Source organism: Lithobates pipiens, unplaced genomic scaffold (assembly GCF_037356315.1).
Source record: "Lithobates pipiens isolate NorthernLeopardFrog02 unplaced genomic scaffold, aLitPip1_a1.2 Scaffold_16, whole genome shotgun sequence".
Taxonomy (NCBI): domain Eukaryota; kingdom Metazoa; phylum Chordata; class Amphibia; order Anura; family Ranidae; genus Lithobates; species Lithobates pipiens.
The window spans coordinates 572,555,760-572,669,232 of NW_027507748.1; the positions used below are offsets into that span (position 1 = coordinate 572,555,760).

At 41.7% G+C, this 113,473-nt stretch overlaps 2 protein-coding genes across 7 annotated transcripts; both read right to left on the bottom strand.

The window, feature by feature from the left end:
* Window positions 1-1,458: 1,458 nt before the first annotated feature.
* On the bottom strand, window positions 1,459-26,878 carry LOC143983718 (olfactory receptor 5AP2-like). Of its 2 annotated transcripts, none has more exons than XM_077483737.1 (4): window positions 26,663-26,878; window positions 23,209-23,349; window positions 21,754-21,820; window positions 1,459-3,861 (listed from the first exon to the last, which is right to left on the bottom strand). In XM_077483737.1, exon 4 carries the CDS (start codon window positions 3,851-3,853, stop codon window positions 2,879-2,881), a length of 975 nt encoding a protein of 324 aa, XP_077339863.1. In that variant the 5' UTR covers window positions 3,854-3,861; window positions 21,754-21,820; window positions 23,209-23,349; window positions 26,663-26,878; the 3' UTR covers window positions 1,459-2,878. The 2 variants fall into 2 exon arrangements, 1 of the variants encoding a protein (XP_077339863.1); XR_013274634.1 differs by having other exon boundaries at window positions 3,122-3,263; window positions 26,663-26,865.
* Window positions 26,879-39,774: 12,896 nt separating this feature from the next.
* On the bottom strand, window positions 39,775-59,743 carry LOC143983719 (olfactory receptor 5AP2-like). 5 transcript variants are annotated; one of them, XM_077483740.1, is made up of 3 exons: window positions 58,472-59,743; window positions 55,781-55,935; window positions 39,775-40,860 (listed from the first exon to the last, which is right to left on the bottom strand). In XM_077483740.1, exons 2-3 carry the CDS (start codon window positions 55,815-55,817, stop codon window positions 39,914-39,916), a joined length of 984 nt encoding a protein of 327 aa, XP_077339866.1. In that variant the 5' UTR covers window positions 55,818-55,935; window positions 58,472-59,743; the 3' UTR covers window positions 39,775-39,913. The 5 variants fall into 5 exon arrangements, with proteins under 5 accessions (XP_077339866.1, XP_077339865.1, XP_077339868.1 ...); XM_077483739.1 differs by having other exon boundaries at window positions 55,781-58,221; XM_077483742.1 differs by adding an exon at window positions 45,550-45,592 and having other exon boundaries at window positions 55,781-59,743.
* Window positions 59,744-113,473: the final 53,730 nt, after the last annotated feature.

The window sequence follows — 113,473 nt, forward strand, 5'->3', positions numbered from 1 at the left end:
TGTTAGCAAGCTCCCTGTGTACCTGCCTTGTTCCTGTACCTTGGCCTTTGCCTGATCCCCGCCCTGCTTGTTAGATTTGATTACCTTGTTAATGACCTTATATTGTACTTTAACTACTCTCTGAATTCTACCTGCCCTTTGACAACGGAAATTACCCTGACTACTCTCTGAATGTTGCCTGCCTTGAACCTGGACTGCCATTGAACCACTGTCCCTGTCTGCCAAGCACAAGTACAAATTTTCTGTGCTTAGCTTTCACCGGTAGCCAGGTTCTATAGCATTGTGTATAAGGCTCCATGCACACTGAAGCTCATAAACTGACCTTTTTGGGAGTTTTGGCGTATATTTTTTAACAGCCCATAAACTTCCCTCTATGTTATCCTATGTATCCATGCACACATGGATGTTTTTGGATGTTTATCATCAGGGGCGTTTATGGGCTGCTGTCTGAATACCCTAAAATCGTGCATAAGACCAGTTCTGAGAACGCTAGATGCTGTTAAAAGGGGGTGTTAAGCCTCATCAGGAGAAGGACCGGGGTGGGGGGCGCAGGGCCCCTGCCCCAAAGCACCCATCCCCCATGTTGAGGGCATGTGACCTGGCATGGTCCAGGAGGGGGGCGCTCGCATGTCCCCCCATCCTGACCTGCCAGGCTGTGTGCTCAGATAAGGGTTTGGTACGGATTTTGGGGGGAACCCATGCCTTTTTTTTGTGTGGGAGTTTCCCTTCAAATCCATTCCAGACCTAAGGGTCTGGTATCGTCTGAGAGGGGGGGAACCCCAAACCAATTATTTTTAATTTTGGCAGGGATTCCCCTTCATCCTCAGCACACAAGTCGCATCATCATGATCCAACTTCTGGTATGACTTCTATTCAAATCAATGGGCTCCCATAGGGAACGCTAAAAGCTAGTGTGGCTAAATGCGCATTGATGCCAATGACAGCACTCCGACATCCAGAATGACTTTTTTGAGCGTCCTGTGTGCACCCAATGACCTGGGGGCAACCAAGTACTGGTAGATCTGCTTGCCTTCTAGGAAAGAGGACTGCTATATGTGGAGAACAAAGAAACAGCTATAGTGCTAGGGGTAGGCTTGACACTGAAATAATGTAACAAAAAAAAACAAATGTATTTGTTTTTTTTATTCTAGTGAGTGTAGTGTATTCTAACAAGATTATTTTTTGTATTGGGGTTTAACTTGTGAGACTATTCGTTTAATTTGTTTGTGCATGGCCCAACAACAATGTCAACTGGGAATGGGGAAATTAATTAAACTTAATAGCATACCAACGAATATGTATTCATTTGGATTGATTTGGTTTATTTAGATGAGAGTGGCACAGTAGTCTTTGACTCTTGGATAATCAGCTGATTCTTTTTGCATTAATATTTTTCATTATTATAAAAAATGCCCTTCATATGAAATAGAAACATATTGGAATAAATACAGTAAGGTATAAAATTGAAAAAAGATGATTCCCACTTTATTGTGTTTGGGTTGGATGGTGGTGGATGCAATAGATACTTCAAATCATAACATGACAAATGAATCAGAATTCGATATCTATCCTCCAAAGCATTGCAAGAGCTGTGCAAAATGTTTTTTTTACCTTCTTCTTTGTCAGTAGTTGATGTGTTTATTTATTTATTCATTCATTTAATTATTATATTCAATCAAATTACATAAATATATAAACTGCCACTCTTTTGTTTCAACTAAAACAGAATAAATATGTTTATTTTTATTTTTAAGAATCACAAATACATTGTAAAATATTTCTGAAACACCACTTCACTCAAAAATCAGACCAAATGATCTAAATAAATTATAACCCCCTGACAGTTATACTTTACTTGTTTACACCATTTTACCTTGTAAAGTTTTTTGCCTTCAGAGGGTTATCAACCTCACTGCAAAATGTAGCTATATCACCAAATGTAGCTATATCACTAATGTCCTAAATCAAAGGAAAACTTTCATGAGAAATATGTACAATATAGGCTGCAGTTGATAATTCCTTCCTAAAATTATATGCATGATGATCTAGTGCCTCTAATAGTTTGTAGGTATGGTTGGCACCTCATCCCTTTAAACCTAAACACCTATTTAATTACACAGGTTCTGTGGCTGATTAAGGTGGTAATTAAACTCACTTGGTGCCTTATCTGCATTTAATTAGCCTTAGAACCTGTGTAATTCAAAGATGTTTGGGTTTAAAGGGATGAGGTGGCAACTCTATTTTTAGGTCAATAATTGCTTTTTAGTGTTTTTATGGATACAGAGCTGTCAGATGAGGCTCCTGCCTCTAAGTAATGTAGCGTGGGTGGGGAAGGAGAGACATAATAGGCAGGAACCTTATCTGGTTCTGTACTTTCTAGCAAATTATTACACTGTGCAGGACCAGGCTGCCATCCCAACTTTGCAGTCTACACTGGGGAAGTGGCTCTTCAAGTGTAATGAAAGTGGCAGCTGGCCCTGCTCTGTATCATTAACTCTGATAGTGGATCAGAATTGTGTCAGTGTCACAGACAGTGTCAAAGAACCTGCAAGTTCTATGAGGAATTTGAGGGGTGCCATCATTTGTTGTTACACCCCTACCAGAAAGGGAATAAATGATGCCCCTCTTCCTTAGCAGCCCTACAATGTGAACCAAAAGTGGTAAAAACAGCAGCATTATTTAGCTATGTTTCATTTTAGGCATAGTAAAAAAAAGTTCAAAACATGTTAGTAGCTTAGGGTTGCCACCTCATCCCTTTAACCCCGAACACATATGAATTACACAGGTACTGAGGCTAATTTAATGCATAAGGCACCAAGTGAGTTTAATTACCACCTTAATCAGCCACAGAACCTGTGTAATTCATATGTGTTCAGTTTTAAAGGGATGAGGTGGCAACCCTATAGTAGCTCCTTTTACAAATCTGAAAAAAATATTTGTTGGCAATTTTACTCACGGCTTCTTTTACTTCTGTATTTCTCAAACTGTAAATCATTGGATTGATAGTGGGTATTACTACTGCATAGAATACAGAAATTATTTTATCATTAATGTGCAGATAGTCTGATGGAGTTCTAAGATATGCACAAATCAGAGAACCATAAAATATAAAGACACAAGTCAGATGAGCGGCACATGTTGAGAAAGCTTTACTTCTGCCGGATTGAATGCCCAAAATAGCAATCAGGATGTTGATATAAGAGTACAGGATGGTTGACATGCAGATGGCACCGGAAAATCCCCCGAAAATAAAAATAAATACCCTATTAAGAAATGTATTAGAACATGTTAGTTTAAGTAGTGGTGGGATGTCACAGTAGAAATGGTCGATTACATTACCTTTCCAGTATTTTAATGCAAATGTAAAACTTATGTGGATGACAGAGTTTAGAAATCCTGCAAAATAGGCTCCACCCACCAGAAGCTTACACAACCTGCTTGACATAATGGTTACATACAGCAAAGGCTGACGTATTGCCACAAATCTGTCATAAGCCATTGCAGCTAATAGATAACTCTCTGTGGTCGCTGAACCTCCGAAAAGCAACAACTGTGTGGCACATCCAGCAATATTTACAGATTTTACTTTTCTGGTTAAGTTTACCAGTGTGTTTGGCGTTATAATGGATGTATAGAAAAGATCGAGCATCGCCAGCTGGCTCACAAAGAAGTACATTGGAGTGTGGAGTCCAGATTCCAGCTGAATAGTGGCAATAATACCCACATTTCCTAGAATGGCAATAACATAAATAATCACGAACACTAGGAAGAGTGGAATCTTGAGATCCGGATTCTCAGTCAGTCCTGTGAAGATGAATTCTGTGTCTATGGTGTGTATGCTGCAGTTATTCATTGGAACAGCTGTGGGGAAAATAGGTAAAAACAAGATCTGGTATAAAAATGTTCCTTAGAAAATTAAAAAAAGTTTGTAGTTTTTTTTTTTTTAAAACACCAAATAGCACATCCAAATTGAATAATGCCCTTGCTATATCTTTCAAATTCTGAGCTCAGAGCTACTGCCTCTTAGGAGAAAAAGTGCATGTGATTGGGTGTGAATCAGAGAAAAAGCTAGCTCCTGAGATGATATATATTTTAAGAAGCATTAATAGCATTAAGAAGGTGGATTCCATATCATACGATCACTGTGACCACGAACAGAGATCAACACAGCAGTTGTACACAATGAATGGCTTTCATTCATAGCCATTCATTGTGTACAACTGTCATGAGATTGCTGTGATTGGTCATAGCGAACATGTGGTACCGGAACTGGCCCAGTACAATGATCTGTTATCCCCCAGACACAGCGGGTGACAGATCGGTCCCTAGGGCGCACGTGGCGCGTGGGCCTGGGAGGATATCATATGACATTCACCCAGAGAAGGAGAGCTTCTACTCGGCCATCATTTGACTATAGGTCGGTGTGAAGCAGTTAACATTGTTGATCATCCATTGTACTAGAAAATGCCTAATATCTAGAAATCTAAATGTTACTCGCTTGTAGGGATGGGCAAATGCCCATTTGCCGAACACCCTGCAATGTACTGCACTGAATTCTGCACCTTGATTGAGCTAAGCTTTGCCCAACTAGGGTGCAATGTGTGCTGGTTGTTAAGGAGCAGGACCAGAAAGCAGGCCACAGCGTCCTTAACAACCGATGAGTCATCAGCTGTCAATGTGTTTCCCTGCTGACGGCTGAACAATAATGAAAAAAATGCCAGTTAAAGAATAAAGAAAAAAAACAACGTGGGCCCCCAAAAATCGATACCAGACCCTTTTCCACGCATGCAACCTAGCAGGTCAGGAAGTGGGGGGAGTGGGCACCCCCCCTCCTGAACCATACCAGGCCCAGGCAACATTGGGGGGGTGGGTGCTTTTGGGTGAGGGGGCTTTTTTGGCTTCTTCTTTGGTGAATGAGTAGGGGTACTATGGTAGGGTTATTGTCACGTGCCTTATCCAAGGCAAAGACGCTGAGAGAGGCTCCCCTTGCGGCTGAGTGCAGTATACCATTGGAGGTGGAACAGAAGGTATAATGCTCAAAGAAGCACGGGTTCCCAGCAGGGTGAAGAAGACCGGAAAAGGTGATTCCTGAAAGCCACTTGAGAGTGGTGTAAGAGTAAGTCTTTAGAGAACCGTGCTGAGTGAAGTGGGCTTGAGAATCCAAGAAGCTTGGTAAAGGCCTGGCAGAGGATCTAGCAGGGTGGATCGGGCTTAGGATTCGTATGGCAAGCTGGGGTTAAGTATGGTACATGAGAGGTAGCAAAGTCCTTTAGGCGGGCTGGGGTCATACACAGGTGATCAAGCAGGTTTAAAGCAGAAGCAAAGTCCTTAAGACAAGCCAAGGTCATTCACAGGTGGTCAGGCAGGTAAAGCAGAAGCGAGATCCTTAAGACAAGCCAAGGTCATTCACAGGTGGTCAGGCAGGTAAAGCAGAAGCGAGATCCTCAAGACAAGCCGGGATCGGAGATAGGAGAAGATCAGAGCAGGCCACAGGGTAATTCGGGTAACAACAGGAAGCAGATGAGGTTTCAGGAACAGCTGAAGAAAATCTAGCAACTTGGGTCAGACAGAGGCAACCTTATATAGGTCAGCAGGGGGAACAATCTGTCACATAATGCGCCTATGGCGCTCATTTCTTCTACTGGCAAGATTGCCTATTCCCTGACAGTGCCCCCCCCCCCCCCCGCAAGGGGTAGCCTCCTGATGCCCAATCTAGTCATTCTCTTGAGGGCTCCCAGGAATTATCCTCTGTGGGGTACCCCTTCCACTTGATGAGGTACTGCACTTGTCTCCCTCTTTTTCTGCAATCCAAAATGGCCTACACTTCGAATTCAGTTTCGCCTTCTACCAAGACTGGAGATGGTGGCAATTCCTCTCTTTTTCGGGAAAAGGACTGGGAACAGTTGGTTTTAACAGTGAAAGATGGAAAACTGCAAGAATTTCATAAGAGCTAGGTAGTGCCAATTCAAAGGCCACTGGGTTTATCCCCTTTTTGATTGTGAAAGGACCAATGAACTTGGGTCCAAGTTTCCATGATGGACAGGAGAGTTTGTGATTTATGGCCGACAGCCAAACTTTGTCCCCAATCTTGAAAGCAGGGTTGTCTCTTCTTCCTTTATCGTGATATTTCTTATACTTATCCTGAGCCTCTTGCATGGCTGCCCGGAGTCACTGGTAATTGGTCTGGATGGAATTTATCCGATCCTGGACCACAGGCAATGATGCTTCGGGTATGGAACTTGGCAAAAACGAAGGGTGAAAACCATAATTGGCCCAAAAAGGAGTTTGGTGGTGGCATGCAGGGAGTTTGCTGTAGGCGAACTCTGCATAAGGAAGAAGAGAAGCCCAGTTGTCTTGAGAGCAGGTACAAAAACATTGCAAGTATTGCTCTAAGGTCCAATTAGTCCTTTAGGTCTGACCATTGCTTTATGGGTGATAAGCTGATGAAAGGCATACTTCAATTGCTAAAGATTTGCAGAGGTCCTTCCAGAACCACAGCATACTTCAATTGCTAAAGATTTGCAGAGGTCCCTCCAGAACATAGAAGTGAATTGTACCCCCTATCAGACACGATGTTGTCTGGTATTCCATGTAGCCTGACAATTTCTTTAATGACAGTGTTTGCCGTGTCAATAACAGAAAGTGTGCCAACTATAGTCACAAAATGTGCCATCTTTGAAAGTAGGTCAACCACTACCAGAATAGTGGTGAATCCTTCTGAAGGGGACAAGTCTACAATGAAGTCCATTGAGATGTTTCTCCAGGGCTGTTCTGGAATGGGTAATGGCCTTAACAGACCTCAGGACTTGGCTTTGGACCCCTTATTGTGTTGGCACACTGTACAGGAGCTGACATAGTTCTTAAAATCTTGGCCCCATCCTGGCCGCCAGAAGGATTGATGTATCAGCTCAGAGGTCTTCTGTACCCCAAAGTGCTAGTTTATGGTCATGGAAAGTTCTTAGGACCTGAAGTCTCACTTGTTGAGGGACGAAGATTTTATCCTGAAAACAAAGTAAGTCTTCTTCTTTAGCCAGAGAAGAGACCTCAGGTTCAGTGCACTGGCTGGAAGCTTGATTAATTGCTGTCCCTAGATAAGGTTGAATAAGCAGAACATTTTGGGCAGACAAGGTGGTATCTGGTACTGTTGCTTCAGAAACATCTGGAAATATCCAAGAGATCGTGTCAGCTTTTCTGTTCTTAGAACCTGGTCAATAGGAAATATGAAAATTGAACCTGGAAAAGACCAATGCCCATTGAGCTTGCCGAGGCCTTAGATGTTTTGCCGTTCTGAGGTATTCTAAGTTCTTGTGAAGATGATAATGGGATGTGTGGCCCCTTCCAGCAAGTACCTCCATTCTTCCAGGGCAAATTTGATGGGCAGTAATTTTCGATCGCCCACATCATAGTTCTTCTCTGGTGGGGTAATTTTTTCGTGAAGCAAAAGCTACAGGATTGAGGAGAGCTTTAGGCCCTTGACTTTCAGCACATAAGGTAGGGGTGGTTCGGGGTGCTTCGGGGTGCTGCAGTACTGAGGCAGAGATTAACAAACTCTTCAGCTTGTCAAAAGCTACTTGGGCTTCTTGGGGCCGCTGGTGGGTCAAGTGAGTAATGGGTGCAATGATTGCAGAAAACCCCCTTATGAACCTCCGATAAAAGTTGACAAAGCCTATGAATTGCTGGACTCCTTCCTTCTCTGAAGTAGCTGACCATTCCAGAATTGCCTTCACCTTTTGTGGATCCATTGCAATTCCCTCATCCCTGTCATCAAGATAAACTATTACAAAATGATTAAGTAATTCACGGAAAATATAATTTAAAAAATGTTGAAAGGTGGCCGGGGCATTACAGAGTCCAAATTGCATGACAAGGTACTCAAAATGGCCAAACCGTGATCTGAAAGCCCTCTTCCACTCATCTCCTTCCCAGATCCAAGAGATTGTAGGCCTCCCGTAGATCAAGCTTAGTAAAGATACAGGCAGTTCGGAACCTTTGAAACAATTCAGGGGTGAGGTGAAGTGAGTAAAGATTTTTAATAGTGATCTTCTTGAGTCCACACAAGGTCTTAGGGTGCCATCCTTCTTCTCTAAAAGGAATATGCCGGCTCCAGCTGGGTACGAAGAGGGGGGGGGGGTGAACACTTTTTCAAGGTTCTCGTTGATATAAGTCTGCAAGGCTTCCAATTCAATTTCTGATAGAGGGAAAATCCAGCTAAAAGGGATTTCAGTTCCTGGTAATAATTTGATGGGAAAATTGTAAAGCCGATGAAGTGGGAGTTTGTTGGCTTGTTTCTTGTCAAAAATGTCCATGAATTCTTGGTACACTGGAGGGACATGCTGGTTTAAATCAGACGTGGTTTGAGTAGTCAGGCAGTTGTTCAGTCTATGGTCACTGGGAGCAAAACAAGCAGTAGGCTGACGGAAAAGATACATCTTTTTTGACCCAGTTTATTTGTGGATAATGAGCTTGAAGTCACAGGAGTCCGAGAATAATAGGGAACATGGGTGAGCAGATGATGTCAAAACAGACGCATTCTTAGTATCCTGAGTCCGTAATAGTAAGGAAAGGCCTGGTTTCTTGGGTAACAGGTCCAGAGCAGGGTAAAGAACCATCAGCCAGATGTATTTTAAGAGTTGTGCCATTGATTCGAAGAAAGTATCCACGGAATTCAGTACAGGGTCCTTTGCTTGAGTAAGTTGTGGGCCCAAGCTTGGGGTTCTTTGGACAACAAGGAAATGATGAATCCTACCTTTATAGTTTCTGTAGAAAAGGTTCTGGGTTGGAGGGCTAGATACAGCGGCAGGTGTTTTTAAAGCCTCTGAACTTCTTTCGATCACCCCAGAACCGTTCAGGCGAGGGATCTCTCGGTTCAGGAGGAGGCCTCATTACTGTGGAATTAGCATTGACCCATTCCTATAATGAAGAGGTTGAGGCCCCGCTGGCAGATGATGGGCCGGGGTCTGCGGGAACAGTGGATACAGTCAAGTACTGCAAACAACCTTCTAATTGGAAGTAGCCTTCTTGAAGCCGCTGTACTGCCTGAGTGAGGGCTGTGACCTGCTGGCATAAGGTTTCAAGTGGGGAACCAACTCTGCCGGCCTCTGACATGGCTGGATTGTACTGTCACGTACCTTATCCGAGGCCAAGATGCTGAGAGAGGCTCCCCTTGTGGCTGAGCACAGTATATCCCTGGAGGTGAAACAGAAAGTATAATGCTCAAAGAAGCACTGGTTGCCAGCAGGGTGAAGAAGACCGGAACAGGTGATTCCTAAAAGCCACTCGAGACTGGTGCAGGAATAAGTCTTTGCTGAGTGCAGTGGGCTTGAGAATCCAAGAAGCTTGGTAAAAGCCTGGCAGAGGATCTAGCACGGTAGATCAGGCTGCAGCTGCTGCATGTGGGATCCGTATGGCAAGCTGGGGTTAAGTATGGTACATGAGAGGTAGCAAAGTCCTTCAGGCAGGCTGGGCTCATACATTGGTGATCAAGCAGGTTTAAAGCAGACGCAAAGTCCTTAAGACAAGCCAAGGTCATTCACAGATGGTCAGTAGGGATGAGCTCCGGCGTGTTCACACACCCCATGTCCAGAGCCCTCCAGGAAGTCGGCACTGCCCTGTGATAATCACAGGCAGTGAGACATTGTCCCTATGCGTGGCTGCAGAGATAGGGAAATGTCTCACTGCCTGTGATTAGTGCAGCGCGGTGCCGACTTCCTGGTGGGCTCTGCACGTGGGCTATGCGAACACGCCAGAGCTCATCCCTAGTGGTCAGGCAGGTAAAGCAGAAGCAAGATCCTTAAGACAAGCCGGGGTCAGAGGTAGGAGAAGATCAGAGAAGGTCACATGGTAATATGGGTCACAACAGGAACAACAGCAAGCAGATCAGGTTTCAGGAACACAGGAACAGCGGAAGACAATCCAGCAACTTGGGTCAGACAGAGGCAGCCTTATGTAGGCCAGCAGGGGAAACCATATGTCACATGATGCGCCTATGGTGCCCATTTCTTCTACTGGCAGGCAAGATTGCCAGTACTTTCACGGCTTATTCCCTGACAGGTGCTATGTACTCGATATTCATTCACATAGTGGGACAGGATCAGGGGGCCCAACAACCACAGCCCAGGGTTGTGGAGAAGAGGCCCTTGTCCCCATCAACATGGGGACAAGGTGTTTCGGGGTGGGGGCACCCGGCTATCAATAGCTGGGTGCCAACAATTGTAACCACGAGTCATTGTTAATGGGACTTGAGTCGATTTTTTTCTTTAGAAATTTCATTTTTGCTGCAGCATGTTTTATGCATGCTACAAAAGCACCACTTTATAGGCACATTAAGAGGGCCTTTCAGGCACTATATTTAACCACTTGCTTACTGGGCACTTAAACCCCCCTCAGTCCCAGACCAATTTTCAGCTTTCAGCGCTGATGCACTTTGAGTGACAATTGCGCGGGCATACAACACTGTACCCAAATGAAATTTTTATCATTTTTTTCCCACAAATAGAGCTTTCTTTTGGTGGTATTTAGTTACAGCTCGGAGTTTTATTTTTTGCTAAACAAACAAAAAAAGATGCAAAAAAAAAAAAAAAAAAATCATGTTTTAATAGTTTGTTATAAAATTTTGCAAACGGGTCATTTTTCTCCTTCATTGAAGTGCGCTGATTAGGCGGCACTGATAGGCTGCATTGGTGGGCACTGATGGGCTGCATTGGTGGGCACTGATGGGCTGCATTGGTGGGCACTGATAGGCTGCACTGGTGGGCACTGATAGGCATAGTTAAGGCGGCACTAATAGGCACAGATAAGGCGGCACCGATGGGCACAGATAAGGCGGCACTGATGGGCAAAGATGGGCACAGATAAGATGGCACGGATGGGTGGCACGGATAAGTGGCACGGATGGGTGGCACGGATGGGCACTGATAGGTACCACAGATAGATGGGACTGATGGGCACTGATAGGTGGCACTGATAGGTGGCTCTGATAGGTGGCACTGCTGGGCACTGATGGGCGGCACTGCTGGGCACTGATGGGCGGCACTGCTGGGCACTGATGGGCGGCACTGGGGTGCAGCACCTGAGGCAGATTTTGGGTGGCACTGTGGGTGGCACTGCTGGGTGGCACTGTGGGTGGCACTGTGGGCACTGCTGGGTGGCACTGTGGGCACTGCTGGGTGGCACTGTGGGCACTATGGGCACTGCTGGGTGGCACTGACAGGGGGGCACTTACTTTATTCAGGATGGCACTGCGGGTGGCAGGTGGGCACTGGCAGGGGGCAGGTGTCCTTTTATATTGCTGGCCGTGATCGGGACTGATGTCCCGAACACGGCCGCCGGCGATCGGCTTTTTTTTTTTCTCCTCGCGCTGTCAGCGCGAGGAGGAATACTAGCCGATTACCGGCTCCGTTTTATCACATGATCAGCTGTCATTGGCTGACAGCTGATCACGTGATAAGGGGTCGGGATCGACCCCTTACACGGATCGGTGATCAGGCGAGTCTCACGGACTCGCCGATCACAGAGCGCGCCGCGCGCGCCCCTCAGGGGGCGCGCAGGCCGCTCGTAACCAGGACTACGTCAATAGACGTAGTCCCGGAAATGTGGGTCCGCGCTATTGCCGTCATTTTGCAATAGCGCGGATCCCAAGTGGTTAAAGGAATTTTTAATTTTTATTGTTGCACTTTAAGCATAATTAACCATTTCAAGACCAGCCACCACAGTTGTATGTCGGCCGCTTTAAGAGCTCTAGGGGGCATGCAGTGACGCCGGAGCCGATGCGTGTGGCCGACGACCGCGATGTCCACCGGCCAACCGCAATCACTCCTGAGAGAGGCAGAATGGGGATCTGTCAATGTAAACAGACATTCTGTCAGGGGAGGAAAGACAGACCTGCTTTTCCTAGTTATTAGGAACAGCGATCTCTTTCCTCCACCAGTCACTACACTCCCCCCACAGTTAGAAACACCTCCCTAGGAAACACTTAACCCCTTGATCGCCCCTAGTGTTACCCCTTCCATTCTAGTGACGTTTATACAGTAATCAGTGACTATTTTTAGCACTGATCACTGTATAAATGTCACTAGTCCCAAAAAAGTGTCAAAAGTGTCCGATCTGTCTTCTGCAATGTCGCAGTCCCACTAAAAATCGCTGATCATCGCCATTACTAGTAAAAAAAAATAATAATAAAAATGCCATAAATATATCCCCTATTTTGTAGACGCTATAACTTTTGCGCAAGCCAATTAAAATACGTTTATTGCAATTTTTTTACCAAAAATATGTAGAAGAATACATATTGGCCTAAACTGAAAGAAATTCGTTTGTTTCCATTTTATTTTGGATATTTATTATAACAAAAAGTAAAAAATATTGGGGGTTTTTCAAAATTGTCGGCCTTTTATGGTTTATAGCACAAAAAAAACTAAACGTAGAGGTGATCACATACCACCAAAAGAAAGCTCTATTTGTGGGAATGAAAGGACATAAAGATTGTTTGGGTGCAGCGTCGCACAATCCCGCAATTGTCAGTTAAAGCGACGCAGTGCCGTATCTCAAAAGATGGCCTAGTCATTAAGGTGGCAAATCCAGTCAGTCCTTAACTAGTTAAAATCACCTCTCCTGCAAAAATGATTGTTTTTAAAAAACATTTTCTTGATCATACATCACGGGACACAGGAGCTCATTACATAGTGAGTTATATAGGCACCTCTGGTGATTGGACACTGGTTAACCCCAATTAAGGAGAATTCCTCCCCTATATAACCCCTCCCATATGGGAGGCACCTCAGTTTTTTCGCCAGTGTCTATGGTGGTTGGTCACGTAAAACATGTGCTATGAAGAAAGCTCTGTGCAGGTCCCTGCGGGGGCCTAAGGGTTACAACAAACCGGATCCATATCTTGGGCCGATATTTTGACTCCCAAGATGGTATGGTACCCGGGCCTCGTCATCCGAAGAAACGAGGTTTGGCCTGTAAGTCCTTTCCTATTGGAAGACTGGGCTCTGGGAAAACCAGACTTGGTGTACTATTTACATAGTGGCACGAAAGTTTCTGGCAGAGTCTTTTACATGGTCCAGGTAAGAGGTTCTTCTGAGAAAGAACCCCAAAAAAACCTGAAGGTTGGCACAACTCTGCCCGCCGTGATGTGTGAAGGCTGGAATCTGTCTGTTTTCAGCAATTCCTGAGGCGAGGACAGGTAAGGGAAGTTAATCCTATATATATTATGGGTTTCTTCATTGAGTAGTAGTATGTCTTACCTGGTATCCACCACTAGAGGGAGTAAGAGCAGCCTGATGCATACTTACATGCCTTTTCAGTACACACGCTCAGTGAAGCCTGGTTCTCCAGCTTTCTCACGTCTCCACTGCAATCCCTGCCACAATAGAGGTAATACAGGGGTCCCACATAATCTGGGGGTCCCACGCAGCTCTGATGGAGTTTCCCTTTCCCCCCTGGATTCCGCGGTCCTCATGCATGCGCACGCGTGCACGCGCACCGGGCGCGCTCCCGGCCTAATGGAGGAGGGGGGAGTGTGGTTGTGAGCCATGCACGTCAGTGTGCACGGCGCTGTACTGCGCAGGCGCCAGGCAGCAGATTTAAAAAGCCCAGAGCGTCAAGGGGCTGGAAGTGGAGACACAGGAGCTGTGGGCAGTAAGCATCCCAAGGGATTGGATCCAGGCAAACCTTAGACACCTACTCAGCATCAGGTTGTGCAATTTAAGAATATATATTTATTGTGAGACTTTAAGCACAACAGTGATTGCACTTTGTACTAGTACCTCTGCTTTGTAGCTTATGACTATGTCTCCTCGTAAGAGGGTCTCAGGGGGAGCCTAGGTCCAGGGGTTCTAAAAATGCCTGTAAGTTACCATCCCCCCCTGCAAGACTGGAGCCAGCCTCACAGGATGAGTCAGTGCCCCTGTCAGGTTTTGCAGCCTCTCCTAATGTGTCAGCCCCGCTTTATGTCACTGAGGACTCCCTTAGAGCTACATTGGAGGGTTTTGAAGGGAGAATAATGAATTTTATTTCTGCTTCCCTGAAAGATAGCAGGAAAAGGGGTAGATCCCCTCCATCTGCTGAGATTCCTCTTTCAGATGACTCTTCTGACAATGAGGAGAGATCCCTGTCTTGGGACAGGGATCTTGAGCAGTCGGAGGAATCAGAGGAAGAGAAGAGAGTCCCCTCCTCCCAGGCGCTCAGAAAACAGGTGCAGTATTATACTGAATTGGTGCGTACCACATTCAGAATGCCTGCTGCTGAGGTCGCTACGTCCTCTGTTTCTTCCCTGGGAGTCAGGAAAGTCCCACAGATTGCCTATTCCTTCCCAATTCATCCCTTAATGGATAAATTGTTGTATGAGGATTGGGGACATCCCAATAAACTGTTTGCTCCTCCTAAAAGGTTTTCTATGCATTATCCTCTGGAGGAAAGCTTCACCAAGAAGTGGGGAGTCCCATCTGTCGATGCGGCTGTTTCTTGCGTGAATAAAAACCTGACTTGTCCGTTGGATAATGCTCAGGTATTTAAAGATCCAACTGATAAGAAGCTGGAAACATTATTAAAAGCCTCCTTTTCCATGACTGGCGCTGTAGTGCAACCTACAGTCGCAGCCGTGGGGTTGTGTCAGTTCCTCACGGAACAGGTTAAGCAGATGCTTGGCCTCCTTCCCAGTGAGGAAGTAGAGAATTATGCAGAAATACCTCAAATTCTGTGTTTCATGATCGATGCGATTTTGGATTCTGTCCAACAATCATCTCGTTTGTCTCTCCTGTTGGTACACATGCGAAGGGCCCTATGGCTAAAGAATTGGGCAGCTGAGCTGTCATGCAAGAAGCATTTGATTGGGTTCCCGTTTAAAGGGGAACGTTTGTTTGGAGAAGAATTAGACAAATTCATCCAAAAAATTTCAGGGGGTAAATCTACTCTCCTTCCAGTCAAAAGGAGCAAACGTCCATCATTTAGGCGTGCTCTCTCTCCCGGAGCATCAAGCTCTAAGCAGTGGCGACGGCCTTCTCAAGCCTCCTCTACAGGAAAGGCTCAGGGCCTGTCCCAGGGGCAGAAAAAGACTTGGGGGCGAAAGCCTGCCAAGCAGAGCCCAAAAGCTTCCTTGTGAAGGGGCGCCCCCGCTTGGCCGAGTGGGGGGAAGGCTCCTGCAGTTTGCAGGAGCCTGGCGGGAAGAGATCCGGGACAAGTGGGTGATCTCTTCGGTATCTCTGGGCTACAGGCTAGAGTTTCAGGAGATTCCACCTTCTCGCTTTCTAAGGTCAAGGATCCCCAGGGATCCAGTAAAGCAAAAACTGCTATTTCTGGCCTTAGATCACTTACTATCCCAGGGGGTGATAGTAGAAGTGGACCCAAAAGAACAGGGTTCAGGGTTTTACTCGAATCTCTTCACCGTTCCAAAGCCAAATGGACGTGTCAGACCTATCCTGGATCTGAAGAATCTGAACCGGTTTTTACGCATCCGGTCCTTCCGAATGCAGTCAATTCGCACTGTGGTCTCCTCCCTGCAAGGGGGAGAGTTTATGGCATCAATAGACTTTAAGGATGCATATCTCCATGTGCCAATTTTTCCCGCACACCAAAAATATCTAAGGTTCGCAGGAGAGCGGCACCATTTTCAATTTGTGGCCTTGCCGTTCGGGCTTGCTACGGCCCCTTGAGTCTTCACAAAGATTCTGGACCCTCTCTTGGCAAACCTAAGAGCTCAGGGTATAGCCGTCATGGCTTATCTAGACGATTTGCTTCTCATGGACAAAACAGTAGTGTTCCTGAACCACAGCGTTACCAGAACGCTAGAACACCTGGAACGCCTAGGTTGGATTATAAACCTAGAAAAGTCATCCCTACAGCCTGCCACCAGGTTGGAATACCTGGGTATGAATATCGACACCGCTCAGGGCAAGGTGTTTCTTCCAAGGCCAAAAGCCTTGGCCATTGGGGATCTGGTGCACCTAATTCTGGGCAGGAGATCTTCCCCCATTCGGTTATGCATGAGACTGTTAGGAAAAATGGTCGCCTCCTTCGAGGCCATCCCATTCGTCCAGTTCCACTCAAGGCCTCTGCAAAGATGCATCCTTGCGGCTTGGAACAGGAAGCCCCAATCCTTGGATCTTCCTATGCGTCTATCCCCAGGGACACTCAAGAGTTTCGTCTGGTGGTTACAAACCAAGAATTTGCTGAAGGGCAAAACTTTTCTTCCTCTTCCATGGAAGATTATCATGACAGATGCCAGCCTGACAGGCTGGGGAGCAGTGTTGGAGGAGACGTGCTCGCAGGGGAAATGGTCTGCGATCAAGAAGCTATTGCCCATAAATGTCTTGGAGATTCTGGGAGTTTATATGGCTCTCATAAAGTGGTCTTACAGACTACGGGGTCTCCCTGTTCAGGTTCAGTCCGACAATGCCACAGCAGTGGCCTATATCAATCACCAGGGCGGTACCAGGAGTCTGGTTGCGCAAAAAGAGGTGAATCGCATACTTGTCTGGGCAGAAAACCATGTTCCGTGTCTTTCTGCAGTCTTCATTCCAGGAGTGGAAAATTGGCAGGCGGATTTTCTGAGCCGCCAGCAGTTGTGCCCAGGAGAATGGGCTCTGCACCCCGACGTGTTTCAGAACATATGTAACAGGTGGGGTACTCCAGACGTAGATCTGTTTGCATCCAGGTTCAACAGGAAACTGGACGATTTTGTGTCAAGGACAATAGATGCACTTGCTCAGGGGTCAGATGCTCTGACAGTTCCCTGGGATCAGTACAATCCGATTTATGCCTTTCCCCCGTGCCCGCTTCTGTCGCGGTTCCTGGGAAGAGTCAAGAGGGAGACAAAATCGGTCCTTTTGGGAGCCCCGGCTTGGCCCAGGCGACCGTGGTACGCAGAGATCATGAAGTTGGCAGTAGGCAGGCCGTGGATCCTCCCTCTCCGGCCAGATCTGCTCTCACAGGGTCCAATTTACCATCCCGCTTTACACAGTCTGAATTTGACGGTTTGGCGGCTGAGACCCACATTCTGAGAGACCGTGGCCTTTCGGGGCCAGTCCTTTCTACTCTGGTTAATGCCAGAAAGCCGGCCTCCATACTTATTTATTACAAAATCTGGAGGGCATATGTTTCCTGGTGTGAACTCAGGGAATGGCATCCTAGAAAGTATGTCATTAGCAGGATCTTGGCCTTTCTCCAGTCAGGCCTAGAAATGAATTTGGCCATAAGCACTATCAAGGTGCAGATTTCGGCCTTGTCAGTGTTTTTTCAGAAGCCACTTGCATCGCATTCCCTGGTGCGGGCTTTCATTCAGGGGGCCATGCGGATAAGACCACCAGTCAAACCTCCGGTATGCCCATGGGATCTGAATTTGGTTCTCTCGGCTTTGCAGGGTCAACCATTTGAACCTTTTCATCTGGCTTCATTAGTTCTCCTGACTAAAAAATTGGTTTTCTTGGTAGCCATATCCACGGCTAAAAAAAGAGTATCAGAACTAGCAGCTCTTTCCAGCAAAGAGCTGTATCTAATTATTCATAAGGACTGGGTGGTCATGCGTCCCAACAGGTCCTTTCTACCTAAGGTGGTTTAGGGATTCCATTTGAATCAAGATGTAATCCTACCATCCTTTTTTCTGGACCCACAGTCTGCAGAAGAAGAATCTTTGCACACTTTGGATGTGGTTAGAGCAATCAGTATATATCTTCAAGCAACTGCTCTGATAAGGAAAACTGATTGCTTATTTATTTTGCCGGAAGGCCCTAGGAAGGGCCAGGCGGCGTCAAAATCCACTCACTCAAGGTGGATTAGACAGGTTATTTCTCAAGCCTATAGTGTTAAAGGGAAAATCCCTCCTTTTAAAGTGAAAGCGCACTCTACTAGGGCTGTAAGTGCTTCTTGGGCAGTGCATCACCAGGCCTCCCTGGCTCAGATCTGTAAGGCTGCAACTTGGTCATCAGTCCACACATTCACCAGATTCTATCAGGTGGATGTCAGAGGGCAAGAGGATATCGCCTTTGGGCGCAGTGTACTGCAGGCTGCAGTTTGGGTCCTCCGGTCCCTGGCGGTCTATAATTATGATCTGTGTCTCCCCTCAATTTGAGCATTGCTTTGGGACATCCCACTATGTAATGAGCTCCTGATGTATGATCAAGAAAATGGGATTTTTGTATACAGCTTACCTGTAAAATCCTTTTCTTGAGAGTACATCACGGGACACAGGGCTCCCGCCCCTCTTGGGTTTTACGTGGTTTCTTATTGCTTTTCTACAAAACTGAGGTGCCTCCCATATGGGAGGGGTTATATAGGGGAGGAATTCTCCTTAATTGGGGTTAACCAGTGTCCAATCACCAGAGGTGCCTATATAACCCACTATGTAATGAGCTCCTGTGTCCCGTGATGTACTCTCAAGAAAAGGATTTTACAGGTAAGCTGTATATAAAAATACAATTTTTATTGATACATGTCCCCCATGGCAGTGCCCAGACCCTTACATCCCTTATCTGGTCAATACTTGCATTTAAGCCTTCAAAATGGGCACTTTTGATTTTTCCTGTTTGGCTTCCATAGACTTCAATTGGGTTCGCCGTTTGGGTTAGAACATTTCCCCTGTTCTGCTGTGAACCAAACAGGAGGGTGTTCTGCCCATCCTTACTTGTTAACTGAACATATAGATGCTTACATTTGTGTCAAAACATACACATATCTGTAGTTTTTTTACTCAGGATAAATAATAGAAAATTAGTAAAACTATTTAATAAAAAAATATAAAATGTATTGATGCCATCTTTAAAAAACAAATTGCCAAATTACATAGTTACTAAAGTCGAATAAGAACACTGGTTCAACCAGTTCGACCTGAGTGTGTGTGTGTGCAAGCGTGTGTGTGTTTATGTCACTACCAATATCAATATTGAACATTGTGTTTGATAAGAAACTCATCTAATAGTTGTTTTTTTTACTTTTATGTGCTCCCTGCTGAAACCACCAACTGGAAGGTCAGCCAAGTTGAAAGCTCGTCCCTAGCAAATGTGGAGGAGAATCTTGACTGGCTTCTGTGTGCCTGGGACTGTAACCCCACACATCATACTAAAGAGGAAAGGGGAGGAAAGCCCATGCATTATAGAGAGCAGAGGCAATCACATTCAGGCTAGAACTGGGAGTGAGAGGACTGCTGGGCTGACCTATAGTGCCAGGAGCCCGGAGGGCCCTTTTACCTAATTTCACATTGGTACTGTACCATGCTGGTAGCAGGGGCCAGTGTGCAGAGCTGCTGTATTGGGTCTAATATTGACTGTGCTACTGAAAGCTGTGAGTAGTGGGCTGCTGTTCCTGTGCTGCCATGCTAAATCAAACGGTGAATGTGCTGATATTCTATATCCACCATACGTTATGTTGCTGTCCCTGTGCTACTGTAAGGAGAGCTGTCATGCTGCACTGTCCAGAAACTGGTTGTGAGCCAAGCACTGCATTATGCCTACCAGAGACTAAACTATTGTAGGTACTGTGTGGTGTGACAGAAAGACTGTCACTAAAGACATGTCTGGATAATCAGAATTGCTGAGAGGCCCTCTGGCCATTTGTCATCGCTGTTTAACGTTGTTGCTAAAGAAGAGGTGGCTTTGTACCTTTGACCCTTGGAATTAAAAATACTTTTTTTTTTGCCTTACAATAAAGCCCATTTTAAAACACAGGTGTGTCCATGAGATTAGGTCCAGGCAGGGCAGGCCAACACTGAAAGAAACAGAAGGACTATTCAACCATCAGTTCCTCTGGGGGTAGTGCTACATTCACTATATAAAGGAGCTAATGCCTCTAGAATCTTCACATCTGATGCTTTCCAGGGTATAAGATGCCAGAGTGACCTGCCATATGCTCTGGTTAAATCCCCCAGTCCCTAAGTTTCTACTGTGTCCAGTATTAATTTAGGGGCTATTGGGTGCGAGACCCTTGCTGGGTCTCCATAATTTCAGTCAGATTGGTTCTCAATCTTACATCCATCAATCCAATATCTAATGTCTTTTGCCAGTAAACTGTTCCATAACGCAGCACATACAACTACCACAGTAATAAACATCTACAAAGGGCTGGTGTTTCAAAAAGAATGAAGCTTAACACATGTGTTAAACAATAAATACATTCTTAAAATTCTTTTTATAATGACAAATTTTACATTTTAATTTTAAAATTATTTTAAAATGCTTTTTAAAAATTTGAATTTCTTTTTAAAATTCTTCAAATTCCTTCAAAAATATAGTTTTAAAAAGTACATTGTAATTAAACCCTTATGTTGACAAAAAATATGCAGTTAAATGCCTTGAATTATGTCTGTTTTTACTAATTTGTTTTGTCCTTTTTTTTATTTTTAGCTTTATTTTCCAGGCCTACAGTAAAATTATATTTAAACCTGCCCCTTGGGACTTCCTGTGTAAGGAAATCAATGCCATGCCTGTACGTAGTGGCAGCATTTTCATCTTAAATGTTTGCTTCTGTGGCAGACTACAAGACAATATTCATGCTTTGTATTATTTTGCAGGCCTGGAATAAAAAAGCAAAATAAAGAAAATACATAATTTAAGGGGATTGATTTACTAAAGGAAAAGAGACTGTTTATTCTGTAAGGTGATTTTCCATAGCTTAATAAGGTGAAGCTCTGCAGATCTATCATGCAATCATGTGCAAGCAAATATCCTTTTTTTTTCTTACATCATTGGAAATTCTTTGCAAAAGTAATTTACTAGGCTAGTGGAAAATTCCCCTGCAAAATAAACCTATTTGCCTTTAGTGAATTGACCCCACAATATTTACCCACATATTTTTTGAACATAAGGCTTAAGATACCTTTTAAACCTTACATACATTAATTAAAATCTTCAGGAAATAAAAAAGGTATATATAGCTTCCCTACCATTATTCTTTGAAAGCTTATGCCCAACACAAATGAAAGTTTAACTGACAATTACTCGGTCATGCAACATTGTACCCAATTTAATTTAAGATTATTTTTGAGACAGATAGAGCTTTATTTTGGTGATATTTAATAACCACTGTGTTTTATATGTTTTACTGTATAAAGAACACCCAAAGGTGATCTGATTTTTTGCCCCACTTTTTTGGAAATGAACTAAACATGCTGGTATTGAAGGGGCTAACACATGGTGCTTGATAACGGTGAACGCAGTAAATTAAATGTACAGTTCAGACACAGAGGGGTCAGAAAGTGAAGGGGTTAATGTACAGGTCACATACAATGGGAGGATGGAGATGAAGGGGTTAATGTACAGATGTTCAGAATAAGGTAGGTGAGGAGTTAACATACAGGTCCGATCAAAGACAGGATGGAGCTGACATACACAGAAGGGGTGAATGACAGCAGCAGGGGGTGGATTTTAATATTTTTGGTACTGTACTGGATTGAGCTTGAGGGTATTCAGAAGGCTTTCTTTCATCTCATATGTAGATCAATGTGTGAGAGCAAACTATGCTTTCTGATCACTGCCCAGCAAGTGACAAACAGCTGCTAGCTGAAGCCTTTATTTGCATTCTGAGGTGCTGTAATTTGTCACAGTGATCACTTAGTACAAAGCCACTCCCATTGGCTCTTTTGCCTGTGATCCACTGTATCCAATCACTTCAAGATCAGAGGACTGTGTGGGTGCACTTCCTTGTGGATATACCAGTATGTCCTCTCAGAATGAAAGGGGAGTGGACTGGCCGTATATGTATAGTGCCTGGTCTGTAGAGAGTTAAAAAAAACTGAAACCAAAGAAAGTATCATAGTAGACTCACTCAGTTATGAAGTTGCTCAAAAACTTGTTCTGGCACTTTTTTGTTGCAGCGACTTCCAGTTAAAAACCTAAACTTGGAGACATTGATGGAGTTAGAGATGCCATTTCTATAAACTGTTACTCAGTTTAATGAAAATATAAAACAATACAAAATCAAAGGAATGTTGTACGAAACTTTGAAAGGCTTAAGTGGAAGAAAGGGATGCTTAGATATCAGACTTTATATATCTGTGTTTAACTTTGCAAATAAGAACTATACAAATAATGGATATACATATATTGATAAATGTAAAGTAATTTAAATATGGCGGAGGTTTAAAGGGGGTGTTTTGTTTTGTTTATTGTATATCTCGAGCCGGGGAATGCCCAGAGGCTCTGTTTTGTATTACTTTTCCCTTTCTCAAAATGAATAAAAAAAAAGAAAAAAAAAGCATTCACTGCAGCAGGGATAGAACTGGAAATCACAGGGCCCCATAGAAAAATGTTTAATAGTACTACTCCAACAGCTGCACTTTCAGTTGCATGCCTCTAATGAAGTCAATGAACAAACCATGTCAGGCATGCAGGAACTGATGTCAGTGAAAGAAAAATGCCTGGCGCCAATGTCCAGTGGGATGAAAAATTGTTCTGGTCAGTGGTTTTAAAAACTCTCCAGGGGCAATTGCCAAAAAAGAAACAGTCTGACATTAGTGGGAGAAAAAATGCCCCTGTGTCAGCATTAGTGAAAATAAAATGTTTTGCAATATGCAGTACGGATTCAGATCAGCCCCCCTCTCCTCTATAACTCCTACAGACCTCAGACCATTCCTCCTTCCCTTTTTTAAAAGTCTCAGATTTTCACTCAGCCCCCTTTTCCTATTTAACCCTTCAGACCTCAGATCAGCCCCCTCTTTAACCCCTTCAGACCTCAGTTTTTACTTCTCCTTCCCTTCTCCACAGCATGTTCAGACTCCTGCACAGGAAGTTGCAGGTCATAGACTTCCCTTGACCAGAAAGCAGAACTGGGGATACGTTTCCCCACTATCCTGTACAAGTTTGAGATCTGTTACCAACACCAGGTGCTGGAACAGTTTTTACAGTACTTGGCACCAGAGCAGAGAAGGCATCAAAGCAGGAGAGAGTAATTGGATGGATGGGCAGCCTGAATAATTTAGAGGGGCACTGGCCCCCTCTGATTTCTAGCCCAGTCTGCTTCTGATCCCTGGGGCTCCAAGTGGGCCCCATATTGCCTGGTCCTCGCTGTGTGCTTTGGTATGGCGATAAAGTAGTTGTGCCACTGCACTGCAATTACTGTTAGATTTCATAATTTTACATGCTTGCACATATTTCAAGAACCAGATATGTTTCAGTAAAAATAGAGCCTCGAAAATGCATTAAGGGAATACAACCTACCAGCTAGTCTTTCAGTCCATCCCTCTTCCACTTATTGGTAATCTAGTGATCAGAGGAATCTTACCTGTTTGTGATGCAGGAGAGCTACCCCCATACACACCCATTGTGGACTCCTCACTGTTTCTCCAATACAGAAAGCCTAATGTATTAGGATGTCCATACGAAATTGAGTGAAATTGCTGCTTCATGTCCTCCAGATTCAAACCTGCTTAGGAAGATTGTATTTAATTGGTGAAACATGAAGCAGTGAGAGAGAAGAAGGTTGATAGTAAAGTTTAATTCATGACATTACATAGTAACATACAACTACTATAATAGGAGCAATGCTTGGGAAATTAGGGATCACATTGTATATTTCCATCCTTACAATATAGAAACTGACACTCAATACAGTCTGAATTTCTGAGTCTGAAGAGAAAAAAGTAAAGTTAAAAAAAAAAAAAATTATCATGGACTTTAGGGCTCATTCAGATGCACAGATGGCCAATTGAGCCCATCCTCCATGCTGAGCCGTTGGCAAATCCATGTGCATTCACCTCAGAGCTGTGTGCAGGCTGCCCATAGAAGTGGATACACATTCAGCGTCTGTACGGACACAATCACATGTCAAAATCTCACATGTGGGCAGCAGCAGGTGCACAAAACAGAACATAGGCACTGTGCGTTCACATCCATGTACCTGTTCTTCCCCACATGTCAGATTTTGACATGCAATTGTGTCCATGCAGCTGCTGCGTGTGCATCCACTTCTATGGGCTGCCTGCACATAGCGCCGAGGTGGATCCACACACACCTGCCAGCAGCTCTGCAGGGAAGAGGGCTCAATGGCCTGTCTGAATGAGTCCTATGAGCAACTTTTATTAGGCATCATTCTTTTAAAAACGGCTAATACATTTATGGACAGATTGCAAAATTTCAACTGTATTCAGATTATGAAATATTAGTGATAGGATCTTGGTGTTTTGTTATTTGGTTGTAATGATCAGGTTATGAGTTGGGTAAACATACTATTGGGCTGGGGTTAGGGGATTCAGTTAAACTGCCAGGATTATTGTCAGGGTTTTAGGCAGATAAGTGTGGTCCGGGGGGGGAGGGCGTAACTTTAATGATAAGTTAAGTTTTAGGGTGAGGGTAATTGTTAGGTTAGGTTTTAAGTATTAGGTTATGGGTTAAATGTTGAAGAGAGGTTATGAGTTTTAGGTGAGTGTTAGGCCGCGTACACACGGGCGGACTGTCTGTCCAACTTAGTCCGCTGAAACACATTTCAGCGGACAGTCCGCTCGTGTGTGGGCTTCAGCTGACTTTTTCAGCGGACTAAGTGTTTCGGAATTTCCGTAATATTGTCCGTCCAACTTTGGTTTCAGCGGACAGTCCGCTCGCGAGTAGGCAAGTTGGACGGACTAAGTATGGCGCATGCTCAGAAAGGATTTACACGGCCGAAGGTTGCATTGCAGTGTATTGGACGTCGTATTTCTAGTCCCGTCGTACGTGCTGTACACGTCATCGCGCAAGCTTTCAACGGACTGTCTGTTCATCGTGTGTGGTCAAGTCCGTTCATTCAAAAGTAGGACGGACTGTCTGTCGGATTGTCTGACGGACTTAGTTGGCCAGACAGTCCGCCCATGTGTACGCGGCCTTAGGGTTCAGAAAAGGGAAAGATTAAGAATTTGGGCGTGCTTTATTATTACTCAGAATTTTGTGTGAGAGAGCTTGATAGACACTTTTATTTAGAATTGCTTTTTGCAATTCTGAATGCAGCCTTAAATAAATGTGTAAAAATGTTTCACAGGAGCTGTTGAAATGAATGACATTAATGCCGCGTACACACGAGCGGATTGTATGGCGTACTTAGTCCGTCATACAATCCGACGGACAATCCGTCGTAGTTTCCACTGAATGGACTTGACCACACACGGATACACAAACAGTCCGTCGAAAGCTTGCGCGATGACGTGTACAGCACGTACGACGGGACTAGAAATAGGAAGTCCAAGACACAGCAAAGCACCCTTCTGCCGTGTAAATCCTTTCTGGGCATGCGCCATTCTTAGTCCGTCGAACTAGCATACTGACGACCGTATTGTCCGCTGAAACCAAAGTACGACGGACAGATTTTTGGAAAATCCGAAATTCTTAGTACTCCGGACTGCACGCTGAAAAAGTCAGCTGAAGCCCACACACAAGCGGATTGTCCGCTGAAATGTGTTTCAATGGACTAAGTACGTCAAACAGTTCGACCGTGTGTACGCGGCATAAAACTATTGTATTCAGAGTAATTTGAAATATATTTTATAAAACCTTAACACATGGACACACAAGATTAATGTAATCAGACAGCACTAAGATGTAGTTTATCAGCCCACCCCTCTTTAATTTTTAAGTAATCTGATGATCAATAGAATAGGCTTAGTTAATGAAAAGGCTCAAGTAACAAGCTTTAGCACAAGGACAAGCATATTTATTTTCAACCATGCAGCTGTAATTTTTTTAATCTTTTGGCTTTCAGCTGAACATAGTTGTAATTTTTTGAAAAGAAGGATCCTTATCCTGTTGTACTGGCTTTGTGATTTAGGCACAATGTCTTAAACTGATCTTATGTGCATAAAGTGAGCAGGATAAGTAAACTGTAATCAGCAGAACACATATTAAGTTGTATACAAACACACAAGCCTGCTTTCTGTAGTAAAATCCCAACTCAACGCATGGGTCAGTTCCTTGAAAATGTGCAAAATGTTAAGTGCAAAGTGCAGTAACTGATCAGGATCCATTTTATACTGATTAGTTACTTTGGACTATTTCAGACCATATGCATACTCTTCAAGTTGACTCTTCTTTAAAAAATCAATTTTACTGTAAAAAAAACAATATTTTAAATACATTTTTAGCAATACATTATAATTTATATAAAGTCTACAGTTATTTAGTCAAAGTCACACACATATACATCTTTTTTTGTGTTTTTTTCTGATAATTATACTTTGCATACACTTAAAAAAGTACATGGCAAAAATATATGCTGCTTTACATGTAAAGTACAATATTTCGTAGATCATCTTTTTTTTATTTAACTGTGGTGAACTGAAACATTACTACCATAAGGAACTGTACATTGCAAGGGTTATTACATTTTACACAGACTTAATACATAAGCTGAAGCATTTTGCATAAATTGCAATACAAGGTACCTTATTTAGATCTCACAAGAAAAACATTTTCTGACAGTACAATTAAGCCTGAATGCAGGCATAGCATGAAAATGCAGGTAATCGTTATTTAGCCTAAATGTCCTGTATATGAAAAACAACTCTACTATAGAAAACTAAATTTAACTCATCTAAAACATGCTGACATGTGTGATCTTTTAAGTTCAAAGGCCCTAAATACTATAATCATACACAGAATTTCAAAAAGTACAACACTTCTGTGTTCTGAAAATGAGATAACATTTTATGCTTATTACCCTTGATCAATTTTAGTAGCCTTATGACATCCATATAAATCTTTACAAGATTATGTACCTGTACAGCCTGTTCTTTAGTGCAAGACAACCTGTGTTGGATTTGTTGATGACGGCAAATTATTTTTTCCATTTAAAGAGTTCATGCTGATAATTTGCACATAGTGAAGTGTTCCAGTGATGCACACCATCTTCAAATGTGTTCTTACCACTAGAATATGCCAGAATTTGTACAGATCTTAGGTACATGGGGACATTCTCCCATGTGATTGTATACACAAGTGTACTTCTGTTTCATAAAAAATATATATATATTTGCATACACAAGTAAATATTCTCAGTAGAAACTGCTATAAAGTCCATCTTAAAGTAGAACTGAACTCAAAAACGTGAAGATTTTCTAGGTTATAGGAAGAATTTAGAAATGTTACTTGTGACAAAGGGTACCCTTTGTTTGTAATTCCTCCTGCAAAATTGCGGTGTATATCCTAGTATGTGAGTAAATCTTCACATTTCTGTGTGAGTATTTTCTGGTTGTTTTAAAACATGGGGCTTTTGACATTGCACTGCACAGGTTACTGCATGTCCTCTGTCGATAGTGTGAGACTTGACACTTCCTCTTAAGAAACTAGCTATCCCACAATACCCGGGTCTCGCAATCTAGTGCTCTGCAGGTTAGAGCTAGACAGTACTTAGACCTGACACAGACACAAGCAGGTGGAGTTTCACAGACACACAGAAAGCTCACTCAGCTGAGACATGATGTGTTTTATCAAATTAACACTCCCACATTTGTGATGCAAAACAGAGGGAATGGCGATACATGCGTTAGACTCTGTGTTACCTGTTACCTGGAGCAGAAAGTTTCCCCTTGGGGCATAAGAATCAGCTAGCTAAAGCAAAACATAGGGGAATTGATCAGTTATGACACTACATAAGTCTTTTGATATAGCATTGCCCTGTTTACTGCATGACCTCTGTCTGTAGTGTGAGACTTGACACTTCCTGTGAAGAAACTATATATGCCACAATACCTGGGTCTCACAATCTAGGCAAGTGAGAGCTACACAGAAATTTGATCTGACAAAGATACACAGAGGGCTCACTCAGCTGAGCTTAGAGATGATGCGTTTCATCACATTAACATGATAACGTGATGCATCCACAACACTCTGTGTTACCTGTTACCTGGAGCAGGAAGTTTTCTTTTCTCCTTGGGGCATAGGAACCAGCTAGCTAAAGCAAAACATGGAGGAATCGATCATCATGACACTACAAATGACATCCACAACTTGTGAGATGGTCGTTACAAAGTAAGGCAAACAAACAACACAGGCAATAGAAACTACACTAATACCTTGTAGGGTAGGTGCTCCTGCGCTAAAAGGGGAAAAAGGAATCTGCATATGTTTTTATAGGTGCTGCATACACCGTCAGGGCCAAACTGATACCCAAATGTGTCAAAAAGATAAATTTAATAAGTGGTGTTGCGCTCCTAAATGATAATTTCACTATTAAATACTTAGTGAGAATTAAAAATTTCTGACGTAAAATATCAAGGGGTCTAGATCAAATACTGTCTAGTTTGAAGTAAAATCTAAAGAGTATGTAGAAAACATATAGAAAATGTATATAAAATATATAGCATTAGACAGTAATTCTAGGCAAATAAACACAGTGTATAAATACTAATCAGTGCCACAAATAGATGTGCAAAAACGCAAACAAGTGCAAACAAGCAAATATATGACGAGGGTGTGCAAAATATGCAATGTGCAAATAAATAAATGGATAAATAAATCCCAAAACGGGACGTGGGGATTTTTAAACAGTCCATGGTGCTAAATAGTGCAAGTGTGGCAGTGTTTTTCAAAGACACTGGGTGCAATTATAATGCTCTCCAGGTGACAGTGTGACTTTGGTGTGGAAATACACTCTTCAGTGTCAATTGACACTCGTGGCTGCGCTACGTTATTACCTTACTGCTGTAAGGTAAACAGCATGTAGCAAAGGAGGAAGGGGTTTACACTCTTTCAAGCTGTGATGTTCCTGCGCGTCCCTTATTGGGTATGCAGTAAAAGCCTGGGGGGTCCTTGAGCAGTCCTTCCGTTCTCTTTCACTCTGTATAAATTTCTCTGCGGGCCGGTCACCTGACTCGGAAGTTCTTCTCATTGGTGGCCACCAATGAGAAGAACTTCCGAGTCAGGTGACTGGCCCGCAGAGAAATTGCAATAGATTTTTATTAAAGGGTTTAACAAAATTCTTATGATACAAACAGTATCAAACAGATAGGAAAAGATAAATGCATCCTCAAATGTGATCAAGGCTTAGATCATTGTAAACATAATACAAAAGACCAAGTTTAATCGGTTGAGCCTACCAAATTTGGCTACTGCTTGTCTAGGGCATAAGCAAGATAAATGTAATTACTTTATAACAGGAACAGAACAAGGACATAACTTCAAAAAATATTACTTTAACACGTGCGTTAATGCAGTAGTATGAAAAAATTTATATTCAAAGTTATCTAATGCCTCAAAGCACAATACCTTGCTCCCATATTATGTTGAAATATGGGAGGCTTTAAGGCTGGGGTCGGCAACCGGTCATTTGCTATCCACTTGTGGACCATGGGCAGGTGATAGGTGGATCATGAACAGATCCCCAGGTTGCCAACACAGTTTTTCCCTGACAGCTTCAGAGGGTGCAGGTGCATGCTCAACCAATCCCAGCCCGCAGAGACAGCCCCACCCCTTGCATACTCAGACATAGCTTTGAGGGTTGGGGCTAGTGACTGAACATGCACAAGCTCCAAGCTCTTCCACTGACTGCATTCTGATTTAGTTTTTTTTTTTTATGAATCATTTATATATCTACAACAGGTATGAAATACATTTGCTATCTCGTGATGTGTGTGTGCCCACATCAAAAAATTTTCATTCAATAATGTGGTTTAATACATATATCTTTCATTATTTCAGAGCTTTGTTATGCTTGCCTTCCTGATGAAGCAGGCTGTTGACCCGTGAAATGCATCATAGTTAAAGCAAGCAACCGCCACCTAACTTGATATGGATGATGAGGAAAGCATGATGTGATATATGATACAGCTATATTTGTATGAGATTACTGTTTGTATCATTCAAGACTTTTAACATAAGAATGCTGTTTTAAAATTTTTACAAATAAAATTTAGAAACTTAATTTTACTCCTTGTGATACTGATAAAGTCCTGATTGTTCTAATTAGGTTCTTTCTTGTTCTTCCGGGCCAGTTTGACACAATTAGAATCACCATTTTCTCTATTGCTCTATTTTGTAGAGCAGGCAGGACATAAATTAGCCTGAACTGTTTGGCAACAAAGGGTATGTATTTCGAAGGCTAGGATGTTCACGTCTGGAACTCCCATCTTTGGCATATCAAACTGAACACATTTGGATGAAGAGACTATTCTCCTTGGTCTAAATGGAGGCAGCTGAGTTAATCCGCCTGACAATTGTTCACTTCTGGGATGTATACTGCAGAAATTGCTGAACAGTGAGTTTCTCCTTATGAGAGAATCTGGTTTGCTCCCTTCAATACAGTCAGGCTACTCGTACCTGCCTGATGGTTGTTAAATGCTACTGTGGTGGCATTGTCTGACCGAACCAGATTGGGTGTTGCTTCAGAAGGGGGGGAGCAGTGGTACAGGGACAAACTGACTGCTCTGAGTTCCAGGAAGCTAGGTTTCCTCTCTTGACCATGTTCCCTGAAAAGTCAAGGATTGAAACACTCCCCAGCTGGATAGACTTACGTCTGTTATAAGAACTTTTCAGTGGTAGAGGAAAAAGGACTTCCCCACTGTTATGGCTGGAGTGGTGATCCACCAAGATAAGGAAGTTGCTGGCTGGTTGTATGGCTGGGGTAATTTGAGGGAAAGGATCCTGCTTTTCCTATTCCAAAATAATGCTTTGTTGGAAAGTTCTTGAATGGAAATGGTGTGAAAGGCACTGAGCTGTTAGTGTTGTGTTACACTATTTTATTCATTATTGCTCTGTGTCTTAAAGCTGTGTTCTTCTGTCTATCTGAACTCTCTCTCCCACCATAGTTCTGTATATTCCCCACCCCTTCCTCTCTCTGATTCATTTGCTCAGTATACTATCATTGCTGTAACATCTTTCCATGTGGTTTATAACACCAACGTTTTTCTACCTATGAATATCCATCATTAAACGTGTCATATTACAGCACACTGATCCAGCCTACTTATCACTCAGCCATTATCTGCCATGAGTTACCATGACTCTGAATGTAAACACACAGCAACCCCAGCACAAGATCCTGAGCCAGCTGAACTACCCAAACTCTCAGTCAAACCAACTAGGTTTGACGGGGTCATTTAAGCCTCTAATGTTTCAAGAGACAACAGGGACCGTGGTCATTAAGGTGAAGAAAAAAGGGGGGGGGTGCACTAGAGCGTGTTGAAAATGTGTAAAAAATGCATATGCAGGAACGCATCAGTTTCTATAGCGGAACTGGTCCTTAGTTCTTCTTTTTAATTCCCTGTTGTATTCAGTATTATTTTCCACTGCGGGTTTTACTTTGGTTGCTGGGAGACAGTTTTGACACCAACAGTAGGATATTATTCCTCCCACTGACACCAATGATCAGAGACGGCTCTCTAATTAGGCAGATTAGGTGGTCGCCTAAGCCCTCGCACTCACAGGGGCCTCGCAACCACCTAACTTGCCTAATTAAAGAGCTTGAGGTGGGTAGGAATAGCAGCGCCCGGGTGGCTGGAGGACGGGGTGATGTAGCAGAGCTCCTGCCTCTACTGCACTGACTGCTCTGTATCACATTCCCTGCCTTTGTGCTCGACCAATGATTACCGTCTCTTCCGGGTCGCTCTCTCCTTCCCCATGCAGCCCAGAGTCATCCCCAGCCAGAGCTCTGTCCCCCCTCTCCGAGTCGGCTGCATCCATTCAGGAGCACTGTACACTTCTCCCGCATAAAGTTTAAGCACACAGGTGCAGCCGTATGAGAGCTGGAGGACACCGCAGGCTTGTCTGCCAGCCCCCCTTCTCCCATCATACACAGATCTTCTTCACCTCAGAGATATGCTGAATGCCCTGTCCCTGGGGACAGGGACAGCCATCTCACCTAGGGACAGGGACCTCCATCTCAGCTAGGGACAGGGACCCCATCTCAGCTAGGGACAGGAACACCCATCTCACCTGGGGACAGGGACCCCTTCTCACCTGGGGACAGGGACCCCCATCTCACCTGTGGACAGGGACCCCTATATTACCTGGGGACAGGGGCACCCTTCTCACCTAAGGACAGGGACCCCTTCTCCCCTGGGAACAGGGGACAAAAGCACAACAAACAACAACAACAGAGAATGCAATGAAAGGAGAATTTGATGTACATACAACATAGTGATCGCAGTTAAATTAGATTAAAATATAATGCAGGTGATTTCTAACAGTCAGGATACCCTACCATTGCAATAGGAGCAAGGAAGAAGGAAGGGGGGGAGGGGTTAGGCCTCGTACCATATCTCATCTATATACCTCGTTACATATGTCTAGAATGCCCATATGTATTCGGTTCAGTTCCTTATACAGAGAGCTTAAATAATGTATCTTGAGCGGACAACAGCCCATCTTAGTTATGTACGTATCTCCCTTAGGGGGTAGAAAAACGTCCTGTGGCAGGGAGCCCATATGGGTTCTGGATAGGAGGGAGGGGGGGGGGGGGGTGGTGGGAGCCCCATCACCAACAAGCCTTGAGGCCGGCCATGAGGGCTTTGATTAGAAAAAAAACATTTCTATGTATAAATCTGGTCTCTCTCCTCTCCTATAACTAGCAGCAGGGGGACAAGAGTTCTACGCCTCTGGGCCTAGTCCATGGGCAGCTGCTCTTCGTGGACCCAAGGACCCCAGGTTTTGGAGAATTTTTTGGGGCAGTTGCAGCCTAGATAGGTCAGTTTATAAAATGGGATGGCATTATTTATGAGCTTCTTCCACTGCTGTATTGTCGGGGGGGGGGGGGTAGTCCCCTTCCACTGGAGCAGGATTGCCTTTCTAGCATAGAAGGCCGCATAAAACACAAACAGTTTCTTAGACTGGGGACCTGCTAAGTTATCCACTACTCCGAGCAACAGTGGGATTGGGTCACACTGCATATTTAGTTTGCTCATGGAATTGACAACGGTGACCACTTTTCTCCAGAAGGGTTGTATGTGTTGCCAAGACCAAACAACATGGAAAAACGATCCCTCCTCCGAGGTGCATTTAGGGCAGAACGGGCTCTTATCATGATAAATCCTAGCTAGACATTGAGGTGAGAAATAAGCTCTATGTAGAAATTTGAGCTGGACGAACCTGACGTGAGCGTATATTACCAGGGGAAGGTACTGCTGAATGCCCTCTTCCCAGTCATCAACAGCCAGCGAGGGTATGTCTCCCTGCCACACCGAGAATAGCTGTGAAACCTTAGAGGTGTCCATTCCCACTAAATTTGAGTACGAGGCAGAGAGGGGCCTAGTCTCATCCGCTGCACTCAGCAGTCGCTCTATTCCAGTGGTTACTAGCACTGGGGGTACAGTAAACTGGGAGCGATAGGCATGACGATAGGCATGGCGGAGCTGTAGGTATCTAAAAAAACATGCGGTTAGGCAAACCCCTCTGCTGCTTTAACTTATCAACTGAGAGCAGGCCGACAGAGGACATTATATCGGCTAAAGTTTTAATTCCATATCGGGCCCATAGTGCTGTGTCCATGATAATCTGGAAGTGCCGTAACCGTGGGTTCCCCCACACCGGGGTGCGGGGGACCAACCATTAGGCGACTGGGTTTTAGCCAGTTTTAGCGGTTTCCCAGACTCTAAGCGTGGTTCTCATCGAGGGGGTGATGTTTAAGTTAGATTTGGGACCACGGTGTATTAGATTTCTCAGCTCGGCGTAAGAACCTAGCAGCGCCGCCTCCAAAGGTGGGGTTGACCGGCTCCTCTAACAGCCACCATCTTAACGTGACCAGGACCGCTGCCCAATAATACTTGAGGAAGCAGGGTAGTGCAAGTCCCCCCAATGGGAGGGGCAGCTGTAGGGTGGTGTTGGCAATCCTGGGGACACTACCATTCCAGATGAAAGAAATAATCAACTTATCTAACTTTTTTTTTTAAAAGATTGTGGGATATGTACGGGGGTTTGCCGAAATACGGACAGGAATTTAGGGAGCACAGACATTTTAACTTTTTACTACCGGGGTAAGGGGCAGTGTTTTCCAGGCAGCGCATTTCTGAGACAGGAGGGACATCACCGGAGTCAGATTGAGAGGGATGAATTGCGCTAAGTCTCTATGTATCTCTATTTCCAGGTATTTAAATTGTGAAACCTTTTGAAGAGGGGTATCTGGGGGTATTGACGCCTCCTTCAGATGCAGCGTGAAAATCACAAACTTCCCCCAGTTAACTTGGATGCCAGAGTATCTACCCTGTTTCTCCGAAAATAAGACCTAGCGTGATTGTCGGTGATGGCTGAAATATAATCCCTACCCCCCAAATAAGCCCTAGTTAAAGTCCTTTTAGGTCTTATTTTCATGGTAGGGCTTATTTTTTGGGAAACAGGGTAGGGCTTATATTGCAGCCCTCCCCGACAATCACGCTAGGTCTTATTTTCGGGGAAACAGGGTACCAAATGTGTCTATCAATGAAAGGACTGCTTCCAAGGAGTTTGTTGTATTCCTAAGGTATAATAGGGTATCACCTGCATATAAAGAAATTTTCTCCTGGACCGATCCCAGCGGTGTACTGCTAACTAGGGGGGAGGAGCGCAGGAGAATCGCCATCAGCTCAATGGCCAATGCGACGAGGGCAGGGGATAACGGGCATTCCTGTCTGGTGCCCCTGTGTAGGCGAAAGGATGGCGAAAGAGTGGCTCTCATACAAACCCTAGCTTTTGGGGATTTATATAGAGCCTGCAATAGCGGTAACAGGCTGTTGCTCTTTAGCCAACCAAGCCAACAGCCGGCCTGTCTTTTCCCCCTGCTCAAGGATGTGCTGTGATTGTGTCAACTGCTGCTTTTTTGCCTCAGCTTAATGCTTTCTTGCATCTATATAATTGAGCATTTATTGGTTGTCTATTGGATGGTCTCACTTTTTGAATTATTTGATATTCATTGCACTATTTATAACTTTTAATATATGCACTTATGTGTAAGATTTTTGCAGTGTGATTGCAAAGGATATTCACTCATATTGATTACCAAAAATTTTTTTTTTTACACAAGTGGTAGCATCATATTTTTATTTAACCATGATGTAGGTGAAGTCTCACCTTTGTGACTTTTCTATTTTTGTATTGTGGATTCAAACACTTACGCTTATTTATAATTTTATATCCGTTTATTTATGTTCTAAAAAAAAAATTTTGACACCATCACGATACATTAGGTGAACTACAAGGAGCACAGCATTTTTCATTTTCTACCAATATTTAGGTCTTAAAGGTATAGCGCCAAATCTACTTCTCTCTCTTCATCAAGATTAATAAAGTTACAGCATTTTTATCTTCTCTGCAATGCAGTGAGCAATGCCCGCACCATGCAGAGCGCTGGACATATTTGTAATCCGGAGTGCGATCGCTCGCTGTGGTTGCCACTGGTGATAGCACAAGTTTACAGTCACTGGTTGCAGGGCTTTTTTTCCTTGGTAGTGAGTGTCCATTGAAACAACTGAGTGCAGGGGTGTGATGGCAGCGCTGATCTTGGACAGTTGCTATGGACAACGAAACTTTCTGAATCTGGTTGCTATTGGCAACAGCATGTGGAAAAAGTCAATTTTAGAGCAAACATAGTCTTTGTCCCTAGTTGCACCCCAAAATGTGACAAAAGAGGCAAAGTCTCCCTTGGCTGTTGCAGTTGCTAAGGGCAACGGCCAGTGGGTTAACCGTGAAGGCAGATCTCGTTGGGACTTCCAAATGTAGCTATGGTGTTAGCACTACTGACAAATAAGCCACCAAATCACCCCACTGCCAGACTTCATGCATCCTTTTCAGAGACAATGAACAGTCTTTTGCAAGCTTTGTTTTTGTTGTTTTATTGGGGGGTATAACTTGGATAGGAATAGGGATATGGGATGCCCATGGAATTAATCATTGTCATCATATTTAAGAACTCAATACACTTAGAACAAAGTTAGAGCCTGAACATTGAATGTGCATATTTGAGTAGATATAAATCTTCTCCTACAGCTCCCTATAGACTGTTACTCCCTCTGCATCGCCATGCCAATTCCTAAGAGTTCTCCATCCGTCACTGTGTGAGGGACAGAAGCATCACTTTTGATCATATAAAAGCAATGGTCTTAGATCTCTTCACCTCCTGTCCAAACTTGCTTCCTCCTGTACAGACTTGTAGTTGCTAATTGAAGTATGACACATCCTAGTCTATTGGGTAGCATGAACTCACTCTGAATAAGCCCTTCTACTGGCTCTGGTGACTCGTTGCTACTAGGCCTGAGGCCTGCAGAACCTCTCCCCAGAGGCCTAGTAGGTTAAAAGTCTATCTTCTAGGAAATGGACTACTGCTCCCAGCAAGCCCAACTTGCAAACCATGTGCGGGGGAGGCGCCTCAGAGCTAAAGCACAGGTGGTAATGCCCACAGCTACTCTGACCACTCCCAGCCCCCAGATCAAAACAGAAAGGCCTAGCTTGCAGCATAGGCCTGCCTAAATTTGCCTGTGCTGAACAAACCCTAGTAATATAACCCTTACTAGCACCTACCTACTGGTAGAGGGTGCTACATTACAAAGACTGAGTATAAAAATTACCCCACATCCCTACTGCTTTCCTTTTTCAGGGGTATACAGCATTGGGAACAGAACAAAACACATTAGTACATAAGCAGCACATACCTATGCCAAAATCAATGTTTTTTTATTCAATGTATTTTTATCATTTCTGTTATAATGAAGTTTCAGAAGATGTCATTTTAAAACAGTTGTATCCTGTCGTCTCTAAAAGTCCAAATATGGGGGTTTCTTTACAATGCAATATAACACTGAGAAGAACATGTTATGTTTCTACTCAAGACAATATACAGTATCTCACAAAACCGAGTACACCCTTCACATTTTTGTAAATATTTTATTATATCTTTTTATATGACAACACTGAAGAAATCACACTATGCTACAATGTAAAGTAGTGAGTGTACAGCTTGTATAACAGTGTAAATATACTGTCCCCTCAAAATAACTCAACACACAGCCATCAATGTCTAAACCATTGGCAACAAAAGTGAGTACACCCCTAAGTGAAAATGTCCAAATTGGGAACACATTTGCCGCTTTTCCTCCCCGAGTCATGTGACTCATTAGTGTTACAAGGTCTTAGGTGTGAATGAGGAGCAGGTGTGTTAAATTTAGTGTCACTGTCTCATACTGGTCACTGGAAGGTCAACATGGTACCTCATGGCAAAGAACTCTCTAAGCATCTGGAAAAAAAAATTGTTGCTCTACATAAAGATGGCCTAGGCCAGTGATGGCAAACCTTGGCACCCCAGATGTTTTGGAAGTACATTTCCCATGATGCTCAGCTACACTGCAGAGTGCATGAGCATCATGGGAAATGTAGTACCAAAACATCTGGGGTGCCAAGGTTTGCCATCACTGGCCTAGGCTATAAAAAAAGATCCTGAAACTGAGCTGCAGCACGGTGGCCAAGACCACACAGCGTTAACAGGATAGGTTCTACTCAGAACAGGCCTCACCATGGTCAACCAAAGAAGTTGAGTGCATGTGCTCAGCATCATATCCAGAGGTTGTCTTTGGGAAATAGAGTGTTGCCAGCATTGCTGCAGAGGTTGAAGGGGTGGGGGGTCAGCCTGTCAGTGCTCAGACCATACACCGCACACTGCATCAAATTGGTCTGCATGGCTGTCATCCCAGAAGGAAGCCTCTTCTAAAAATGATGCACAAGAATGCCCGCAAACAGTGTGCTAAAGAAAAGCAGACTAAGGACATGGATTACTGGAACCATGTCCTGTGGTCTGATGAGACCAAGATACATTTATTTGGTTCAGATGGTGTCAAGCGTGTGTGGCGGCAATCAGGTCAGGAGTACAAAGACAATTGTGTTTTGCCTACAGTCAAGCAAGCATGGTGGTGGGAGTGTCATGGGGCTGCATATGAGTGCTGCCGGGACTGGGGAGCTACAGTTCATTGAGGGAACCATGAATACCAACATGTACTGTGACATACTGAAGCAAAGCATGATCCCTTCCCTTAGGAGATTGGGCAGCAGGGCAGAATTCCAACATAACAACCCCAATCACACCTCCAAGACGACCACTGCCTTGCTGAGGGTAAAGGTGATGGACTGGACAAGCATGTCTCCAGACCTAAACCCTATTGAGCATTTGTGGGGCACCCTCAAATACAAGTTCGAGGAGCGCAAGGTCTCTAACATACACCAGCTCCATGATGTCATCATGGAGAAGTGAAAGAGGACTCCAGTGGCAACCTGTGAAGCTCTGGTGAACTCCATGCCCAAGAGAGTTATGGCAGTTCTGGAAACTAATGGTGGCCACATAAAATATTGACACTTTGGGTCCTATTTGAACATTTTCACTTAGGGGTGTATAGTATGAGAGAGTGAGAGCAAAAACACAAAAAAAATTTAACACACCTGCTCCCCATTCACACCTGAGACCTTGTAACACTAACAAGTAACCTGACACCGGGGAGGGAAAATGGCTAATTAGGCCCAATTTGGACATTTTCACTTAGGGGTGTACTAACTTTTGTTGCCTGCGGTTTAGACATTAATGGCTGTGTGTTGAGTTATTTTGAGGGGACAGCAAATTTACACTGCTATACAAGCTGCTCACTCACTTCATTGTAGCAAAGTGTCATTTCTTTAGTGGTGTCACATGAAAAGATATGATAAAATATTTACAAAAAATGTGGGCTTGCACTCACTTTTGTAAAATACAGTGTGTGTGTGTGTAGATATATATATATATATATATTACAAGTAAAGCTGAAAAGTAGATACATACAATATGTCATAAAATGTGTATGAGTGTGTATTTCATTAATGTTAATATGAAGGTATAAAAAAATATAGTTTTACATATACACTTTAACCCCTTGCCGACCTGCGCATGACGATATACGTCGGCACAATGGCACGGCTAGGCAAATGGGTGTACAGGTATGTCCCCATTAAGATGCAGCATAGTGGGCACGTGCACCCACTGCATACTCCGTAAGCATGCCTGCAGGTCCCACGGACTCGATGTCCGCCAGGGGCACGCAATCGTGTCAGATAGCGGCAGAACAGGGAGATGTAAACAAGACATTTACCTGTTCTGCCTAGCGATCTACTGCTCCCTGTCATCGGGAGACGTGATCTCTGTCATGTTCTAGTGAGGCAATCCCCCCTACAGTTAGAATCACTCCCTAGGACACACTTAACCCCTTGATTGACCCCTAGTGTTTAACCCCTTCCCTGCCAGTGTCATTTACACAGTAATCAGTGTATTTTTATAGCACTCATCGCTGTATAAATGACAGTGGTCCCAAAATAATGTCAAAAGTGTCCGATGTGTCTGCCAAAATGTCGCAGTCACATTAAAAATTGCAGATCGCCGCCACTACTAATAAAAAATTTTTTATAATAAAAATGCCATAAATCTATCCCCTATTTTGTAGATGCTATAACTTTTGCACAATATTGTTGGCACACCTTGTTGCCTTATTTTTTTAACCAAAAATATGTAGCAGAATACATATCGGCCTAAACTGAGAAAGAAATTTGTTTTTTTTTTTTATATATTTTTTGGGGATATTTTTTATAGCAAAAAGTAAAAAACATTGTTTTTTTTTCAAAATTGTCGCTCTTTTTTTGTTTATAGCGCAAAAAATAAAGACTGCAGAGGTGATCAAATACCACCAAAAGAAAGGTCTATTTGTGGGAAAGAAAAGACGTTAATCTTGTTTGAGTGCAATGTCGCATGACCGTGCAATTGTCAGTTAAAATGATGCAGTGCCGTATCTCAAAAAGTGCTCTGGTCAGGAAGGTGGTAAATCCTTCCGGGGCTGAAATGGATTTAACAAAAAACTGACCAAGGAATACGTATACAAAGACACATAAATAAAAAAATAACATCATATTTATTTTAGAATTTATATATTCTATTTTAAAAAGCCATTTAATCAACCACAGGAATTACACATTAATAACATTTTATTATAACACACTATACTGTTTATACTGTACATTAAAATATATGACAGTAACTTATTTTTTAATTAGTTATGATGACATTATTTACAACAATATTTTGTTTTAATCTTCTTTAAAGCCTGCGCTACTTCGTTATTCCTTAAACTATAGATAAGTGGGTTTAACATGGGAATAATGACACTGTAAAAAACAGAAGCAACTCTGTCTTGGCTCATGGCGTATTTAGAGGAAGGTCTTAAGTACATAAAAAGGATGGTGCTGTAAAATATGGTAACTGCCAATAAGTGGGAGGCACATGTTGAAAATGCCTTCTTCCTTCCCTCTTTGGAGCGAATACTAAGTATAGTCGATATAATATAGCTGTAGGAGACAATAATGGTAGTGAGTGAGCTTGATTCAGCAAAGCCTCCAAATATGAACATCAGGATTTCATTCATGGTGGTCTTGGTGCATGATAGTTTTAGGAGAGGAGGGACATCACAAAAGAAGTGGTCAATCTTGTTGGTCTTACAAAATGGCAACTTGAAAGTACAAATTGTATGCAGTGTTGCATTGAGGTAGCCCAGAGTGTAAGATCCAGCTACAAGCTGCATGCATTTTTTCTTTGCCATTATAGTGGAATACAGGAGTGGATTACATATTGCTGCATAGCGATCATAAGCCATGACACCCAATAAGAAGCATTCAGTGGTGACAGATGCAGCAAAAAAATACATCTGTACAGCACACTCATAATAACCAATGGTTTTTGATCTTGACAGAAAATTGACCAACGTTTTAGGGGTTATAATTGTGGCATAGCAAAGGTCTAGAAATGATAAATTATTAAGAAAAAAATACATAGGGCTGTGGAGTCGAGAATCAAGTCTGACTGCTACAATGATGCCAATATTACCAAGAAGAGTGACAATATAGAAAATTAAAAAAAGAACAAACAGAATAATCTCAAGTGCAGGATTGTCTGTTAGTCCTAACAGAATAAATTCCTTAAATTCAGTGTTATTCCACTTTGCCATGTAAAGTATTCCTAAAATGCAGAAATATTTTGTCATTCCACTGATTTACTGAATAAAAGACATGCGTTTGAAAGCAAACTGTGATGCTAACCCCAAGCACATATAATTAGTTAAAAAATGTATTAAGAGAAATATTGCCAGCGCATATCAACAGCAAGACTATGGGGCATTTTTACTTTGTGAGTGATGTTGGACCTATTACATTTTAAAAAAATTTTTTTTAACAACTATTAAAACAGTAAATCTACCCAAAGTAAGGAAGACATTCTGCTTTGGAAATTATTAGTTACCTTGTTCTCTAAAAAAGCAACAGTTGCTTGGCCTACACATACAGCTTTCACTGCACGTTGACCAGTTTTCCCATGGCTGCTTTTGAGACAGTATAGTGCAGTGATGGCGAACCTTGGCACCCCAGATGTTTTGGAACTACATTTCCCATGATGCCCATCCACTCTGCAGTGTAGTGGAGCATCATGGGAAATGTAGTTCCAAAACATCTGGGGTGCCAAGGTTCGCCATCACTGGTATAGTGTATCTTCAAGTAATCAAAGCTTAATTTACAGAAATCAAAGAGAAAAAGCTAAATGTTTTCCCCAATTACTAGACCCTGTGTTATATTGTGGCAGAAATGTTTAATTTCTTAATTTGCCAAAAAATTGTGACAAAAGATTACAACTCACCATGCCTCTTACTAAATACTTTGGGGTGTCTACTTTCCAGAAAAAGGGGGAGGGGAGGTATTTGTACTGTCCTGGTATTTTAAGGCCTCAAAAAATTAGATATGCCATCATTACTTTAGGATTGATAACTTTTTAGATATATACCATAGTTTGTAGACTATCATTTTCACACAGACTAAATAGTATACACTGATTTGGATTATTTTTACAAAAGAAATGTAGCAGGATAAATTTTTGCTTAAATTTATGAAAAAATATTATCTTTTTTCAAGGTTTTCAGTATTTTTTTCATTGATATAGCAAGAAATAAAAATTAAACATTAAATACCACAAAAAAACCTATCTGTCTAAAAAAAATTAAAAAATTACAATTTAATTTCGGTACAGTGTTGCATGACTGATTAATTGTCATTCAAAGTGTGACAGCACTGACATTTGAAAAAAAAAAAGATTAGTAAGTAACAACACTGTATAATAAGCACCCTAAGGTACAGCAGCACCTACTGGGACTGCCAAAAAACATGACATTTTAGGTATAGCACATCGCATCACCCTTTATCTCCTCAACTATGTTATGTATTAATAATGTGTTCATGTTTGCGCCTGCTCAAGAAATTTAAATTTTCTTAAAATATGCAGCAAGTTAATAGCAACATATACAAAAATAAACACAAATATTAAATATGTAGTTCCACCAAAGAGTTATCACCTTGCCAACCACCATCTGCATATAAACTTTGCACAATATGTATAATCATTATGAGCCGTTAAAGTGACAAATGCATTTTTCCCAAATTTTTGGCCATTTGTTACCTTTATTATAAAATCTGGGCAGGGGATTTTATCAAAACAATACACCAAATAAAAAAAGACATATGTCCTATAAGTATATCTAAAGGCAAAACTATTTTTCAGATTTGGATAGAGCGGTAAGGGAATAGAATCACTGCCCATTTTTTATTGCACTTTGGGTGATTGGAGAGGAGCGCCCGATTTCCAAAAAGAGAAAGGTTTCGCTTGATGAATTTTATAGTTATTTATTGGGGATAAAAGTAAACAAGTAGAACCAAAGCGTTTTGTGGGGAATTGGTCCCCCCTTCTTCAGGGCTAGTATATAGAGAAAAAGGTGCATAGTAAAAACTTAGAGCTAGGCCATAGGATACATACAAAGTGCAAAAAGAAAAAAACATCTGTGTATTTTAAATAATTTCAAGATAAAGTAAAAACAGTTAGTCTTTAGAATCATATTGCGATTGGTATATAGAATGAACGCATATCCACATTAAATTTTAAATGATACAAAATGAAAAGCAGTGGGCACAAAACAAACATAAACAAAAAAGAACCACTAAATATTCAAGTTAAAAAACAAATGACAATCAGTAATAAATAATAAAAAAACATGCATGTAAATACTATAGGATAACATAAGACCTGCCCAAATCAGTTGGACATTACAACGTCATATGTATTAATGTACATTAATGGAATGCCATATGAATATGATGAATGTAAAAAAAAAAAACAATTCCAAACCTATTCCTTATCATCAAGTTTTATAGACATGGAACATAACTAATAAAACGTTTATAAGAATATAAAAGAAATTATCAATGTGGCTATTCATTGTAACCTGTGTCCACAAACTAGATAAATGATCAAAATATCAAAAAATACCTAAAGCGGTTCTGCACACACGTTTTTATTTTTTTTTACATTTTAAAATTATTAACATTCTAATGTTATACTCACATTTTACATTGCTTTCCAGGATCCAGGTCCATCTTGATTTAAAAATCAGCACTTTTAAAAATCTTCAACCTGAGTTTTCATTTTGTTTGTGGGCATTTGAAGCCCACAAGCAATCACTTCCTTGTTACATTCTATTTGAGGAACCAGCATTCCTTGCTGGTTCCCGCGCATGCTCACTGGCAACAGCACAGAGCGGCATAAACATCTATCACAACGTTGTCGAAATCACGTGAGATTTCGCATTGGCTATGCGCACGTCATTGAAATCACACGAGATTTCGTTTTGGCTAGGCGCACTGACTCCTGGGATGAATACCACAAGATCCCAGGAGACAGTGTGGCGATCAACGGAAATGATGCCGATACCCGCACAAACCCTGCCCACAGCCGCAGGGACAGAACAGTAGCACCACAAACCCCAGCATATACAGTGCCTTGCGAAAGTATTCGGCCCCCTTGAACTTTTCAACCTTTGCCACATTTCAGGCTTCAAACATAAAGATATAAAAATTATATTTTTTGTGAAGAATCACCAACAAGTGGGACACAATTGTGAAGTGGAACGAAATCTATTGGATTTTTGAAACTTTTTTAACTAATAAAAAAATGAAAAGTGGGGTGTGCAAAATTATTCGGCCCCATTGCGTTAATACTTTGTAGAGCCACCTTTTGCTGCGATTACAGCTGCAAGTCGCTTGGGGTATGTCTCTATCAGTTTTGCACATCGAGAGACTGAAATTCTTGCCCATTCTTCCTTGCAAAACAGCTCGAGCTCAGTGAGGTTGGATGGAGAGCATTTGTGAACAGCAGTTTTCAGCTCTTTCCACAGATTCTCGATTGGATTCAGGTCTGGACTTTGACTTGGCCATTCTAACACCTGGATACGTTTATTTGTGAACCATTCCTTTGTAGATTTTGCTGTATGTTTGGGATCATTGTCTTGTTGAAAGATAAATCTCTGTCCCAGTTTCAGGTCTTTTGCAGACTCCAACAGGTTTTCATCCAGAATGGTCCTGTATTTGGCTGCATCCATCTTCCCCTCAATTTTAACCATCTTCCCTGTCCCTGCTGAAGAAAAGCAGGCCCACACCATGATGCTGCCACCACCATGTTTGACAGTGGGGATGGTGTGTTGAGGGTGATGAGCTGTGTTGCTTTTACACCAAACATATAGTTTTGCATTGTGGGCAAAAAGTTCGATTTTGGTTTCATCTGACCAGAGCACCTTCTTCCACATGTTTGGTGTGTCTCCCAGGTGGCTTGTGGCAAACTTTAGACAAGACTTTTTATGGATATCTTTGAGAAATGGCTTTCTTCTTGCCACTCTTCCATAAAGGCCAGATTTTTGCAGTGTACGACTGATTGTTGTCCTATGGACAGACTCTCCCACCTCATCTGTAGTTCTCTGCAGTTCATCCAGAGTGATCATGGGCCTCTTGGCTGCATCTCTGATCAGTCTTCTCCTTGTCTGAGCTGAAAGTTTAGAGGGACGGCCAGGTCTTGGTAGATTTGCAGTGGTCTGATACTCCTTCCATTTCAAAATGATCGCTTGCACAGTGCCCCTTGGGATGTTTAAAGCTTGGGAAATCTTTTTGTATCCAAATCTGGCTTTAAACTTCTCCACAACAGTATTACGGACCTGCCTGATGTGTTCCTTGGTCTTCATGATGCTCGCTGCACTTTCAACAGAACCCTGAGACTATCACAGAGCAGGTGCATTTATACAGAGACTTGATTACACACAGGTGGATTCTATTTATCACCATCAGTCATTTAGGACAACATTGGATCATTCAGAGATCCTCGCTGAACTTCTGGAGTGAGTTTGCTGTACTGAAAGTAAAGGGGCTGAATAATTTTGCACGCACCACTTTTCAGTTTTTTATTTGCTAAAAACGTTTAAATTATCCAATAGATTTCGTTCCACTTCACAATTGTGTCCCACTTGTTGGTGATTCTTCACAAAAAAATAAAATGTTATATCTTTATGTTTGAAGCCTGAAATGCGGCAAAAGGTTGAAAAGTTCAAGGGGACCGAATACTTTCGCAAGGCACTGTATCTAAAGGTAGGAGGAAAAAAAAAAATTAAACATCCATTGAGCACTCTTTCAAGCATGTATAAAGCAATGACATTAAGTTGTGTGTGTGTGAAGAACCACTTTAAAATTGATGGAAGTGTTTCTTTTTGCTTATGTGCCCTAAAAAGGAATGTGGACAGTGGTTATATCTGTAAAAGAGAGATTAAATGTACAAGGCTATGAGACTGACCTGCATTTCTTGAAGAATGGTTTAATTTTGAGAGGGTTAAATTCTGTGGGAAAAAAATCAGAGAGAATGTTGAGTTTAAAAACAGACAGATCAATGGTGCCTAAGGCTCCTTTCACATGGGGCAGATCTATTGGACAAACTCAGCAGGGGATCACTCTGTTGATCCCCACTGAGCAGGCGGATGACAGGTCCGTCTCTGCTCACTGTGCAGAGACAGACCTGTCAGAGCCCTGCTGTTCTCTATGGGGTGATCGGATAAAAGCGGGCTGCCTGTCCGTTTTCATCTGATCCGCTGGACGGATGGCGAACTTATCACCATCCTTCTGCTTTGAGCGGATCTTGTTGGATCGGATGACAGGCAGATGTCAGCGGACACATCTCCGCTGACATCTGCCTTCCCATATAAGTCAATGGGTAGCCCTCTTGGATCTGCCTGTAAAACAGATAGGCGGATCCGAGCAGGCTGATCAAGTGAAAGGCGCCTAAAGGGTTAATAGGTGGGATAGTAGGACATGAGAACAGGAGATGCAAAGGAGGCCTGTAATGGACATGAAACTGGAAGTACAGAGAAAATAATGTATCTGTTTGTATGGACCTAGAAGGAGATTACAGTTATTAAAGGTTTGAGGTGCTTGTGTGATTATTTGAGGGGGATATCAGGTTAGAATAATAGAAGACTAATGGTTATGGAAGTAAGCAGTACAGCACTGGAGGGGATGACAGATAGGGAGGTGAGTGCAGCCTGCAGCCAGGCTGATCCAGTGGTAATCCGGAGGGAGGTGTGAAGTTATGTCAGGAATGCAGATCTGACAGCTGGGGATGAGATAAGATCTGCTTGAGATTATATAAACTGAGGGACAGGGAGAAGCTGGAGGGTGATAGACTTAGTGGAGGAGATCAGATGGAAAGAAGTGAGAAGTTAGGAGGCTGATAAGAATGTGTACAGACAGGGAAGAGGGAGATGGTGGCGCTCGGAAATGTAAACATTTGACAGGAGGTGTGGCCTTGGGGATTGACAGATGAGGAGAAAGGTTGCACTTCTATTGCTTGGGACAGGGTCCAACCCAGAGCACGAATGATCTCTTAGGAAAGGAAAGAACATTTCCAGGGAACAGTCTTAAAGTGTCACACAGGCTCTCCGATCAGGTCCGCCTGTCAGTTTTTCAGGTGGACCAGATCGGAGCCTCTATTCACTCCTATGAAGTGACATGTCCACTGACACCTGCTGCTATCCGATCCGATCCTGTCTGTGAAATCCATCCATCTGGTGGATGAGATCGGATGAAAATGGACAGGCGGTCTGTTTTCATCTGATCTCCCTATTGAGGACAGCGGGGCTCTGACAGGTCCATCTCTGCACAGTGAGCGGAGACGAACTTGTCATCCACCTGCTTGGTGGGGATCAGTGGATCGATCCCTCGCTGGGCAAAGTGAAGTCCACCGAGTGGACCGCCCATGTAAAAGGACCCTAACAGAAGGAAGAATCATTGTAACTATTTGTAGATTTTCTAGAACGTTTGTACGCATTAGTAAATTGTTCTCCATGTGTGGATACTTATTCTTTAATGGGTGTGCCAATTAAAAGGAGTGGTGTCCTATTTCTAAATACATAAAAAAAGTGAGAAAATGTAATAAATGAATACAGATGAAAGAAGGTGTAGAACAAATTGATGGTGGAGACATTGGAAAAATCTAAATATGCATGTGTAAATATCCAGATGCACCCACTCCACTATGTGAACACCTGTATACTACACACACACACACACATATATACATATATATATATATATATATATATATATATATATATATATATATATATATATATATATATATATCGCTACTTCCACATATGTGCATATGTACACATGGAAACATGCACACATCCCTGTGCACATGCATAAATGCACCCACACATGCATGCACTAATATATACATACACAACATAACCATATCCATATATACACGCATACATGCACATATATATATATTTTTATACACACATATACACTGAAAAAAAAAACATATAAATATTACCCAGGTGGTGGCTATGGATTCCCTCTATTTATTCCATATATGTATTAACTTGTCTATTCCTATAGTTAGCTAGTCTATTAAAACTCTGATAATGTTAATGATGATAGTACAATGATATACGGTTAGCTATGAAAACAAATACACTGCTTAGTAAAACACCGTCTTATTTATATCCCAAGAAAATAGGAAATGCTAACATAAAACACTAAAGGGAAATATTACTGAGCATATAAAATATAAAAACATCAATAATACGTTACGTAAGGTCGTCCCCTAGAGATTGTCTCATCAGCTGGGCTCAAAATAGCAAGAGACCCATGAGGCTAATAGAAGTAAGAGAGAGCAAAGAGTGACTTCCTCACGGTGAGCACTTTTCATTCGAACCCCCCATACACCACACTCATCTAGTCTCCTATGCAATCAGGAAAGAGATAAGAATAGATGTCCATCCTCCAGGAAACATGCTGTGGGCAGCTTGTGTTCATGAGTCAAAGATATCCAACCTGGGTCATCTTCAGTAACAGCTGTTCCTTTAATGTTATGCAACAGGACATTTGAATTTGCATCTCTTCAGGGGGTCTTCCTCTACCCCTATACCTCAATCAGGAGGCCTGCGATGAATTCCCATTCATGATTCCTTGTTAAAAACACCCTGCTGGGTCAACTTGAAACTTCCAATTTAGGCCACCTGGCTATATCAACCAGAATGTCAAACTCCAGAAATATTATATTAAACCATGTTGCCTTCCAACATACACGCACACACACATACACACATTTTTTATTGCAGCCTGTGTCCCTGTTAAGGAGACTTACTCTCTCTCTAATTGTACTGATCACCAGTCTATGGGGACATCTGTTCTAGTGACAACTGTCTAAAAAGAAAGATACCCTGTTACTCCCTGCTCAAAGTGAAGGGAAATCTCCTTAATCACAGGCAAACAAAAAGAACCACAGTGGTTTTAATCCTCCCCTACTTAATCTAAAATGAAGAAAAATATTTTGGCTTCAGATATATATATTTTTTTAAAAATCAAAGGGATTTTATTTATTTATTCTAAGAAGTTGCCATTTTTGAAATGTCAAACAGATTCTAAACCGAAATCAATGAGCACTGCTTTGTTTAGTAATCAAAATATCTAAAGTAATTTGCAACTAAAGACATAGAATAGATTAACACTATATATATATATATATATATATATATATATATATATATATATATTTATATGTATTTGAAATAAATTCTAAAATAAATATTATACAAGGGTGGTTAGGGATTCCCTCTATTTATTCTATATATGTATTCATTTGTCTATTCTTATAGTTAGCTAGTCTATTAAAACTCTGATAATGTTACCGTTGATAGCACAATAATATAAGGTTAGCTATGAAAACAAACACACTGCTTAATAAAACAACGTATTATTTATTTACCAAAAAAACAGGAAAATACTATAGAGCATATAACAAAAGAACATCAAAGATACTTATCGCAAGGCTGTCCCCTAGATGCGGTCTCATCAGCTGGACTCGAGATGGTAACAGAGAGAGCCATGAGGCTCGGAGAACCATCAGGCAAGAGCCAAGAGTGAAAAGAGGGATGGTTTCCCTTCTGTGTACATTTTTTACACATTCATTCAGACCCACTCGTAACCACACCCCACTAGCCCCCTGTCCATTGAAATATTGCCAAGAGGTAGTCCTTTTAATATATTATATTCCTGTCCATCCTGTTGTATTGGCCTCTAGGGGCAGCATTGTCCATGTATCATGTCTATGTGCCCTGGGTCAATCTTTAGTGCCTGATGATTCTTTGATCTTTGTAACCCACCTTCATCAATCATCCTAGCAGCCATGGCCCTCTTTGAAGCTTGCTTGCATAGCGTTATCACACTGGTTGATCAGGAGCCATGCTGTTGTTCAGCCTTGCTTATATGCTACAAAGCTTTGATGTGCAACTTGTTACATTACAGACAGCCCCCAAGAATGCGAAGGCTTGGTATAGCCATAGTTCATATTTCAAACACCTCTTGTATTATGAACTAAAACAACATACGCCTAGAGGGCGCATATCACCCTTCTTCAGACACGGCTCCTATGGAACAGTCCATACCTGTCTTAACACGTTGTGCTTCCAAACATGTGTTTCAGAACCAGTTTCTATGGAACAGTCCATAACTGCCTTAACGTGTTGCGTTTCCCAACATGTACTTCAGAAACGGCTCCTATGGAACAGTCCATAATGGTCTTAATGTGTTGTGCTTCCCAACATGTGCCACTTTCCCACTGAGTGAAACACCACCATCATTCTTCAGTGACAGCTTCCATGTTACCATTCTGTTTCTTCTCCTTTCCGGTGTCTTCATGACGGGGTGCACTACAGGCAAGGGGTGTCCATTCACTCACCATTCACCAGCACACACATTAACCAGCTTTCAGAGTCTCGAGGAGGGCCTTACTCACCCATATTACTAACCTAAAATACACATATGTCACAATATATCATAACATAAATCAGCTCATTACCATAATATATGCATATATATGTGACCCATCAAATTACTCATTCCGCTTCCAACCTTCTATAACCCTTTACTGTAAATATGGGTCGGGATTAGACAGGCTTGGTCCCAATGGCCTTTCCTACTGCAATTTTGGCATGCCAGCGGTATTTCAGGGCTCGGAATTGGCAGAAAAGCCTCTAACTTATATGAAGATACCTTACCGTCAATTTGTCCCTCAACTTGCATAGATAAATGCGAGAGCTTCCTATATAAATTGTGAGTCTAACACAGATAAACCTGAAACAATGACAAACCACAAAATTCCATCCCTGTGCCTGGATTTCTGAGACCCTGCCCAGGGTATACCATGCACCTCTACCTATTGTTAGGTTCAAGGAACACCCTAGTTCCATGACTATTGTTGCATCAGTATCCTTTAGGCAAAGAAACAAACTCGTCTATGTCCCAAATAATACCTAGGTGCTTCCTTCCCAGCAATGATCTCTCCATCCAGAACCCAGAGTGAAATATCTTTCCAACATTTCTCATTCACCACCGTGTATTGACCTGGCACACAAAGGACATCATGGTCATGCCTCCGACAGAAGGAAATATCAACCTGCCTCCAGCTTCCATCCTCTCTGATCACATGTGGGTAATTTAGCCTCAAATGCAACAAGGTAGAATCCCCAGTCAGTAAGCCCATTGATGCCACCAAATATATAGACCAGGTCTGCACTTGTGTATTTGGGATCAATGAGGAAGCATAACACCTTTCACAATCCAAACTAGCACAGTCCATCCAGCATAAAATAGGAGAAAGAAGATATCTCGAAAAGAAGGTCACAAACGAACACTATGATCAGTGCAAAATCAATTTTATTACAAAAAAAAACACTAATTAATGCAACACTGTATGAAAAGGGAAGGTTTTACACATCACAAACTCATTTTAAAAAAACATGGACATTGTTGTCAATTATATTAAAAATAAACAGACGGGCCGCGGCTGCATCCATCACACTCACACCACAGTCACCATACCAAAGATTGTAATGCCAACTACTCAAATGTCCATAAGAATATTTAACCAACAAGTTCCATCAGTAGCAAATGGTATATCTGGTATACTGGGAAGGCGAACAACAAAATAAGTATTTTTTCCCTTCCATAAAAGTCTCTGCCTTTCACAGTTTTCGTATACAGCTGATATTGGTAGCGCAAAAAGCAGCTTCTTTACTATAGTTACTTTGCTTTTAATATGTTTGACAACGTTGTCAATGTATTTTAAAATGAGTTTGTGATGTGTAAAACCTTCCCTTTTCATACGGTGTTGCATTAATTAAAGTAGTGGGCTTTTTGTAATAAAATAGATTTTGCACTGATCATAGTGTTTGTTTGTGACCTTCTTTTGGAGATATCTTCTTTCTCCTATTTTTTGTTAATGCCTATTGGGCCACACGAACTGCATTCATAAGTTTAATGTGGATGAGAAAATGTGCATATTTATATATATATATTAAATTTTTGGGTAGATCCTGGCATCCCTTATTATTTTTATATAGCACAGTCCATCCAGGCATTTGACCACCACTTTGGATTAGTGTAAGCGACGTGTTTTGGCAAAATCTTACTGAGCTTTGATGCTAACCCATAAAGCCACTGCCCCTCATACAGAGACTGTACAATCAGCTTGAAGTTGGTTGATACCTCCGCCTGCCCCTGCTTGCACGCCAGAGCCCATGACAGATTTTTGTCCTGTACCATTACACCAACCTCTCAACATGGTTGACAAAATCCGTAGCCACTTTAACCTGGGTATTTTTGTGACTTTGTTGAATGTCATTAACAAAGCCACCAATCTCACTCTGAGTAACAAAGCCCCGCTTACTGTCAGCTATGGCTGAGAGTTTGTTCCTCAGGATACTGATGTCCACTCCATTAACAACACCCATCCCAGCTCCTATCCCCCCCAATATAGTGCTGAATACATCCCTCCTCTTTCGGGTTTCTCCTCAGATATAAGCGTCCTGAATGCCTTCTGTGTCCTCACATCTCTGGGAGTAAGCCACTGGTACAATGACCGCACTTGATTCAGTGTATACTTAGCACATATAGGGCAATAGGTTTTTATCAACCATTGCGAGACGTTGAAGCGTCATGTGGTGAAGGCGTACTGTACCCTGGTAGCCAGCGGTTGTTCCCCTTATCTAACGGAGCATGCTCCTGTGTGTAGTCACTGGCATTACCTGTGCAAGGTTTCAACCTCTCTTGTGACACATCAACCAGGCGTATCTGCCCCATATCCAGCTCTGGTGTCCCACATGTCTAGTAACCAAGAACCTCTCTGTAGGCCTGCTAAGACTGAGACACCACCCCTACAAGGAAATTTTCACCCCATTGATGTGTCACCTGGCCAACAGACATCTTACTTATGCGTAAGTGCCAGTCTCCTGGGTACCTGCACCATATTAATTCAGTTATGTCAATACATGTCACACATTAAAAAACTTTCTTTCTTTCAATTCCTCCCTCCATAAAAAAAAAATATATTTTACATTTCTTGTTCTAACGGATTGGACGATTTATATTCCTTCCCCAACCTCCAACCCATTGCACTTGTATTCACAATATGTTTGCGTTCATAAATAACAAGAGAGACTCCAGCAAAATGTTTCACCAGTCTTGTTGCTGGGCAAAGTCTTTGCTCACCATTAGATGCATCATTAGCACAAAATTGTCCATAAGAAGAAACCTTATATTGCAAGTATTAATCTGAATCTTTTTGTTTGTCCCTTCTCTCCTAAATGTTTATCAGAACTAATTTGCGGTGTGGTGTGGCACAGACAAACTGCCAACCAGATGAACATCTTTCATCTCTGTTCCAGAAACTTTTCCAATCTCGCTCAAACGAGGCTCTGGAAGTAAAAAACAAGAGCAGACTCAAATTCTTATCCACAATATCTATTCGCTTGTAATGTTTACCTATAGTTCCCTCTTGGAACCCAGTATTCCTGACTTCTGCAACTCTAAACAAATTATCAAAACAACCACGATTTTTTAGGATGAACCCACTCTAAAATGGATCCCCATGTTAAGAGCAAAAAAAAAGAAAAAAATAACGTGAATGTTGCTTTAAACGTGTCAGGGCTGGGCTCAGCCCTTCCTTCTCGGAGCTGGCCGCTCAGCTGTTGGCTAATTGCCAGCTCCTATCTATCTCCACAGTTACTCAGCTGTTATCCTGCTCGTCAGTCCTGCCTAATTAAGCCATCCAGTCCAGAGGAGCTCTGCCTTTGCTTTGGTCAACATCACAAGAAACATCTCCTGCTTTCCTGTTTAAAGACTGGCTTTGCTAACATCCCTTCTGGCTCTGGATCCTGCTTACTGTTCCACTACTTTGATCCCTGACTTCTGGCTTGGCTGACTATTCATTCCGGTTACTGAATTTTAGCTATGTTTTGACTACATTTGTTCTTTTTACTTTTATTATTAAACAAGTGGGATTTAACTGTACTTCTGTCTCAGTCTGATTTAATGGTTTCTGACAAAACGCTAAAAAAAAATGCATTTATCCGTACCTTAAGACCTATGTGCTAACTCCCCTTTCAGGCAGACAAAGCCTAAACATTTTGGAACTTTTTCCACCTGAATGAAAATAAAAAACAAAGAAGAAACTACAATAACTTCAGCCGCTAGAATGGCTTACTACCACCTCTTGTCTTAAACAAAATGTATTTAGCTGCTAATTGAGGGCATAGCCAATGACACCGCCTTTCAGGTGGACTAAACCTACAAAACAATTTTTCCACCTGAACAAAACAAAAATAAAATAAATGAATAAACAAATAACAAATATATATATATATATATATATATATATTTTTTTTTTATTTAAAATAAGAGGAAGAAAAAAACCCATAATAATCATAACAGAAATATAAAATAAAAAATCCAGAGGCCAATCCTTGAAAATACAAAAAATATATCAATGTCCTCTATAGTATTCCAAACATGAAGGGAAAATCTCTGAAACTCACATCTAAATCTTATTCATAGCAAAGAAACATTAACCAGAAAATTCTTACCATCCATGCAGCTTACTAAGGGCTGCTAACATTGTTTCCCCCAGTGCTATATTTGAATGAACATGCGACCACCTCCATTTTAGTTTATGCCACTGTTCTACAGCGACTATTTTCAGTTTGTAGTCTCAGCATTTGGGTCTTATAAGGGAAATGGGTTTGATTACTATGGCCTCTATGCCAAGGCAATCCAAGGCCTCTAAACCTTTGATTGCTATCCCATCTTGCAGAATAAACTTCATAACGCCTTGGTGTAGTTTTAGAGTATTTCCTTTGCATATCGTTATTAGCCACCAAACAATACCTAGTTATGTGACCCCTTTTTACAAACAAAGCATTTGAGAGCTGGTCTCCCTGCATAAGCCCTTCCCTGAGCATATGGCGATGGAGACTCACATTGCTGCATAACATTACTATGATTGGATCAACAGACTTTACACTTTCATTGTCTGAGGAGTCACTAGCAATGGACCCATCAGAAGTCTCCACTGTTTCAACTCCTGAATCAATTTCAAGCGCAGCTACCGCACTTTTATTTAAATACTCCCCATTCAGATCTCCAACATTGATTCCCACCATAGCAACATCACTTGCAGCAACACTTGTTCCAAAGCCTCTATCTTTGCTAAGCACTGAGCATGTGTGGAGGAGAACGCCATGGCAGACTGGGCTTCATGTAATTCCTTCCTAAGCAGTATTATAATACGCTCATTCTCAGCCTCTCTCTGATTCAAAGAGTCAATAAAATGTTCTCTTTGTTTACACGTTTCCTCTAATTCATTCATTTTCTCTTCTGATACATATTTCTCAGTCACTAATGTTCAGTGTGATCACAAACATTTGCATCTCTCTTTGCAACCATTGCTAAAATATTCTTAGTTACAGTCTGTACATGCTCCAATAATTTCTTTCTCTCAGTATCCCATTGGCCTTCTTTCGCTATAGCAATGTCTTTTATTTTCAATAACATGCATACATTTGCCATCTTAATTTTCCTGCCTTTTTTCGAAGACTTTTTATGTTTTTTCTCATCATTAAATTGGTGCATTAAAGCATTTTCTGGCATAGTGTTGAATTTAACACAGTCATGTTTTTTTAAGAAAATCTTCAATGACCTCCATTGATGTGCTAATTAGTCTACACTGAAGGTTGCTCAACCAGTCTATACACAGCAACTGCTTAGACAATGCACACAGACAAAACACACAGATAAAAGCTGTTTAAAATCTAACTTTTACTTGTAGTTCTACAGCACACAAGGCAGAGCACACTCTTAATCAATGCTCTACTATTGACACTGATTTTAGCCCTATTATCTCAGAACGCAGGCCAGATTGAACTTCTGTTGGAACAGAGAGCTATTTCACTCTTACGTGGGGAAAAAATTAAATAAAAAATAAACTAATAAAAATAAAAATCTATATTTCTCCCACTTTCTCCTCAAAGATGTGTGGTTTATCCTGTCAATCTAGAGGCTACATCAGATAATCAAAGGTGATCAGCCCCTCACTCGCCAGCACACTTGACCATCTACACAGGCCTAAAACAATTAGCAATACAATACACGTTAACACATATACATATACCAGCCAAAAATCTCACCAGATCTTGCGCGTCCGCTCACTGATGAATATTTCATAGGACTTTCAGGACCACTCACGCAGGGCTTCAGAATTCACAAACCAGCGCGAATCTTGTCCACAGTAGAGAAGGCTTTCAGTTCTGGGTGTAGTTGAGGACTCATTAGCTTATAGGGACTCAAGACAAAAATACATTAGGGTTTGGGTTCTGTGCAAAAAATAAATTCCACACACCTTTTGGGGTGCCAATTGAAATAAATTCTAAAAATAAATATTAAACAAGGGTGGTTATGGATTCCCTCGATTTATTTCATATATGTATTAATTTCTCTATTCCGATAGTTGGCTAGTCTATTAACCACTTAAGTATTTTCTGTCACACCGTATTTGCGAAGCAGTCTTACAAGCGCACTTTTTTTGGAAAAAATACACTTTTTTGAATTAAAAAATAAGACAACAGTAGAGTTAACCCAATTTTTTTATATTGTGAAAGATAATGTTACGACAAGTAAATTGATACCCAACATGTCCCGCTTCAAAATTGCGCCTTCTCGTGGAATGGCAACAAACTTTTATTCTTAAAAATCTCCATAGGCGACGTTTAAAAAATTCTACAGGTTGCATGTTTTAAGTGACAGAGAAGGTCGAGGGCTAGAATTATTGCTTTCACTCTACTGATCACGGCAATACCTCACATGTATGATTTGAACATAGTTTTCATATGCTAGCTTTTCAAGTATGCGTTCGTTCCTGCACACAAGCTTGTTGGGACAGGGCGCATGTAAAACATTTTTTTTTCTTATTTTTTTTTTATTTCTACATTGTTTTTTTTTTTTTTTTTTTAAACGTGTCACTTTTAATGTAAATATGCCTTGTAATAGAAAAAAACCATGGCAGGACCCCTTAAATATGAGATCTGGGGTCAAAAAGACCTCAGATCTCACATTTAGACTAAAATGCAATAAAAAAAAAAATTGTCATTAAAAAAAAAGTCCCTTTAAGAGCTATGTGACTTTTTTGACTTCCCCCGTGCAATGATATGGAGATGGGTGATTTTCCCCTCACTGGTCTCCATATCAGGCCACAGGAAGGACCGATCGCCTCCGGCCCTGCTGACTGCTCTGGTAAGCGGCAGAGGGGACCGGAGAGCGGCAGGAGGGGGGGGCCACTCCCCACCGCTGATAAAAGTGATCTTGCAGCAAATACGCCGCAGAGACCATTTTTATCTTAAACCAAACCGCTCACTGAAGAAGAGGATGAGCTAGCTGCTGCCATAAAAAAAACAATATCCTCCTTCAAAGTACATGGACGTGAGCTGGTCCGGAAGTGGTTAAAACTCTGATAATGATACTGTTGATAGCACAATAAAATAAGATTAGCTATGAAAACAAACACACTGCTTAATAAAACGTTTTAATTATTATACAAGCAAATAGGAAAACGCTAACATGAAAATATTGTAGAGCATATAACAAAAGAACATTAAAGATACTTATCACAAGGCTGTCTCCTAGACACGGTCTCATCAGCTGAGCTCAAGATGGTAATAGAGAGAGCCATGAGGCTCAGAGAACCATCTGGTAAGAGCCAAGAACGAAAAGAGGGCCGATTTCCCTTCTGTGTGCACTTTTACACATTCATTCAGACTCACTCGTAACCACACCCCATTAGCCCCCTGTACAATGAGATATTGTCAAGAGGTAGTCCTTTTAATATATTATATTTCTGTCCATCCTGCTGTATTGGCTTCTAGGGCCAGCATTGTCCATGTATTATGTCTATGTGCCCTGGGTCAATCTTCAGTGCCCGTTGATCCTTTGATCTTTGTAACCCACTTTCATCAATCATCCTGGCAGCCATGGCCCTCTTTGACGCTTGCTTGCATAACATTATCACACCAGTCGATCAGGAGCCATGCTTTCGTTCAGCCTTACTTATATGCTACAAAGTTTTGATATGCAACTTGTTATACTTGTTACAAGAGACAGCCCCCAAGAATACGAAGGCTTGGTATAGCCATAGTTCATATTTCAAACACTTCTTGTATTATGATATAAAACATGTTACCTTCCAACAGTATTTATGCATTTACACATGCCAATCCAATTGTAATATACTGTATATATAAATTTAAAGGAAAAGCAAAAGATTTTCCTCATAATAAATAATAATACAATAAAGGCAAAAGTAGCAAAGCTTGAAGATATTGCTTCTGTGAAATAAGAAAACCAATAGAATTGTAGTTCTATGTGTAAAACTTACTCAAGGTCTGTGTGGAAAAGTGGTTAAATTCACAAAGCCAACACACCAGGATAAGAATACTTATTTCTAAAACTGTAACAAATGAGTCCTAAAAAATATTTGAATCCATATCCTTGTTTTAAAGCCTTGTGAATTGAGCTTATAGTGTAAAAAGAAAATAATCAATTTTATCAGCTGCATTTTGTTTTTACAGATTATTTCCTAGAGGAATGCGTATAAAAGGATGTAAAATTTAAGAAATTACAGTCAATCTTTCAAAATAAAGCACAGTGGATCCACATACTGTATATTTGCATATTAGAACACATCTTTACAGATTTGTACAATAATATAACAAAATATTAATGTTTAAATCAGTAAATAACTATTATGTGTAATGTAATTTCCTGGTTACTCAACTTGGCAATTGTGACAGTGCAGTACATATGTGAAATGCCGAAGCTGCACCTACCTGATTAGATATTTTCATGTACTGATGAGTTGGCATTGCGGTATGGGGAAAATATATTCTATTTTAAACCCTTTGTGGTTCCCTTCCCTTGAGTCTACATCCCAGCTGGCACATGTTTTGCTCAATCTATTTTTTTTTTGTCCATACACAAATGCATTGTTAAAAATACAACATAGATTCCAGATAACTGAAACAACAAAATATATGTATGCATATGTTGGGCTGTATATTGGTAAAAAAAAAAAAGTTATCTTTAGGGAGAGAGGGGGAAATTAAGTGGGGGTACCGAACTTCACCAAGGTAAACAATGTTAAAGTCACCTTATGTTTAGGTGGATAATAATTAGAGGTCGACTGATATATCGGCCGATATTTGCAGTTTTTTTAATTAATCGGCATCGGCCGATTGTGCTGATAAAAAGCCGATTTAGAACTACAGTGGGACTTTGAAATGACTCGTCATAGAAACGTCTTTCCTCCTCTCTGGGCAGCCTGCCAAGAAAAGAACAAAATGATACAATGTTTACACTTGAATGAATGAAATCATCTCTGTGTGTAGAAGTTCTCAGTTTAACCATTTAAAGACTAAATCTTTTCTGACACTTGTTGCTTACAAGTAAAAATCCTGTATTTTCTGCCAGAAAATCACTTAGACCCCCCAAAAATTATATATTTTTTTTTAGCAGAGATCCTAGGGAATAAAATAGCGGTTGTTGCAATATTTTATGTCACATGGCATTTGCACAGAGGTCTTTCAAATGCATTTTTTTGGGAAAAAAATACACTACTTAAAAAATAAAAATAAAATAAAAACAGTAAAGTTAGCCCGTTTTTTTTTTTTTGTCCAAAAGTTTTGACTACCTGTTTTTATTTAATACATAGGTTTTTTTTTTTATCTAAATCATACATACAAGTAAACTGATTGGAGGTTTGTTTTGTTTAATAAATGTTTAAATGTAAGAAATTTTCTGTATCACTTATGAAGGCTGCTTTCACACTGGAGCGGGCAGGCGTTGATGGTAAAACGCAAGTTTTAGCGTCTCTTTACCATCATTTTAGCGGTGCTATTTGGCTGCTAGTGGGGCACATATAACCCAGCTAGCGGCCAAGGAAGAGGTTAAATGCGCCCATGAAGCACTGCTGCCAAATCGCATTGCATGTGCTTCGGCAGTGGTGCCCATTCATATCAATGGGCAGGAGTGGTGGAGGAGCGGTATACACCACTCCAAACGTGCTGCTTGCAGGACTTTTTTTTTTAAGATCCTGCCAGCGCATCGCCTCAGTGTGAAAGCACTCTGTCTTTCACACAGACTGCAGGGGAGCAATTTTGCAGGCACTTTACAGGCGTTATTTTTAGCCCAAAAGCGCCTGAAAAACGCCCCAGTGGGAAAGGTGTGTTAGATCAAGGGGGATTAAAAAAATAATAATAATATATAAAAAAGGAAAAAAATAAAGAAATAAAATAAAATCGGCCTAACATATCGGCCCAAAAAAAAAATCGGCATCATATATCGGCTATCGGCCGCCATGATTTCTAAATATCGGCATCGGCCAGAGAAAAACCCATATCGGTCGACCTCTAATAATAATGATGCTTGGTAATAAATGGATTGTGAGTATGTTATCCAAGATTACCAAACCTTTAAAAAGTTTTCATAAGTGTTGTTAGACACTGCTATTCATTTCTCATTAATCTTTGTTGAATTTAAAATTAAAAATTTAGGTTGGGAGTCCCCTATTTTTTTCCCTGATGGCCAGTTTGGTAGTAGTGAAGATTTGTGTAATGCCTGCAATGGGTTTGTTAAGGAGTGGTTCCCATGGGTTCATACGTACAGTATAACATATGATAATGTGGACAGGTATCTAGAAGTTTGTTTAATTGCTTTAATAATAATCTGGAGGTGTGTGGGGGGGGGGGGGGGGGGGGTCTGTGAAAGTTTGGATGTTTAATTGTCTCAAGAATTTTTAGTGGGTTACTGGTGAGGGAATTAAATCTGTTTTTTTAAGACTATAGGTGTGAATATGCTGGAAAATGTTCTCAATTTATTGGCTAACATAGAATCTGCTTTGCTTCCTTTGACATAAAATTTCTGTTTAATCCAATGCATTGAATATTAAACTTGGTCAATTAAACATAAATGGTTGAGCAGGCAACTCTCGCCAGACATCAACCAGGTTTTTGAACTGTTATCTTTAAAGAAGTAGTGGTTGTTTGCAGGGTATTTGTCTAATTAAGGGTTCAAGATGAGTGTAAGGAGGCCCTGTCCTGGGTGGAGGTACTGCCAACTTAATTATCAAAATGACTCTTCAACTTAGGGAAGGTTTTGTTTCTCTTATTTGCCAACAGGTTTAGCGGAATATCCTGTTTGGGGAGGACCATTTCTCATAGCCCCCCTCAAAAGAGGTCTACATTTGAAGGCACTGCTGAGATTGAAGTATATAATCCAGAGCAGCATCCTCAATCTGCTTCTAAAGCATTTAACTTGTTCCTAGATGCAATGGAAGACAGACTGTACCTTCCTACAGGTTCATGTAAAAGAAGAACCTGCATCAACTAGCTATTCTCATAGGATGGATAATGATAGTGAACACCCTAATGACAATGTAAGTGGTACTTAACCAAACTGACTGAAATATTAGCACAGGTTTTTACAGGCAGCAAATTACAGGAAGTTAAAAGTTCCTAATGTTCTTGCACCACAAGGAGAAGAAAACTTCAAAGTCTGGAAAGAGCACACTCTCCAATGTCTACATGAGTGGTCCTGTTCAGAAGGCAAATGACAGCGTGTCACTAAAACTCTGTGGTATAAATTCCACCTCTATTAAGACACTCCCAACGCAATTGAAATTGTTGGTTCACTGTGCTAGACCTATGGTCTTGATACTACCAAATTTCCATGACACTTAAATATCAGAAGATAGCATTTATATGTCCTTTGGGCTTCTATCAGTTTACCCACATCTCACATGCCAACAAGGCAACATTTCAAAGGTTAATGGAAACAGTTTTGGGTGGTCTAGTACCCAGGGAATGTCTTGTGTACCTTGATGACATTATTGTGTTAGGGTTAGACTAAAAGAGCATGAAGAATGACTTATGCCTTATCGCCTAAAGAAGTGTGACTGAAATTTGTCAGCAGACAACTGCAAGTTGTGAAGGTCATCAGTCACATATGTGGGTTACATTGTCTCTGCTAATGGAGTGGGCACTAATCTATCGCATACTACCGCATATTTGTAGAAGGATAATCCAAACTGGCCAAGGCACTTTGTGAACTGCTAAAGACTCATGTGTACAGTCAAGGGAATAAAAAGAGGTTTTCCAAAATGTCTTTTGGGGACCACTGGACTTCTGCATGTGAAGAGGCTTTCACTCAATTAAAAAAGAAGCTGATGGCACCAGTTTTAGCATATGCTAATACGCAGTAGCCATATGTGTTTTGTGTGGATGCTAGCTTTGAAGGAAGAGAATCCATCTGGGCTAGTAGGGAGTACAACTATCCAGTCCACAAGTCAGAGTTTCTGGTGCTTAAAGGGGTAGTAAACCCTTGTGACTTTTCACCTTAATGCATTCTATGCATTAAGGTGAAAAACCTTCCGTATTGCTGCAGCCCCCCAGTGCCCCCATTTTACTTACCTGAACTAGGTTTTCTTCTCCCTGGGGATGAGCACACCAGCTCTAGTTGATGTCTTGTGTCCTGATTGGATAGATTGATAGCAGCGCAGCCATTGGCTCCTGCTGCTGTCAATCAAATCCAATGACACAGGCGGGGACGAGTCCTGCTTTCTGTGTCAATAGATGCAGAAGCAGGACTCGGGAGCATGCTCCCATGGGTGTCCCATAGGAGAGCGCTTCTCCGATGGGGCACTCGATGCGGGAAGGAGCTACTAGCGCTGCTGAGGGACCCTATAAGAGGTGGATCAGGCCGCTCTGTGCAAAATGAACTGCACAGTGGAGGTAATATTTTTTTATTAAAAAATAAATAAAAATGAGGGTTTAGTAACCCTTTAAATGGTCCATAGTTGATAAGTTACCTGATTATCTGTATAGAGCTAGGTTTGAAGTAAGAACAGATAATAATCCTATGACATATGTCCTAACCACAGTCAAACTCGATGCCTCAGGACGTTGCTGGTTTGTTGCCTTATTCATTCAATTGTTCAATTGTCAATTCACCCTGGAGTACAAACCTGTCCCAATGAACAAAGCAGCTGATGCTCCATCTAGACATCCAGGATTGGATTCTGTTACTGAAAACAGTAAATTGGAAGATCTCCTTGGTCTTGGGTTTGGAGCTGTGTGTGCTATGGTTGCAATAGTTGCAGATCAAGTTGTCTTTTCTGAAATATGATTTATTGACTCGAAAGGATGTGGATGAGAAGCTGTGCCAGATGTGTTTGCCTACCCTGCAGCATTGGGGTCCTTTGAGAACTGTTCTATATCTCCACAGAGGATGATCAGAAGTCAAAAAGACTGACAACCCAATTGGACTTCTGTATAGGGCCATGAGTGCCAAAGACCAAGACGTGTTGAGGAAGGCTGTGCCGATCGAGTGTGGTCCATTCCTAAGAGATTGGATGAAGTTTAAGATAGATAAAGTACTTCTCTATCATGTGGTATCATATCTTATCCACCCTGGGAGATAACTGGTTTTTCAATATTGTTTGCAAAAGATAGTCTTCAGAAGTCTGCATGATCACCATGGTCATCTGGGACCTGAGAAAATGGCCTAGTTCAAGATGATCTCCGAACTATAGATGGTGCTGTAGTGATATACTAGCGTCTGTGTGTTTATTAAGGATGAGCCGAACACCCCCCGGTTTGGTTCGCACCAGAACATGCGAATAGGCAGAAAAATTTGGGCGAACACCATTAAAGTCTAGGAGACATGAACATGAAAAATCAAAAGTGCTAATTTTAAAGGCTTATATGCAAGTTATTGTAATAAAAAATACTTGGGGACCTGGGTCCTGTCCCAGGGGACATGTATCAATGCAAAAAAAAAGTTGTAAAAATTGTTTTTTTTTTCAGGATCAGTGATTTTAATAATGCTTAAAGTGAAATATTCATTTAACCACTTGCCACCCAGGCCAATTCTGAAATTTCCCTCCTTTCCCTCAAACCATGCAGAACGTATTACTAATGTTCAGATAAAGGAACATCTGGGTAGCAGTGACCATAACATGATTTCATTTGATGTTAGCTGTAAGCAAAAATCACATACGGGAAAGATAAAAACACTTAATTTCAAGAGAGCAAATTTTCCAAGGATGAGGGCTGCTCTCCAGGACTTAGACTGGGAGAGAATATTGGCACCAATGGGCACAGAACAGAAATGGGAATTCTTCAAAAAGCTTGTTTGTGATCTCACGGCAAAGTATATTCCCATGGGCAATAAGTTTAAAAGGTTAAAAATAAAGCCGATGTGGCTCACGGCCAAAGTTAAAAAAGCTATAAACTATAAAAAAAGAGCTTTCAAAAAATATAAAAATGAAGGAACACTAGTGTCATTTAAATGTTACAAGGAATTTAACAGAATATGTAAAAAGGAAATCAAGGATGCAAAAATTCAAAATGAAAGACAAATTGCAAAAGACAGTAGGACAAACCCCAAAAAATTCTTCAAATATATTAATAGTAAAAAGGTTAAGTCTGAGCATGTAGGCCCTTTGCAAAATAATCTGGAGTGGGTGACTGGGGACAAAGAGAAGGCTAACTTATTAAATACTTTCTTCAGCTCTGTGTATACAAAGGAGCATGGGGGAGCTCATGTCCACAATGGGGGTGGTACTGACGCAGCCCCTAATCCACAATGGCTCATAAGTGATATGGTCCAGAAATATTTGGACAGAATAAAGGTGGAGAAAGCACCTGGACCTGATGGCATCCACCCACGGATCCTAAAAGAATTGAGCTCTGTAATTTCAAAGCCATTGTATCTAATTTTTAGGGACTCATTAATGACAGGAATAGTACCACTGGATTGGCGCAGGGCCAATGTGGTGCCTATATTTAAAAAGGGAACAAAGTCTTTACCAAGTAATTATAGACCCGTTAGTTTAACTTCTATAGTTGGGAAGATACTGGAGGGATTAATAAAAGACCACATAGATGAGTTCTTGCAGGAAAAAAATATTTTGAGCAACAGACAGCATGGATTCATGAAAGACAGAAGTTGTCAGACAAACCTGATTTCTTTTTATGAGGTGGTAAGTAAAACCTTGGACAGAGGGGTGGCGGTGGACGTGATATATTTGGATTTTGCAAAAGCATTCGATACTGTTCCGCACACACGGCTCATGTGTAAGGTAAAGTCTACAGGTTTGGAAACATCAGTTTGTAGATGGATAGAAAACTGGCTAAAAGACAGAATTCAGAGAGTAGTGGTTAATGATTCTTACTCTGAATGGTCTAAGGTTATGAGTGGTGTACCCCAAGGTTCAGTGCTGGGACCCTTACTTTTTAATATCTTTATAAATGATATTGGGTCTGGGATCAAGAGTAACATTTCCGTCTTTGCAGATGACACCAAGCTATGTGGTGCAATAACGTCCTTACAGGATGTCACCAATTTACAAGCAGACCTCAATGCTCTGTCTAATTGGGCGACTATGTGGCAGATGAGGTTTAATGTTGAGAAATGTAAGGTTATGCACTTGGGGGCTAAGAATATGCATGCATCATACATGCTAGGGGGAGTACAACTGGGGGAATCCATAGTGGAGAAGGATCTGGGGGTTTTGGTAGATCATAAGCTCAATAATAGCATGCAATGCCAAGCTGCGGTTTCCAAAGCGAGCAAAGTCCTTTCCTGTATTAAGAGAGGTATGTACTCCAGAGAGAGAGATATCATTTTGCCCCTGTTCAAATCATTAGTAAGACCTCATCTGGAATATGCCGTTCAGTTTTGGGCACCAGTTCTCAAAAAGGATATCGGGGAACTGGAGAAAGTGCAGAGAAGGGCAACCAAACTGATAAGAGGCATGGAGCAACTCAGCTATGAGGAAAGATTAGAGGAACTGAATTTATTCACTCTTGATAAGAGGAGATTAAGGGGGGATTTGATCAACATGTACAAATATATAAGGGGTCCATATAGGGAACTTGGTGTCGAGTTATTCACTTTAAAGTCAACAAAGAGGACAAGGGGGCACTCTTTACGTCTAGAGGAGAAGAGATTTCATCTCCAAATACGGAAAGGTTTCTTCACAGTAAGAGCTGTGAAAATGTGGAATAGACTCCCTGCAGAGGTGGTTATGGCCAGCTCAGTGGATTGCTTTAAGAAAGGCCTGGATTATTTCCTAAGTGTACGTAATATAACTGGGTACTAAAATTTATAGGTAAAGTTGATCCGGGGAAAATCCGATTGCCTCTCGGGGGATCAGGAAGGAATTTTTTCCCCTGCTTTAGCAAATTGGATCATGCTCTGCTGGGGTTTTTTGCCTTCCTCTGGATCAACTGTGGGTATAGAATTGGGTATATGGGCTGGTATATGTATGTATGTGTGTATATATATATATGTATATGTGTATATGTATGTATAGTATATTTTATTTATTTATTTATTTATTTTTGGTTGAACTGGATGGACTTGTGTCTTTTTTCAACCTGACTAACTATGTAACTATGTAACTATGTAACTATGTAACATGTAAAAAATGTTGTTTGTAAAAAACATTTTTTTTGCTAGAAAATTACATAGAACCCCAAACACTATATATATTTTTTTAGCAAAGACCCTAGAGAATATAATGGCAGTTGTTGCAACTTTTTATCTCGCACGGTATTTGCGCAGCAAGTTTTCTAAAGTGTTTTTTTTGGAAAAAAAACAGTTTTGTGCTTTCAAAAAAAAAAACAAAAAAAAAAACAGTAAAGTTAGCCCAGTTTTTTGCATAATGTAAAATATGAAAATATGAAATTACGCTGAGTAAATAGATACCTAACATGCCACGCTTCAAATTTGCACATGCTCGTGGAATGTCACCAAACTTTGGTACTTAAAAATCCCCATAGGCTACCCTTTAAAATGTTTTACTGGTTACATGTTTTTAGTTACAGAGGGGGTCTAGGGCTATAATTATTGCGCTCACTCTAACGCATAGGTTTTCTCTGCATTGACAGTGATTCAAGAGTAATTGGAAATGTACTGTAGTCACCGGCCACTTTACCCGATACACTAAAGCTACCAAGGACCAAAGGGAAGATACAGTCGCAAGACTGCTTTGAGAGAAGTAGTTAATCTAATACAGCCTACCCCACAGGTTACACTTAGATTAGGGCATAGATTTTGAGAGCAAGCTTATTAAAGAGCTAATTTGGCTTCTGAACATTCACAAAAGTCAGACCACCCCTTCCCACCCTGAGGGAGGGTTCAACAGAACCCTGCTTAATATGCTAGGCACCCTACAGGCTGACAACAAGCATACCTGGAGCCACAGGGTTAAAGCCATGGTCCATGCTTAAAACAATACCAGGCACGAGAGTACAGGATTCTTCCCACATTGGCAGATGTTCGGGAGGCAACTTAAATTGCCCATTGACCACCCGGGAGGAGTTACCACCGATGGTATTAGTCATCAAAGTCATTACCAATATGTGGCTTGCCTGAAAGATACCCTCAATTGTGTTTACCATTTAGCTGAAGAAAGTACAGCTAAAATAAATTAAAAAAAAAAAAAAAAAAAAAGACGTTTTGATCTCTGTGTGAAATACCTGCTATGGAATTTGGGAGCATCTGGAAGACATAAGCTGGCCGGCAATAATACATTTTCACAGTGGTGAACAAATTGCCCGGCATCCCAGTATACAAGAAAATAAAGGACCCACAGGTTGGATTAAAGCCGGAAATATAAATTATTTGATGTCTATTCCTCAAGTCAGTGATGAAGATGGCTCAGGTGATACTTCAGAATGTGACACACCCCAGCTTCATGCAGACCTCTCACCCAAGCTTCCTGATACCCATGAGAGTGATTGGACTGTTCTTGGGCCCTATAGCTCAACAGTATTCTCTCTTCAAAGACAGCCACTGGACCCCGAATATCTTGTGCCTCAATTAATGAGCATGTTTTCTCAGAGACTCTGTCCTCCCACACACGAAGTACCATCCCTTTCTATTGTCCTAGTTCAGCATCTGAAAACACAGGATTACTTCAAAAGGAAGTGCAGAGGACAAACACTCAGACATCCACCTATTTTGATCTATGATAATTTGGGGGACCCCCGGTTTATCACTCAGCCACACTTGTATCATGCTTGGGGAGGAGCAGTCTCCAATATAATCAACATTTTCCCTGTTTTGTGTCACCTGGCACGTATTGCTAATAACATATTGCTTTTCCTTAGCAAGCCACTGTACTGGAGAGGGGGCAACACCGTTTTCTTAAAAATGACCATTACTATGCATGCTGTGTTGCCTATGATGGAACCTAAAGATTTCAAGGGGAGTGTGTAGGGATCTGTGCCCTCTACTGGTTGTACTTAATAATTACCACAGAGTTAGTTGGTTATAGAACGGTACTTCCTGCTCCTGCTAGCTGTGACAGAAACACTGACTGGAGGACCATGATACCTATAAAGGGGAGTTTCCAGGAAGTAGAGACAGAGTTGAGCCACCTGACCTTATACACGCAGGATCTGCTGCCTCCTGCTCTACTTAACCCAGACTAGAAGAGAGACTATTATATTTCTATGCTCTAATAGTTAGAATGCAGCAACCCATAGCTTCTTGAGTGTGTATTCAAATTCTTGTGATAGACATATTTCTGCCCTGTTTTTATTAAATCACGCGCCTTCTTATAGCTCTTTTACAGACGGTGGCCCGGTCTTCTGTCGCCGCTGTCGTCGCTGCCTTCTGTTCTGTTCTTCTCTTCAAATGTTGACTCGTCGCATCCTCCGCTCACAATGGCTCGGACGCGATGCGCGGCGACTTATATAGGGACATCACCGGATTATGTCCCCGCCTATTATGATGTCACAGCCCCAGCATCCTCTGGGACTGTGACATCATAATGGGCGGGGACATCGTCCGGTGATGTCCCTATATAAGTCGCCGCGCATCGCGTCCGAGCCATTGTGAGCGGAGGATGCGACGAGTCAACATTTGAAGAGAAGAACAGAACAGAAGAACAGAAGGCGGCGACGACAGAAGACCGGGCCACCGTCTGTAAAAGAGCTATAAGAAGGCGCGGTGGCCCGGCAGAAGAACCGAAGAGGGGGACAAGACCCCTGAAGTCGGAAGAAGAGGCCGGCGGCGAGGAAGAAACCCCCCATGTTGAGGGCACGCGGCCTGGTACGGCTCAGGAGGGGGAGAGCTCGCTCGTCCCCCCCTCTCCTGGCCGGCCTGGTAGCGTGCTCGGACAAGGGTCTGATGTGGACCTGGGGGCGAACCCCACGCTGATTTTTTTCGGCGTTGGGGTTCCCCTTTAAGTCCATACCAGGTGGCGGGGCCAGCGACGTCTCCTTCGCGGGCCCCGCCTACCTGGAGACCCGCTCGAAATGAGCGGACTTTCCTCCGCGTGTGTGGGCGAGTCCGTTCATTTAAAAAGTATGGCGGACTTAGTACGCCGTATTAGTCCGCTGAAAAAGTGCCGTGTGTGGGCAAGTAGCCCGTTCGGAAAGTTGGACAGACAGTCTGGCGGGAAGTCCGCCAGACTCAGTCCGCCGGATAGTCGGCTACGTGTGTACGAGGCATTAGGAGCATTCAGCATATTTTTCTGCTGGAAAAACGCTCCTTTAAGCTTAAGCTCAAAAAATGCTGATAGCCTAAAGTAGTGGTCATGGACACACAAGATAACACTATTTAGCTTCTAGGAGCAGAAAAAAATATGCTAGTGTACATGGTGCCTTAGTATCCAGGCTCCAATATCCAGTAGCCCTCAGGTTTAGTGCCTCTGTTCCTCCAGACAAATTGCCCAAAATTCTGAAAACACATGCACACTGCTGTAATTAGTAAACAGAAAATAGCTTAAAAAAAAAAAAAAAAACATGTATACATTAATTTTGTAGATAAAAATGAATAGAAAAATCGAATGTTTATAACAAACGTTTTTTATAATAATAACCAAAAACTGACAAAATAAATTCTATCAGCAACTTTGTATTTAACGCAAAATCCATTTCAGGCTCATCATAGTCATCAAAATAATAAAAAATCAACATATAAAGCATTCCGGTCTGAGAGAACATTTCTAACAATTTTTACAATTTTTTTTATTAAACTTTTTTTTTCTTTTATAAAACAAGGAGAAAATGGAAAACAAAGGGCATCATATAAAGCCAACAGCTGACCAGTTTACAATAAAAGCATAGGCCTAAGGAGGCTTATGGATTGTATCCACAAGCTATCTGCAAATGGCAGTTACAGTATATTGCATAAACTAAACAGTCTAGCATTATCAATCAAATGCAATCCCAAAAAGACAGCTTGAAACAGAAATTTCTAACTATTTACAGCACATGAAGGAATCATTTTTCTATTTATCATTCCTTACGTAACTTGAAATCCATGCAATAAAGCTAATTTAAGTATTTTTTTCTCCATCACCTGTAAAAAAAAAAGAAAAAAAAAGAAAGAAAAAGAAGAAAAAAAAAAAAAAGGAGGATTACTGAAAATGGTGCTGACATACAAAAATCCAGATTTGACATGTTAGCCCTTGTACACACGGTCGGACATTCTGCCAACCAAATCCGTTGGATTTTGTCCGACGGATTTTGTCCTACCGATTTAGTCCGAAACTGTTGCATACACACGGTCGGACCAAGTTGTCGGAATTTGCGGTTGCCAAAAACGCGCTGATGTAAGCCGTGTATGGCGGGACTATAAAAGGGAAGTTCAACACCACGTCCGGCACCCTTTGGGCTCCTTCTGCTGATCTCGTGTTAGTAGAAGTTTGGTGAGAGACGATTCGCGCTTTTCACATTAGTGATTCAGATCACTACTGCTCTTCAGTTTCTGCTTGTCTTTGCGTATCTGATAATCAGTGCGTGCAGTCATTAAGTATTTGTCTCTCATTGTGGACTATATCTTGGTATAGTACGCTTTGAAAGGCATTTTTTATTGTCTGCTTGCTTCTGCTATTCAGGTCGTTCTTTCAGGCCTTGCTATTTATCAGTGCTTTCTGTTGTCCGTTCTGACCAGCCAACCGTTTTGAAACCATGTTTCGTCTACGTACTCGTCGTAGAGTTTGTGCTGTGCAGGGGCTTCGTGTTGGGGTTCTTTCTTTGACACAACCCTGGTCCATGAACAGGGAGGGGAGGTGTTTGTGGACCAAGAATTGGTTGCGCCAGCGTGACCAGTTCTCGCACATGCCTTTGCTCCGTGAGATCCGCGAGAATAATCCTGATCATTTCAGGAATTATCTCCGGATAACGGACCCCGTTTTTCACCGTCTGCTGGCTTTGCTGACCCCTTATATCAGCAGGCAGGATACCTGCATGCGGCAAGCCATCACTCTGGAGCAGAGGCTCATCGCCACATTGCGCTACTTGGCAACAGGGAGAAGCCTTCAGGACCTCAAGTTCTCTACAGGCATCTCCCCCCAGGCTCTGGGGATCATTATTCCAGAGACCTGTTCTGCCATCATTCAGGTCCTGCAGAAGGACTATATGAAGGTAAGTTTTATCCTTAAACATCACATTCTATGTATTTCATGATTGCTAATGTCTTGCATTTCTTTCCTCATTCCCTAATTACCATCATTGCAATAGGCTCTAATTCATATACCCTGCCCCTTTGTCCTCAGGCATATTTGCCTCACTAACTTCCCCACCATGCTCTTCTTGGCCCATCAAACTATAGTCTAGTCACTTACCAATGTCTTTTGTCAGCTCCATAGTATTGCTTTTCCCTAAACACCCCCTATAATGTCTACAAATGTGATGTGTGTGCTTCAATTCATGCAGAGTGACATTTTTTAAATTTTTGGGGTTGTGCCAAACTCATTAGTAACCCCCTCCCCCCAACTGCTAGCTCAGCTGATAGCAATCCTCTATCTGATGACTTTACCAAACCCAATACACACTATAACTACCTTTTTGATTATCACATTTATGGATGAATTCACCTAAGCATGTGTTGCAAGGGCCTGCCTCAATACTTTCAAATGCTATTGTTTTTATTTTTTTTAACCTATCAATTATCTTGATATGTAATAGCAGAATGTCAAAATGTGCTTCCATTTTGTTTTCTTTTTGTTATTATGACACTTCTTACCTGTCCGGTGGGCTGCCAATAGTGTAACTAAGGAGGGGCTTTCCAAAGTATCACACATTATTTAGGCATTCAGCTCTCAATCAAGTGGAGAGGGTTACCTGTCCAAAACATCCCCCCCCCCCCTCATTTTTTAGCAAGGGCCCATCAGATGGGGTGGGGGGTGATGTCTCTCATAAGGGGACCTTATACTTTAGGCTTTAAATACTCAGTTCCCAAAATGTTATACTAATTTTGTCAAAAAATGTTTGTGTCCAATCTGCTTGCAATGTTGATTTGTCAAATTACAAATTTTTGTTCTTGTTTCACTACACAGTGTCCTTCAACGCCACAGGAATGGCAGACTGTGGCCTCACACTTTGCCAGTTTTTTTCAAGTTGTGCCTTTTTCACCAGCAGTGAAAACCCAAGTTCTTAGCGAGATGAGGGGACAGTCTCTTCTTCAGATAATCTTATTATGTTGTGGGTCTGCCACACACACACCTTGTTTTTGTAACTAATGTATGTAGTGCATTACTGACCAAAATCGTGCTCATTTTCAGCACCATGGCAGGAAAATGGCATGATTGTCCAAATTTACACCTCACTGTGGGTGTTTTTTACTAAAGGCAAATCCACTATGCACTACAAGTGCACTGCAAAAGTACACCTGAAACTGCACTTGGAGTGCAAAGTGGAGTTGCCTTTATTAAATCACACTCCTTCTCAGCACAAACTTTACAAATTTTACTACCAATACATTTTTGGCACAATGAAAAAGGAAGCCACACATTGTTGATAATTAAACTTTTAAATACAAGCACATTTACATCTGCGTTTCGAAAAGGTTTTTACAACAAACCAAGAAATTGTGTGTATCAAAATTTTGTTTACTTGGTGTTTTTGTGTAAACAGGAATGTATCAAAATACAGAACACAGGAACTTACAAAGTTCAACTTTGAAAAGTGAAGACAATATCAGACATGAGTATGTACAAACTGGGCTGATATTGCCTTCATCACATGGGGTGTCACCCCTGAAAAAAACTAATTTGGAAGATGCACACAGTGTGTCAACATGTGCTATCTCCCATCATGGGGGGGGTCAATGTACATTCTTTGGGGCTGCAACCCCTTCATCTCAGACACTTTACACAAAACACGTACATTGATCCCCCCATGATGGGAGATAGCGCATGTTTACACACTCTGTGCATCTTCCAAATTTGTAATTTCGAGAAATACAACATTTTTTGTTTAAAATATCAAAAATAAAACCCTATCTAGTTTTGTGTGTTTCACACTCTCCCCAAAACATCAATGATGTTCTTCATTTTATTTTTAACATCATTGATGTTTTGCTGTATATTTTCCAAATCCCGATTGCACCCCATTATCTCCCCAATCAGGATCTGGGCACTTTCACTGGTAAAACGGGAATCTTCTTCCACATCACCTACAAAACAAAGCAAAAAAACACACCATGTAATAAAAATATGGTGACATACATTGATGAGCTTACCGGAAGCTGTGTTCTCCGACACTCACCTGTTGTGGTGACAATTTGCCCAACCTCCACGATCTCTGCTTCCTCCTCCTCCTCCTCTGTTTCTGCTTTTGGAAGTTGCCCTTCTTTGGGAGGGGTGTGGTCCCTGGTGTCCTCATACTTACCGAGTCTTCTCTCCCCTATGAGAATGTAAACAAAGAATAATTAGCACACAGAGAGCAGAAATAGGAATCTGAAACATTGCTTGGAAGTGTTGTAAAATTGTGTTTTTTGGCCGAGTTCCAAGGTGAGAACATTATTGTGGACACTTTGTTAAGCTGGAATACTTCCCTGCAGAACGATGTTTCTTACGAACGAATGAAACCATGAACTTGAAAGTGGCCATTTTAAAATGCACTACATGAAATCAAAGCACATGGAGCAGTATGCAAGCAAGAATAATCATATGAACACACGACAACTACTTACTTTTTTTAAGAACACGCTTGATCCTTAGGTACTGCTCGTGCTCCCTCAGTTTCAGGTCTGACCAGCGTTTTCTCAGTTGATCCTTGGATCGGCGTACCCCAAAATTCTTATGAAGACTCTTCACAACTTTAGACATGATCTTGGCCTTTCTGATATTTGGGTTTAGGTAAGGGCCATACTTCCCATCATAGTCGGTCCTGTTCAATATGTCCACCATCTCCAACATCTCTCCAAAAGACATATTTGAGGCCTTAAATCTTCTCTTCCTGGATCGGGACGTTTCAGGCTCCGGGCTTTCCTCACCCTCCTCCTCGTTAGTGGAACTATTATTAGTGCACACCTGCATTCTCTCCGCCATGTGCTCTCCCCACTGCGTCGGAAGCGAAGGGGCGGGGAATAGTCTAGAAAGAATGTCAGGGGCAGTGCGGAGTTTCACGCATGCGCACTGTATATAAAACGCAACACACGTGTATCGTCTGTACGATCTGGGAAGAGAGTGAGGCGCGGACGTGACGATCGTGCAAACGAAGGTAACATTTTGAACTTGGTGCATCACTAGACTAGACTGCTTCTATCTAGGCCGATGTTGGGACAAGTTTAGGAGGGTTTTTAATGGCATTATTAGTATTTGAGGGTTTGTCTTGTGTTGTGTCTTGCAGACAATATGGATCCATTCAAAAACACAAATTTTATGGGGCTATTCCTCAAACACTACAAGGAGATGCCCTGCCTGTGGCAGTTCCACAATGAGTTTTACAACGACATAAGAACGAGGAACGCAGCGCTGGAGAAACTGCTTTCTTTGGTGCGGATCACGGTCCCCACGGCAGACATGGCCTATCTGAAAAGGAAAATTGGGGCCATGAAGATTACATATCTCAGGGAGAGAAGGAAGCACCTAGAGTCCTTGAGAGCAGGAGATCCAGATGCCGTTTATTATGGTTTACTTTGACGGGCTGCATTTTCTGGTAGACCAGGGGGTACCCAGGCCACCACTCAGGCCACCACTCTCCAGTCTTCCTTCAAGGCACCCTTCACCTCCAGCTGAGGCTTCCAGCATCCAACCTGGGCCTTCCAGGCAGCAACATGTGGTGGGGCCCAGCTTGAGACAGGTATTGCATTGTTGAACATATTTCTTGTGTTACATTTAATGATGTTAACTAGATGTTCTTATTGATCAGTAAGTTGTGATTTAACAAAGTGGTTTACATATCAAGAGACAGTAGTGACCAAAAATGATTGGGACGGGAAAGAAAAATGCTGGGCTCAGAATGATAGTCTGTTCTATTTGGTAACATTCAATTTGCAAAAGCCAGGAGCACACAATGGTGTGATTGATGATCAAAAAACTAAAACTATGTCCCCTTTTCATACACAGGAAGACCTCAGTTGGGGGAGGCTGTGGCAAGTGGCAGCCAGGAAGTCGACCAACGCCCAACTACAGGAGCCCAGCCACAGCCTGGAAGGATGGCTGGAGGGAAGTGCCTAAGGAAGACGAGAGAGTGATGGCCTGGGTTCAGTCTGGTCTGCCAAAAGATGCAGCCTCTTGAAGATCCACATCCTGGGGACATAAATGGCATCTGAATTTCCTGTTTTCTATGACTTCTGGACCAGACTTCTCTCCCTGAGATATGTACTCCTCAGGCCACCAATTTTTGATATTCTAATTTGTTCATGTCTGCCCTGGGGGCCAAAGGCTGCACCAAAGTAACAAGTTTCTCCAGCGCTGCGTTCCTCTTTTTATTTTATTGCGACCAAAATAAAGGTTTTTTTTGTTTGATGAAATACTTGTGTATGTGTTTTCCTTCCAAAAGGCCAGTTTATTTGTGAGCAGGCAGGTACATTTCAAAAATACAAAGTGAAATGAATAACAAGGGGTACCAACACTAAACAACCTCCTGTAGATTAAAAACGAAAAACCAAAGTTAAAAAATAAAATAATGCTGTTGTGGTAAGTTTACACACAAAAAAACACATAAAAAAAACAGAGAAATTAGCAAACTGTCTTTAAAGGAGATTTTTAGGAATTAAAAAAAAAACACCCAAAAAAGAATAAACAAAATCTAAAATTGTGTAGATGTGATGCAAAATAAAATTGTATTTCCGAAATGGTTAAAAAAGAGTAATGAAATACGTTCGGGAGAAGTGTGTGTGACTATGAGCATCAAAAGAAGTTCCTTCTTGCAGCATTGTAAAGAACAAGAGAATGCGCTTCATGAAAGAATTTTTAACATTGTAGCGTGATGAAATGTGCTATATCGCTTACGAGCAGTAGTTTTACCTGAACGAGCGCTTCCGTGTCGGAATTTGAATGTGAGCATGCGTGTCCGTCGGAGTAGGCTACACATGATCGGAGTATGTCCGATCGGACCAGTTTGTCGGAAAATATTTCCAGCAAGTTGAAAAATTTGGTCCGACAGATACTCCGACGAAAACAGTCCGATGCATACCACACACAGTTGGATTATCCGACAAAACGGTCCGATAGGACACATTCCGATGGATTCTCCGACCGCGTGTACAAGGGCTTAGAGATACAATGCAGAAGACATGCAGATGTGATAAACAGAGCACTTAAAAATACTACTGAAAAAAATGGAGCACTTGCTGACAGCATCCTGTCTTCACAGTATATCCCCAGTTTAAGGGGGCAGCTGTCTACAACGGCATTTCATAATAGTATGTGAACCAATGACATTTAAAAAATGCTTACATTTCTTATGAGTGCATGCTAGGGAGTATGCCTTTTCCTGATTATGTCTTCTTGGTTTTGATTCTCTTAATGACTGGATTAACAGTGAAGGATGGATCATTTTCTGGATCAGGAAGTGTGGACCAGAGCTTATTAAGAAGAATGTTCCTCGGGAAGATCATTGAAAAAAATATAGGTACATTAACCAAAACACAAAACATGCATACATTTCACTATATTGTATGTTAAACTGAAAATAAATAACTTGCTCTCTCCTCCCTTGTCAAGGTGTGTGGATTGTAAGCAGAAGATGTTGCAACTTCTGTATACTCTTCTCCAGTTCCTTCAACCCTGTCCTGTAATTAAAAATATCAAAATAAAATCAGACATACAAATAAAATAGACATGATGTTAATAACAGTCTTATATTTTAAAATCCTATACTTTGTTATAGTTGAACTGCAACCACCACACTTTGACAATTTCATTTGAAGAGCACTGACATTCCAGGATAAAAATAGCAATTACATTTATAAATAAAGGGTTATGGGCTTATGATCATGACACCTACCTATAAGGACACACCTCAAAATTAATGAGGGGAACTTACAATGGTACTTGTAAAACAAAGAATAAACTACTAACATTTTCCCTTGGGATTATTACAATATTCTGAATCTGAAGACATTTTACACGATTGTGTGCTTACAACTTTGTGGTAAACTTTCAGGGAAGGCACTTTTCTGTTTCAGCATGACTGTGCCTCTGTGCCCAAAGCCAGGTCCATAATAACATGGCTTGACCACTTTGATGATGAGTGGAAAAGACTGGTCTGCACAAAGCCCTTATACATCCTACTGAACACCATTAGGATAAATTGAAAAGTTGACTGTGAGTCAGGTGTTCTTATTACACATACCCCAAGCTCACAAATGGTCTATTGCCGAAATGGCAATAAATTAACTTGTAGGGATCTGCTACCCTCTACTGTCTATATTTGTGAGTGGCTGTACTTTGATTTATTTATGTACATCACTTCCTGTCTCTGCGGAAATGGAGAGAGATGGGAACTGAACCACATGACTGTACACATACAGGAGCTGTTGCTGCTGTTGTATTTCATCTAGACCAGCAGCAGAGACTATTATGCAAATATTTCTATATTCTAATAGTTTAAAGGTAGCTGCCCATAGCTTCTTGAGTGTGTATCTGAATCCTTGTGACAGACAGAGTATCTCTGTTCTTTTGTTATCTCACATGCACAGTGTGAGATAGCTAAGTTTGTGCTACTGTATGTATGTAGTGGTCAACTTCCAGTATAGTAGGTGGTACCCGTTTATTGCAATAGTGTTTATATACAGCTCCTGTTATTTTAGTTAACCCTGTCCCTTCTTGCTTGAGATTCATTAGCTAGCTTTAGATCAGGGTTCAATAACCAACATAGACTAGAGCCGGGTTAGGCATCTGCTGGCCATTTGATCGTTAGAGGCCCGGTTGCATGACAGATTAGAAGCTTCTAAGGACTATGACAAAGAGCAGATAGGCTGACTCTGAGTTCCAGTGCTATGTCACAGTTTCTGTAGGTGAAAAGCTGCATTGCAGGCTGGTTGGGCAACGGTTGGAGGATTTCCTTATTGTTGCCAAGTCTTCAGGTCTCTAACATCAAGAGGAACAAGCATTTTGATCATCCTCAGGGCCCCTGCAACTGAACTTTGCTGCAAAATTAGTCTGGAGGAAAAATTTTATATATATATATCCAGGTAAATGTGCACAATTACTCTAGGATTCTAGTTGAGCCCCTTGTTGAGAATACCTATTTGTACCTTGGATGTATGTACCATTATACATTTTTATTATATAAAGCTCATATTTCCATACTCATGTGCATCTATATACGTATGGTTCAGGGTTACCAACTTTCAGTAAATATACAGTTTGTAAAATATGTAATTTCCCAGGAAGGGAATCCCTGCTGTTCACAGAGGCCCTATCCTGGGTGGAGGCACTATCAACTTTATTATCAATACCCACTTTTCCCCTTAGCAATAGTTCTGGTTTTCCCATTTACTTACAGGTTTAGCACAATGTCCTGTTTGGGGCTACACTTGAATCTTGGTGTCCTTTGAATTTCTTCCAGATCTGTGTAATTTATTGCGAAACTATGCCTTTGTGTAGAATCCTCCTGTAATAAAGACTGGCCATTGCTGCTCTTCTTCATCTTGTACAGGTTGAGTGGTTTTGTATCCAACCCCCGTCCCATAATTCTCTGCAGGTGGCCTGCAGTGGGTGGACCTTTTGTGTCCCTCTCAAAGCTCTGCTTTCTGCACAGGCTATGTGCAGTGCGTTGATAATGACAACACTACAAGTTAATAATTGTATTTTCAAAGGCATTTGGGCAACAAAAATAGATTTATATTCTTGTTGGCAATTAAGTGTAAGGACCCTATCTTAAGCCAAAGTGTCCCTAACAAATACAGTTTGTTTTTTTCTGCTAGTCTGTAAAAGGACTGAACTTTCTTACATTTTCTGGACTCTGTTGGGTCCCCTAAGCTCATTGTGTGGATTGCTTCTGGTAGTTACTAATGAGGTGGCTCAACTAATCAGTGTGGGAAGGATGATAACTAAGCTATGGCCTAAGCAAAAACTAAAGGCACCTTGAGTAGTGTGGATGGGAGAGACAAAAAATATTTGAATCGCCATTCCAGTGTTCTTTCCTTTCATGGTCTTCTGCCTAGAGGGGATGTCAATATACAGTGTTCTTTCTTTTTGCCCATTGCCTCAGCCTGGGGCATGTGCTAGAGCAGTGTTTCTCAACTCCAGTCCTCAAGGTGCCCCAACGGGTCATGTTTTCAGGCTTACCATTATTTTGCACAGGTGATTTGATCAGTTTCGCTGCCTTTGTAATTACCACGGCCATTTCATCTGAGGTAAATCCTGAAAACATGACCTGTTGGGGTGCCTTGAGGATTGGAGTTGAGAAACACTGTGCTGGGAGGTCCAAGATTTAGCTGCCCTGCTGGTGGGTGTTTTTCAATAGGGATTTTGCAATTCAGGGTAGAGGAGATGTGACACTTCTACTGTGATTAGGAACAGAAGAAGCCGTTTAGTGGGTGCTGGCTAATGGATGCCCGCCAGCATCCACTGATCGGCGATGTGTGCCCAACACTGGTTAGGCACACATTTAAACTTTGGATTGCCATAGATGTTTAACCCCCATTCCAACCAGTGTCATTAGTACAGTGACAGTGCAGATTTTTTAGCTCTGATCACTGTATTAGTGTCACTGGTTTCCACAAAATGTCAAAAGTGTCAGTTTGGTCGCAGCCTCACTATAAGTCACTGGTCTCCCCTTTTACTGATATAAAAAAAAATTACAGTATTTATACCATAGTTTGTAGATGCTATAACTATTGTGCAAACCAATCAATACACGCTTATTGGGATTTTTCTTTTTTTACCAAAAATATGTAGCAGAATACATATTGGCCTAAATTTATGAAGAAATTTGATTTTTTTTGTTTGTTTATAGTGCAAAAAAAAAAAAACCTAGTGGATCAAATACCACCAAAAGAAAGCTCTATTTCTGGGGGAAAAATTACATAAATTTCATGTATGTACAGTGCTGCATGACCATGCAATTGTCAGTAAAAATAAAGCAGTGCCAAATAGCAAAAAAAATGTCCTGGTCATGAAAAGGGTACATCTTCTGGAGGTCAAGTTGCTATTTAAGCTTTTTTTCCCCTTCTGTTTTCACCTGTTAATCTGGCCAGCCAAACACACCTATTGTCTTAGGGTGCCCACAGTTTAGTACTCAGGATAAAGGAGCAAAAGTGATACCTTTGAACAACGGCATTGTCAGTCTGGGGAGTGTACTAGCAGATATAAATATACTAACAAATCTCGTATCTACAGACAAAAGTACTGTAGATTCATATGGTAAATATAAAAGTACAAGTCACTAATAACAGTAATTATATATATATATATATATATATATATATATATTCTACAGTATATAAAGAAATATATCTGCAATATTCACATTTATTCAGCATTTATTCGGCATTAAATTCAAAACTTTAAAAGCCTGTATTATTGCTAAATACTTTGTAATTGGATTAAATCTCATTGTACACAGCACTGCAACAAGGGAACCAATTTAATACCTACAGGAGGTGTGATGTTAATCATGTTCATGCATAATAAAATAATTCCCTGTGCTTCAAAAGATAACAACCAGATATTCTCTGAAGAAATCATTTAGATATAAACAATGCATTAGCAATTAAATGCAACATTAAATTAGCATGAGACATTACAAGAACTTTAACAAAGGCATTTGGGAAAACAGAAAACAAAATTATCATCCACCTGTATTCTTCTGTAAATAATCAAAGGCAAACTGCTATGGTCATCAGTATGGCCATGTCAAAAACACCTTGAAATTATGGCTAAATAAAGTTGCATAGTATTGTGAAATTTACAGTTGTGAGAAGATGATAGTGAATTCTTATATACAGTTTGTCAAGGATTTCTGCATATATAGCAACTTGAGGTTGCAATAGGAGGGGATGCACCCAAAAATAACTTTGGCTTCTAAAATACAAATTTGCATCCAAGTGGGGTGAAAAGGTAGAATGGGAAATAGCTCAATAGGGTCTGATTAAAGAAAAATAAGAGTTACAAGGAGCTACTGTACATAGGAAAAAAAAATTCTGAAAAAAAAAGTATCTTCTCATAAGCCAGAGTTAGAAGCACCATACAAGGAATGTCCAAAAGATTTCTTAATCGTACATCATGGGATACAGAGCCAAAGTAATTACTATGTGGGTTATAGGCCACCTTCAGGTGATGGCACACCCTAAGACAGGAAGTCCACTCCCTATATAACCCCTCCCACTACTGGGAGTACCTCAGTTTTTTCGCCAGTGTCTTAGGTGTTGGTCATGAGTAAAGAGGAGGAGCAATCCTTGCTGAGGCCAGCTATGCAGCCGGGTCCATTCAAAGTGTTTTTTTTAGGCCGAATTGAATGGTATCTGGGTCTTGTGGTGGTAGAAACGAGGTTTAGCCCATAATGCTTCTCTTTTTAGAGAGCTGGACTCCGGGATCCAGTGCTTTGGTTTTTTCAGCCATAAAGCTTCCTGGTGGGGTCTTTTACGGGTCCAGGAGTGTGAATCCCCTGATAAAAAAGGGCCCTCGGTTCCTGAAGGTTTTTAAACGGAACCCACCATGAGGGGTGACGATTGGGTCTGTTGGTCTTACCACAGAAATCCCTGAGGCTGGAAAGCTAGGTGCAGATTTCTAAGGAATTTTTAAGTTTCTTATGAATTGTCTTCTTTAACCACTTGGTTCCCACACTACGTCTATTGACGTCATGGGCTTTCAGTGGTTATATCTAAATGATGCCTAAGGCCACAGACATCATTCAGATATTGCCGTTTTCAGACGGCGATTCCCTGCACCATAAGAACGATCATAGCGGCTGTTCCACCGCTTGATCGTTCTTACAGGCGGCGGGAGGGGACGCCCCCCTCCCGTGCTTCTACCGACTCACCGTTTCCATCGGTGAGTCGGTCACAGGATCCGCCGGCCCCAGCAAGTAATCATAGAGATTTCCGGCGGACTAGATTGTCCCCGGAGTCTCTATGATCGTTCGGAGGCCGGGCGCGATGTTATGACGTCACGCCCGGCCTCGGTATTGAAATTAACGGCGCCGATCTGTCTAGGAAGCCAGGATCGTTTTTTTATTTTTTTTATTCTTCCCAGCCTAGAGGTGAGATATGGGGTCTTATTGAATATTGAATGTAAATAGGTCCGATCGTGCCATATTCCTATTACAAGGGATGTTTACATTCCTTGTAATAAAAAAAAAAAAAATTGATGACTTTTATTCCTAAGTGTAAAACTAAAAAAATAAAAATAAAATTAACAATAAAAAAAAAAAAAAAAAAAAATGTAAGCGCCCCTGTCCCCATGAGCTCGCACACAGAAGCGAACGCATACGTAAGTCCCGCCCACATATGAAAACGGTGTTCAAACCACACATGTGGGGTATCGTCGCTAACGTTAGAGCGAGAGCAATAATTCTAGCCCTAGACCTCCTGTGTAACCCAAAATATGTAACCAGTAAAAAAAATTTAAAGCGTCGCCTATGGAGATTTTTAAATACCAAAGTTTGGCGCCATTCCATGAGCGCGTGCAATTTTGAAGCGTGACATGTTGGGTATCTATTTACTCGGCGTATCCTCCTCTTTCACATTATGCAAAAAAATTGGGCTAACTTTACGGTTTTTTTTTTTTAAGCATGAAACTGTTTTTTTTTCTGAAAAAAACGTGTTCAAAAAATTGCTGCGCAAAAATCGTGCGAGATAAAAAGTTACAATGAGCGCCACTGTATTCTCTAGGGTCTTTGCTAAAAAAACATATATAATGTTTTGGGGTTCTATGTAATTTTCGAGCAAAAAAATTAGGAGTTTTACATGTAGGAGAGAAATGTCAGAATTGGCCTGGGTGTGAAGTGGTTAAAAAGTAAATGTTGTCATGCCTAAAAGTCCCCACTGGGGGCTGTATAGAGCATGTACCTTGTCATGCTTTCCTCAAAGATCACGCTGTCAGCAGAAGCTGCAGTTTCCATCCGGCTAGCAGCCCAGGCCTCTGGTATTTGGGGGGGGGGGGGTTTCCAAAAAATCACCCCCCACCTGGACAAGCTCTCCCTCTCTCGCTGGATAGGGGGATGACAGAACGATCGGCGATGCCGCTCTGTTTTTCACTGCCCCTGCGCGGCGGTTTGTCACCAGGTCTCCTCCTCCCCATCCCCTCCCCACACACAAGCCGATCCCATCGGATCGGAGGCCTGCGATGTGATAGAGGGGGCGGGGCTTAGCTCGGTGTTGCTGGGCGGCAAAAAGTAATAAAACTCACAATAGTGTAAAACCCAAATAAATTTTAATCGAACATTCGATTAAAATTTATTTGGGTTTTACACTATTGTGAGTTTTATTACTTTTTATGTAAACCTGTGAGCGGGAGTGTATTGAGAGGCGAAAGGGTTCCAGAGTTCCTTCGCATCCATCTGTGAAAACCCTGGACTGGGGGAATCAGTCATCCGCTCTGCATGGTTCTCTGTAACAAGGAACCATACACCTTCGGTAAGCGGCAGTAATATCTATGGTGGAGGTTGTACACGGGTCACGTTCGTTTTGGATACCTATGCTGTCACTATATCACCGTGAAATACTTTGCAAATAGAGACTTTCTATGAACTTTATGAACATTCCAATATTCTATGTTATAATTTTTTGTCACATATAACGATGTTTTATTAATAAAAAATGTAAAGGGGATTTGGGACTTTTAGATGAAGCAATTGTATAGTATAGACAAACTGTAAATTAATGATATTTAAATATTTATTAAATTGAAGACATTCATCTAGAATCATAAAGAATATAATTTATTTCATATACATTTATACTGCACATAAGGCCTGAACATCATGAGTAAGATAATATAATCAAAACGATATAAGATCAAAGTCAAATAAATAAATAAATAAAGAAGGAGAAAATAATACTAAAAGAGTTTTAGTATTATTTTCTCCTTTATTTATTTATTTATTTGACTTTGATCTTATATCGTTTTGATTATATTATCTTACTCATGATGTTCAGGCCTTATGTGCAGTATAAATGTATATGAAATAAATTATATTCTTTATGATTCTAGATGAATGTCTTCAATTTAATAAATATTTAAATATCATTAATTTACAGTTTGTCTATACTATACAATTGCTTCATCTAAAAGTCCCAAATCCCCTTTACATTTTTTACTGATTATCGGGATGGAAGCACCATGTTGTGCTTCATTTAAAGTCCCAAACTTCTCTCCCCCCCGATGTTTTATTAATGTTTAGGGTAACTGGCTATTGGATGATACATTGCTTTTTTGTAGGTTCACATCACATTATGATAATTTATATTATTATTTAAGGGGTCCTTATTGATAATATTGGTACATATTTGCTATTTATACCCAATATAACTCCACCTTTGGGTATAGTTATTAATTTAATAGCTATTCTTTAGAGTTTATTACATCTTTATGTAGGGGTTTTTCCGCTTATAAATACTAATTAGATTTTTGGTGCAGCTCACCCCTTTCTCTAATTTTCACATTTATTCGAGTATCCACTATCATGTTGGTGTTTTTATGAATAATATCAAGATATATTTGCTGTCTTCACAGATTTAGCACCTTTATCTTCATATAAATTTCTTTGCACTTAAAACTTTTCCACATAGGATAGATAAGTTATCAAGGTGTATTTTTTGTTTAATAGTTTTTTTGTAGCGCAACCCACTCTTTTTTCCATTTTCAAAACCTTGATGCATAGAAGGGCCCAAAATCCAAGGAGCACCTTCAGGCTTTCAAGAAGCATACATTACACATAAATTATGCATCTAATTTCCTGGCTACCCATCACATTTTTGGAGGCCCTGGAGCACTAGGACAAAGTAAACACCCAAAAAATTACCATTTTTATAATGCAAATACCCCAAGGTGTTTTTTTTTTTTTTTTTTTAAGAGGCATGGCGAGCCTTTTGAAGACTTAATATTTTTTCCACAAATTTTTGGAAAATGTAGAATGAAAATTAATTTTTTTTTTTTGTTTTATACAAAATTGTCAATTTAATAAGATATTTATCATACACAGCATGGGCATACTTAGAATTACCACCCAAAACATAATCTGCTACTCCTGAGTATGACAATACTACATGGGTGAGACTTTCAATGTTTGGACTGATTATGTACCAGACATTGGGGGTTATTTATGAAAGGTAAATCCACTTTGAACTACAAGTGCACTGCAAGTGCACTTGGAAGTGCAGTCGCTGTAAATCTGAGGGGTAGATCTGAAATGAGGTGAAGCTCTGCTGATTTTATCATCCAATCATGTGCAAGCTAAAATGTTTTTTTTTCCCTTGTATGTCACCCTCGGATTTAAGACGACTGTACTTACAAATGCACTTGTAGTGCAAAGTGGATTTGCCTTTCGTAAATAATCCCCATTGTATCTTGTGTATCACACGAATCAACCAACTGTATCAAAACAATTGTACAGTAATGGTAACCTCTATATGAGTGATCAGGGAATATAGTTCAGTGTAGCATCACCTATAGAAACCCCTGTTACTATAAGTCAAGCAAGCCTAGCCTACTTGGTACGTTGCTTCCTCCAGGAATGCCATGTTTACTGCGAGGAAGTACAGGAGGGTAAACAAATGAAGGACAAGAGTTCCTGTGTTCCAGGAGTGCAGTTATCTGTAGGGGATGGCTGGGACTGATGTTTTGCAGGAATATAATCAGTGGTAATTGCAGATGTGTCAGTTCACACCCAGGCAGAGCCATGGTCAGCAAACAGGCAAAGGATCGTTCCAGGCAGCAGGAAAATATGTGGTCAATAAACAGGCCAGGGTTAGTACAGGCAGCAGGCAGCGGCAACTCTGCGCTGGTGTGGCAGTTATAAGAAACACTATTGCTAAAAATACACTGGTCTGTTGACACTGGGAGTAGTGAGGTGGTTGCCAAGAAAACTGTTGCTTGTGGCACTGGTCTGGTGTGGTGGCAGTCATGAACACCAATTCTAGCTCCACTGTTGTGGCGACACTGTGCCTTGTGTGGTAGTGATTGGAGAATTGTGACTGCCTGCACTACTAGGGTTCTTTCACATATACCTTTTAGTTGCAGAGGCAACAGTCGGGGGTGTACATGATGCTTTACTTTGCATCTGTGGCAGGAATTATACCTCTTATACTCTTGCCGATCGTGGCTCATTCAAATGAATGAATGGGGTTGCTTATGTGGGGTCTAAGGGGTTAAAGCAGGTGGTGGGGAGGCAATACAATGCTTCCTCACTGTCTGTCAAATGCTCTCTGAAGAGCGATCTGATAATGGATGGCTCTTCGGAGAGCATTGCACATGTGAACAAGTCCTTATGCTGACACTGACGGTGATAAGGGATACTGAGACTGCTGTGGCAGTGATCAGGGACACTAACTGATGACCGTATATTAACCACTACAGCCCCGGACCAATAAACACCTTAAGGACCAGAGGTCTTTTTCCAATTTCGCACTGCGCTGCTTTAACTGGCAATTGCGCGGTCATGCAATATTGCACCCAAACGAAATTTGCGTCCTTTTCTTCCCACAAATAGAGCTTTCTTTTGATGGTATTTGATTGCCTCTGCGATTTTTATTTTTTGCGATATAAATGGAAAAAGAGCGAAAATTTTGAAAAAAATAAATATTTTCTTCTTTTTGTTATAAGAAAAATCGAATAAACTAAATTTTAGTCATACATTGAGGGCAAAATTTATTCAGCCACGTCTTTAGTAAAAAAAATGTCAATAAGCGTATATTTTTTGGTTTGCGCAAAAGTTATAGCGTCTACAAACTAGAGTACATTTTCTGGAATTTACACAGCTTTTAATTTATGACTACCTATCTCATTTCTTGAGGTGTTAAAATGGCAGGGCAGTACAAACCCCCCCCAAATGACCCCATTTTGGAAAGTAGACACCCCAAGGAAATTGCTGATGGGTATGATGAGCCCATTGAATATTTATTTTTTTTTGTCCTAAGAAATTGAATAATGACAAAAAAAAAAAAATGTTTACAAAAAGTTGTCACTAAATGATATATTGCTCACACATGCCATGGTTATATGTGGAATTGCACCCCAAATATATTCCGCTACTTCTCCCGAGTATGGGGATACCACATGTGTGGGACTTTTTGGGAGTCTAGTCGCGCACGGCACCCCGAAAACCAATCACCACCTTCAGGATTTCTAAGGGTGCAAATTTTTGATTTGACTAGTTATCACAGTTTTGAAGGCCATAAAATGCCAAAATAGCACAAAACCCCCCAAAATGACCCCATTTTGGAAAGTAGACACCCCAAGCTATTTACTGAGAGGCATGTTGAGTCCATGGAGTATTGCTCACACATGCTATGGGCATAAGTCAAATTACACCCCAAAATAAATTCTGCTGCTTCTCCCGAGTACGGGGATACCACATGTGGGGGACTTTTTGGGAGCCTAGCCACGTACGGGACCCCAAAAACCAAGCACTGCCTTCCGTATTTAAATATAAAATGCTACCAAAAAAACAACTGTTAGCGATCGCAGGGATCAGGCCTGACTCTGCGATCGCTGCAGTTATGTGTTTAGTGTTTTGTAAGTGACAGTGATCGATCGATACTGCACTTGGGTGGGCTGGGCAGAGGGGCAAAACGCAGGTGCTAGCAGGTATCTGGGCTGATCCCGCTAACAATGCGTTTTTTTGGAACCCTGAACTGCTGGGGACGCTAGTATAGATCTGATCAGATCAGATATTGATCTGTTCAGATTCTATACCACTACAGGAGGTTTATGCTTTGCGTGTGGGTGTTAGCGGTACTGGCACTAACCTAGCGCTGCCTGGGGCGACGCAGACCCTGACCCTAAAACCTAATTGATATCACCCACCGGGTGATCAGGGGGTTAAGCCTTTATTGGGTAATAAATGGTGGGTGCCCCGATGCTATAAAAAGCAAACTAACCAGAGTCACCCGTAACACTTATACGGTGATCAGTGGTGAAAGGGTTAACTAGGGGCAATCAGGGGGTTCAAATTTTTATTAGGTAGTATATGGGGGTCCCTGGCACTATATAAAAACCTGACAGGGAACCTAAATAACTAACTGGCTAACCAGCGTCACCAGTGACACTTATACTGTGATCGCTGGTGAAAGGGTTAACTAGGGGCAATCAGGGGGTTAAAACCATTATTGGGTAGTATATGGGGGTACCTAACGCTATAAAAACCTGGCGGTGAACCTAAAAAAATAACTAGCTACCTAGCGACACTAGCGACACTAATGCAGCGATCAGAAAAATGATCGCTTAGTGACAGTGGCAAAAGGGGGTGAAAGGGTTAACTAGGGGCAATCAGGGGGTTAAAACCATTATTGGGTAGTATATCGGGGTACCTAGCGCTATAAAAACCTGGCGGTGAACCTAAAAAAAAACTAGCTACCTGGCGACACTAGCGACACTAATGCAGCGATCAGAAAAATGATCGCTTAGTGACAGTGGCAAAAGGGGGTGAAAGGGTTAACTAGGGGCAATCAGGGGGTTAAAACCATTATTGGGTAGTATATCGGGGTACCTAGCGCTATAAATACCTGGCGGTGAACCTAAAAAAATAACTAGCTACCTGGCGACAGTAGCGACACTGATGCAGCGATCAGAAAAATGATCGCTTAGTGACACTGGCAAAAGGGGGTGAAAGGGTTAACTAGGGGCAATCAGGGGGTTAAAATCATTATTGGGTAGTATATCGGGGTACCTAGCGATATAAAAACCTGGCGGTGAACCTAAAAAAATAACTAGCTACCTAGCGACAGTAGCGACACTGATGCAGCGATCAGAAAAATGATCGCTTAGTGACACTGGCAAAAGGGGGTGAAAGGGTTAACTCTAGGGGCAATCAGGGGGTTAAATCTTTATTGGGGGGTGATAGGGGGCTACACCGGGCCTAACACTAACTGCCCTGACAGTTTTAACTGTTACAACTGACACTGAATGCATTGATCAGTAAAGAAATGATCAATGTAATGAGTGACACTGTGACTGGGGGGGGGGGGGGGGGGGGGTTGTGTACCTATGTGTACCTATGTGTCAGTGTAGTGTTTTGGTGCACTTACTTTTAGTCTTCTCCTCGTAGTCCGGTCAAAAAGACCGCCCCGAGGAGAATGACATCACTTCCTCCTTCCTGTGTAAACAATACACAGTGGGAGGAAGTTCGTCATTGGTCAGGAGCGATCCCGAGGGGGTGGCAAGAAACCAACGGCCATCCCCTCATCACGGATGGCTCCTGGAGGGAAACGGACCGCCATATCCAGCGGAAGGGGGTCCGATCGGACCCCCCACCCGCTGGAAGGCAGGCACGTACATCTACGTGCTTGTGCCTGCCTGTGCCATTGCGATGACGTACAATGGCAATACGGCGGTCCTTAAGTGGTTAAAAAAAGAAAAAAAAAAACTTTTATTTATAGACCATTTATTTTTTTATTTATTACATACTGTCACCAGACGAGTGCAGTGCCACTGTACTAGTCTGGGGAGATGATCAGGATTTTTTTTTTACACTTCAATTGCTTATAGTCATCACTGTATGAGCAACTGTTTTAACTGCCATGAATGGCTTTCATTCATGACTCTCGTTTACTATTGTGATGCTGTAATTGGCCACACCTATCACAAGCTACACCATGCAATCATTGTGACCAATCACACCATTACAATAATGAATGAAAACTATTCATGACAATCATGAAAATGAATTATGAAAATGTGATTGCTGTGATTGGTCACATCGATCACATGGTACATGGGCCAATCACAGCGGTCTGATACTGATTGTTCTGTTCCACTGTGCCTGGTGGACACAGCAGTGGCAGAATACTGTGCTCCCCAGGGGGTGTGCGCGGGTGGGAAGATGTCAAATGATGATATCAACCTAGGATAAGAGAACACCCTCCCAGCCGTATTGTCACAATAGAAGTGGTTAACCACTTTCCCAGAGCACCATAGCACATTTACTGCTACAGGGCGGCCGCAAAGAGTACAGTATCTCACAAAAGTGAGTACACTCCTCACATTTTTGTAAATATTTTATTATATCTTTTCATGTGACAACACTGACGAAATTACACTTTGCTACAATGTTAAGTAGTGAGTGTACAGCTTGTATAACAGTGTAAATTTGCTGTCCTCTCAAAATAACTTAATAGCCATAAACGTCTAAACAGCTTGCAACCACAGTGAGTACACCCAAATGAAAATGTCCAAATTGAGCCCAATTAGCCATTTTTCCTCCATGATGTCATGTGACTCATTAGTGTTACAAGGTCTTAGCTGTGAATGGGGAGCAGGTGTGTTAAATTTGGTGTTATCGCTCTCACTCTCTGTTACTGGACACTGGAAGTTCAACATGGCACCTCATGGCAAAGAACTCTCTGCAGATCTAAAAAAAAATAATTGTTGCTCTACATAAAGATGGCCTAGGCTATAAGAAGATTGCCAAGACAGTGAAAGTTAGCTGCAGCACGGTGCTCAAGACCATACAGCAGTTTAACAGGACAGGTGCCACTCAGAACAGGCCTTGCCATGGTCGACCACAGAAGTTGAGTGTACATGCTCAGTGTCATATCCAGAGGTTGTCTTTGGGAAATAGATGTATGAGTGCTGCCAGCATTGCTGTAGAAGCTGAAGGGGTGGGGGGTCAGCCTGTCAGTGCACAAACCATACACTGCACACTGCATCAAATTGGTCTCCATGGCTGTTGTCCCAGAAGGAAGCCTCTTCTAAAAATGATGCACAAAAAAGCCTGCAAACAGTCTGCTGAAGATAAGCAGACTAAGGACATGGATTACTGGAACCATGTCCTGTGGTCTGATGAGACTGAGATAAAATAATTTGATTCAGATGGTGTCAAGCGTGGGTGGTGGCAACCAGGTGAGGAGTACAAAGACAAGTGTGTCTTGCCAACAGTCAAGCATAGGAGTGGGGGTTTCATGGTCTGGGGCTGCATGAGTGCTGCAGGCACTGGGGAGCTACAGTCCATTGAGGGAACCATGAATGCCAACATGTACTGTGACATACTAAAGCAGAGCATGATCCCCTCCCTTCAGAGACTGGGCCACAGGGGAGTATTAAAACATGATAATGACCCCAAAACACCCCTCCAAGATGATCACTGCCTTGCTAAAGAAGCTGAGGGTAAAGGTGATGGACTGGCCAAGAATGTCTCCAGACCTAAACCCTTTTGAGCATCTGTGGGGCGTCCTCAAACGGAATATGGAGGAGTGCAAGGTCTCTAACATCCACCAGCTCCATGCCTGAGAGTGTTAAGGTAGTGTCATTACAGGAAAAGTTATAATAAAATATTTACAAAAATGTGAGGGGCATACTTACTTTTGTGAGATACTGTATATACGTTATTCTGAACTTCCGGGTTTTGGGCCCGAGTGTGTGCTACTGCCCACAGCCTTTCCGCACTCGGAAAGGCAGATTGTTGTTCTATCGGTACAGAAGGCATGGATCCTGTGTTCTTGTAAAGCAGAAACACCGATCCATGCCTTCCATTAGTAAAGGCAACTCCCCCACTACACTGAAACATTAGCTAGGCACACAGTTAACCCTTTGATCGCTCCTGATGTTAATCCCTTCCCTGCCAGTGTCAGTACACTGACAGCATATTTTTAGCACCTAATCACCTTAATAATGTCACTTTTGCACAAACCAATTAATATGCACTTATTGGAATTTTTGTTTTACCAAAAATATGTAGCAGAATACATATTGGCCTAAACTGATGAAGAAATTCGATTTTTTCCATTTTTTTTATTGGATGTGTTTTAAAGCAGAAAGTGGTGATTAAATATCACTAAAGCAGAGGTGATCAAATACCACCAAAAGAAAGCTCTATTTGAAGGGAAAAAGGACATCAATTTGCAATAGTCAGAAAAGCAGTGTTGTATCACAAAAAAAGGCCTGGTCAGAAGGGGGGGGTAAACCTTCCAGAGGTGATGGGTTAAGTACCTCATACACCCAACAAAACTCCCCCCTCTAAAGTTTTAAAGTAACGGTCACTTCATTTAAAAAAATACAACAAAGAAATCAATTCAAAAGAATTGTTGGGCAAACTGGAAAAAACCTAGGAGGTTTCTTGGATTTGGGAAGAGATTCCATACTGGAGATCTTAGGTCCAGAAGGTGGGGACAGCTGTAAATTCAAACAGGAGCATTGCAGGTCATGTTCACCAGAATCGTAATGGTTTCCTTCTTTAGCTACAGAGAGATTGAAAGGTATTGCCCATACTCTCATGAGGAGTTCTCATACTCCAGACTCGCCTACCTCCTCCCTTACTCATCTTCCTTAGGAAACAAAGCTGCTGTTTTACTGCAGTCAGATCAGAACAGGATGTCAAGTGGTGTGCTTAAAGTAAAACTATAGGCAAAACTTTTTCCTGGTGCCTCCATGGCAGCATACCTGTGACAAGCTCTGCCTTGGCTCCTCCCTCAGGACCAGTGAATATTATGAAAGAAAAGGATTAGTGCAATCCCAGCATTCTCCTTTTTTCCCCTCATACCTCATGGTCAGTGAATGGTGGTTGAACGTCCCTTACCTCTGCAGTCAGCAGCTTCGAGCTGGGTTCAAGCCTCTCCCAGGTGCAGTCCCTATTCTTAGGCAGCTAAATGTGCTATTAAAATAGGGAGTCCCATCTGTGGGCCTTTTGGGACAGAAGTTGTCTGTTAACTAAGAGCTCCTATATGCAATTATACACTGGAATTTTCTCAAGCCTGCAGCAGAGAAAGCAGCTATATCTATTTTTCACTTAGCCTTATCCTTCCATTTCTCCCCCCGTCATCTATTCTCTCTCAATTTCCTTTCCTTGCGTTTCTCACTCTCTTTTTCGCTTTCTTCCTCCCTCACCACCTTCCCCTCCATGTGATATTGTACCTTCATCCCTGGTTGCTATAGTGGGCGGCACACACCCCCCGTGCAGGCTTTTCCGAGTCCCTCAATGTCTTCCTGCCCATTCTGCGCATGCACAGATGTCAGGAGATGGGTCGGTGGGTGGGCTGCATAGGTCCTAGTGCCACCGGCCGCACATGCACGGTCTGGCTTGAGGTTGTGACGGCCATCTTGAATAGGGGCAACAGAGAATTTAATTTCACCAATCGATGATTCAGCCTCAATCGAGGATCCTTTAGCCAGATCCCAACTCAACTACTTCCATACCGGACCTATTCTAGCACTTCTTTCCTACATGTAAAAATCATATTTGTTTTGCTATAAAATTACTCAAAACCCCCCCAAAAAAAAAAAAAATATTATATATATATATATATATATATATATATATATATATATATATATATATATATATATATATATATATATATATATATATATAGAAGACACTGTAATGGCGGTTGTTTTAACTTTGTTATCTCGCACGGTATTTGCGCAACAAATTTTCAAGAGTTTTTTTTGGAAAAAAACAGTTTCATGATTTAAAAAATAACAAACCAGTAAAGTTAGCCCCATTTTTTTGTATATTGTGAAAGATGATGTTACACTGAGTAAATAGATACCCAACATGTCACACTTTAAAATTGCACACACTCATGGAATGAAGCCAAACTTCAGTACTTAATCTTCATAGGCGACGCTTTAAAGTTTTTTTTACAGGTTACATGTTTAAAGTTACAGAGGAGGTCTAGTGCTAGAATTGTTGCTCGCGCTCTAACACATGTGGCGATATCTCACATGTGTGGTTTGAGCGTTTACATATGTGGGTGGGACTTATATGTGCATTCACTTCTGAGCGTGAACTACCGGGGACAGGGGCGTTTTAAATTATTTTTTACTTTCTTTTTCATTTTTACACTTTCTTTTACATTTTTTTTTGGATCACTTTTATTCCTATTACAAGGAATGTAAACATCCCTTGTAATAGAAATCATTTGTGATAGGTCCTCTTTATGGAGAGATGCGGGGTCAATAAGACCCCACATCTCTCCTCCAGGCTGGAAAGCATGAGATCGGCAAAAAAAATCCACGATCATCATGCCTGGTCATGTCTGTGAAAATCAGAGCTTTAAAATACCTCCTGGGTAATGTGGTTCTTCGGCAGCACAATAGTTTCATAGATAATAAAATTGGTTAAGAAGGCATACAGGGCTAGTGGTCTAGAACCCCCTGTGCAGTTGGGCTGTATGCGACCCGGTTGTTTTCTGCTTCTTGGAAAGCCAGGGCAGATGTATCCATTTTGAGTTGGATTTAGAGAGGCCAGAGGTATTGCTGACAGTGCCAGTGCCCACTGTTCATTAGAAATTGGCCCTATATCGCCAGCCCAAGCTGATCTTGCAGGTATATCCACAGCACCTTTAGTTTTCTCATATAATATATCATATAATTGTGATATCAAACCCTTTTTTATTTCCATCTTATTGAGCAAGGCTATTGCCACTGATTTATTAAACTTCAATTCGTGTGATTGACTGTGCTTTTAATGCATGCCTGAGCTGTAAAAATTGAAAATAATCTTTGGTTTGGGATATTATATTCATTTCTTAATTCACTAAAGGTTTTCATCTCATCTTCCTGAAATAACTGTATCATGTACCTTAGTCCCCTTTGCCTCCAAATTGCAAACCCTTCCAGTTTCAACAGTTCCGTATAGCTACTATTGTTGCATATTGGAGTATATGACGTATATCCCTTTATTCCAGTAATTCTCCTCATTTCCTGCCATACCTTATCAAATAATATTCCAGTAAAAAATCCTTTATCGGACAATTGTTTTCTCGACTCTAGTAGCGAAGTTGATGGGTAGTCTTCATAAACTGATAGTAACAGCGTCTGTATAGGATCAGAGTTTGAAACTATTGTCCAACCATAAAAATGTTGTAATTGAGAGACTAATAAATAATTTTTGGGATGGGGGAGCGCCAGTCCACGTTCTTCTTTGGTTAGCATTAATACTGTTAACTTGTCTTATGTCTTATTTGTGCTGCCAGAAGGTCCTAGGAAAGGACAGGCACTATCAAAATCCACTATTTATAAGTGGATTCGGGAAGTTATAATTCAGGCTTATGGTTTAAAAGGTAAGATTCTGCCTTTTCAAGTCAAGGCACACTCTACCAGAGCAGTTAGTGCTTTTTGGGCAGTGCATCACCAGGCCTCCATGGCTCAGATCTGTAAGGCCGCAACTTGGTCTTTCGGTACAGACATTCACCAGGTTTTATCAGGTGAATGTAAGGCTACTTTCACACTGAGGTGATTTGCATGCGCTATAGTGCTACAAATGGTGCCTGCAAAGCGTTCTGAAAGAGCCGCTCAATTCACTCCAATGTGAAAGCCCCGAGGGCTTTCACACTGGAGCAGTGCGCCTGCAGGACGGTCAAAAAAGTCCTGCAAGCCGCATCTTTGCAGCGCTATAGGAGTGGTGTATTCACCGCTCCTAAAGCGCCCCTTCCCATTGAAAACAATGGGGCAGCACTGCAAACCAGCGGGCAAAACGCTGCTGCAGCAGCACTCTGCATGCAGTTTTAACACCTTTTCGGCCGCTACTGAAGGTTAAAACCACCCTGCCAGAGGCCGATTAGCGCCGCTAAAACAATGGTAAAGCCCCGCTAAATATAGCGCCGATGCCCGCCCCAGTGCGAAAGTAGCCTAAAAAGGCACGAAGATATCGCCTTTGGGCGCAGTGTGCTGCAGGCAGCAGTATAGGTCCTCAAGTCTGTGGGCGCCCTCCAAGTTGTGTCTCCCTCCCCTCAAATAGCATTTTCTATGGGACGACCCATATAGTTAATACTATGGCTCTGTGTCCTGTGGTGTATGATAAAGAAAATAGGATTTTTATAACAGCTTACCTGTAAAAATCCTTTTCTAGGAGTACATCAGCCAACACTGCATAGAAAACAATGTACTTTTATGGTGGCCTCTGTATGACTGGCCAGGGAATACAGCATAGTGCACCTTTACCTATAGCAGTGCCTTTTGAAAAGCCAAGCAGACCTACTCTAGTACATGGCTGCCCCCATAACACATAGCTGTGTTCACTGGCCAGGGAGTACAGGAGGCTAAACAAATTTCTCTTTTTCCTCTTTTTTTGTTTTTGTTTTTGGGGAAGATAAGAGATGGTATATGTAAATGAGAAGTTGGAAATGATATACCGTTTTAAACTGTCTTGTTTGTTATAAAAATCAATACAAATTTGGATTGTAAAAAAAAAAAAGAATGTGGGTCTCAATAGCCAAGCCATTAAATTTAGAGTTTGTAATGTAGGATGGAATATCAGCCCCTGTGAGAGTAGGTCTGGATGTAGTGGAAGGGATCATGGATCCTCCACCGCCATCTTTATGATTTATGCATACCAGGACCTTCTGGGCCATGCTGGGGCTACAAGAATCACTGTCTTTCTTTCCACTTTGACCTTGCAAAGAAGTCGTGGCAGAAACTGAATAAGGGGGATTGCATAAATCAGTGAGAACTGATCCCACTGGGTCACCAACGCATCTGTTCCGCATGTGAGTAGATCCCTTGTCCTGGACACAAAGTTGATCAACTTCATGTTGAACCTGGATGCCAGAAGATCTACGTTTGGAATCCCCCATTTTCGGCAAAACGGTAGAAAAATGTCAGGGTAAAAGGACCATTCCCCCGGGAGCAACTGCAGGCGGCTCAAGTAGTCCGCCTGCCAATTATCTACTCTCGGAATGAAAATTGCAGATAGGCACGGAACATTCCTTTTTGCCAAAGTTAGAAAATGGTTCATCTCCCTCTGTGCTACGAGACTCTTGGTGCCCCCTTTGTGATTGATATAAGTCATAGCTGTGGCATTGTCGGATTTGATCCTGACTAGACAACCCCGTAACCTGAATGTCCAGGTTTTCAGAGCCAGATGCGTTGCCCGAATCTCTAGGATGTTGATGGGCAAAGTTCTTTCGGGGTCTTGACCACTGTCCCTGGACAGTCGTCTTTTCTAGTACTGCTCCCCAACCTGAAAGGCTGAAATCTGTCGTTACCACCTTCCAGATAAGGAAGGATTTTCCGTCCAGCAGATACCGGGTTACCAACCACAAACTGAGGCTCTGGGACACCCTTGGGTACAGTCGCATTGGCAAATCTGGAGCTTGAACCATTTTGTTCCAAACAGACAGGATACTGTTTTGCAACAGTCATTAATGGAACTGGACATAGGGAACCGCTCTGAATGAAGCCACCATCTTTCCTAACAACCTCATGCAAAGGCGAATGGAGGAAACTCTTTTCGCCCTAACCATCTGCAAAAGCTCTCTTATGGCGTTGGTCTTTGCTTGAAGCAAGAACATCTTTTTCTGGGCTGTGTCTATGATCAGACCCAAGTACTCCAACTTTTTTAGTGGTTTTAAGGAAGACTTCTCTAGGCTGAGAATACAACCTTGATTTTTCAGGTATTTGGTTGTAATGCACACGATTTGCTCCAAACGGGCAATCGACAGGTCTATTAGCAATAGATTGTCCAGGTATGCCAGGATTGTTATGCCCTGCTCCCTTTGCCTGGCTAGAGGTGGAGTCAGAAGCTTTGTAAATACCCAGGGTGCTGTAGCCAGCCCGAAGGGCAAGGCTACAAACTGAAAATGATGTGGTTCTACCTTGAATCGCAGAAACCTTTGGTGAGCGGGAAATATAGGAAAATGCAAATATGCATCCTTGATGTCGATAAACGCCAGAAGTTCTCCTCCTTGTAGGACAGAAACCCCAGACCTGATCAACTCCATGCAAAAAGAGTGGACCTTCAGGAACTGATTTTGATTCTTTAGATCTAGAATGGGTCTGACATCTCCATTCGGTTTTGGTACCATAAAGAGGTTAGAATAGAACCCTTTTCTGTGGGGATTTGCATGAGCACTCCCTGAGCCACTAATCGGTCTAATGCCCAAAAACAGAGATTGCCTTTTCCCTGGATCATTGGGAACATTTGACCTCAGAAAACGAGGTGGTGGAAACTCCTGAAATTCCAGTTTGTACCCTAGAGTTGTCCTGAATTTCCTCCTGCCAGACTTCTGAGAACTGCAGAAGTCTTTCCCCCAGGGGTGCTCCTTCATAACGAGGCTTTAGAATTCTGCTTTGCAGTCTTCCGCCCACAGGACTTCTTTTGTGCCTGGGCCTGGCCCTGAGGCTTTCCTCTAGACTCGGACAGTGGAGGCCGTTGCGACTGCCTAGAGGCACATGCCCCTGGTGCTGGAGAAAGAGCCCATTTAAATGAACGGTGTTTATTCCTTCTTTTGACTAGCAAAAGGGTACTTTTCCCACTTGAAATCTTTTGGATGTATTTGTCCAAATCATCCCCAAATAGCCGATCCCTATGAAAAGGAAAACCAGTCAGGAGGCTTTTGCATGGTGCTTCGTCTGACCAATTTTCCAACCATGGTATCCTACACGTCTACTAGCAGAAGTGCAACCACGCCTGGTGAATATAATCTTTAATGGCATCTATAGCAAAACATAATGACCTTGGCAGTTCGGCCAAATCCTGGGCTTGTTGTACAGGAACATCCTTAAGGGCCTGTCTAAACTGGTCCTTTAGGGATTGACAGATGCCTATCGCAGCGACTGCAGACTGAGTAACTGTACCTGCAAAGAAAAAGAGTATTTTAACAGGAATTGTCTACTGTACAAGTTAGACTTTTATTCACACTGGATATGGCAGCGTCAACCGCTGGTACATTCCATCTTTTGGTGAATTTCTCCTCCATGGGATAAAGTATTGAAAATCTTTTTGGAGGGAGAAAATGCTTATCTGGATCATCCCATTCAGCATAAATATGCTGTTCTAGTAATGCATGGATGGGAAACGCATGCAGAGTCTGCTGAGGTTTTAAGGAACCCAAAGAAGAAACAGAACTTCCAACTGACTCAGGGGCAGCTTGAAAGCAGAACGAACCATTTCCGTAAGAGATTGTACCAGCAATTTCTCAGATTGCGAGGCTGAAAAGGGTTCCTCCACCGTTGTTTCCTCCAAAGAGGAGTCAGTGGATTGCCTTTCCACTTGATCCTCTGAGGGTAAAACCTCATGCTCTACCCACTGTTCCCTTGATAAAGGGTCTGAGTTGGGGAAGGGGATCTACCACGCTTCCTATCCCTGTGCATGGAGGATGCGATTAAAGCCACTAGTCTTTCCTCTAGCCCTAATAGGGTGGAGGAAAGCGCATCTTCGGGCACGTATACAGGGGCTGAGATGTTGGAAGCAGCTGAAACACCCACAGGTTCCAATGACTCACACTGGCTAGCCACTTCTGGTATTTCAGGAGAAGATGACAGTGTGGAGACATGACTAGAGTCCTCAGTGCATGGGGGTGATGTTTTAAAGGACCTTTTTTGAGGTGTTTGCATTGGCCTTTTTGGGAGGCATAGTTCCAAGCACAAAAGCAGAAGCACTAAGTAAAGGCACTATTTGCTGAACTATAGTCTAGCAATAGAATGCTGCTAATAAAAGTTCAGCCTGGTGCTGAGTAAAATGTGTTTCCTCAATTTGGGAATGCCTGCATGTAGCGCCTTACGTGCCCCCCCACCGCTCCTGTGTAATCAGATAGCTATACTCTCCAGCTACTAGCTGAGGAGAGTCTGTTTTTCTGTGCTTGGTGCCCCCAGCGACTGTGCCGCGTGTCCTCGTGGACGCTACGCCCCGCACACGGTGCTGACCCCCCTCTTGTTTAAACTTCCAGCAGTCCCAGTGTGCGTGGCATTCGGGTCTGCTAGTTTGCAGTCCCAGCTAGAGGGGAAGCTGGATCAAGCTCCCTCATGGTTCTTTCTGGGCTTCTTTGGGGAAGCATAAAACCAGCATAGAGAAGCCGCCGCACCCTATGGAGGGGGGAGTACAAACTACTGTTGTACCTCCCAGCCCCTTAGTTCCCGGGAGGAAAAAATGCTGTGTTTGGCAATTTTTTTTCTGGGTGAGGAATCCCCCCTGAAATATGCTGCTGGCCAAGACCACACACATGCTGTTAGCTGTGACACTGAGCTTAACTGAGAGGCAACGTACCAAGGTATGTGCATTTACTCCCTCTAGTGGAGACTTACGGCATGACAACATTTTACTCAAGGAAAAAAAACCATTAGGTGGACTTTTTACAGTCCCTAGGCTTCTTCCCTTACCTCATTCTTGCTGCAGGATTCTGCTGACAATAGACATATCCAATCTTCAACCCATCACGGCGGGCTGCGTTTAGACAACCTTCAAGGACCGGGTCCCTTTTTATCGGGGTTCTACTCCCTTGGACTTGTAAAGCATCCGGTCAGGAAAAACTTATGGTGATGTGAGCATGACCAAAGCACTGAGTCTCGGGGTCCAGCCCTCCAAGGAGAGATGTTACAGGCAAAACCTTGTTCTTCTTATACGAGGCCTGGATACCATCCACCTTGGCCTCAGTGGCACTTTGGATGGATTTGGTCAGTGAAGGCTATTTAAATCGAATAGGGATCCCTCCAGCAGAGCACATTTACACTCGTGACCAACACCTTAGACACTGGTGAAAAAACTGAGGTACTCCTGGTAGGAGGAGGGGTTACATAGGGAGTGAACTTCCTGTCTTGGGTGTACCAGTGTCCATCACCTGAAGGTGCCTATATACCCATATAGTTAATACTATGGCTCTGTGTCCTGTGATCTACTATAAAGAAAAATAGATGTTCACTTTCTTTCCGTATTTTCCCAAATCTTCTGGCAAAAGTGACGTTACCAAAAGACTCACTATGCCTTTTATAACACACATCGTAAAGTTTACTTTCCAAAATGTGGTCATTTTGTGGGTGTTTCCACACACCAATTTGCAGCCATCCCTAAAATGTACTTTAATCTTCAGCAATGCATGAAATCAGAGAGAAGGTTCCGTAGTGTAAAACCTTTTGAAAAAGTCTAGGAGGGACACAAAGCATCAGATGGGTGGAGTGGAATAAAATCATCATGTTGTATGAGGCGCCATCTTCGATTCTCTAGAGGAGTGTATACTGAAAGAGTATCTCTGTGGATGTTCTTTTTTTATACCAATAAATTGTAAGCGCAATTTCTGCCTTGTAATGAAAAAAATAAAAATAAAAAAATAAAACCATTTTACCTATTGAACCTTCTCTCTGATTTAATGCAATGGGGGAGATTGAAGTAAATTTTAAAAAGGTAGATGCCAATTGGTGTGTATATGTGGACAATCATTCGCAAAGGGGGAGTGATCCGGGGAGCAGTTTTATTACTTCTGAGCACTGTTGACCTCTTGTTTATAAAAATAGTAAGGTCCATCATCCAAGGGGAGAGTACATCCTGAGCGGCACTGTGCTGGTGTGGCACACAGTAGCTGGCATATCATTTAAAATCACAGTAAAGATCTTCAGTTGGCACAACAAATAATTTTGTGGACATTTTTGGACCGATTATAATATATTGTTGAAATGTCACCAAGTTTTATTAACCTGATATATTTGATATTCGCAAGATACTAGTTGGGATTGACTATGCAGGTCACATGTTAACGCATGTCATCATTATTGTTGTTGGTTTGGAATTACTTTGTGCACTACATTTTAGTTTATTAAGAATGAGAGGACTTCACTATATTTTCTTTTTTATGCCCATAGGAAGCCTGAAGGTGCTCCAAGGATTTTGGGTCTCTGCATGTGGCTGGGCTATGAAGAAGTCACACACACACACACACACACACACACACACACACACACACACACGTGATAACCCCATATTTGGGAGTAGTAGTAGTAGTAGAATGTGTTTTGAGGTGTAATTCTAACTAAGTATGTCTATACCTCGATGTGCGTTTAACCACTTGCCTGCTGGGCACTTTTATCCCCTTCCTGCCCAGGCCAGTTTGCAGCTTTCAGTGCTGTTGCACTTTGAATGAAAATTACGTGGTCATGTAACTGTACCCCAAAAAAAAAAAAATTAATTTTTTTTGAGACAGAGCTTTCTTTAGGTGGTATTTAATCACCACTGGTTTTTTTCCGCTAAACAAAAAATAGACCAAAAATTTTGAAAAAAAATAAATAAAAGTTTTTCTTAGTTTCTGTTATAAGATTTTGTAAATAAGATTTTTTTTCCTTTGCCGATGTGCACGGATGAGGCTGCACTGATGGATAGGCACTAATATGCAGCACTGATAGACAGCAATGATGAGTACTGATTATCAGGACACTGATGATCATTGCCCCAATTGTCAGTGCAGATATCCTCGCTGAGGAATACCGCTTACTGCCTCTCCTCAGGCACTGTCAGTGTGAGATTAATGCCGATAACTAGCATTTCCAGTTTACACTGATCAGCTATAGGTCAAAAGCCTACGTCATAGGCTTTTTACCATGATCAATAATGCAGTATCCTAGGAACATGGCACACCCCCATCGCCACGCTGCTCGCCCCCACAGGCTTGGCTAGAATGGGAGGACATCATATGAACCTCCCAGAAGTCCTCCCAGAACGCGAGTGCTCCTGTCCATCCATCATTTTATTATACGGCGAGCAGGAAAGCAGTTAAGGTGCAAATAATTATGAATGTAATAGTAGAAGACAAACAATTAGAGATAAAACTTACCAATGGCACTCTTTAGAGTTAGAAAACCACCGACTGCAGGTTAAGTACTAAATTACCATAGCCCTCACCTTAGTGTCTTTAGCTGATGGGAAACAATCTATAGAAAAAAAAAGGGTTACCTAAGCAGGTATACTGAGCTTTAGAACAAATAATACAGTGCCTTGCGAAAGTATTCGGCCCCCTTGAACTTTTCAACCTTTTGCCACATTTCAGGCTTCAAACATAAAGATATAACATTTTAATTTTTTTTGAAGAATCACCAACAAGTGGGACACAATTGTGAAGTGGAACGAAATCTAAACTTTTTTAGCAAATAAAAAAACTGAAAAGTGGTACGTGCAAAATTATTCGGCCCCTTTACTTTCAGTGCAGCAAACTCACTCCAGAAGTTCAGCAAGGATCTCTGAATGATCCAATGTTGTCCTAAATGACTGATGGTGATAAATAGAATCCACCTGTGTGTAATCAAGTCTCTGTATAAATGCACCTGTTCTGTGATAGTTTTAGGGTTCTGTTGAAAGCGCAGAGAGCATCATGAAGACCAAGGAACACACCAGGCAGATCCGTAATACTGTTGTGGAGAAGTTTAAAGCCGGATTTGGATACAAAAAGATTTCCCAAGTTTTAAACATCCCAAGGAGCACTGTGCAAGCGATCATTTTGAAATGGGAGTATCAGTCCACTGCAAATCTACCAAGACCTGGCTGTCCCTCTAAACTTTCATCTCAGACAAGGAGAAGACTGATCAGAGATGCAGCCAAGAGGCCCATGATCACTCTGGATGAACTGCAGAGAACTACAGCTGAGGTGGGAGAGTCTGTCCATAGGACAACAATCAGTCGTAAACTGCACAAATCTGGCCTTTATGGAAGAGTGGCAAGAAGAAAGCCATTTCGCAAAGATATCCATAAAAAGTCTCGTCTAAAGTTTGCCACACGCCACCTGGGAGACACACCAAACATGTGGAAGAAGGTGCTCTGGTCAGATGAAACCAAAATCAAACTTTTTGCCCACAATGCAAAACGATATGTTTGGCGTAAAAGCAACACAGCTCATCACCCTCAACACACCATCCCCACTGTCAAACATGGTGGTGGCAGCATCATGGTTTGGGCCTGCTTTTCTTCAGCAGGGACAGGGAAGATGGTTAAAATTGAGGGGGAAGATGGATGCAGCCAAATACAGGACCATTCTGGATGAAACCTGTTGGAGTCTGCAAAAGACCTGAAACTGGGGCGGAGATTTATCTTCCAACAAGACAATGATCCCAAACATACAGCAAAATCTACAAAGGAATGGTTCACAAATAAACGTATCCAGGTGTTAGAATGGCCAAGTCAAAGTCCAGACCTGAATCCAACCGAGAATTTGTGGAAAGAGCTGAAAACTGCTGTTCACAAACGCTCTCCATCAAACCTCACTGAGCTCGAGCTGTTTTGCAAGGAAGAATTGGCAAGAATTTCAGTCTCTCGATGTGCAAAACTGATAGAGACTTACCCCAAGCGACTTGCAGCTGTAATCGCAGCAAAAGGTGGCTCTACAAAGTTTTAACGCAAGGGGGTCGAATAATTTTGCACGCCCCACTTTTCATTTTTTTTATTAGTTAAAAAAGTTTAAAAAATCCAATAGATTCCGTTCCACTTCACAATTGTGTCCCACTTCTTGGTGATTCTTCACAAAAAATATAAATTTTATATCTTTATGTTTGAAGCCTGAAATGTGGCAAAAGGTTGAAAAGTTCAAGGGGGCCGAATACATTCGCAAGGCTCTGTAGGTGGAATATATTAAATGGTTGGCCAAACAACTAATGCCAGTTAAAGCAGTTGTGAATCACAATCATTTGAATTCTGCAATGCTCATCAGATTAAAGGTTATTTTGTATTATATTGTCATTAAGGCCATATCATTTGGTAAAAAAACAAACCAAAAAAAAAAAATAGGATTTTTGTACTCACCGTAAAATCCTTTTCTCTGAAGTTCATTGACGGACACAGCTCCAGTAATCTTGACCGTAGGGTTGTTATGCCCCCTTCAGGAGAGGAATAGGCAGAACATGTAATACATGTGAAAAACAACAGAACTTTACATTTGCGCCCAGGGGACGGCCCCTCTGGTAATAACCCCTCGGCCTGCTTCCTGCAGCTCAGTACATCAACAAGCAGTATAACGTAAAGCAATAGGAGGGGAGGGTGCTATGTCCGTCAATGAACTTCAGGGAAAATTGACGGACACAGCTGACCGTAGGGACGTCACCAAGCAGTGTCATAACGAGGGGTGGGAACAACAACATAATTTCACCCACAACCAGCGGTGCTCCCTAAAGGGGGAGTCACCATATGAACCACCCGCATCAGAACTTGCTGTTAACATATGCATCAGAGTGCATTAACATTCAAAAAGGCAACTTTTTCTCTTAACAAAAGAAATAGTGTAAAATTGCAACATTACACGACCGCCTACAAAACTCTGCGGCCAAAGCAGGCATCAGAAGATGTGCTTACATCTACTTTGTAGAACTTTGTAAAGGTGTGAACCAAGTTGCTGCCTTACACACCTGAGCAACTGACGCTTGATGTCAGAAGGCCCAAGAGGTCCCAATTGCCCTGGTGGAATGGGCCATGACAGGAAAGGGGGGCACCTGCCCCTTCAAGGTGTAAGCCTGGACCACGATCTGTCTGATCCACCTGGAAATAATGGACGAGACTGCGAATCCTTTTTTCAGACCAGCTACCGAAATGAACAGAGAGTCTGACCTCCGGAAGGGAGCCATGGCAGACAGATATACCCTTAAAGCCCGGACCACGTCCAGGGAATGGAGAGCCAACTTCTTAGGATGTGTCTGTTTAGAACACAGAGATGGTAACACAATGTCTTCATTGAGGTGAAAATGATCGTAGTACCTGGGGAAACCAAAGTGAAATGGTGGAGATCCTGCTTCATTCTGAACAGCAAATCCAACGTTCCTAAATCATTACCCCCTGTAGTAATTGGGATAAATGGAAAAACAACTGGTGCCATTGAAGACCTCTTATACCTTTCCAAAATACATTAAAGGATTCCGGATTCAATGATAAATTAACTGAATAATTGCGTTGAGCCGCTCTCTTGCATGCCCAGTAAATAAATGAATGTCCCAGAATCCATATAATGCGATGAACATATGAAATTCAAAAAAACAGGTTAGGTCTCACATAAACTTGATAGCACTTTGACTTCCACTTCCCCATTGCTTTACTGGCCGGTTCTTCCCAACCCCTCCGGGCTGCCTCTGAAGCTGCGCCAATTCTAAATTAATGTGAAGAGAACCTAAACCCTTATAAACCCATTTGGCTGAGGCATTTATATAATATGAAATCAAACTGATATTTTGTTCTTGTTAGCCAAGCCTAACTCCCTGATTGGCCTCCTGTTGTCAGGCACTGCCGGTCATTCGTTTGTAACCCTTGACCGCTTGTTTTACCAAAAAATAAGACATACAGGCAGGTAAACCTCCAAGACGAAAGAAAAAAAAAAGACCAGCCAAAGTCTTAATTGACTGCATGAGCAACTCTGAAGCATGAGGGAATTCATGAAAGCCAAAACTCGAACTTCTGCCGGCCTGCCCGCATCCCAGCCCTTATTCCTATTAAAAGACAACCAACTCTTCCAGGGAGCAAAATAGCTCGCTCAAGTCTTAGGAGCAATCAAACCTCTTATGGCCTCCGACACCAGCTTCATATTATCCGCCACAGGCCCTCCGGGCACAGGGTGCCCAAGCTCGTCCGCCGCCGGAAGCAACTGACAAAAAACAGTCCTCCTGAAAACAGGGCAAAGCATCTGCTATAATGTTCAGTCTACCCGGAGTGTATTTAGCTTTTAACCACACGTTCTATTTAAGAAACCAAAACACAATCTGTCTCAAAACCTTAATCACGAATAAGGAACTGGAGGAGAGGCAATTTATTGCAAATATAACCCTTGTATTATCAGTCTCGACCAAAATTCTTTTATTGGCAGCAAACCCTCTGGAACCTGCAGCATCGGTGAACAAACGAAAGTCAGGGGCGGCTACAAAAACATCCTGAAAAAAGGAGCGCCCATTATATTCCCCTAAAAACCTTGCCCAGGCCAACAGATCTTCTTTAAGGGATTCAGCCAATCTAATATGTGCAAATGGAGACTTGAGCCCTGATACAGAAAGATACAGGCGTCGAGAAAAGATCCGGCCTACTGGAATGATTCTGCATGCAAAGGCTAGATTACCAAGAAGAGATTGCATATCTTTCAACAACACCTTTTTTTTTTTTTTTTAAGAAAAGCACAAGCAAAACTCTCAGCTTTGCTAGCTTGGCTTCAGGTAAACAAAATTCCATCTTGCGCTTATCAATGGAGATCCCCAAGAACTCAAGGCACGGGGTGGGAAAACGTGTCTTTTCCTCCGCCAAAGGCACCCCAAATTCCTGGGCGATGCTTTATAATGTCTAACAAATTTAGACAGTAATCTGAATCGGGAGGTCCTATTATAACCAAAAAATGTTTGTTATAATAAATATCCCCCAAAAATATTTTTCCCCTCAGTTTAGGCCAATACATATTCTTCTACATATTTTTGGTAAAAAAAATCAATAAAAAAAAAAAAAAAATAAAAAAAATCGCAATAAGCGATTATTGATTGGTTTGCGCAAAAGTTATAGCGTTTACAAAATAGGGGATAGCTTTATGGCATATTTATTATTTTTTTTTTACTAGTAATGGCGGCAATCAGCGATTTTTATTGTGACTGCGACATTATGGCGGACACATCTGACATTTTTGGGACCATTGTCATTTATACAGCAATCACTGCTTTACAAATGCAGTGATTCCTGTGTAAATGACACTGGCAGTGAAGGGGTTAACCAGTGGGTGGCAGTGTAGGGGTTAAGTGTTCCTAGGGGCGTGTTACTAACTGTTGGGGGCTGGGCTTTCTTTTAGTAAACACTGATCTCTGCTCCAATCACATGGAGCAGAGATCAGCGTCACTTGTTGCTAGGCAGAACTGGGAGATGCTGTTTACAACGGCATCTCCTAGTTCAGCTGCCCCGTGAGATGATCGCGGGAATGCCCGCGGTGATCGAATCTGCGGGACCCGCGACCAGACTCACGAGGTTCCCCACTGGCACGCCGGTGGCGGTGCGTTAGTGATGGCAGGGCGGCAAATTTAAAGGGACGTATAGGTACGCCCATTTGCCTGTCTGTGTCATTCTGCCGACGTACATCGGCGTGCGCCGGTTGGGAAGTGGTTAAAGGGACAGTCACCTTTATAACCAAACTGAATAACCATTATATATTTAATATTGTAAATATAATAAAAAGGTGCGTGGCCACCGTCTCAAGTCAGTGGGCCCCTAGTTGTGCCCCCCCTTTCCAAGAGATCCATGCATGTTTGTCTGTGCCTCTGTTCTGAATGGGTCTAATGGGAGTGGTTTCATAATGAACCATTACAAAACACAAGGAGCTGCGCTAAAATAAATATGTGATTATGATAAAAAATTGATGATCTAACAAAATATGCAGTGCAAACAATTCTGAATAGAAAATCATTAATAGCAAGAAACACCTGAAACCTATAATGAAGTGAAATACCGCCAAATCCAAAACAGAAATTCAGATACCATAATAGTGTAAAAATTCATAAAAGTGCTCAAAAAATTTATTCATTAATTAATGAATTTATTGATTAATAAAAATTAAAATGAATTCAATTATTCAATTTAGTGATAACACTTAATATAGACACATTAAATCTAAAAAAAATTCAGACCATATATAATATCCAATCGGAAAAAGTATACGAAGAAGACGTCTTTTTCTTTTCTACCCACACTGGTAAAATCCCACTAATAATAATGCCAATAGGTAAAACCCCTAAAATGAATCCATATACTGAGGTGGATGTGAACACTTTTATTGATAATTCCTAGTTAGGTGATGTGCAATTTAAGATTTTTTTTTTACATCTTAAATTGCACATCACCTAACTTTTTCTAATACCTAGGAATTATCAATAAAAGCGTTCACATCCACCTCAGTATATGGATTCATTTTAGGGGTTTTACCTATTGGCATTATTATAAGTGGGTTTTACCAGTGTGGGTAGAAAAGAAAAAGATGTTTTCTTCGTATATTCTTTTATTCTGTTGGTGGTTTTCCATCTCCTTTGAATGGACAGGATGGAGTTTAAATTTTAAAATACCTTTTATTATATAGTTTCTAATGTATTGAGATGGGTACCCCCTGGTCAGAACTATTTCCAGATTATAAATGACATGGGTGCACAAACTAAAGTGTTACACCCACTTTGGCTTAAATATTGAGGTGGATGTGAACGCTTTTATTGACAATTCCTAGTTATTAGAAAAAGTTAGGTTATGTCCAATTTAAGATATTTTTTATTTTATTTACATTTATTTTTGGTGTTGTAAACTTGGTCTGAAGTCTGGGTGGCCGTTTGACAATTTAGGTATATGGGGATTACGCAGTGAAGAAAATTAAATGCAGAATTTTAATTTAAATGCCTTTCCTAGTGTTTAATATTTGATAAGGGATTATTGTACTTGGTCATTTCACCAACACTTTTGTATTGGTTCAACTCCAGTATATGGATACATTTTAGGGGTTTTACCTATTGGCATTATTATTAGTGGGGTTTTACCAGTGTGGGTAGAAAAGAAAAAGACGTTTTCTTCGTATATTCTTTTTTGTTTATTCTGTTGGTGGTTTTCCATCTCCTTTGAATGGACAGGATGGAGTTAAAATTTTAAAATACCTTTTATTATATAGTTTCTAATGCTTTGACTGTGTTTATTCATAGTTTTTTTCCCATAGTCAAGATGGAGGGTTTGCGTGCTATACGGAATTCATACCGAGGCTTGGATTAGCTGTGTGGTTATTTAAGCGGTGCGTGCTGACGTCAACATGTTCTACCCAGTCCCGGAACTTACAGGTGGTAGTCGAGAGTTGGCCGGCTTGTATGTTTTTTATGGCCTTTTCTGTATCCGGATAATTTGAGTTTATATCTGCTTATTGTGCTAATAAATTTTAACGTTTTTTTATGCTATGCGAGCATTTTTTTACTTATTTATGAAACGGCTTATTGCTGTCTGACATCCCGCTGCTGGGAGCGAGGGACTGCCTGTCTGCCTTCCTGAGTGTCAATCCTGAAGATCAATCTTTGCGTTTCTAGGTCCCATATAATAGCGACCTAGGGTTCTGATAAGCGGCCAGAGTATTTATTGGTGGTGGCATCCTTTATACTTTACAGTATAAAAAGAAACAAAAAGGGAATGCGAAAAAGGTTGCTCGAAGAAACGCGATATTAAACGTTCTCAGACAACCCCCCTGCCCTTTAATTTGCATAATCCCCTCAATCTACTAATAGTCACATATTTATTTCTAAGCAGGCCCCCAATGAGTGATTTTATAGGTCCTTTTCATTTTCTTCAAACCATTGATCAGCCTCCGTCGGGGAGTTAAAAAAAAAATTCTGCCCAGTGCAGTCACCCTCAAACGGGCCGGGTACAAGAGTGCATATTGCACCTTATGATTCATCATGTTGCGCTTGATTGGATAGAATTCAGCTCTATGTTTCTGAAGATCAGGCGAAAAGTCAGGGTAGAGAGAGATTCTGGCATCCTCAAACCTGATATCCCCCATCTCCCTGGCCCTTCGTAGCAAAGTCAATTTATCATTGTAGTTGAGAATTTTTATTTAGTACTGGCCTGGGACGCTCCCCCGTATGATGAATTTTTGAGGGGGAATGATGAGCTCGCTCAATCGTAAATAAAGAACTGAAAGAGGTACCCCCAAAGATTTCCTTGAGCCACCCCTCCAAGAATTTTATTAAATTCGGACCCTCACTACGCTCAGGAAGGCCTGAAATTCTGATATTATTTCTGCAATTTCTATTTACCATCTCATCTAACTTAGCGGTTTGGGTAGTTATTGTGTCTTTTAGCCATTTAATTTCGCGCTTCACTGGACTCAGCTCATCCTCAATAAGGCTTACACGCTCTTCCAATTCTGATGTTCTTTGTACAGTTTTAGTCAGCTCTTGTTTCATAGAGAATAATTCTTCCTTAATGCATTTTAGTTGATTGTCAAAGCTGACAATTGAATCTTTGCAATCATTGATTGCATTAAGCACTTCTCGTAATGTGGGCTCGCCCTCTGATATTGCAGAAACAGGTGTATAAGTTGGTGCAGGGATTGATATAGGGGCTACGAGAGTGGTTACAGTAGTTTTACCTCCTGCTGTGCCCTTACCACTCCCAGCTTTAGTAGTAGAGGGGGTGGGTGGACCAGCAGAGACAGACCCTTGGCTCTTTCTATCTATAGATACGTTTTTAATCCGTGAGATTGGTTGCTGAGAGACCAACTTACTGGGCGACACAGACGCTGAATGAGCATATCTCTCTAATTTAGTTGATGCGGCAGATGGCATCTGGTTATTTTTTTCCTTGGCGGAGCGGGTAATCTGAAACCCCTCCTGGGGTAAATGCTCCTCTGGGAGTCTTTTCCTGGACATGGCAGCCTTACTTAGCAGATTGGGTGTATACCTAGCTTGTGGTAGCAAAAAAAAAAAAAAAAAAAAAAAAAAAAAGGGTACAGTAGAAGAAATTTGCAAAAGATCGATCAAACTAAAACCAAAAAAAAAAAAAAAAAAAAAAAAAAAAAAGGCCCCCACAGTCCTCCTCTGTTTGCTGTCACCACCACATCGCAGTTGTTTACAGGCAGAGAGTTCTAAGCAAGTAAGCATTAAGATTTAAGCACATAGGCATCTAAAGCAAAGAGTCAATCAGGTTTGCCAGCAAAAAGCCTATGCATCCATGTAGCTCCCCCAAGCTGATAAAGGGCAGAGAAGAGGCAGCAATGAACCAACTTCGTAAGGGAGTGTACCAACAAAGTTTCTTGGGAGACTAAACCCTCTATATTAGGAACCGCAAGAGAGGAGATATCAGCGTCTTCCTGATCTTTGGGAAGAACTTCCCGATCCCCTGCTCCTTGTACCTCAGGATGAGGGTCCTGAACACTGGATGGGGATCTGCTACGCTTGGATCCACTAAGGAAAGTGATCATAGCATCAATCTTTTCTTCCAAACTTGAAATGGTATAAGAAAAAAAAACCTGTGTGATAGATATATATATATATTATATATAGATATATATATATATATATATATATATATATATATATATATATATATATATATATATATATATATATATATATATATATATATATATATAGAGGCTGAAGTGTCCAGTGCTGATACAACACCAGTCTCCCCTGACAGCTCACTCTGACCGGCCGCATCACTCTGAGGACGACGACATTTTTCTTGGACATGGATTTAGGTTGTTGTAAAACACTCAATCCCTTAGAACCCTTTGAGGAGTTCCTTGTCCCCCTTCCACTCATAACCTGATGCACAAAGCAGAGGCACTACCAGAAGGAATGCATACACTGCTAGGGCTATAGTACAGCAAAATATTGCTGCTATTAATACCCAGCCTGAAGCAGTAACAATGTGTCAAAAGGAAAAATGCCTGTCACCAAACCTGAAAAATGCCACCTCTTTGCTTGTGTCTCTCCACAACCAGCAGCAGCAGCACAGTGTGCTCTTAAAAGCTTACCTCCACATGCACCTGGCATTGGAGGACGCCAACGGCGTTAGCCCCGCCTTGCCTACGGCTCCACCCAGTTTTCAAAAAGACGGGTTTTTCCCGCACGAGCGGCGGACTACAGGTACCCTTGGACCTAGAGTGAGCATGGGGGGGGGGGGTTTGTTTACGAAAGCCGCTGTGTTTTCCATTTTTTTTTAAATGGTTCCCTCCACGAGAATCCCAGCATGGGGGTGGGGGGGGGGGGGCAACAGGCGGTGAGACAAATCCCCCTTAGGCTTAACGGAGGCTCTGCTGCTTAGGCCGGAGGAAAGGGGGAAGTGTTCGGCTCCTGACACAGCGTTGTTTCCAGCATGAGGCAGTGAGTGCAGTGGTGATACATAGGCATGACAACATTATTATTCTTAAAGGAGACATTCATAAGAAAATTCAAAACATTTCTTAGAAAACTCCACTTACCTTTCCCACAGCAGGGTTTTCTGTGGCAAACCAACAGACCCAATCTTCACCCTTCACAATGGGTTCCATTAAACCTTCAGGAGCAGGGGAACCTTGAGGAAACCCACAATCCTGGACCTGCAACAGCACCCTGCCAGTAAAACTTTATGGCCTCACTAACAAAAAGTACTGGATCCCAGGGTCCAGCTCTCTAAAAAGAGAAGCATTTGCAGGCAAACCTAATTTCTTCGGATACGAGGCCCAGGTACCATTCAATTTGGCCCAAAAAAGGACACTTTGAATGGATCCGGTCAGCATGGCTAGCCCCAGCACGGATTGCTCCAGTGGAGCTCAGCACAGCACATCTTTACTCGTGACCAACATCTTAGACACTGCCGAAAAACTGAGGTACCCCAAGTAGTGGGAGGGGTTATATAGGGAATGCACTTCTTGTCTTAGGGCCAGTGTCCATCACCTGAAGGTGGCCTATAACTCACATAGTAACTACTATGGCTCTGTGTCCCCTGATGTATGAAAATAAATAGCTTTTGATGTTATCTGTAATAGCTTGTATTGTACTTTCTAAAAATGCAATTCAAGCCGAAATACCATTCGTTCCTAGGGGTTTTCACATCTATGTCCCGCCATTTAGTGTGAAGGGAAGGGCCCCATTCACACCTACACATCTGAATTACTATGCACACTGCAACACTCAATGAACAGTGTTACCTTGCATCAATGCAAATTAAATGGAATGGATATGGTGTGAATCCAACCTTAAATCTAAACCCAGTAAAAGGGTTTTGTTTTGTAAATGCATCCAAAGTGCCAATGTTTAATTTATCAACTTGCTGACCACATAA

Bases quoted from the DNA above. Each gene is read 5' to 3' on its own strand.
- LOC143983718 (XM_077483737.1), bottom strand. From the start codon at position 3,853: ATGAATAACTGCAGCATACACACCATAGACACAGAATTCATCTTCACA.
- LOC143983719 (XM_077483740.1), bottom strand. From the start codon at position 55,817: ATGAAATATTCATCAGTGAGCGGACGCGCAAGATCTG. The intron at 40,861-55,780 runs GTGAGATTTTTG...TCTGCATTTTAG, and splicing joins GAGCGGACGCGCAAGATCTG to GAATACTTTACATGGCAAAG.